Source organism: Neovison vison, chromosome 1, assembly GCF_020171115.1.
Source record: "Neovison vison isolate M4711 chromosome 1, ASM_NN_V1, whole genome shotgun sequence".
Lineage (NCBI taxonomy): Eukaryota > Metazoa > Chordata > Mammalia > Carnivora > Mustelidae > Neogale > Neogale vison.
This window is the reverse complement of record NC_058091.1, coordinates 93,450,217-93,594,395: the sequence shown is the minus strand read 5'-3', so window position 1 is coordinate 93,594,395 and position 144,179 is coordinate 93,450,217. Positions and strand designations below refer to the sequence as shown.

At 42.6% G+C, this 144,179-nt stretch overlaps 1 protein-coding gene across 1 annotated transcript; it reads left to right on the top strand.

The window, feature by feature from the left end:
• The first annotated feature begins 44,466 nt into the window (after positions 1-44,466).
• On the top strand, positions 44,467-109,072 carry TNFRSF21 (TNF receptor superfamily member 21). The gene is made up of 6 exons (XM_044252406.1): positions 44,467-44,958; positions 63,972-64,620; positions 66,118-66,612; positions 87,900-88,165; positions 106,092-106,320; positions 107,635-109,072. Exons 1-6 carry the CDS (start codon positions 44,872-44,874, stop codon positions 107,862-107,864), a joined length of 1,956 nt encoding a protein of 651 aa, XP_044108341.1. The 5' UTR covers positions 44,467-44,871; the 3' UTR covers positions 107,865-109,072.
• Positions 109,073-144,179: the final 35,107 nt, after the last annotated feature.

The following is a 144,179-nucleotide window of genomic DNA, read 5'->3' as shown; positions in this document are numbered from 1 at the left end:
ACGCTCAGTTTAGCCGTCTTTATAACAAAAACAGTAAGCATAGTAAAACAGTAAAAAAAAATTGCAACTAACCAAAGTGACCATCAATAAGGGAGTGGATAATAAATGGTGGTATGTTCATGTGTTGGAAGACTACAGAGCCATGAAAAGAAATGGCGTGGAACTGTTTAGGTCATCTTGGGTAAATCTCAAAAGCAGAGGGCTGAATGAAAATAGTAAGTGGCAGGACAGTACCTCCAGCTCATAGCGTCTGGTTCACAGATGCACCAGGGTAGGCAATGGAGAAGGAAGGACGCAAGCGAAGTCAGCCTGCTCCTCCTGCCGTGAGCTCAGAGCTGTTCCTGGCTGCACAGGGGGTTGTGGAAGTCCCGGACCTTCTGGATTGTAAAACAGTGGTTTCCAGACTGGGTCTCCAGCTTCTATCCAGTGTTTGTTTTCCACTGGGAAAGTCCCACTCCAGCTTCGGCTGCTCAGGATTTTGTCGGTGAACGACCTCACGGCTCCTGTGCTGGGCGACACGAAGCAGCTAAGCCACACCTTCAGATTTCCTGCAGTCATCCTACGTCTGGCCAAGGAGAGCTGCGGCTCTGCAAAGACTTTGGCGCGTTGCTCCTAGAATCACCCTCTTTTCAGCGCACCTTTCCTGGCTGCCTCCTGGTCTTGAGCCTACTCTCAGCTCTTGGGGGGGTTGGTGACAACTACCGATTTTTTTGTCCACCTCTCAGACTTTCTCATCTTCCTCCTCCAGGGTCTAGCTCTCGTCCTGTTTGGGGAATTGTTCCCTTTATTCCCTCTGTGATACCGGTGAGCCCCGCCCCCTCGGTCACGTGACCCAAACAGGCCCAATCAGGGCTTTATCTGAAATTCCTCGAAGTGATGTGGAAAAGAAGTGTGTGTGTGTGTGTGTGTGTGTGCGTGTGTGTGTGTGTGTGTGTGTGTGTGTACGTGTACACCTGAGGCCAGGCTCCCCAAAGCAGTCTTAGTCTACAGGGTAGAGCGAGCCTATGTGGAGAAACAGGCACGGTGCGTGATGGGTCATGAAGAAGAGAGAATGAGTCCGGGCGTTAGGGAGTCCCTCTCTCCTGGGGCTTGGTTTCTGCGGCTCGGCTCGCTCTTCAGGCATGTGAATTGCCCTCGTATCCTTCCTCAAGGAGTGAGCCGACAGCTCTCCTTTTTATTTCCCCCTTTAAACTAGTTTGAGTTGGATGCCTGTCTTTGTGACCTACAGAGCCCTGGCTAACAGAGTTATCCCTCCCTCAGCTGGCCCATCATTGCCTGTCCTTGGTGTGAAGAGTCCAGCTGGCACATAGTTCTTTCTTCCTCTCCTCCAGTCCTTCCTCAAAGGACACCGTCTCTCCTGGTGCCTTTTCTGCACTCTTCTCTTTCCAAAGGGGTAGCCAATATCACAATGATTCACAGCTTGGTCTTTTCCAGTAACATGCTTATACACATATACATACAATATTAAGAAGATACATATTATATAACATATATTTATTTAATATATTATATATTTATAATATATTATAAATTTAATATTATATATATTATATAATTTAATATATTATATATTATATATTTGTCATATATTTATATATATATTTTATTTATTTATTTGACAGAGATCACAAGTAGGCAGAAAGGCAGGTATGGGGGTGGGGGGGAAAGCAGGCTCCTCACTGAGCACAGAGCCCGATGCGGGGCTCGATCCCAGGACCCTGAGATCATGACCTGAGCAGAAGGCAGAGGCTTAACTGATAACCTTAGTTATTAAGTTAAATAACTTAACCCTATTATTATTATTTTTAACATAGAGTTGGGATCTACAGATGTTGTGGCAGAGCAGTGGAAGAAATGTTTTACACTCCCAAAGAGGACACACCCTACATTTGTGTAATCCAGTCTTACACAAAAGAGCCTGCTGGTTCTACTTCGCACAGAGAGATCCAGACCCTCCCATCATGGAATCTCTCTACTTTTTCAGTGAGTTGGAGGATCTTTATTTTTACAGTAGCTTTATAGTAGGTGGTGCAGGTTTCCTTATAGGGTGAGATCTGCCATTGTTGGGAAGATGCTCGATTAAAGCCACTCCCTACATGAAGATGAACCTCTAGAAGCTGAATAAAGCACTATTCTGCAGAAAACAGGAGGAAAGTGTACCTATCACTCCAGGGCTGAAGAGCTAGGGAGAATGGTGGGGAGGGTGTTCAAGAATGGTGTATGCCTTAAAAGAAGTCGGCCAGTTCATGATGAGGCATTGCCTATAGTTTCTGAAGTCACAAGATGCTTTGGTGTGAATGGAAAAAAAGTTTTGCCAGTTCATGATGAGGCATTGCCTATAGTTTCTGAAGTCACAAGGTGCTTTGGTGTGAATGGAAAAAAAGGGTTTTATTTTTGTTTGTTTGTTTAAAATAGGCTCTTTGGAGTCCAATGCGGGGCTTGAACTCAGACCCTGAGATCAAGACCTGAGCTGAGATCAAGAGTTAGACACTTAACAAAATGAGACGCCATGTAGAACTTCTAAAGAGCTAGACATTCTGTAACCTGACAGCACATTCAGGTGCATGGTGGTGGATTGAATTAATTCAGGAAATGGGTAGAAATATTAGGTGGTACTTGCCTAAGTATGTAGATTTAGAATTTAAAACAAATTAAGAAGATAACTGCTTGGCAGCAAAGTATGAGAAAACCCAGACATCTGTCAAAAAAAAAAAAAAGACTCTTTGTTAAACTTAAACAGTCTTGTAAAAGGCTGTGTTATGGTGTTTGCTTGATTTTGGTTCTAAGGACAAGTTGCCTCAAATAGTAACTGTATCTGTTAATATGTGAAAACAGGTGGCTAGGCCTAATCTTGTCCTCAGAGGGGAAAAAGCAGTATTTACATGACCAATAAACTCTTTTTTTAAAAAAAAGATTTTATTTATTCATTTGAGAGAGAGAGAGAGAGAGAGAGCCTGAACGGGAGGGGGGCGGCAGGAGAGGGACAAGCGGACTCCACACTGAGCATGGAGCCCAATGCAAGGCTCTTAATGGCATCTAAAAACCAAGACGAGAAGTCATTTGATCCTTTCCAAGGTGGCACACTGTCGGGAAATCCATGGAAAGGGAAGGTAACCTAATCTCTTCTGTGCCTGAGTGTCCCGTACTTCTGTGTACCATGTGCCTGTTAGCTTTTTAGCTTCTGTCATGAAAAGGAAAACTAAGAAATGTCTAAGAGAGAGTCACAGAGGAGAGGCAATGTCTATTTTATTTTATTTTTTTTAGTATTATTAACATATAATGTATTATTTGTTTCAGGGGACAGGTCTGTGATTCATCACTCTTGCACAATACACAGCCCTCCCCAAAACACATACCCTCCCCAATGTCCATCACCCAGCCACCCCGTCCTTCCTACGCCCTTCCACTCCAGCAATGAGAGGCAATATCTTTATCCCAGCGAATCTACTGCCAGGAAGGGAGGGAGAAACTGAAGTCTAGCCTCATTGCAAAGGCTCTGGAGAATCTGAGTCTTTAATCTCCAGAATTCCACAGAGTTGAGTAATGAACTGAGAAAAATTCTGAGAATCAAGTCAAATGAGGGAGAACAAAGGGTTAACTGTTTCTCTTTGGAATCTAAGAAGAAAAGTGGACCAAAGGAAAATGATTTAGGATCACCAGAATTTAGTAAGAATGCGTGAAGAAAAGACAAAATATTTGTTTCTATTCTTAATCCCTTGTTGACAGACTTAGTATAGTTTAGTAACACTTGATGGAGTTAGCTATTTTTATATGCAGTTCTGTTTTTATTTTATTTATGCCAAAATTTCCAACTCTAGCAAACCACTTCCATGGCAAAAAGATTCCTGTTTCTCCAGGAGCTTAACCAAACCTATGACTGTTTTCCTGGTGTCTAGAAACCTTCAGTAAGCAACATAGCTCAAGAGGAAATAACCTTTTTGGCATTAAGTTAACAACCTAAAAATATGGCATAATGGTATGCTGTACTCCCACTCTCAGACATCTTTGCTCTTCCTGTTATTCTAGCAACTTCTTTTTCTTAAATTCAGGTGGATAGCAGTGTGGGAGGCTGGAGTCTAGAATAACCATAGTGACTTTGATTTCTCACTATGAGGAAGAACATGCTCTTATGGCCATCCCTCCAGCATCTTGGTATCTACGGGGACAGGAAAAAACTACAGAGATCATGGAGGCAGGACATGGCAAACATCCAAGCTGACAGCTGGAAACTTTCTGCCAGTGCATTCTAGGGAGAGCTGGCCTCTGACATTCTCTGCGGTGGCCAACCGAAATGAATGGGGTCAATTCTGAAGAACAGTCACTTCTCAATTTGGAAGGGGGACAGGTTCACTGTTAAATGAATGTGGGCATTTTCAAGACTGAATTATCATAAATAAAGGCAGCAGAGTGGAGTAGAGAGGGCGTGAATGGGCTTTGGAATCCGACAGCCCTGAGTTTAAAGCTAGACTTCCCAATAACTAGCAGAATCACATATAATTTGTCACAAAATTACAAGACACAAATTTTGAGACACAAAATTTTCACTGAGTGAAATCCCTAAGAATTCACTCTTCTGTCAATTTCTAAAATGTCATAGCTCTTCCTGTGCCCACCAACCCATTGTTAATATTTTCAACCTTTAAATCATTTTTGTATTTAGCATCTACACAAACCATTTGACTCTTCATACAAATTAGTAAGGATTCTCTAGAGAGACAGAACCAGCCTAGATATATATAGGAAGAGAATTATTATAAGGTAATTGGCCAAGAAGTTCCACAATCTGTACTCTACAAACCAGAGGCCTAGGAAAGCCAGTGGTAAAATTCAGTTTCACCACCAAGGCCTGAAAACCAAGGGAACCAAGGACCAAAGAAGACTGATGTCGCTCAAGCAATCAGGCAGGAAAAACCAGATTCTTCCTTCCTCTGCCTTTTTGTTCTGTTCAGGTTCTCAATACATTGTGTGATGCCCACTTGCCCTGAGGAGGGGACCAGCTTATTGAGTCTGCTGATTCAGATACTGAATATATTGCTGATTCAGATATTGAAATAATTTGATCTGGAAATACCCTCACAGACATATCCAGAAATAATATGTAGCCAAATATCTGGCCTCCTTGTGATCCTGCCAAATTGACCATAAAATTAATCATCACATAATGTATATACTGTTGGTATACTTATCATATTTTCCTTTTTTTTTTTTAAAGATTTTTTTTATTTATTTGACAGACAGATCACGAGTAGGCAGAGAGACAGGCAGAGAGAGAGAGGAGGAGGAGGCAGGCTTCCTGCCGAGCAGAGAGCCCGATGTGGGACTCCATCCCAGGACCCTGAGATTATGACCCAAGCCGAAGGCAGAGGCTTTAACCACTGAGCCACCCAGGCGCCCCTCCTTCTTTCCATGATGAAAAAATGGGCCCCATAGGGGCTAATAGAAAAGACTATATCTTATAACTCTTTATGTCCAGTTCAGCAAAGAAGATTTGTCCACTGTTGGGACTGTTTTTATCATTCCTGGACATTTAGCATCCCTGAAACTCAACACTAAATACCAGTAGCATCTGTAAGTCATGGTGACGACAAAAATGCTCTTATAAATTTCCATGGCTCCTCATAAGGATGGTATAGCCTTTGACTGAAAATCAATACTGTGCCTAATACATTGTAAATGTATGTTCAGCATTATGATTGTTTCATTTGTTGTAGTAGGGAGATCTCATTCTAAAATCCATTACTTCTTAGCAAAAAAAGAACTTGAGAAATCAGTTCATTTGATATTCTTTCAATCCTGGCTCTACCCACTAATCTTTGTGTATCCTTTATGCCTGTGATGCAGTTGGTATTCTCTGAAGTTCAGATCTAAGATGCTGTACAGTTCTATGTGTGTGTGTTTCTTCCTTCTTCTTCTTCTTCCTTCCCTCCCCCTCCTCCTCCTCCTCCTCCTCCTTCTTTTTACTTAGGGAGTTCTTTGGGGATCAATAATTGTTGAGAGAAAGGAAGAAAGGAGGATTAAGCAGAGGGAGAATTTGGCAGAGTGTGATTCAGATTCAAGAAAGGCCAGAGCCAATTCCACAGGGCTCCAAATTCAGATGACCCTTCAGAGTTGTCGAAGATGGAGGAAGGGAGCCAGACCTTAAATCCTATGCCAATCTGCCCTTGGCTGTAGACTGTAGAAATGCTGTAAGCTGGGTTGAGGTAGGTCTTTTCAGCAGAGGGCTGGTATCAGAGACAGCTGAGGGCTGAGGGCTCTTGGTTTGTCTTCATGGTTCTAGAGACCAGAAGTCCAAAATTGATGTGTCAACAAGGCTATGTTTCCTCTAAAGGCTCTGAGGTTGAATCCTTCTTTACCCCTTCCAAGCTTCTGGTGGGTCTACATATTTCTTGGCTTAGGGAAGCATAACTCCAATCTCTGCCTGTTATTACATGGCCTTTTTCTTCTTAATTGTGTCTTCTCTTTTGTCTCTTGTAAGAACATTTGTCATTGGATGTGGGGTCCCACTTTTATGATCCAGGATGATCTTGGCTCAAATTCTTAAACTTAATTGGATTTTCCAAATAAGCTCACAACAATATCAGGAAAATGACCATTAAACAAATCAGAAGATAACAGAAACAAATAAACAAAAAAGAGAGAGAGAGAGAGGTGAAACCAGAAGTAGAACAGAACACAACCATACACTGGATCCTGGTGTGTTTTGGTCTGTTCATTCTACAAGAAACTAGATCTTAAAATAGGAAATAAAGAAAAACATGTATATACAAAAATAAGATTGAATACAATGAAAGGCTACCCAAAATGAAATATATATATATATATATATATATATATATACATACATACATATATGACATAAATGTAAAAATAAAAATTTAAAAAGAATTAAAATTAGAATTGATAAAATAAGAAAACAGCTTGCAAAAAGTGGCTGGTTTTCTATTTGTAGAACTGCAGCAGTTCTTTTCTCAAATCTCGGGTTAATTTTGCAGGTGTTCAGAATGATTTGCTAACTATCTAGCTGAATTCCAGGGACCAGAAGAAATTGGGGTCCCCTACTCCTCTGCCATCTTGAGTTCTTCCAAAAAAAGCTCACATTCACAGGTTCTAAAGGAAGGGAGTCAGACGTTTATTTTGGGGAGCAACAATTAACCCCTTACAAGGGGTTAAAGGTAAACGATCCAGCTTCCTTCCGTAGATCAAATATGCTAATTTTCAAAAGGAAAAAACTTCAATGTGAGATGCAATGTCACCTTGGGGGTCAGTTTTGAAAATTTGAGAGTGACCACAATTGGGACACTACAGGTATAATGGCAAGGGTTTGGCATGCTCATTGCCTTGCCACGTATGGGACACTTTGGCATAAAGTACTGACCCATGTTAAACCCAACTTTCGTAAGTCCCCTAGGTCATTGATGTAGGTGAAAAACCTATTACCGTCATCTGGGTCGAGCACATAACTCCATCTTACAAACAACAAGAAGGTTAAACCATCTGTGGATTTGACTTTAGGGTAGTGAAAGGGGCATTACAAAATATTTATTGTAAAAAGGAGTTGTTGGGTCTGATAGGCCTGAAAGTCACTTACAGGAAAAAAAAAAAAAAAATCTCCCTAAGGTGTTGTTCTCAAGTCTTTTAAGTGAATTTTCTAGTTGTGAGTATTTTATTAGCATTTCCTGAAGTAATTACAACTGGCAGCCTCTCCTTGACTGAGGCATACTTGGATCCAACCACAGTTCATGGCAGTGTCTTGGAAACCATCTAGAGCTCCTAGCATGGGAAGAAGAGTACTATGTAGCGAGACCTCTTCCCCAGTTCTGTTGGGTGACCCAGGAACATGGTGACCACCCTCTCTGACACTTAACTTTATTATCTTTCATACAGAAATATCATACATCCAGTGATCATTGTCTAAAGATAAATCTGATTAATCAAATTATCCCCAAATAAATTGTGAGGATTTGAATACTAATGAGATACTGAGAACTAGGAACATTTTGAATAGAAGGAAAGCTCATCAAGGCTTATATGTTTCTCTGTCCCATAGCCTACCAGTGCAGACATTTGGAGATAAGAAAGTGGGGGAGGATAATAGTCCATACTTCAAAACCAAACTCTCCAGTGGCGCCCCTATAATTAACTCCATTAATGGTAGACTATGACCTATGTTTTTAACATCTGTTCTCCTACTCTCACATTGAGTGTCAAAACAATATCTTTTGAAAGAATCAGAAAAGGAGGGCCAGGGAAACCAAGACCAGGGAACCCAAGATGCAGCTCCTCATGGATGGTGGCCTTCAAATGGACTCTCTACCATGGCCTAAAAGACTCTACCAGATTTGGCTTCCTGACATATCCTCCTCTGTCCTGCTTCTCTGTCTCCCTCAGTCCTCAGTGTCTTTGTCTTGCTTCTTGAAAGTCAACCATGGTTTATGGTCTGTGTCTCCCCTTGGAACTCTCTTCTCCCAGATATTTCCTCATGCCCCATATTTTATGTCATGTACCCTTGTTTTCTGATTTCTTTATATAAAATAGCCCTCCCAATCAATCAGATTCCTTTACCTTACTTTATTTTTCATCTTAACAGCTGACATCTCATTACACATTTATTCAATAATTGGTTTATTGCTCATCTCCTACTGGAATGGAAGACACACAAGGGCAGGGACATTGTTTACTTTACTGCTTTATCCTTCATGACCAGAACAGAATGGCATATAGTGAGCTCCAAGTAAATATTTGACCTTTCTTTCTTAATTTATGTTTTTTACCAGATCAATATTTAATTCCAGGTTGATACTTATTCAGAAGTCCCTTCTGCATGTTTTCTTTGTGATTTAAGTGATATTCTTTTCTAGGGGCAAGAGATGTGGTCTTCATTTTTGTTATTTATGGATTTCCTTTTGATAATTAATAAATAGCTTTGTCTGATCAGTTTTTATTTCCTTTCAACCAATTTGTTGTTTATGGTTTAAAGAACTAGTCAGAAATCTGGCTATAGAGGTAAGCTAGGTTTTGAAGGCCTCCAAACATGACTCAGCTAATTCATTATGTAGATTTTGCAACCAGCGACCATTGAACATGGGCAAGATTAATAGAATATTGTAAGGGGATTTACAGCAGATGATGGGAATGTGGACTGCCTGAACTGTTTATTATTTATGATGTACTGGGAAAAACAGTGGTTACTGGTTATCATAGTATAATTACTGGTTATTAGACTGCAGACTATAAGTCCATGAGGATAGAGATCTTGTCTCTCTTTGATCACCTCTGTGTATTCAGGACCTGGAACAGTGTCTAGTGTATGAGTTGGGTTTCAATAGATGTTTTGAATAAATCACGGAATGAAAGAAGGAATATGCCATTGGGAAGGGGGCAAGAAGATACTCTGGGAAGTAATGGCAGTAATATTTCTTCTCTTTTCTTTTTCTTTTCCTTTCTTTCTTTTCTTTTCATTTTTAAGTAGGCTTCGGCCAGCTTGGAGCCCAACACAGGGCTTGAACTTATGACCCTGAAATCAAGAACTGAGATGAGATCAAGAGTCAGACACTTAACCAACTGAGCCACCCACGTGCCCCAATACAGGTAACATTTCTTATGTATATGCCTTTCTTTCACACTTCTATTATCAGCAGAATAATTCAGAGCCTTACCATCACATTCTTAGATTCACTGATGTATTTTATCTTAGTTTTGGAAAAACTTAGCTAACAGTATCAATCATCTCAGAATAAGAAGGGTTGAACTCTTCGAGTGTTACTTTTGAAATTCTTTCTTCACAAGATTTTGTGCTAGAACAATAAAAGTATTCTTTACTACGTGATCAAGTTTTGTATCATGATCACTGTAATAGGTTGAATGGTGGACCCCAAGATATATTTCTCTGTCCTAATCCCTAGAACCTGTGATTATTATCTTTTATGGCAAAAGATGTGATTAAGTTAGTGCTTATCATGCATTATCCAAGTGAATTTTAAATACACTCCCATATACTCCTCGTAAGAGAGAAACACAGAGAAGGAGACACCTAGGAGAGGAGGGGACAGTGAGTGGCAGGACCACAAGTCATGAAATGCCAATAGTGACTCAAAACTAGAAGAGGCAAAGAATGAATTCTCTCCTGGAGCCCCTGCAGGGAGTGTGGCCTTGCTGACACCTTGATTTTGGATTTTTGCCTATAAAACTGTAGGAAAATACATCTCTGTAGTTTTAAGATACCTCACATGTGAAGATTGGTTACAACAGCCATAGGAAACAAATGCATTCACCAGAGGCTCTTTTTAAAAAACAACTGAGGGGAGCCTGGGAGGCTAGGTCGTTTAAACATCTGCCTTCGGCTCAGGTCATGATCTCAGGGTCCTGGGATCGAATCCTGCATCTGGCCTTCTTGCTCAGGTGGGGATCCTGCTTCTCTCTCCCCCTCTGCTGCTCCCCAACTTGTGCTCTTTCTCTGTCTCTCTCTCTCTGTCTCTCTCTCTGACAAATAAATAAATAAAATCTTAAAAAAACCTGAGTTGCCATCAATTTTCCTAAGAGTCTTTCCTAATCCTTTGGCATTCTGATCAATCTCTTTGGACAGGCTGATCCTGTCATCAGTGTTGATCTTTTTTTCTCCACTGTAAACCAGTAGCGCCCTGCCAGGGCCCGTTCACCAAGGGCTTTGGCTTGGGATGTGAGCAGTTTCCTATCAGTGATGTGGGGTGATCAGGTGAAGATTAATTTTATTTAACAATTTATGTTTATATAACGATCCACTCTTCAGTAAATACTGCCAAATTAGAACCTCTTTTGCTGCCCTGGCTCAACTCATAAGTGGAAACTCAGAATGAAGGAACCCGCCTGAACTCACTGTAAGGAAAGTTAATTCAGAGAGATCAGTGTGGCCTCCATAGAACCGTCGGAAAAGTCTATCAAGAAGTACTTGGCCTGTGTCCCAAATGATGGAGCAGGGGTTGGATTAAGGAGAGAAGGCATTGGAAAAGGGCATTCTAGGGCATTCTAGGCCTTAGATGGCTTGTGATCTGAGCTGCATCCCCTGCCAACTGTACTTGGTAGGTCGCCATTAAATGCCTTACTCAGTCAAGCTATGTCTGAGGTTAGGAGGCTCACTTGGGGCTTTGGTTATGCAGACAGAATCAAAAGCAGAAGAAGCAGGTCTGGGTGGAGTTTCCAGCCTACATTTTCACTCTGTTTACCCATCTCTTTCTGAGCACCTGGAGGGTGGCAGATGGGCGCCACTTAATTACCTTCCCAGAAAGGAAGTGAGAAGGACAAACCCAGTTTTGATCTGCAGTCAGGCTAAGTGGCATGTTCTGTTCCCTCCACCTACTGATCTCAGCTGTGCCCTGCTACCCTGAGCAGGCACTGGGATCCTGACCCAACATAACAAATTAATAGTGTAACCCTTTCATTTATTTTGTAGGTACATTCCTAGTACAGCCTGTCAATTAAGTTAACATAAATTGGACCTGATTTTCCCACATTTGGACACAGCATTGGATACAAAAGTCCAAAAATCTGGGTCAGGTCCTGGTCAATTCAATTTTCTAGACTTGTGACTCAGAACTTCCTTGAGTCTGTTTTTCGATCTCTAAAAGGATTACTCTCCCTCTCCCAATGAGATCAGGTGTCGCTATCTTTAGCAAACTTAGTATTCCCGGGGCTGCTTGAATAATATCTGGCCTCTCCCTTGAACCATAAGCTCCACAGGGGCAGACATTGTCTGCCTTGTTCTCTCTTGAATCCTCAGATTAATGGAGTGTGTTGCACACAGCAGAGACTCAACAAACACTTGTTTCAATGAATAAATGAAACAGGTATCACTTCATATTCCCAAGGAGGTTGAAGTCAAAATGGGTGAAAACATACATCTTTGGTCTCCTGGACACAGAAGTACAGGACTGCTCTTAACACAAAAGTCAGAGAACAGCTCATACTCTGATGTCATACCATTCTTTCCATCACAGGCTTTGTCACCACTACATCATGCAAACTGTTCTATGCATCCTTATGGGCCCCGGCATGTTTAGTGACTGTTATTCTTTTTCCCTGGGAAGGGTTTGTCCTCATCTGCCTTTATAAGTTTTCCAGTGCCACTGCTATCTTCAGGTTTCTTTGCAAAAAAGTGCATCTCTAAAGTCCCCTTCGTGCATAAATAAACCATTCTCTGCCATGAAAGGGAACACTGAATCATATCAGCAAGGTCTTGGATGGTCTGGGCAAAAACCATTCATCTAGCCGAGACAATTTGTCCCTCAGGAAAAGTTCTGAAATGTACCTCTAGATATCAAGCTTTAGAATAACGACATTATCTCAAAGGTAATCTATGTGAACAGGTACTCATGTAATGATGAGGCAATGGGAAAAAGTGGTAGGCTTTTCTCCACCTGTTTGTTTTGAGTGTGTCTGGTTCTTTCCTTAGTCCTCTGTTTGCCTGATCTATGAAATGGGTGTGTGAACACCACACCTTCCAGAAGGACTGTAGCTTTGACGTCAACAAGCTTCATTAGCGGCTGTTTGCCTAACCAAAGAGAACATAGGAGAGGTGGAAAGTGTTTTTTAATTATCTGTCTCCTCACATGCCAGATGCCATGCATCCAGGTTTCAGATGGAGATTGGCATCAAATAGACCAGCCAAGGAAAGAAACATGGAACAATAGAAACAAAAAGCAGAAAAAGGAGCCCCAGAGAGGCTGCTGAGTATCAGACCTTTGGTCTGGGTTCTGTGTCTCAGGAGAGTGTGATTGAGACATCATGTCTCTGGATCTGGATTAAGCAGGCTGAGCTTCAAATCCCAGAGGAGGGCCTTTCTGTAAGTTACTTAAAGGCCTGAACACTCTTTCCAAGACTAAAACGGGGATCGTCATCCAAAGGTTCTGGGGTTGTCATGAGAATCCAAGATGCGTATGTAAACCACACACTCCATTGTATCATTCATAATTACCAGCTGATACTGTTTCTGACACTCTGGGGAGAGAGAAGGTATGGTTTGATGACTCCCCTTGTACGTACAGCTCAGGTGGAAGAAAGTAGCCCATTGTGCTCTTACATGCTAGGAGAAACTATGATCTACTAGTTACCAGTAGCTAGATTTTGAAGATGAAATTTTGCTTCAAAATAGTCCGTTGCCTCCCTTACCCATCAGTTTTGTTTAGTTTTGGTTTTCTCTTGAACCATCTCTCTCATAAACTCACCCTCGATTGTGGCTAAAGTCACTGGGCAATGAACAATGAAATGTAAACTTGTCTCATCCTGATGAGTTTCTTCTCCCATTCCAAGTACCTTGGTGATGTTGTCTTCTTCTGCATGTCCCTGCTCACGCAGACACTAAATATGGACTCAAGTCTGCAGAAGGACCTTCTAGGGCCCGAGCGACCACACAGCTCTTTTATTTGCCTTGAGGGCTCCTCACCCCTAGTGTCTGCGAGCCTTCTGTTCTGTGGAAACGCTAACATGTTTTATAAGAACTCATGAAGTTTCCTGGGGCAAGAATTACAGCTGTCAGAATCTTTTGTGAGACAAACTACTCTTGGGCAGAGCCTTGAGGGAGCTAATGTAAAAATGAAGTCCAGGTAAAAATAAACTTTTACAAAGGTCAGGAATGGAGAACTCAAAGATGTAAAGGGCGAGTTGAAAAGTCAAGGGGGGGGGGCGGTTACCATTGGGTTGGCCCAGATATCACCCCCTATATTAACAAGTAACCTTGGGCACGTTACCTAACCTAAGTCTTATTTTCCACAGCTTTGAGATGGAGATAATGAATATCTGTCTTAAATGTTTATTACTGTGATTAAGTAAGATAATGTTAGTGAAGTGCCTTATAGATTACCCAACACTTAACAGGCATTAAAAAGTATCAACTGCCACATGCTTTCCACTGATCCTCTTTCTTGCATGGTGATGTGCGGCAGTTGGCTCACACTAGAGCTAGGGCCTGTTGCATGAATTTCTGCCCCACTTTCATTTCAGGGACATCATGTTTGTAGCTGGAAATTTGCTATGGTGGCATTAATTACACCATGGAAAGTGGCAAATGCCATCAGGGAGGGCTTTCTTATCTACTCCCCTCCCTAGAAAGCTTGTTGGTAGATATTTACCAGCCTACCCTTGGGTACTGACCAGGTAACAATATTTCTGAGTCTCAGTTCCTTCACCTTTAGGTGAAGGAGAATAAATGCATTCTACCCATCTCACAGGGATTTTGTGTCACATAACAATGAAAACCCAAAAATGACTGAGACTAGTAATGATTAATATTAATGTCAGCCAGAGAAGGTGGTAATGGCATTTCCTCCACAGAAGGGCTCTCAAGTCCCAGTTTTTCTGAGTACCCTGAGCAGGTAGAAGGACCACAGGATGAAATCTCAAGTAGAATAAGGTTGGCATACCTACCTTCTAACCAAATACGGTCAACAAACATGTAAACCCTATACCAAATACCAAAGATATAACAGCGGTGAAGATAGACTCTGCCTTCAGGGGTATTATGGACCAAGCCAAGCTAGGCTAGGAAAGCAGAATAACAATCCTGCGTGGATTGTAATGACACCCTTATGACAAGGATGAACACAGATGCCTCTCAAAATAACTGTGTGGGCTAATGCAGCATCCACTAGCCATATGTGGCTATCGAGTATTTGAGTTGTGGTTATCTCAGTTGAGATGTGCTGTAAATGTAACACACCAAAAAAAAAAAAAAAGTAAGCCAACTCATAAATAATTTTATTATATTACTGACATGTCAAAATATTAATATTTTGGACATATTGAGTTAAATGAAATACATTATTAAAATGAATCTCATTAGTTTCTTTCTATCTTTTTTAATGCCACTGCTAGAAAATTTAAAATAGCATCTGTGCTTGCATTATATTTTTATTGGCCATTCCTATATCTTTGGAGAAATGTTTATTCAAATTTTCTGTCTATGTTTAAATTGGGTTGCCTGTCTTTTTGTTGTTAAATTATAAGTGTTCTACTAGACTCTTATCACATAAATGACTTGAAAGTATTTTCTCTATGCCTTTGGCAGGCTCCCTGCCGAGCATGGAGCCCTACTCGGTCTCAATCTCATAACCCTGAGATCATGACCTGAGCTAAAATCAAGAGTCAGATGCTTAACCGACTAAGCCATTCAGGAACCCCAAGGCTCCTTTCAAGATTGTTTTGGCTCCTCTGGGTCCCTTGCATTTCTATGTGAATTTTAAGACCAGCTTGTCCATTTCTGCTAAAAAGGCAGTTGAAATTCTTACAGGGATCAACACTGAATCTGTAGATTAGAATATTGGACCATGCTGTTATCTTAACAATATTGTCTTCCAATCCACGAAGATTTATTTAGGTCTTCTTTGATTTCATTCTTGCAATGTTGTGTAGCTTTCAATGTACACAAAAACTTGATTGTATCTTTTCCTAAGAATTTTTGTTTATTTTATTGATACTATCGTTAATGGAATTGTCACACTGGGATGATAGTGATTTCATCAGGACTGGCTTAGACCCCTTCCTCTAATCTCCCCATTAAGCTCTCTGCCTCTGGGAGTTTCACATCCAGCTTCTGTGCTCCTCCAATTGCTGGCTGATTGCTCTATTGCTTAGACAATGTCCGGGTTGTATACTAGCTCTCCCTCTGATCTAGCTAAATTTGAGTCTTTTACAGAGGTGGCTTCTGAGGCAAGTCTTTGAGGTTTGTTTTGATCCCTGGAGGGCTCTCCTTAGTTGTGTGTTTTCCTGGTTTTTTTTGATAAACCAGCTGATCGATGGTTTAACTTGTTGCTCTAATGGAACTACCAGCCTCCTCTTCATTGCTACCCCCCAAATCTCCAACATTTTTAAGAGTGATCTTAGGCTTGAGATTCGCCATATTCTGTTTCAAAGAAAGTCAGTTCCTCTGGGAATAGCTTTGGAACTTTTTCTCCTTATGGATTGCCTCTCCTCCTGGGCAAAATCTCTGAGTAGAAACAGTGGCTCCCTTCTCCTATAGTGATACTGCTGCTTAACAAGCAGGGGGATGAAAAAACCAAACCAAACCAAACCAAAAATGAGCAGGGGACTGGATGAGGGTAAGAGTTTCTGGTCTTTTTAATTTGTCTCTCCCAGCAGGGAGTCTCCGCTCTGTGAGTGATGTGGGGCTCAAACCCAGGACCCTGGGATCACGACCTGAGCCGAAGGCAGAGGCTTTAACCGACTGAGCCACCCAGGTGCCCCTAAATATTGCATACTTTTAATGGAAAAACAGAATATATAGGCATTCCTGTAGATCTTCAAGGAAATGATGGGGAAACTAAAAATGGGCAATGGATGGGAATAACCGGCTCGCAGGAGGAGGAAACTCATAGAGCTAATAGGTTCATGAGGAGAGAAAGCCTCATTAGTAGTCATAAAAATGCAGTTAAAATAAGATTCCACTTTAATCCTAATGGGAAAATTAAGTTATTTGCTGTCAAATACTGATGAAGGGTGCCCTTCAGGGAGCCTCCTTCTCCCTCTTCCACCGCTGCCCCCCCGACTGTGCTCTCTTTCTCTCTCTCTCACTGTTAAATAAATTAATAAAATCTTTGAAACAAATGAACAAAAAATACTGATGAAAAATGGGGAACAAGAACCTCACATACTGTTGGTGAGATTGTAAGCTTTTGGAGAGCAATTGGGTGGCATTTAATATAACTGATTCTGCATTTAGCCTATGACCTAGGAAATTTCATGAAATGAAATTTCAAATTTCATTTGGTAAATTTCAAGTATTTACCAAAAGCATTTGGTAAACACTTTAGAAAATCTTCACAAAGAAACTGGGGGAAGGTGATTCATGGCAACATTGTTATTATTGTTCATCAGAACGAAGATCTGAAATCCACCTCAAAGTGCATCAACAGAGAATGGATGAACATGTGTGGTATAGGCATATTAACAAATACAGTGTATTAGTCAAAAATAATGAACTAGATATATCAATAAGGACAGTTCACAGATGCAACTATGAACCAGATATATATATATATATATACATATATATATATATACATAAGGACAGTTCACAGATGCAATATTGAGTTTAAAAAGTGAAAGCAAAGCAAAATGAAATGTCTAGCCTAATACAATTGATGTGGAACATAAAATAACACTTTACGTTGTTCATTGTTACACAGATTTGTGAATAAAGATAAGGATGGTGGAATGATATTCCTGATATACAGGAGCATGGGTACACATGGTGGGAGATCAGATGGTAAATGGCAGTGGGTAGGGGAGGTGAAGATGACAAAAAAATGAATTCATAAAAATTAAGTTAAAAATGGACCATACACGGGACTGGAAGAGATTATGCTGAGTGAAATAAGTCAAGCAGAGAGAGTCAATTATCATATGGTTTCACTTATTTGTGGAGCATAACAAATAGCATGGAGGACAAGGGGTGTTAGAGAGGAGTAGGGAATTTGGGTAAATTGGAAGGGGAGGTGAACCATGGGAGACTATGGACTCTGAAAAACAATCTGAGGGGTTTGAAGTGGCGGGGGGGGGGTGGGAGGTTGGGGTACCAGGTGGTGGGTATTATAGAGGGCATGGATTGCATGGAGCACTGGGTGTGGTGAAAAAATAATGAATAATGTTTTTCTGAAAATAAATAAATTGGAAAAAAAAATGGACCATACGAGGACACAGGAAAAAAAAAAAGCCTATGCATGTAGTGCTGTCAGTAATATGTCCCAAACTAAGAAGCATGATTGGTCCCATTAATGCAATTCTGTGTGCCCATGAGTCCAGTAGTGTTTTTTGATGATAATAAAATGAGATGATATATGTATAAGTGACTAGCTGTGCTACCTACCATCTTTGCTAGTTCTCCTTTCCTTTCTGAATACCTCACAAGTAGAGCAGCAGAATCAGGGAGATAAACACTCAAGATAGACTTTGCAGATTCCTGCAAAAATTATAGTTTGAATTACCTTAGTAAAAATTAGGCATGAATTACAGCTGTAAAAATGACTATTCATTCCTCTAAGCTGGCCAGTGGTTGAGTCAAGTAGAGACCAACTGAGAGGACAGAGTTTAAAAAGAAATAATTTCAACAAGGAAAGCGGTCAAGGCACATATGAATTAGACACAGAAAATGAAAACAAAAAATTCCTGGACAAAATCTGTAAACCTGGAAATATGGTCCAAATAGTGCCATCTGCTCATAAAATCATGGAGAGGCTTTGGAACTTTCCAGCACTGGGTTGGATGGTCTCCACAGAATTCTGTGGCACCAGATCTTCAGGTGCATTTCCAAGGGAAGATGGCCACTGGGATGCTTTCACTCTTTTTGTCTTGTTTCTGTACAGCAATTCAATTCTGAAAGTAAAGTGAGGGTTTTCCCTCATAAAACACCAGCCCAAACTAAACTTACTTTTACTGAACTAAATCCAGGAGTGTCCCTACTTGATTACCACCACCCATCCAAGTCATAATCACTCTTCAAATTTCATCTCAGGTCCAAGAGAGAGAGTGGAATAAGAAAGGGCATTGGATACAGACAAACTTGGGTTCAAATTTAGATCAACTTCTTATCGGCTGCATAAACTTGGAACATACGTTTATTTTATTTTTTGAGGTTTTTTGTTTTGTTTTGTTTTTTGAGTTTTTTTTTTTTTTAAGAGGGGCAGGGGGTTTGCAGAGGAAGAGGGAGAGAGAGAACCTCAAGCAGGCTTCACATCCAGCCTAGAGCCTGACACAGGGCTCAATCTCACAACCCTGAGATCATGACCTGAGCTGAATCAAGAGTCAGACGCTTAATAGACTGAGCCACCCATGTGCCCCACTTGGGCATAGTTTTAAATTTCACTGTGCTGTGATTTCCCTAGTAAAATGGCAGGGGTGTAGTGAATACCTAACTTTCAAGTTGTTGTAAGAATGAAAAAATCAGAGCAGATGCTTGAGCTAATATTTACACATTATTTCCTCTTCACCTGCCTTGATTACTCTTAATTTATTTACTTATTTTAAGCATAACAATATCATTATTTTTTCACCACACCCAGTGCTCCATGCAATCCGTGCCGTCTATAATACATACCACCTGGTACCCCAACCTTGTCCCTGTCCATGTTTCCCTTTTTGGAACTTCCCTAAAATATGCAGGTGCAACTCAATAACTTCCTATCTTTTTTTTTTTTTGAGGTTTTATTTATTTATTTGACAGAGAGAGTGAAAGAGCCCAAAGAGGAAGAGCAGCAGAGGGACAAAGAAAAGCAGACTCCTCATGGAGCAAGGAACCTGACATGGGGCTTGATCCCAGGACTCTGGAATATGACCTGAGTAGAAGGCAGATGCTTAACTCATTGAGCCACCCAGGCGCCCCTCAATAACTTCCTATCTTGACTGTAATCTCATTTCATGGTGTAAGTCTTATCTTACCAGGAAAATCTTGGCATGAATTTTCTTTCCCTTCTTTTCACCTTACCTGCTGCCTCCCTTTCCCCCTTCCTATGCTTCCATTTAGACATGATACTTATTAAAACCTTGTGGGCATCATGATAAGGATGCTCTCAGCCTTCCTAGAAGCCTCCAGGAAAACATCTCAGTCAGGTGCAAAATGTCTGGATGAATGTGGGGGAAAAGTTCATTATCAGAAAGTGAAGGAAAATGTCACTGTTGGACTGACAATCTCAATGCAGAGGTAGTACCAAGCGAGTGAACTTTGCCTTATAGTGCCAACCTCAGGCAACCAGAGAAACCAACTGGTTTCTATTCTCTCATCCCTTAAGACCCCAAGTTCTCCTTATCCTGCTGCCATAAAGGGAGGTGGACAATTTATTTCTTCTATGATAAATCTAAAGTAGATAATCCCTTTTTTCTCCAGATAATAAGGCAACACTTGTAGTCAAAAGGGTTCTCTTTTTCTAGTTCATTTATTTCTTTTATTTTTTTCCCATTTATTTACTTTTAAAGATTTATTTATTTATTTATTAGACAGAGTGCACGCGCGAGAGAGATAACAAGCAGGGGGAACAGCAGAGAGAGAAAGAGAAGCAAGCTCCCTGATGAGCAAAGACCCCAATGCGGGACTTGATCCCAGGACCCTGGGACCATGACCCAAGCCAAAGGCAGACGCTCAATCGACTGTGCACCCAAGTGTCACCCAAGTTCTAAATGAACTAGAGGGAATCTCAAGTCTGCTTGAGATTCTCCTTTTGCTTTTTTCTCTACTTGTTCACACAAATGCACCCTCTCTCTCTCAAATAAATACGTTTTATAACAAAATCTTTAAGCCATATGGATGATTTCATGACTTTCCATCTTCCCAGTGAAATTTTCCAGTGAATCCTTAAGATTCACTGGGAAAAGAGATGCTTCCTATTTTTCGGGTGCAGAAAGCCAGGTGCTCTCCTTCGTGGGAAGGCACATGGGATGCCCTTTCAGTTTCCTGCCTTCCCAGAGAGCCAGTGGTTCCCAGAGAGCCAGTCACTCAGCCAGCTCCACATGTCCTATTGCCAAGGATCTCCAGTCAAGGTCTTTACCCCTCTGCATATAATACAAATTTCTACGACAAGCTTATAACTCTCAAAGGAACTTAGAGTAATTATATTTAGGTTTTAATATAGATGCCATTTGTCCCACACATTGACATCAATCCAGTTATAGTTCAATTGGTATTTGTGGAGTAGATACTGTGAATAAAGCATTATATAAATGATTAGGAAAAGCAGTTCTCACTCATGGAAGGAATAGAAGAAGGTCTGGAAAGCTTTTCTTTTTCTTTTTTAAAACAGTTTTGTTGAGGTTTAATTTATATACTCATAAAATTTACCCATTTTAAGGGTATGATTCAATGACTTATAGGACGTTTGCAGATTTGTGTGAACATTATCACAATCCAATTTTGGAACATTCCCATCATGTCTGGAGTCTTAAAAAAATACGGATGCCCAGGACATCCAGCCTCATGTAGTCAGACTTTTAAAAAAATTTTTTTAAAGATTTTATTTATTTATTTGACACAAGAGATCACAAGTAGGCAGAGAGGCAGGCAGAGAGGGAGAGGAGGAAGCAGGCTCCCTGCAGAGCAGAGAGTCTGATGCAGGCCTCGATCCCAGGACCCTGGGATCATGACCTGAGCCAAAGGCAGAGGCTTTAACCCACTGAGCCACCCAGGTGCCCCTGTAGTCAGACTTTTTGAGGGTGATTTATGCAGCTTCCCAAGTAATTGTGGAATGCAGAATGTGGAGAAGGACTGCCGCAGAGGATACAAATACAGGTGTTTCCTAGTTCCCACTCTTATGGAACTTATAGTCTACAACTGTCCCAACCTAGGCACTAGTGCCATTTTGAGCTGGATAATTCTTTCTTGTGAAAGGGTTCTCCTGTGCACTGTATGGTATTTAGCAGCATCGTTGGTCTCTATGTACTAGTAACATTCTCTCTCCCTATTCCCAAATTGAAACCACCAAAAATATCTCCAGACATTGTCAAATGTCCCCAGGAGGAAATTGGCCCCAACTGAGAACCAATGGTTTACAAAGGCAACAAGACATAACTAGAAATACGCCAAAAGCTTGACAGAAACAGTAATACCATGAAAGATACAAAAGCAAAGCTATAGCAATTTAAAGAAGAAAAGATCTCCTGTGTGCCTCAGTGTGCTACAGTGTCAAGATGGTGGGCTTTCAAGCAACACATGTTTAGACTGATATCCCGGCTCTGCAAGTGACTGGCTTTATGATCTTGGATAAGGTAGCCAAATTTTACGAACCTATTTTCTCACAGTAACCATTCAGGATATATGTAGCTTGATATTATCTGCAAAATGAAGATAATGATACCTTGGCAGGAAGAGCAGAGGTAGTGCACCAAGAATTTGCACACAGTAGGCACTTGGTAGAGTCTTACATTAATTGGGCTTCTACCTGTCAGGCATTGTGGTAAATACATTACATAATATTACATTTCATCTTTACTACAATCTTATTAATTCTGCATAATGATCAGCCCTAGTTTACACATCTGGATACGTCTTTAAGCTGAAACTTAGAGTCGAAATTGATGAACTTATCGAGGTCTTGGTGTTTGGTAAAGAGGGAAGTTAAAGAAACAGATGGGTCTGAGTATTTGTGAGCTATGCTCTATGACAGTACTTCTGAAACCTGCTCATCAGAAGAGCCACCTGGTATGTCATTAAAAATGCACAGCTAGATTCAGAAGTTTTGTGACTCTGTAACCTCTACAAGTGCCACAAATGATTTCTATGAACATACAAGTTTGGGGGTGGTTGTTATGGTACTTCTCATAAATACTAAATAAGTGTTAAATAAGAAATAAGCGAGCTAAAAATTCTGGCTTGGAAAATAAAGAAAATGTGTAGGATTTCAATAGAAATAGTAAGGAGGGACTAGCATAAACGAAGGTAAGAGGCTTACATGTGGAGGCTGTGCCTGGGTATTATAGTAACAAGAACTAATGTTGATTTACGTTGACAGACACTGTCCTAAGCAAATTACATATATCATCTTATTTAATTTTTTAAAACCACCTTGTGAGGTAAGTACGATTATTTTCTCATTTATAGATGAAAAAAAAAACTGAAGTGCAAAGAGGTTGGGTAACTTGTATAAGATCCCGTGGCTGGCAAGTAGTCAAGTTGGGATTTGAAAACAGACTTGCGTCCCACCCTCTTACCAACCGAATCAAAGTATCTGAGGCTCCAAGATGTATGGAACTTGCCCAACATAGCTGCTCATTCTCAAAAATTAGATGGACACCTGAATTTGTCTATTCCCAATTCTTGATTCTTTCACTACACAATTGTTTCACTCTAAATTATAGGGAGCTTTGGATACTGAAGCTTCCAAATTACTTAAAAAATACTTATTTCATGCCTATCCTTGACTCAATGAATAGTCACAGGGTACATACAGTGGACCAGAGCCACAGAGCTGCACAGGGCTAAGGCATGGTTGTGTCCTGGGGGGAATCACAATCTTGTGTGGAAGCAGACGCAGAAGCAATTAGTTCTAACAGTAGGGAAGTATAAAAAGCACTCTGTCTAGTGAATAGGAAGGACTAAACCCTGCCCAAGGTAGTAGAGACTTAATGAACAAGCCCAGGAGACATGCCAAGAGCAGGGTCTAATCTTAATTCTTCAAATAATAGGGCACAAGTGAAAGCAGAATCAAGATGGCATTTTAAGATTCATTGATGGTAGGCTGGAAATCAGTTGTGAGGAGATAAATTGTTAGTCCAGTCGGGAAGTTATGATAGCATTCTGAGAATAAGACGGGAGACACTGGGGTCTCAAATTCGGACCATGAGTGTGGGAAAGAGAAGGTGGGGGGAGGAGAATACGTGCACTGTGAACACGCAGTTGGTTACTAAGTCCTCCTATGTGCTCTCTACTGGGCAGGAGGACTTACAGTGGGAAAGGGTGTGAATAATCATCCATCGGTCTATCTATCCATTTGTCCATCCAGCCATCCAGCCATTCAGCCATCCAGCACTGACTGAGAGCCAGCTATGTGCCAGACACTGGTCTAGCCATTGGGTATATAGTCACGAACAAGACAGCAAGGGCTGAGCCTGGTGGTGGGTATTATAGAGGGCACGTATTGCATGGAGCATTGGGTATGGTGCATAAACAATGAATCTTGGAACACTGAAAAAATAAAATTAAGTGGAAAAAAAAAAAAGACAGCAAGGGCTGTGCCCTACCAGGATTTATATTCTAGTGGGGAGATACGAATTTTGATTGATGTCTTGCTGGAAGGATAGGGGTTCACTGTGAGGTAAGGGAGTCAAGACTTTTCCAGTAGAGACAATAGGACATAAAAAGGCCCGAATGTAAGAAATAGCATAAAATATAATTAAAGCCCTAAGAAACTTAATATAGTTGGCTCATAGGATATGTGGTGGGATGGCAAAGGTGGAAGGAGATGAGGAAGGGCCAGTCAGGCACAGAGCTGGGAGCTTGGGTATTATCCTGTGGTAAGGGGAAGCTTTGATTAATTGTGCAATGTCTCTGCCTTCCTCTTCCCCCTGCTGCTGTGCCTTCTCCTCCTCTGTATTCCAGTCAGCATGCATGCTTGTCATTCCCGCCAAATGAGTCAGTGGAGATGGGAGCATTAATTTATTTGAGCAGACATGTGTCAACATCATTTGGAGAAAAGGCACCAGACCCATTACACACACTCAAATAACATGATTAGGACTACATTTGAAAGCAGCAAACCTCGGGCCTCTCTAATTCAGTCCTGATTGGTTCAGCCCACTCTGCTGCTCAGTCTGTCTCTTTACCGAATTTCTACTATCCTGTCTTCCCACCCCTCATCCCCTTTTCCCCTACATGACTGCGTGCACACAAACACACACACACACACTTTGCCCAACTCTGTCTCTCTCGTGTTATCTTAATTCTTGTTAGGGCAAATCGTAATACTCACTGGATTGCCATAGCAAGGCAGGGGTAAATTCTTAGGACCTATCTCCCTTAATGTAGGGGAAGGTACTAAAGTAAAAAACATAGTCTGATCCTAATCTCCTTACATTTTTATTAGATTCATGAAATTGTAAAGGCAAGATCTGGACGGGATCTTAGAGACGGTCTAGTGAAATCTATCTCTTTCGTTTTAGGGAAAAAAAAAAAAAAGGTCCCAGGAATTTATCCAAAGTTAAGAAAGCTCTGGAGTTGAAAGCAACACAAGCTCTTTCTAATTTCTTAATTAATGGGGGATACGTGTGAGCATCTATGAGCGAGTGTGTGTTTGTGTGTGTGTGTGCGTGTGTTGAAGAGGAGTGTGTGGTAGAAAGCCTTGGGGCTTTGTGGGAAAGTGGAAAAGGTAAGACACAATCTCAACAGCCACACAGCTAGGCTTTATAGATGCTGGAACATTCTTTAAGTTCTGCAGGAGTCGAATGAGCACGAAATCTAGGCCATCTGGCCATGCCCTCAGCATCAGAAACTCTTAATTCCTCCTTAAGGGTTACACCTTGTGATATCCCCATTCTTCTAGATCTCTGTTTCTACTGTTCCAGCTGCTTCTTCTATCTCAGGATAATGACTTGAGAAAAACCTTATTTTTATCTTTATGGCTTATGCTGACTCTTGGCCTCTCCTGATTGTGGTTTCTGTGTGTTGGTTCTCGCTGTGGATAATTCAGTTGGAGCCCATTGCTAACTCTCTCTCCTTTGGTCTAGCCTTCAAACTCCCTAGGAGAGAGGAACTGATTGGATCAGTTAGTCTCATAGTTATTCTTTGTAGACAAAATTCTTGTGCCAGCCCTTCTTGGAGAGAGCCGCCTGGCCTATGGATCCACTGTCCTTGGCCCTTCACCTGTGACCAGGGAGGCAGGAATCTGCTTTTGTAAGATGGGACGGCACAGGTGGCAGTGTTGAAACTCCTCTCCAAGTAGACTCTCCATAACATTTAGTGACTAAGGTAGGGCTTGAGTCCAGGTTCAGACTCCTACTTTAGTGCCCTTTCCATTATGCCAAACTGGCCTGGGTTCTCAATGGTTCTGTGTATTTCTTCCTCACCACCTGCCTGTCCCTTAGCTTCTCAAGCTGTGCATAGCACTCCATTGCATTCACTCTCCCACAGAACAAGGTCCACGCTTAGATCCCAGAATGACTGAAAAGGATCCGATAGAGTAATTATAACTAAGAATGACTCGGTCTCCTTCCTTGGGTATTTACATTTTAATAATGTCTTAAGCTGAGCAAATTACCCTTTAATGTGGCATTTCAGACTGCTCAAGTAGGAAAGAAGAATTTGGGAAGGAGCAAATTTTCCAGGGCTGCTCCAATTACCATATAAACAGCAACCTACTCTGTGTGCCAATAAACAGACCTTTCAGCCTTTCTGCATACATCATCTCCTCTGTCACCACCACCTTTATTTCCCTGATGAAGATTAAGAAGTTAATAAATTTTCTGGGCACAACCCAGATGAAGGATGTTGAGACTGGCACAGATAACCACTTTTTATGCTCCAAAAGAAGCTTATGCAACACAAGGTGAAGGATGAAAAGTTCCAGGATAAGGGAAAAATTTTTCTAATTTAAAGAATTCTTAAACTTTCTATTATTCATTGTGCTCTACTGCAAGGCAACGGTACAGTCATTCACAGACCTGGAATTAGTTGTCTTGTGTTTCAGGATAGAGTTATTAATCAACAACATTATCCTCATTCTTTCTATGGACTGGGTAAGATTTAAGAAGAACCCATTAGCACCCAGTATAGAGTGAGTAGCCCCCATGGAGAATCCACTGTAAATATATTTTTAAAAAGATTTTGTTTATTTATTTGAAAGAGAGAGAATGAGAGAGAGAGAGCACACGGGAAGGGGGAGGGTCAGAGGGAGAAGCAGAGTCCCTGCTGAGCAGGGAGCCTGACGCGGGACTCCGTGCTGGGACTCTAGGGTCATGACCTGACCTGAAGGCAGTTGACAACCAGGTGACCTCCACCGTAAATATTTTTATTTTTACATTTACTTTATACATGTTTCAAATAAAATTGAGAATAGATATGTGTATATATATGCATATGTGTGTATTGATATTCTATTTATCTAATTTCATGTTATATTACAGGAATTTTTATGTAACTGAACATGCGAAAGATGTTATTTTCAAAATATGTTATCCTAAAAAACTACATAATATTTCACCATTTTGATATACTGTATAAGTTAAATATTTCCCTTTTGGTGGATATTTAGGTCATTTTCAAATTTTCACTATTACAATGATGCTGTAAAGCATCCTGATTTGCATTAATTATTACTCCTTACGATAGATTCTCAGATCTAGAAATAGTGAGCTGAAAAGCATGAAGATCTTTTAAGCAAAAAAAAAAATTGTCTTTGGGACGCCTGGGTCACTTAATCAGTTAAGCAACTGCTTTAGCTTGGGTCATGATCCCAAGGTCCTAGGACTGAATCCCACGTCGGGCTCCTTGTTCAGCTCAGCCTTCTTATCCCGCTGCTCTCCTTGCTTGCACTCCCTCTCTCTGACAAACAAAGTCTTTTTTTAAGAAAGTTATCTTAGAGGCTGAGTTGTAAAGAAGATGCAGGGGCTGATCTAGGAACAATGCCCGGACCCTCATCTCAAGTACAGAGAACACTTTACGAGCCAATACTCTGTTTCCTCGATCATGGGAAGGGAGCCCACTTGGGGGGTGATTTCCATTTTGTCTACCCTTTTTTTGGAGAAATATGTGACCAGAGTTTGGAAAATAAGTCAGTCCTCTAACATCATTGGTCCCCTCCCATGGTCGGCTTAAACCATACTCTCCCTTCAATAGCCTTCTGACTGCTCTTAGAATACCATCCAGGGCCCACAAGATCCATCCCACCTGCCTTCTGACTGCCTTTACCACCACCTTGTGACACTTTTCCCTTCCTTAGCTTCCTTCAGTGGCACGAACATGCCAAGCACTCTTACAAAACCTTCGTTCAGCTTTTCCTCTCTGTCTGGAAGATTTTCCCCCACACTGTTTATATGACTGAGATCTCTCCTTTTCTTTAGGAGTCAGTTGACGCATTCCCTCTCAGAGGTTTCTGACTTGACCATGGCACTCAGTCTTCGTCTACTTTTCAGAACTTATGAAAATGTGCAATTATTTTACTTATTTCTCTGTTACTGTTCCCCCCCCCCCAGCTGCTTCCTATGCATGATGGGAGAGCAGGTTCTGAGCATACCATGTAAAATCTGGAAAAAACCTGGAGCTTAGCAGAGTGACTGGCATGTAGTTGGCATTGCTGGACTATTTATTGTGGAATTTCTGATGCATTTGTCCAGTTGTAGCAGTGAGATAAATAGAAGCTATAAGTGAGCAGATATAAGAAAGAAATATGCTAAGGAGCAAAATCCATCTCCCCATCCCTCCCCAACTATTCCCAACCTCAAACCCTGTGTAGCCCGATTTGGCAAACCAGGAAATAGGAAACGTGTATTTCTCTATCTGGCAGAAAGCCCATGAAACTTCCGTGCAGAAAGTTAACTCTCAATTTTATTTTCTTCATTTTTTATTTATTTAATTTTTTTAAAAAAAGATTTATTTTATTTATTTGAGAGAGAGGGAAAGAGAGCATGAGAGGAGCGAGGTCATAGGGAGAAGCACACTCCCCGCCCAGCAGGGAGCTCGATGTGGGACTCATCCCCGGACTTGAGGATCATGACCTGAGCTGAAGGCAGATGCTTAACCAACTGAGGTACCCAGGTGCCCCATTTTATTCATTTTATTTTATTAAGGCTTTTATTTATTTTTAATTTTTAAAATTTTCTTCACTAAAAATAATTTTTAAATTTTTAAAATTTTATTTATTTATTTATTTGACAGAGAAAACACAGCGAGAGTGGGAATATAAGCAGCGGGAGTGGGAGAAGGAGAAGCAGAGAGCCAAGATGAGAGCTGGATGCGGGGCTCAATCCCAGAACCCTGGGATCATGACCTGAGCCGAAGGCAGATGCTTAATGACTCAGCCACTACACGCCCCTTCATTTTTTTATAAAAAGGCTTATTTATTTATTTGAGAGAGAAAAAGGGAGTGAAAGAGAGTGGAGAGGAGGGGCAGAAGAAGGGAGAACCTCAAGCAGACTCTGCACTGAGTGGGGAACCCGATGTGGAGCTCCATCTCATAACCCTGAGATTATGAGCTGAGCTGAAGTCAAGAGTCAGACTCTTAACTGACTGAGCCACCCAGGTGCCCCTCATTTTCTTCATCTTTAAGAGAAGCATTATTACAGTACCTGCCATAGAAGGTTATTCTAAATATGAAAGTAGATAACACATGTCAAATACTTATCAAGGAACCTGGTGTAAGGTAAGTGCTTGGTAAACCTAAGCACTGCGGACATGTGGTGTTGCGCTGGTGAGCCTGAAGGTGCTAATGATGAGGATGGTGATGATGAAGATGATGATGATGCAAGAAGACTAGCTTCCTGGTTGAACTCAGGGAACACCCTTGGAGTTAACAGTTCTCATACAGCCTTAAGGGAGAATTCTTTATTTTTTTGGTGGGGGTGAGATTCAAGCAACACAAATTTTTTCTCTTACAATTCTGGTGTCAGAAATCAGTCTCATTGAGCTAAAAGTCAAGGTGTCAGCAGGACTGGTTCCTCTTGAAGCTTCTAATGGGGTACTCTGTTCCTTGGCTTCTTCAGCTTCTAGAAGCAATCTTCATTTCTGGGCTCATGGCATTGTTCCATTTTCAAAGTGCATCACTCCAGTCTCTGCTTCTTTCATCACATTGCCTTCTTGTTCCTTTGCCCTCTTGCTTCCCTCTTATAAGAATGCTGGTGGTTACATTTATGACCTATTGGATAAGCTGGGATAATATCCCCAACTCAAGAACCTTATGTCTGCAGAGTCTCTTTTACAATCTAAGGGAACATTCACGGGTTCTGGGAGTTAGGATGTGGATATTTTTTGAGGGGGGATTATTCAGCCTACCACAATTGCCCATCATATCCTCATTTCCCACTTCCCCAATGTAGATTTAGGATGATCTGTGAGGCCTCCATTGCATACAAGTTCAACACCCTTGTTCTCACTTTTGTTGTGAGCCTCATCCCTGGGTAACCGAGCCCTCCACTGACTATGTACCTGCATCCAAGCAGCTCAATGAGTCTGGAGAAACATGCAGTTGAGCCGGCAGATCCCACCTTAGTTTCTTTTTCTTTCTCTCCCTCCCTCCCTCCCTGCCTCTCTCTCTTTTTTTTTCTTTTCTTTTCTTTTCTCTTCTTTTTTTCTTTCCCACTTTCTTTCCCTTTCCTCCTTCCTTCCTCCCTCCCTCCCTTCCTTCCTGCCTTGTTCTTCCTTCCTCTTTCTTTCCCTCAGATCTGAAGCGGGCCCTCGCATTATGGGCAGAGCTCTTGACATAGACCAGGGCATAGGCAGACAAGGGAGAGAATCATTCACTTTGAGAAAATTGGTAAAATAGAAGGGGAAAAAAAGGTAGACCAGTTTAAATGGGGGATAAGATGATCTACATGGATTAAAAATCAATTGTGAGGAATATTTGTCCTGACTGTGAGGAGGATAAAAAATAATGCCAGTTGGAGAAAAATGCTGATAAAAACAAAACAGAGAGGAAGATGGGCCATAGCAGGAATTGCTATTTTATTTTAATTTTTTTAAAGATTTTAATTTTTTATGAGAGAGAGAGAGAGGAGAGAGAGAGAGGGAGATCATGAGCAGGGGGAAGGGAGAAACAGACTCCCCACCGAGCAGAAACCTCAATGCAGGGTTCGACCCCACGACTCTGGGACATGACCTGAGCCAAAGGCAGATGCTTAACCGACTGATGCACCCAGGTGCCCCGAGGGATTGCTACTTTAGAAAGAGGAGTTAGAGAGGACTTCTCTGAGGAGGTAGCATGTGAGGCCAGAATGCAGTGAGGGAGTTCACAGAGAGATTGGTAGGCAAGGAGAACAGCAAGTGTAAAGCCCCTGAGGCAAGATTTGCTTGGTGAGGTTGAGGAATAGCATGGAAGTGAGTGTGCCATGGGAGGGAGTGGTGCCTGGAGTTGGAAGGGTCTCCAAGGAAGGTCTTCTTGGAGGACTTGATGTCTTTTCCCTGCTGCTCCTCTGGTCAGGGAGAAAGATGCCCATCTCCTCCTCTCAACTAGAGAGCCGTGCTGCCTTCAACCATGCCTAGTTTTGTGTCCTGCCTGCTGGGAAGCTGCCTTGGATGCCCTGGAAACATAACTAATCACAGCCTCCTGCCTTGTCCCTTGGCTCTGGAGTACCTCCCTATGGGCAAGTCATTGCTTCTCAAGATCTCAGCATCTGCACTGGACCAGCTCTACCTTTCTGAGAGAGTCAAAATGACACACATCTCTTCCCAAGTACCAACATATGAGTCAGCATCACATGTCAGATTTTTTAGAGGATTTACTTCTTTCTATTATATTTGAAAAGAAATTCTGCTGTCTCCTCCATTGTCTAGTTTTGTTTACTTCTCATATTTTTTCCTTTGCAATATGATTTGCGTTCTTTACCTATAGGTTGAAGACAGACTCAAAAGTGTAGCAGGTACCAGGGAGAGGTGAGAGAAGAGGTTGGAACTTAGAAGGACAAGTGAGATCATATGACTAAAGCAAGGGTAAAGAAACAAAATAGAGCAAAGGAGGAGTCTGATCACCCCTGAGAAATCAGCTTCCACACCATTGCTGCTAATGCCTTCTTCCTGATCCAGGGAATAGAGCAGATGTCCTTGACTGTCTCCACTAGGGGTGGCTTGGCATGGCCTGCCTCCTGCTGCTGAAACGTCAGAGGGCTGCAGAGCTTATCTTCAAGGATGTGGGTGAGAAATGGACCTTATGGTTTTGCTTTTTGCTTGTTTGCTTGAGAATCTTCAAGGTTTTATTAATTTTATGTTATTCCTATGTTCTTGTGTTTCATAGGAGCTAGGACCATAGCTCTATAAAGAAAGACATTCTGGGGGCTCCTGGGTAGCTCGGTTGGTTGAGTGTCTGACTATTGATTTGGCTCAGGTCATGATCTTGGGGTCGTGGGATTGAACCTCATGTTGGGCTCTGAGGTGAATGGAGAACTGCCAAAGGAATATTTTAAACTCCTGATAATTTCAAATCTCTTCCAATATTAAAATAATCCACAAATGATGAGGGGGCAACAAGTGTTTGACACCATGACCTTGTCCCTTATGTTTTCTTGACAATTTTGGAGCCTTGTGACATAGGTCTGTTTTTAATTCTTTGAGGAACCTCCATACTGGCTTTCTGTAGTGGCTGTACCAATTTACATTGTCACCAAGAGTGCACAAGGCTTCCCCTTGTCTCCACATCCTCGCCAGCACATGTTTCTTGTGTTGTTGATTTTAGCCATTCTGACAGGTGTGAAGTAGTATCTCATTATGGTTTTGATTTGCATTTCCCTGATGGTGAGTGATGCTGAGCACTTTTTCATGTGCCTGTAGGCCATTTGTCTATCTTCTTTGGAAAAATATCTATTTGAATCCTCTGCCCATTTCTTTTTATTGGATTGTTTTTATTTTTGTTTTTACTATTGAGTTGCATAGTTCTCTATACATTTTGGATATTAACCCTTTATCAGATATATCATTTGCAAATATTGTCCCCCATTTGGTAGGCTGCATTTTCATTTTGTTGATGATTTTCTTTCCTGTGGAGAAGATTTTCAGTTTGATGTAGTTCCACTTGCTTATTTTTGCTTTTGTTGCCTTTGTTGACATTAACTAAGGGGATCTATCTAGCAAATACAAAAAATCCTCACCAAAACTAATGTCAAGGAGCTTCTTACCTTTTTTGTTCCAGATGTTTTATGTTTTCATGACTTACATTCAAGTGTTTAATCCATTTTGAGTTCATTTTTGTGTATGTGTAAGATAGTGGTCCAGTTTCATTCTTTTGGATGTGGGTATCCAATTTTCCCAACACTATTTACTAAAAAGACTGTCCTTTCCCCATTGTCAATTCTTGGCTTTTTTATTGTCAATTAATTGACTATATATGTATGGGTTTATTTCTGGACTCTGTTCTGTTCATCAATGTATCTGTTTTAATGCCAACACTCTACTGTTTTCCTTTTTATTATTATAGCTTTGTAATATAGTTTGGAATCAGGAACTGTAATGCTCCCAGCTTTATTCTCTCTCAACATTGCTTTGGTTATTCAGGTTCTTTTGTGGTTCCATAGAGAAGTTTTAGGGTTGTTTATTCTATTTTTATGAAAGTATCATTGTAATTTTGATAGGAATTTCATTGAATCTGTAGATTGCTTTGGGTAGTATAGACATTTTAGTAATAATAATTCTTCCAATCCATGAGCATGAATATCTTTCTATTTATTTGTGTCTTCAATTTCTTTCATCAATGTCTCATAGTTTCCAGTGTACAGGTCTTTCACCTCCTTGGTTGGATTTATTCCTAGATATTTTGTTATTTTTGATATAATTATAAATGGAATTTTTTTTCCTTAACTTCCCCTTGATAGTTTGTTACAGAACTGCAACAGATATTTGTATATTTGTGCCTTCGGTTTTAAATTTGGCCATCAAGCTGGTCAAAATTGAGGACTTAAAGATAAAACTCAGTAGTAACAATAACATTTGTAATGAAAACAAAATGTAATTTTTGTTTGTTTATTTTTGACAGATCTCATCACCTAAAAAGAGTGCAAAGAGTAGTCCTGCTGGGTGGGCCTGAGTTCGAGTTCTAATTCTGGTACTTAAAAAATGTATAACTTTAGGTATATGGTTATAGTTCTTCATGTCAGAGTTTTTCTTGTGTGTAAATATGGATAGAATACCTGGCTTATAGATGTATGGATTAACTAAGGGGATCTATCTAGCAAGTTTCCTAACCTGTAGGGAAGGCTCACTCTCCCTTCTTCTTAACTTTCCTTCCTCCTCTCCTCTCTCCCCTTCTTCCTTCTGATTGTTTAAAGAGCTGTATGGCATTCCAAAGAAACTTACAAAGTACAAATGTACAAAAATAATTTTAATAAAAATGTGGATATTTTTCTTAGGAAACATGTCAGTGTTTATTACAGGTGTCATATAAAACTCATAGCCGTAAGATGAGGGAGAAGAAAAGGAAGGAAAACCTACATAATCTCCTCTCTCTCTTCCCCACCCCTGCCCCCTGCTCTCCCTCTGTCTCTTTCTCTCAGAATATACATTCCTGGAGGGAAAGTTTTCCAAACATATTTTTATAACAACACAAGTAATGTATTCCAAAAAAAAATTAGATTTACTGTTAATCTTGAATTAGTTAAGTAAGCAAAAGTTTTTCAAGCCTCTGTATGGACAGCATTGTTCCAGGTGCTGTGAGGTGATACAAACATGAATAAGAACGTTCTCTCCTTTCAAGGGGCTAGTACTCTAGCTATAGTCGCATACAATCTTACGGAAGTACGGTAACTATAACGCCATGCATAAAAAGAGCATGTGTTAGAACCGAATAACCTAATTGTCCTTTCTACAGGTGTTTGAGGTATTTCTATCTACAGAGGGTATGAGGGCATGGGGCAAAGTTGGCGCTCTTGACACCAGTCCTGGTCCAATCCACCAGTCTCTCTAGTCTGGGTTATTTCAGTAACCTCTTAACTGGCATGCCAACTCCTCCACAGTCTATCCTCAACACAACAGCCAGACTGATCCAGAAAAACACACTTCAGATCATGAAACTCTGCCCGATGTCTTCCTGATTCACTGCAAAAAAGCCAACATTTTATCCATGGTCCACAAAGCCCTGTGGGATCCTGTTCCCGTTGTCATTCTGTCCTCTCTCCTACCACTTTTAGCACTTGGCTTCCTTCCTTCCCTCCTTCACGCTTCCTCCCTCCCTCCCCCCCTTCCCCCCTCCCCCCCTCCCTTCCTTTCGTCCTCCCTAAAGATTTTATTTACTTATGTATTTGAGAGAGAGAGTGAAAGCGTGGAACAGGGGAGATGGTCAGAGGGAGAAGCAGACTCCTGGCTGAGCAGGAAGTCCAACGCAGAGCTCAGTCCTGGGTTTCCAGGATCATGACCCAAGCCGAAAGCAAACGCTCAACAGACTGAGCCACCCAGGCACCCCAGCACTTGGCTTTCTTAGGGTACCTCCGGAATAATGGGAACACTCCTGCCAAGGCTTTGGCAAGTGTTGTTTCTCCCAGACACCTGCTTGGCTCTCTCCCTCTCCTTTCATAGCTCTTTATGCAAATATGGTCTTCCTTGATGATCTTATTCAGAAACTGCAATCTTTCTCTCTCTCTGTTTTGTCTTGTCACCATCATCCTGTCGAGCTCTATCAGTTTGCTGGAGTGGCCATAACAAAGTACCACACACAAGGGGACTTAACAACAGAAGTTTATTTTTTCACAGTCCTAGGGCCCAAAGAAAGAGAGCAAGGTGTCTGCAGGAATGGCTGTTGTCTCCCTGTGTCCTTACTTGGTCTTCTCTCTGTACATGTCTGTGTTGTCATCTCTTCTTATGGAGAAGGGCTCACCCCAATGCCCTCATTTTACCTTAAATATCTCTTTTAAGACCCCATATCCAAATACAGTCACATTCTGAGGTACTGGGGGACCAGACTTTAACATATAAGTTTCATTGGGGTTCAGTCATAAAAATAACTTAAGTATTTGTTTTCATCTGTTTCTTAGTAAGTTCTAAGATGGCAAGGGTTATCATGAGTTTTGTTGTTGCCATGTACCCAGAACTCGGAAAAATGGCTGGCGCATCAGGGATAATGAACCAACATTTGAAATGAATAGGTAGTAAAGGAAAAGACAAGAAAGCAAAAATAATCTTTCAATAGTTTGGCTATGGAATGGCTGGGGGCAATGCCATTTAGAGAGCTGTCTTCAGTGAGGGTCAACTGGTGAGGGGGAGACAGATCTCAGCTTCTTCTCTGATCTTAGCTGATTCTTGGCTGGATAGCACTGCATTTCCAAAAATGTGTCATTTGTTCCTGCCACCCACAGGTGTCCTCCCCAAGGGGCTGGGAAAGAGTTCGGCTTTATCCCTTGGCCCCATGAACTTGGACTAGTTGCTTGCTTCTCTGAAAATCTGTTTCTTCATCTGCAAAATATGGTTTAGGATTCTTGATTCACAGGATTAATAGAAGATATCTGTGAAAATGTCTGGCATGTAGTATTCACTCAAGCTAAAGTTTCTGACCCATGAAATTTCAAGTTATACCCTTCTCAGAGCTGTACAGAGATAACACTCCACCCCTTAACCCTGCCTTCCCCATCCTTAAGTCTTGTTCTCTGCCTTCCAGATCCTTCTAACTCAGCCCACTGACAGAAGAATTTGAAAAAGAAGCAATAGAAATGAGGGTGTGGTTTTTTTCATGGCTTGTAAATAGATAAATTACTGTATTAGGGAAATGGTAATTTAATGCCGTAAGGTGAAACTCATTTTACAGTTACTTTGAAGAGAAAATTTGCATAAAATACCAATTAACCACCAATAAAATCATGTACAACCTTAGCATTTTAAAATAGTAAGCAGCTCTATATTAAGGACAGAGTTGAACAGATTTGTGGAGTAGGCATGTAAGTAGGATAGGTTTTCAAACAACACTGTTCATAAGTCATTTCTAGAAATGACTGCTTTAAGATAAAATGTCTACAGTGTTAATCATTATGAATTCTTTATGTAGCATTAGTTTTAGTGCTGTGAAGAGGGAGGGCTGAAACAACATTTTTGTTTAAACTAAGCTTTTTAAATATTTTATTCTAGTTTTTATTATTTTTAAAGATTTTATTTGACAGAGAGACAGGGAGAGCACAAGCTGGAAGACAGAGAGAGAGAGAGGGTGGGGGAGAAGCAGGTTCCCAAGTGGGGCTCCATCCCAGAATCCCAGGATTATGACCGGAGCCCAACGCAGCCACTTAACTGACTGAGCCACTCAGGCGCCCCAGCCTTTTAAATATTTTAAATATTTCAATAAAATGATTCTTTCCCAAGCCAGCTGTGGTTGTCCATGTTGCTTGAGAACTGACTTTAGATTCAAACAAATTACTTCAACCGAACCTAAGGCTTGATACAGGCAGGATGTCCTAAAATCTTAACACAGTTTTAAGCTTTAATTACTGGAAAAGTGTGTATGCTACAAACAACAATAACAAATCATTCGAAAATGTTATTTCAACTTCTTTTGCCTTTATGAAGTTTGAATAATCAATGTTTTATTTTAACTTTCTTTTTTGTTTTGGTCAATGTTCACCATCTTCAGTTAGAGGGACAAAAATTATAATTAAATGTGTATTATCCCCCCCAAAAAATATTGTGACTATACAAAAAAGTTTAAAAATTAAAATTTCAAGTGTTTCTTGGTAAGTTTGTAACATGTATACTTCTGCAAGTACTGACGTTTGAAACCGTGTTAAGACCTTTGGGGTACCCCTTGGAAAAGGGTTTCTGTATAGTAAGTGCTGTGAAGTATAAAAGTGGAAGATTTAATCAAAAGGCGAAATTTCCTCTCAAGAAAAAAAAAATCCCCTTTTCTTCAGATCAGTTGCTGCAGGCAGGGTACCAAAGACCAGTCATCTAGAAAACCACAAAGGCCTTTGAAGGGGTGAGGCAGGGTGTGTGTGGGGAGGGGAATTGGGATATGGGATCATATTACTGACATTTCTATCGCTTAAATGACCCTGGATCCAGCTTTCTCTGGATGAAGTTAATGCTGCCCTTATCAGTTATAGAAGCTGAAAGAACAGCCCAAGAGATGTGCTACAGTGTCTGTTTATCCAAGCGATTTTCTACAATGAACAACCCATTCTAGTGAGGTAATCTATGTATTGGCTAAGCGGGTGAGCTATGAAGCGATAAGACTTGGGTTCAAATCCTGTGTGCACCAATGTCTGAGTATGTGACCACACAATTACAGAAGCTCTATAAGACTCAATTTGCCAATTGGTACAGGTGGATGATGAGGAGCTCCTGGGTGGCTCAGGTGGCTAAGCATCTGCCTTTAGCTCAGGTCATGATCCCCGGGTCCTGGAATAGAGCCTTGAGGGTCAGGCTCCCTCCTCAGCGTAGAGTCTGTTTCTCCCTCTGCCCCTTCCTATTGCTTGGACTGCCTCTCTTTCTCACTTTGCTCTCTTCAAATAGATAAATAAAATCTTAAAACAACAACAACAACAACAAGGGGATAATGATATCAGTAATACATACCCCAGAAGTCTGCTGTATGGATCAAAGGAAATAATGCATGGGAAGGGCTTCTGTGGCGTCTGGTATATGCGAAGTGTTCAATACACGTTGCTGACTGTTAGTGTCACTCTGATTACAGTGCCCAAACCCTGTTTCTGGTCCCATCATAAATGGGATCATGTTTCTCCATTTGAAGTTGGCAAAAGGAGGAAACTGCTCCTTCGTTTTGCAAAATGCCCGAATGAAAGGCAGGGTTCTCGGTGTCAAAGCAAAGGAAACTAAAGGGCTGTACATAGGGGCGCCTGGGTGGCTCAGTGGTTTAAGCCTCTGCCTTCAGCTCGGGTCATGATCTCGGGATCCTGGGATTGGGCCCTACATCGGGCTCTCTGCTCAGAGGGGAGCCTGCTTCCTTCTCTCTCTCTCTGCCTACTTGTGATCTCTCTCTCTGTCAAATAAATACATTAAAAAAAAAAAAAAGGGCTGTACATAAATAGTGAAAGATTTCTTCCTTAGGTTGTATAGATTTTTCCATGCAAAATAATTTGGGGTTCTCTTAAGATAGAACTTAGGTTTAGGGAAGTGCAGGGAGGCTAGGAAGAGGAAAGATGCTTTAAAGGCCTCTGTAGAGAGGGCTGGTCCAAGAAGCAAGGTGGGAATCTTCAGGGGAGAGAAGGCTGCTTTGCTCAGGCTCCCTTTAACAGGCAAATGGACCTCAGGACAAAAGCACGTAATCTAACTTTGTGTTGGATGGTAACCACTACATTGCAGGGTGTCCCTCTGACGGAAATCTTACTCTTTCTTTAGGCTTTCCCAGATGGACTCCCACTTGAAATGAAACTTTCTTATACTTTACTGTCACTCTACATTTGCATCTAATATAATAATTATTTAGGCATTCAGCAAACATCCATTGCATAATCTGTGTGCCCGGCTCTGGCTAGGTATTTAAGGCAGAGTGTCAAAATCTGAATGTATTTATATACTTCCAGGAACACGTCTTTCAATAATAGTGTCACCCCTTGAAGGCAGATATCACTTTTATTGTATGACTTACTTTGTCATGCATTGTATGACTTACTTTGCCTAGCATAATGCATTGAACTTAGTCCTCAATAGATGTTTGCTGAATTGGATGGAATTAAATAACAGAGGTGAAACATTAAGATGAGTCTTGATTGATGATATCAAATGGTAGAGATTCCAGGCAGAGAAAATGTACTCCACCAAATTACTTAGGAAAATGCGTGGTGTGTGCTAGGAACAGGAGACGTTCTTATTCTCCATAACTAAGGGAGTGCTGGAGGCAGAAAAGGGAGGTTGAGGCCACACTGTAGAGAGCTTAAAGCCTAAACAAAAAAAATTTTTTTTTTAAACATTTTATTTATTTGACAGAGAGAGATCACAGGTAGGCAGAGAGGCAAGCAGAGAGAGAGAAAGAGAGAGAGAGGAGGAAGCAGGCTCCCTGCTGAGCAGAGAGCCCGATGTGGGACTCGATCCCAGGACCCTGAGATCATGACCTGAGCTGAAGGCAGAGGCTTAACCCCCCTGAGCCACCCAGGTGCCCCTAAACAAAAATTTTATACTTAATTTTTCAATCAATGGGGAGCCATCGATTGTTCTTCAGCAGATATGAGAAGTAACAAAACTCATGATTTAAGAAGCAGACTTTGGCCATGGTGTGTAAGAGTGTTGGGCAGATGAGCTAAAGAGAAGTAGGCCAGTAATCAAACTAATTAGTTCATCTAAGCCAAGATGTTAAAAACTTCGATTAGATTGTTTGTAGAGAGAAAAAGAAATGGTTGCAAAGACGAAAGAGACTTTGCTAAAGTACAGGTCTTAGCAGCAAAGCAGATGGGAAGGTTGGGAGGTGGGAGAGAGAAGGCAAAGAGGAGGAGGAGTCATGGACAGTTTGGGAATCCAGGCCTGTGGATGAGAAAAATGTGGTTCCAGTAACAAAAACAGGGATTGCACAAAGAGGCATTGGTTTATTTAGGAAAGAAATGCAGAAATGAAAGAGTTTCTTTATTTGTTTATACATTTACTTTATTTATGTACTTAAGGATGAATGTCCTTGGCTATTATGGGGTGGGGAAAACCAGAAAAGAGATATTTTTGAGAAGCAGGGGGAGAAAGAGTGATGATTTAAGAGGCCAAAGAGAGGAACTCAAGACCATGAGCGGGGGCATCAGTCTTGGCAAGGACAGGTGCTTCAAGTGGTGAAAAGGAGGGAAGGAAAGAAAAAGAGGTGAAGTCAGAGAACAATTCAGGCTCGTGGAGAAGGGAGCAGAGAAAGCTCACATGGCAGAACCATCATCAGCAAGACGGTCAGGTGAGGGTGAAGGGGCGGAGGTAGAGGGAGAGGATTGGAGGGAAAGCGAAGAAAAGAAAGAAGCCTGATCGCCACCACAGAGCCTGCTCACCATAATGACTTGGTCACCGAGTGGGTGAAAGATCAGGCAGAGAGCGAGCAAGTGAGGAAAGGCAAGAAGGCGGTGACTTGATAAATCCCAAAATGGACGAGCAACTCCTGAGCAGAAGCGAATTGTGCTCCAACGTGATCCTCCCACACCTCCCCACATCGGATCGGACGTCCTCCTCCTCAAATACTTTCTTCTTCAATCTTCCATGTCTTCAGACTTTAAACAACTAGAACCCCTCTGGGCCAGGAGAAAATATGTTCTTGGAGCCAATTAGAATCGCAGGACTTTGGGGTGCCTGGGTGGCTCAGTGGGTTAAAGCCTTTGCCTTCTGCTCAGGTCATGATCTCAGCATCCTGGGATCGAGTCCCGCATCAGGATCTCTGCTCAGCAGGGAGCCTACTTCCTTCTCTCTCTCTGCCTGCCTCTCTATCTGCTTCTCTGCCTACTTGTGATCTCCCTCTGTCAAATAAATAATAAAATCTTAAATAAAATAAATAAAAATCTTAAAAAAGAATCCTAGGACTTGGGTAGTGGAGAGAACCACAAATGATCACTTAGTCCATCTTTATCATTTTGCACATCAGGAAGCTTAAACAAACCCAACCAGACACAGAACAGTGCAGTGCCTTGTCCAAATTTGCACAGCTGGCTAATGCCAGAACCAAGCCCAGGAGTCAGATGGCCTGTTGTTCCTTTCTTGACACTACATTGCATTATATCAGAATAAGCAATTTTTAAAAGATCTGTTCTAACCCCAAATTCTAGTGTGTCTATGAAGAAATATTACACTTCCCACCTTTCTGTAATTAGAATAGTTTGTGAAAGATTATCCTCTTAAAAGGGGACTGGAGAAGGGGAGTTGATTTATTGAGTACATACTAAAGGAAAAGCACAGTGCTAGGAGTTTTACATATTTTATTCCATTTATTCCTTATATCATCACTGTGGGATAGTTTTTATATCTTATTACTGGAAAAGCTAAAAAAGATTGAAGTACTTTCTCATACCCACCCAATTAGTAAGTGGTATAACAGATTTGAGCCTATATCTGGTGACTCCTCAAACACATTGTCTTTTTTTTTCTAAAGATTTTATTTATTTATTTGACAGAGAGAGATTACAAGTAGGCAGAGAGGCAGGCAGAGAGAAAGAAAGGAGGAAGCAGGCTCCCTGCCAAGCAGAGTCCGATGCGGGACTTGATCCCAGGACCCTGAGATTATGACCTGAGCTGAAGGCAGAGGCTTAACCCACTGAGTCACCCAGGTGCCCCAAACCTATTGTCTTTTGATTAAACTAATAAATTTTAAATATAAAAATATAAATATATTTAACAAATACATATAATATATATCTAAAATCATATAATATTATAAATATAAAATACAAAAATTAGATATAAAACTATTAAACTTTATTAGCAACTTTTACATGAACTGAAAAAAAATTTTTTTAAAAAAGCTTACGGCAAAATGAAGATATTATAGGCATGGACTCCAAAGGTGCATGGAAAATGGGCAATTCAAGGTGAGTCTCATTTTTCCCAGTGCCGACGTTCTCTCCTTTAGGGACATGAACTAACTTAATCACTTCACTGTTCTTGGAAGTAAGACTAAGTTGTCATACCTTCAAAGGATTGTCTATTTTATTTTTCAAATCATCCCTCTCTTATCATCCAAGAGAGAAGGAAGCTTCTGGAACAGTGTCTACTTTGCAAGTCTATTCCCATTTGATCTTATCCAAGAGTGCCTTCTTTGTAGAATGTCACCATGGAGACCTGATCAAACTCCTGCTCATGCACTTAATCTTCTAATCTGTTGCTGAATGGCTGAAATGCCTTCTTAGGCCAAAGAATGAACGGCAAGCTCGTAAATGAATTTTTGAAGGAAACAGAGCTGTGGACAAAATATTTAACCCAACTATGGGACATGGTATTTTGGTAATATACGAGATTATACCGATTGTTGCATCAAACAACTCAGGATGTTTAAATTAAGGCTTGGAGAAGGAAAATGTACAATCAGTTGTGTTAACTATTCTGCTGCTTGTCAACTTTTCCAAGTTTGTTTCACTGAACCAATATTTACTGAGTTAGGTAAATATCTTGAATCTTGACTATGGCTATGGAGATTTGAAGATGATTAAGATAAAGACTTTGGCCACAAAGAACTCAAGATTTGGGTAGGGACATGGAGAGGTAAGAGAACTATAGTATAATGTCATACATGCTGTAACAGAGCCATCTGGGAAAAAAACGAGAGGTACAAACAACTAAGTCTTTCCAAGTGAGGGTAGAGAAGATGAAAAGAGGGCATCACGGAAGCTCCTAGATGAAGTAACGCTTGAGCTTGGTGGTAAAGGGTGGATTCATTGGAATTCCATAGCAGAGGAGGGGAAATGAAAACAACACCTAACAAAGGTCTGGAAGAATCACAGGGACCACATAGTCAAGAAATACAGTGATCTAAGGGGATTGCTATGCCGACCTTGGGGTCTGAAAGGCTTGGCAGCAATGGGGATAGAAAACTGAGCTGAATATAGGAAGTAAAGGCTCTGTGTGTCATATTTGTGATGTTTACTCAACCTTGTAGCAGCGGCGAGGGTTGAGTCATAACCAGAGCTCAGAATATGAATAGTTTTATTAGGACTTTGAACTTCAAATTGGGTATAATGAGGGTTCTTTGTTGGGCTTTCGGCAAGGGAATGACATGATCAGACGGGTTGTAAAAAGCTCATTTTCCTTAGGGTGTGAAGAAGAGATTTACTGCAGAACTGAGAGGTCCAGGCAAAACCAGAGGCAGGGATACCAATCATGAGGCTTGTGTATAGGTAAGATGCAGAAGGGATATAGAAGAGGAGCAACGAGGAGAATTTTTGATATATTATAGCCATCGCCCACTTCCAATATTTATGGATAATCGTTTTGTTTACTAATAGATGTTTGAAACAAAAGACTGGAATAAATTTTCATATTTTTATTATCTTCAAAGCATGCACAGAACAAGACCAAAGCAAATATATTCATCAGAAAATGAATAGTTCACACTTGTATTTAATAGAAGGTTATCTTCAGGAGTACTGGATAGTGAGTCTTGAAACAGGTAACTGAGAAAGTGTGTTATCTTGAAATAGGGTCGAGAAAGCTGGAATAAGCCCCGCACCACCAAGGCTGACGAAGGACTGGGGAACCGACATGGTGAAACTGGTAATTTCAATATAGCATACTCTGAATAGTCAGAAGCTAGATGATAGACACCACTGTCCCAGACATGGTAGTCACGGTGAGGGGACTGACTCCCTGCAGGTGAAACAAAGAAAAGGATGTCAGGTTCTAGCTCAGAAAATGTAGGAGATGTCAACCAGCCAGGATAATGTTCTGGTTGTTCTTACTTCCGAAGCAGTGTGCTAACGTACTTTCCACCCGCCCACAACCCACAAAGGCATTTGAAACTCAACTCAAAAATTTTTAACACTGTTTGGGGAGAAGAATTTTTTTTTAAATCTCTGTGATAATCAGATTCAAAACACTGGATCCTTAATTAGAAAGGTGCACCTGCCCATACATTTCAAGGATTTCCAAGGCCTCTTGAAGACCACCCACGGACCCAATTCCAGGGCCTCTGAGTTTGGAACTCTCAGTCTGGGTTTCCTTAACTGCATTTATTAGCCTAGAAGTTTTCAAACTTCGCTCTATATTAAAAATCACCCCGAGAACCTTTAAAAATCCCGATGCTCAGACCACACCCCATTTTCGATTAAATCAGAATCTCTGGGGTGGGTCTATTCATACATACATATGCTTTCAACCCTCTAGGTTATTCAAAAGGGCAGCCAGGGACGCCTGGGTGGCTCAGTTGGTTGGACGACTGCCTCCGGCTCAGGGCGTGATCCTGGAGTCCCGGGATCGAGTCCCACATCAGGCTCCCAGCTCCATGGGGAGTCTGCTTCGCTCTCTGACCTTCTCCTCGCTCATTCTGTCTCTCACTGTCGCTCTCTCTCAAATAAATAAAATCTAAAAAAAACTCTTATCTTTAAAAAAAAAAAAAAAGGGCAGCCAGGTTTGAGAACTAAGTCACTGGTATAATTTCGGCACGCCTCTGATCTAGGTGTTCCATGGTCGTTGGCTATTTTTAATCACTGTCGTCAAAAACAGCAGAACGGTGCCTGTCGCAGAAATAATTTACTAAGAATCATGTTAGAAAAAATAAGTAAATTTGGGTCAGGGGAGTGCATTCCTCCGCAGCAGCTTGCCTGGGTCAAAAAGGAGCTGCAATTTCTTCAGTGAACGCCAAGGGGCACCCTCTCCCTCCTCGCTCTACCTGGAACGCCTTCCCAGTTCGATCGCACAAAGAGCCCGGCCTCCTCCCGGGTGACATCACAAAGGGCCGATCCCCCGCCCCTTCGGCGCCACCACGTGTGTCCCCGCGCCCGGCGGCCACCCGACTCAGTCCCTCGCCGGCCGGTCTGGGCAGCGGTGGAGGGTGGTTGGCAGTGGCTGGAGGCTTCGCTATGGGAAGTTGTTCCTTTGCTCTCCCGCGCCCAGCCCTCCTCCCTGGTTCTCCGCAGCCGCTGTCGGAGGAGAGCACGGGGAGGCGCGGGCTGCAGCGGCCGCTGCCTCTCCCCGCCCGGGCGGCCGCACCGCTGGGCAGGTGCTGAGCGCCCCCGGAGCCTCCCTCGCCGCCTCCCTCCTGTGCCCGGCCGCCCGGCTGCCGCAGTGCACATGGGGTGTTGGAGATAGATGGGCTCCCGGCCCGGGAGGCGGCGGTGGATGCGGCGCTGGGCAGAAGCAGCCGCCGACTCCAGCTGCCGGGGGGCCACGCGCCCCGGGCGCCCCTGCGAGCCCCGGGCTCAGCCATGGGGACCTCCGCGAGCAGCAGCACCGCCCTAGCCTCCTGCAGCCGCGTCGCGGGAGCAACGATGATCGCGGGCTCGCTTTTCCTGGTGAGCGCGCAGGGGGACCGGGGACGGCCGCGCCGGAGCCGAAGGCGCAGCTCTCTGGGAGCGGGGCGGGTCCCCGGGCCCGGGCTGCGGGAGGCGCGGGGTCCACCCGGCTGGGGTGGGGGGTGGGTGGGCTTGCCACCCGGGAAGGTATCCGGGTAGTTCGGGGAGCCACCGGACTCAGCCGGGACTCTGGAACGCAGGCGAACTGTTTTCCTTGCAGTCTGGCTGCGCTGGAGGAGGCGCTAGAGGTGGCCAGCCGGTTTCCTGCGCATTTCAGAGCTTTCCCCCCTACTCGGACCTCTGGTACCCCCACCCCCCTCCGTACAACCCCACAACCACCGGCCGCTGCCCACTCCGCGTGGTGCGGGGCCGGAGCTGCGGTGCGGGGCTGCGAGGTCTGGCGGCGGCCGCCGCTTTGTTGCAGCTGCAGTGTCATGTCGGGATGCTACCGCAGTGGGAGAGTGGTACCGGTGCGCGCCGGCTGCCGGGGACCCGGGAGCGCCCGCGCGGTGCATTCCCGAGCAAGGCGCACAGCCCCTCCCCCACCTCGCCTCCTTGGCTCGGGTGGGTCCCAGTTTCTGCACGCCAAGAAAAGAACCCTTAGACCCACTCTCAGGCGCCTCCAAAGCGCCGGCTGCTAGCCAGCCAGCACGCGGGCCCTTGAGTGGGGGGAGGGGGAGAGGGCTCTACATAAAGGAAGATGAATTTCTCCAGTCTGTCCTATCCCTTCTTTACCTGTGGCCAGGCAGGTGACCCTGCAAAGTGGAGCAGGTTCCTTCTTAAGCACCCAAGGTGCATTTAGTTACAAGGCGTGTTCTCTGGCTCGTTCTCCCTCACTTACCTACCTGGTCAAAGCCTGAAACCACCCTTGACCCAGAACTTATCCCCAACTTCCCCCAGATCCTTTCCCCTTTCTAAAAGTTAGAGGGGGAGGGTCCGGGTTAAGTGGAAGAAAATTTATATGAGATCAAACCTTTAAGCCACCATAAGCTTCCCATGCCTATCTTTTTCTCTCTGCAGGGAGAACAGAGATTCTTAGCTGAAACTCACACAAAAACAAAAGACAAGAGCCTATTTTCACGGCAGGGCTGTGTAAGGGAAAGGCAGGCTTGCTGTCTCCTTCCCAAAAAGGGCTTAATGCCTGGTCAGCCAAGATCTCTTAGATCCCAGGGCACTGCAGTTGCTATGGCCTGGGAATTCATCCTACAGACGCTCTGGTTCCCTGTGTGAGTGTGGGTTTTAAGGGGGAAAGAGAGACTAAAGAAAAGTTTGGTGCTGTTAGCATTTATAATGAGGCAAGTCCCAGTCGCCTTTCAGAGACTTTCCTGCCCGTTTATAGTATTGGCAAAGTCAAGATCTGTATCCTTGAAACAAGTGTGGGGGACTGCTGAACAGTAAGTGGGGAGCCTCTTCCAGTAATGCATCTGGATTGACAATGTTGGTGTGTAGAGGAACCCATTTCAGTCCATGACCCTAAAATCAGTGGAGTTAAATCAATCCTTGAGTTTCCCCCTTCCATCTACTACTCTACCTGCACCCCGCCGTCCCACCCATGCCTGTCCAGGTTCTCTAAATATCTGATCATTACATGCCCTATCGAGTGTACTCCTAGATTAAATCCTAAATCAGTGTGATATTTCATTCATTTTACAATTGAGCATGAGATAAATAGATGTTCCAAAGTCAAGTCTCCATGTAAGAAAGTGTAGGTTGCTTTAACCAACTGAGAAAGAGCTCAGTTCCTTTTCTTAAATCATTAAACACAGTTTATTTAAAAATTGTGCACTGGATCTGCTAAACTAAAGACCTGAGAATTTAAGTTTGGCTGTCTTTCTTTAACCCACTGAGCCACCCAGGCGCCCCTGGCTGTCTTTCTTAAAAAATGAAATTTGTAATGGAGCTTAGAGGCAATCTCATGTTGTTAACTAATATAAGAGTCCTCCTTCTCCTGCTAACTAATAGAAAGGCTCTACTTCAGTCCATGGAATGGTTTGGGGTTGACCCTGTTGTCCTGAAGGGTGATGGAGAGGATGTACCAGGGATCACCAGGGATTTTGCTGTAACCTTGATGTAACCAGGATGGGGAGGCAATGTCTTTTCTTTTTTCCATCCCAGTCTACAAGCTCCAGTCCTCAGGATAGACATTGTTCATGTATAAAAGGATGCTGTCATGATATTGGTATAAGGATTATTTATCCCACTGGGATTCTTAGCCATGTGAAAATGACAGACACCAGGCACTGGAGCCCAGCTAAATATGGCAAGTACTCAGAACACCACGGGATAGCAGGGAAGTTAGTGCCCTACCCATCTATTGCAGTTAGATTTAAAAAAAAAAAAAAACACCTCAATAAAATGTCCAGTTTATTATGGCTTCCAGTTACCATCGTTTTTCAAGTATTTCCTTCTTTGTGACAATATTTGTTATTGTCATCATTTTTGACACTTTTTTCTCGTGACAACCAGCTAACTGTATGGAAGAGAGCTTTCATATGGCTTTAATTAGCTTTAAAAAAACACATGCTACCTAACATATAATGCCATACACACACACACACACACATATTACTATGTGTCAGTGTATAACTATGCTTTATATACAGTATCTCATTTACTTCCAACATCTCTGTGAAGCAGGAGAGTGTTATCTCCATTTCACAGATAAGAAGATGTAGGCTGGGCAAACTTCATTGGTTTGTTCCTGGCCACACAGCTCGCCAGTGATGATGCTCAGGCCAGGAGCCGAGAGCACCTGACTCTTCAGCTCATGCTCTCGCTCCCTCCTGTGCCACACTGCCTATTTCACAACTCCAAATTGCTAGACGATGAAATGTAGGGGCAGAGTAGGCTCACTGGAGCAAAGTTGAGACTGGTGGTTTGGTTTGTTGCAGAATATTAATGAGAATTACATGAGTGCTTTTGGAAGAAAGTGTTCTTGCTCCTCGTACTTCTGTTTCCGATGAGTTGGGGTGTCTGCATGATACTGGGAAGTAAACCACAAATGGAAAGATAAAAACTTATGTGTTCCAGGCCAAAAGTCTGGAGGGGAGATAAGGGAAGCCTCTAAGTTTGTGTTCGTGCTCAGAAATGCCCTAGAAAGGCTGTCCAGAATGACAGGACACTCTCAGATGCCTCTTGCCCTTAGGGGGCTTGCTTTGCCTGGACCCACAGAGTGTTGGCAGTGAGGCAGTCCGAAGAGAAGGGAACCATATGGATAAAGTCCCATGTTCGCAAACCTACACTGAGCAAGCACCCACTCCGACAGAGGCACTGTACTAGGCAGTGGGAAACCAGGGATGAATTAGAATTTGCTCTTGCCCCACAGGCACAGTTTTTATGGTATGTAAAACGTACCTGGCTATCAAGGGGATCAGTTGGGTTTCATGAGCTGATATGGAATCAGTGGATGAATGTATTCAAAGTAAAATACAATATGTGGTTGATGTTAAAATCTTTAAACTACTTACAGGAGCTCTGGGCTAGTTTAGTTAATTTGAAAGCTGGCAGAAGAAAAATTTTCCCGAATCTCAGAATAACATGCATTAGAATTAGTAGGAAAAGCCACTTATACTCAGAATAGGGAGGGCTGACATGTACTGGAATGCAGGGTTTCTAATGTATGCCATGAAGCCGCCATCCCTGTTGCCAAAATGTGGAGGATCAAGCTTTCAAATGAACTAAACTAGCCTAGAGCTAGCCCCAAACCCACAGGGCTCCAGTATAAGTCAAATACACAATCAAACCAAATCAGCATGAAAAAAAAAAATTCCTTGTGATGGAATGTATATTATACTACTTTACATTGAAGAAGAAACCCTAGACTGAATAGATGTAGATCCACCAATCAGCTAAAGGATATATTTTAGTGTGACCACAGTTGCACAAAGGCAAGCAAGCTTGATGTGGTCCAAAGGGTTAATGCCCTGTTTTCAGGACTGGGCGCAGAAGGCGCCTCCAGGTGTGCCCGATTGGATAGAGGCAAGGAGGCATGGCCCAAGTAACGGGTGGTCTGTGTACTTAGTGCATCGTAGATCAGAATATGGAGACATCACACTTGAGCTGTACCTTTGACTCCCATCTGTGAAGATGAAGGTAAAGCTTCTTTGGTGACTCCATAGACAAGCTGCAAATTGGTTTTGTAGTCTGCTGGCCCTTTATAAAGCATAATTGACTTAAGGAAACTTGACTGATTGACTGATTGATGCTGGGAAATGGTCAGAAGCTTCGCCAGGCTATTCAGGAGCCCACATGAATTGAGTGACTTTTTACTGCATAAGTGGCGGTGTCTGTTTTCCAGTAAGCCCTCAACGCTGTTGGCCTTCTTCCCCCAAACAGGCCTGGCAAATTCTGTGGAGGCCGGGTCACCGGCAACTTCCTGGAAAACTCAGATGCTTGCTCTTCTGTGACAGAAGGAGCCCTGAGTATGTCATCGCCTTTGGGCATGTGCCCGATGACCATTTGAAGCTGATTCAGTCTGGACCATCAGGCGCAGATTCGTGTGTTTGATGGAATGAAACCTGAAGCCTTAATAGGAGTCAACTTATCCCCCAAAATTTGAATCCCCGTTTGGCGTGAGGACACTGGGTTTTGGTGCTGCTGGGATAGTGGCTATTGAGCTTTGATTTTTTTTTTTTTGTTACGAATGGGGGTGCAAATCATGAATAAATACGGGCCTTACCCCAGTGTTTGTATTTGTCAAATACCAAAAAATAAACAAAGAATCCTAAATTGGCTTGTATGCTGCCATCTGGCTTTCCCACCAGCTCCCATTTCCAGGCCGAGTTCAGGGGCGAGGAGCCGGGCAGAGGTTAGAAGCAGGGAGGCACCTGGCAGATGTCAGGGAGCGTGTGCTCACCTTGGCACTGCAGGGGGGTGGAGCGCACTCATATTCAGGCTGTTGATTCAATGCTGTGGTTTCAGTGATATGAGGCTGTTGACCTCATTCTTCAGAGGGGGAAAGGCCGCCAGGAATGGTCCAATCTTCCTGGATTCTGGCTATCCAGATTCCTCCCCCTCCCCAACAGATGACAGCACATGGAAGGTAGAGACTGACCCTTACAGTGGTGGGAAGGTTTGCTCAGAGGGACCTCAGGCAGGGGCAGGCTGGGCCTGGCGGAGGGGAGGAGTCAGGCCACGGAGCTAAATGGAGCCCCATCTCCTCTTTAGAAGATTTGAAATTTGGTCGAAGGCTTTGTTCTAAACTAAAGAACAAAACCAAACCCACAGAAAAGGAGCGGGGGCTTGGTAAGTGAAGTCCTAGCAAGGCTCATTCTCTGATCTTTACAGAATTTTCCCGTTGCTCTTCTGCCAACAGAAGGGCTTGGCGGATCCACGGCTTGGAGCTGTATGCAGATCCGTTTTGGGAGAAGAAACACGAATTTAATGGCTTTAAGGAGGAAGGGGAGGAGTGAGTCTATGAGTCCTGGATCACAGGAGAGCCACTGTGGATTCAAGAGGGCTTTGGAACAGAAGCCCAGAAGGGAGGAATATTAATGGCTGTTAATATTAATCATTTATATTGAATTACTGAGCTCGTATTTATTGAGTCCTTACCACTGACATTGTGTTGAATACCTTCTACAAAGGATCTCCGTAAATCTTTCAAGTCCATGATGTAATGGTATTCGCCCCATTTGGTAGATGAGGGTTTGAGGTATAAGAGGAGTCAGTTAAGCAATCTGCAGCTTCCAGAGAGAGGATTCTCATCTCGGTCCCAGGGGCTTGATACACATTCCTTTTTTTCTGCCAAGTTGTGGGAGGAGACAAATAACCTTAATTTACTGGAATTTTTTTTCCTTTTCCTTTTTCTTTTTCTTTTTCTTTCTTTTTTTTTTTTTTAGATTTTATTTGTTTGAGAGAGAGAGCGAGTGCGGGAGCCAGAGAGAGTGCAAGTGGGGGGAGGGGCAGAAGGAGCGAGAGAAACAGACTCCCTGCTGAGCAGGGAGCCCAATGCAGGGCTCCAACCCTGGACCCCAGGATCATGACCTGAGCTGAAGGCAGATCCTTAACCGACTGCGCTACTCACATGCCCCTGGAATTTTGTTTCTTGTTAAGTGGCTGATTTTACCCGAGAGCTGAACATTCCCTTTCTCGCTGGGAAGCAGTTCGCCTCCATGATGGCGCCTGGAAGTTTAGCCAGAGGAGCCGATTCCATAAGGGAGAGCAACCTGCGGGTGTGGATTGAAAGGGGAGGGTGTGGAGCCACTGGCAAGCGTTTTCCTATGGTGTGACTCTGACAGGCAGTGGTGCCATGGTGAAGATGGAAAGATACTCTCGCCAATTGAAAGGTTAAAAATAGGGAATGGATGCTTTGCTTGCCTGCTAGTTGGGTCATTTTGAAAAATATTTGCTTAGTGAGTAACAGTGTGACAGGGGTTCTGCTTAGCAAGGAGTTTTCCCTCACTTCTCCTGAGAATTTGAGGACCAGGGTAGGGCTTTCTTTGCTGCCAGCCTGATTATTTGTATGGGATTAGAGCATACGTTTGTCTCATCTGTTACTAGTATTTGTTAATTTTTTGGGTCTCATAGAAACTGGTCTGACGTCCCCATGTGCGTGGTCCTAGAAGTCATGCTTTTGTGTATGGTTTATCCCACGCACTTTTTAGCGTTCTTGTCAGCAGGCTTTTAAACTTGTCTCTTCCTAGATTGCAGATGCTGAGCAGACTAAAGAAAGGCAAAGAGTGAGAAGAAACTTAATCATTGGTTCTGGGAAAGAGGATGGAATTCTGCTTTCCCAAGGAACACATGAGACCAGACTATTTTTTGACTTCATCCTAGGTAGGGCCAGGTCAGCGTAACCAGGATTAAGAGAAATGGAGGGCAGGAGGTGGAGACGATTCAAAGGCACATGGTGATAGGTTTCCAGAATAATTTAACTAGTTATTATACACTCCTGGCTCTTCCTTTACTTCTGGAAGTCCATGGCTCCTCTCTCCTTTTTGGTTTGAATCTTGTGTATCTGGTCTAGGAGAAAAATACCAAATTGGACAAGGTTTGGATGTGCTTCATTCCTCATTTGGAGTGCTCAAGGCCAATATCGCTATCCCCATTTCAGCTTCTTAAAGACAACATACAATGTGCTATTCATCTTCGTATTTTGGCTTGATGCCCTGACACACACTAGTTAAGCAATAAGTGATTGTTGAATGAATTCCAGAAGGATCTTGCTCTAAACTGACTTTCATTCATTCTAGACAGGTTAAAGGTAGTTGGATCTTGAGCTACATCTCAATACTTGGAGCTACAGCTGAAGGATATTTGAGTTCTTAACACAGAACATTTTAAACTCAAGCAAATTGGCAACTAGAAGAACTTAGTGGATACGAATTTCTCTTCCCAATTCATTTTTATTCTTTGACACGACACAAATATTTGTGTAGGGTAAAAACTAATGTCTACATGCTTGCTTGTAGCATGTAGCTTATAGCAAGAAAAGCATGATGCTTTTCTTTATGTAGCTATTTTATCTTACAGAGATATATTTATATTTTTCACTCAGTTTAATAAATATCTCTGGTGCATTGCTAAATTACTTCGCAAAATGTCAGGCATTGCTAGACTTTGGGTATATGATAGTAAAAGACCACTCGTGGTCCTTCCCTTTGGAGTTAATAGTTTATCGGGGATGAGAGAAAGGGTGATGTTGTAGAAGAGCAGAAGGAAGAGTACGCCAGTGAGAAGGAACAGCATGTACAGTGGGCCAGAGGTGGGAAAGAACCTACGTGCTCAAAGAGCAGAAAGAAGGCCACCGCGGTTGGAGCTCAGCAAATGGGGGCAAAAGGACTGTGTATTGAAGTTGCGCAGCAGGCAGGGGACAGATAGGACAAGCCTTTTAGAGGTCTGAACATGTCAGGATGTTGTTGGGTGTACAATTATAGGCAAGGTTATAATATTTTATTTTTATTTTTATTTTATTTTTTTCAAGGGTTTTTTTTGTTTTTTGGTTTTTTTTTTTTTTTTTTTTTTGAGATTTTATTTACTTATTTGGCAGGGAGAGAGAGATCACAGAGCAGAGAGCCCAATGCAGGACTCTATCCCAGGACCCTGGGATCATAACCTGAGCCGAAGGCAGATGCTTCACCGACTGAGCCACCCAGGCGCCCATATAATGTGGTTTTAATGAGTTGTTGTTTGTCTCTTTGTTTTTTTTAAAGATGACTCTGGCAGTTCTGTGGAGAATGGATTTGAAAGGGGAAGTGGAGATACAGAAGGCCAATTGGATTCTTGTGCAGTTAGCTCAGAGTGTGGGGGGGGGTGATGGTTCTGTTGGGGGAGTGGCAGGTGAAGTGAAGGTAGGGATTACTAGATAGATTTTAAAGGTTTTGAACAAGGTCTACTGCTGGTGAGACGTGAGAGGGCAGGAGTCGAGGGAGAGCATGACCACTTTCACTTGGTAGTCAAGGCTGACTCCCTGGTTCCTGAGCTGGTGGTCTGATTACTATGAAGGGCAAAGCTGGGGAAAGGGTGGGTGGGCTTGGGGACCCCAGAGTTTGCGTGCGTATTAGTAATTTGCGGTGCCTATGATTTCTGCAGTTCAAGCTTCAATCCCCGGGTTGGCGGTGTGTGGAGCCGTCCTGCTCTTGTCGGACCCTTGGGCTCTTGTCATTGTTCTGCATGCTGGCAGCACGGATAAAGGTGTCTCTGTACAGATCACTCGCTCTTTTGCCTTTTGGGTTGTTCCCAGAAGTGAGGTATTTTGGGCTATATTGCCCAAAATGGATGCTGGGTCACAGGAAATGAATGAATGGTTTTATGGCTCTAGCAGCACATTGCCAGCTTGTTTTTAGAAAGACTGAATTAATTTAGACTGCCACCAGGAACCATAAATGTGCCTTCTAACCCACAAGGCTGCCAGCATTGGAGTTTATCATTTTCATTTATTTAGGCTGCTTTAATATAGATAGGTTAAGGGTCCTTGGTTGTGCCCATGTACATTTCAGAAGTTGCTAGGGATGTCCTAAGTTTATCCATGTGACAATTACCTTTGTGGTTATTCATGTCGCCCTCTGTCTCAACTATTGAGTGGAATTTATGTTAACCTCCTGAACATTTTTGTAATAAGCTTTTAGTAGCTGTGTAGGATATACATTTTTTTAAAGTAGGTCCTGATCTTTTTAATGTTGGGTTCGTTGACTTTTCTGGCTGTCCCTATTGTGTTGGTGGTGGAAACTGGGTCCGCGTGTTCTGCAGGATGTTCATACATCTTGCACGAGTAGAGGATCGCATGGGCAGATACGCTGGGGAGATGCCGGAATCAACCAAGTCACTGTTTTCTGCAGCTCCCCTGCTGGGCCTCCTGGAGCTATCAGCCCCTTAATAGCTAATGTTAATTGTGCCTCTCTGAGGGCTGCCGACAGAAGCCTTTCCTCAGCTTGTAGGTCAGGGCTTGGTAGAATTTATCTGTAAAGAGTTAGGTAGTATTTTTGACTCTGCGGGCCATGTGACCTCTATGGAAGCTGCTCACCTCCACCTTTGTACTTTGAATGCAGAGTTGGGCAGTACCTAAAAGAAAGGCCGTGGCTGTGTTCCAGTAAAACTTTATTTGTGGAGCCCGGAATCTGAATTGCAGATTGCCACGTGTCCCCAAATTTTATTCTTCGTTTGATTCCCACCCCCTGCTGCAACTGTTTAAAATGTAAAAGTCATTCTTCACTTGCGGGCTATAAAAACGCAGGCACGTGGGGGGAGGGTGTTCGCCAGTGTTTGTACCTGGGGGTCCTCAGCATTTTGTGGGACTCGGTCAGGAAAACTCACTCCAGAAAGTGGTTGCTGAGATTCTGCTCCATTTGTCTCAAGTGTACTTTGTCAGTGAAATCCTTTCTTCTCTCTTGTTCTTTCTCATTTGCTACATGTTGTTTATATGTTAAGCCTTTTTTGAAGGTTTTACTTATTTATTTTTTTGAGAGAAAGTGAGAGATCCAGAGAGCGGAACAAAGGGAGAAAGACAAGCACACACCATGCTGAGCGCAGAGCCCGGTGCCAGGCTTGATCCCATGACCCTGAGATCCTGACCTGACCGAAATCCAGAGTCAGTCGCTTGGCTGCTCCACCCTTGTTAAGCCTTTTTTTGAAGTGTTGGTTGGCCCTTGTTTGTCTTTAAACTCATCACCATGCAGTCTGTATTTTGTTTTTGTTTTTGTTGTTGTTGTTGTTTTGTTTTGTAAAATGCTCCAAGTCTAGTACGGGATGTTTTAGGGCAACAGCTTTATAAATTTGGAGTCTCTGATACACTTCTCGGGAATTGGACATTTGCATTTTAATTGGGGTGTCTTAAAAGATAGCCCAATTCCCGGGCACCTGCGTAGCTCAGTCAGTGAAGGGTGTGCTTTGGGCTCAGGTCATGACCCCAGGGTCCTGGCATCAAGACAAAGTTCGGGGTCCCTGTTCAGTAGGGAGTCTGCATCTCCCTCTCTCTCACTCTCAAACAAAAACACTAATCTAAAAAAAAAAAAAAAAAAAAAAGGTTGCCTAATCCCAAGGGAATGAGGCTACACCATAGTAATATGCTAAGTAAGGAGGAGTGATCACTGAAATAATAAACTATATGGGGGACTTGTGTCACACATGTCCCATGTGCTTCACCTATCTTAATAATTCTGAAAACAGTCTTAGGAGGGTGAGTATTACCATTATGTATCCTCTACTGCTGAGGAAACGGAGACACGGGTTGGGTCACTCCCCGACATCGTCCAGCTAGGACCTGGTAGGCAGAGCCTGCCAAGCACACGCCAGGCTAAAATAGGTTTTGTTGATGCTTTCTTGGCGGAACTGCTGCGCTGGCTGGTGGTGGTAGTTTTGCCTTGGTTTATAGAAAGATTCTATAAATTCTTAGTGAGCACAGAAGAGTATTTCCCCCAAACCTTTTATCACTGTCTTGTTTATAACGTGGTTTCCCTATGTAAGTGGGGGGGTCTTAGCTTACAGAAGTAGCCGTGGGCATGGACAGAAGGACGAAGTCTGTGGTCCCAGGACTCCGTGCCGGGTGCACATGCTCCTCTGCATTGCAGGTTCCCGGGAAGACCGCATCTGGGTTAAGTTGTGCCTGTTTTTTTCCTTTTCCCAGTGTGCCCTGAGCTTGCCTCCTTCCAGTCCTGGAGTCAGCACATTCTAGCCTTGGCGTTCTTTATATTCTCTGGCATTAAAAGCAGTCCTTGCTTTTGCCTGAGCAACAGAAGACTTTTTTTTTTAAGTCAGGGAAGATAATAGGATATGCAAGATCTGACCAGATTTATATAACATACCTAGGAACAGTGTGGTCTGTGTTTTGGGGAAGCTTTTACCCTTGGAGTTTTCCTTTTTGTACCATTCTCTTTTCCCTTCGAATCTGGAGAACTCCTAGCAGTCGGGGTCTTGTTATTGTAAATTTAATGTGATTCTCATAATAAAATGGCCAGATATTCTGGGGGTGCCTCGCTCTGCCTGGCTTTTGCCTTTGATCATCAGTGGGCATATTTTATGGTCACGTCTCAGGAATAATTTGCTTGCCTTATCTTTGTTATAATATCACAGTAACTGAGATCCCTCTTAAAATATTAGTTTTATGCACCATTAAACATTTTCTGTAGCAAACTCACAGTCTGTCTTCCTGCCTTTATAGCTGGTCATTCTAGAGCTACCTCTTCTTTCTTTTGAAATTGCTTTGTCCTGGTGTTTACCTTTTGGTTGCTGAACAAGTTTTTATAGCCCTCCTATATCCTGTACAGTTTGGGATGGCACACTGATATTTAGTGGTTTATCCATTGCTGTCCATGAAATCAGTTGTCCTGGATAACTGAAATTTTCCAAATAACTGAAGTTTAAACCAGATGGAACATAAATGACTTCTGAAGAATAATCTCATTATATTTCTCACAATTACAAGTAACAAGTTAGTGTCATTTCTTACAGGATGAGGGGGGATGTTTTAAATTCTTCATTACATGTGCCTGTCATCGAAAGCACCCTGCTGAGTGTAATTCTTGTATACCAGTTATGGTTCTATTAAAACAGTGATGTGGCCTTAGGGTGTTTGAAGGTGAAACACACTGTTTGGCCTTCTACTGAAGGGTGCCAGGCAGCTTTCCCCCTTGAACTATTACGGTTACACTGTGGAGGCATTTTGGTTTTCTCACACTTGCTCTTATATCTGTGCTCCAGCAACCTCCTCTGCCATTACCCTTTAATTTGTTGCTTCTGATTATTTATGGTCTGAAAATTCATTCATTCAGTCAAGAAAGACTTGTCAGGTAGATCACGAGTTGGGTACTGGCTGTGGGGGCTTGGATAGCATCAGTACGTAAAATAGACTCCTTGCCCTCACAGAGTTTGCAGTCCAGATGGGAATACACAGCACACCGATAATGTACAACTACAAAATGATGGTAGATGTAGGGGAAGAAAAGGGAGGGGAGAATGGGAAAGTTAGGAAGAGGAGGGCAGGGAGAATCTTTCCCTGGAAGAGTTTGCATTTCATCTTAAGTCCTATGCGAAGCCAGTGAGTTTTAAGCAGGGGAGAAAAGGATCAGATTTGGTGTGTGAGTTGGAATGCCAATAAAGGAAACCAAGAACTCAATACTCATTGCTAGGCTCTAGAGGAGGGCTGAGGGTTCCTGTGAATGAATGGGCTTCTGGTCCTGGTACTTTTTGACATTTCTTTGGACTGCTCAGAGCAGGTATTGGCTGGCTTTTTTTTTTTTTTTTTTTTTTTCCCCTCTGTAAAGGGCCAGATAATAAATATTTTAGATCTGTGGGCCATATGGTCTCTTTTGCAAGTAGTCAGCTCTGCCATTGTAGTGTGAAAGCGGCTATAGGTGATACTTAAATGAATGGCTGCATTCCAATAAAACGTATTTACAAGAATAAGGGCACATGGGATTTCGTTTGGTGACCCCAGGCTGCTTTGTTTATGATTTCCATGGTCTTCATTATTGGGGTGGTTGGGCAAGGAAGGAAATGCAATCTACCTGGTTGTCCCTGGCCTTGAGCTGCTTATAATCATTATGGGAAGATAAATATATGCACCTGTGAGGCCATCAACAAACATTACCAGCAAGATGTAATTAGGCACCAAAATGAAGAATAGAAACAGGAAACGTGAGAAAGAGTTTACTCATCTGCTTGGAATCTGGGTGTCTAGGATGAATGGTAAAGCCTTTGTGGAGAAGGTGGAACCGTACCAATAGCCAGGTTCGAGTTCAGTATGACCTAGTCCAACATACTAATTTTACACGCAAGTAAGACGAGGTCCAACTGATCTTAAGGCAGAGCCTGGACAAAAACACGTCTTCTGTTTTCTAAATCTTTGCCCAAGTATTCTTTCTTATTCAGGTCTGGTCCTCCCAGAGGCTGTGAACACTAATATAGTAGACTCGGCTTAGTAGGGAGGAGGGGTGTGAGTGAGAGCTTCCAAGGTATGGATTATATGGAGGTTTCTTTTGTCCTTGAAGGAAGTGAGTCTTGAAAGACTGAGAGCAGCTTGGCGGTATCTGTTACTTGGGATGGGAAAGAGAAGGGAAATAGGGTTGTGGAGTGGGAAGGCAAAGAGAGGAATATGGAATGCAGAAGAATGCATGGATACCCTGACGTATGGATTAGGAGGCTAGTCACATGTTCTCAGTCGGAAAAAAATCTCTACATTAAGGTGCAGCCATCCTGTTGAAGAGAACTTGGTCCATTATAAGGAATAAAATAGACTTTGTGTTCTGATCGGGAAAGAGTCCAGTGATGAACAATAGCAAATCACAGAACAGTTTGTATGGCCTATTCCTTTTAGGTATGTGAGACAAAGCAAACCCAAAAGTAATGGAAACAGCCAACTTGAAGTTCAGGGGTATGTATTATGTGTGAAAGCTCAGATAAAGGTCTGGGAAGATACGCACTAAAATTACCTGTGAGTTTCTCTGAGGAGGAGTGGGGTTTAGGTAGAGACTTAAGCATTTTACTCAATTTTATAATTGTTGGAATCATTCCAAGAAGGTTGATTTTTGTTGTTAAAACAGTAAAAAGTATAGCAGGTTGGGTAGGAGGCAAAGAAAAAGACTCTGACATTGGAACTGGGAGTTCTCCAGAGGAGTTCTCAGAATCAGGGAAGATTAGAGCCAGAGGGGTCCTGCCTTAGTTCATGGAGCCCAAAACTTGGCCAGGGCATCCGAATCACTTAGAAAGCTTAGAAACAAAATACATTCCCAGCTCTATTGCAGACCCACAGTAGTCTCAGATGGTGGGACTGGGGATACGGATTTTTTTTAAAAAAAGCTTCCCAGGTAACTGCTTTGATACTGTGTTTGAAGCCTGAGGCTTTGGGGTGAATCTCTGATTTAGTTTGTCTGCCTATGTACAAATGAGAGAATTAAAGATCTTCATCCGGTGGAACCAGCCTCAAGTGCTCTGTTTCCCTCTCTTGAAGTTTTCAATGACCGTGTCTCCTGATTCAGGAGTCTTCCTAACATTCTCTTTTAGGTATCATCTAAACTTGTTTTTACATTTTGTAGGGAGCATTTTTTTTTTTAAGATTTTATTTGTTTATTATACAGAGAGAGAGAGATCCCAAGCAAGCGGAGAGGCAGGCAGAGAGAGAGAGAGAGGAAGAAACAGGCTCCCCACTGAGCAGAAAGCCTGATGCGGGGCTCGATCCCAGGACCCTGGGATCATGACCCGAGCCGAAGGCAGAGGCTTCAACCCACTGAGCTGCCCAGGGGCCTCTGTAGGGAATATTTTTTTTAAAAAGATTTTTATTTATTTGAGAGAGAGAGAGATAGAGAGAGTGAGAGCTGGGCGAGGAGCAGATGGAGAGGGACAAGCAGATTCCATGCTGAGTGCAGAGCCCAGTGTGGGGCTCAATCTCAGAACTCTGAGATCATGACCTGAGCCGAAATCAAGAGTTGGACACTTAACCAACTGAGCCACTCAGGCACCTGGAAACATTTTTAAATATTGGTGTTTTTTTTTTTTAAACTTGATTTACCCCCTCTCCACTGCCCATTGCTTCAGCCCCAGAACTGTCTTTGGGGATGATGTTTACATCATTTTTACAAAGTTGGAGGACCTGCTAGTGGGAAAAGTTCTAGTTGTAGACTAGCCTTCAGGCAACTAAAAGGCTTTAGGGCAGTAACTTCTCAGGGGCCACCCGTATCTCTCTTAAGAGAAAGGGATGTTGCCACCTCTTCCCTACAGGAGGGTTTCGGTGATCATGAAGACCCCAAGGAGCAGGTCCTCCAGCTTTGTAGCTCAGATGGGTTTTGGAACTTTGGAATTGGAGGAGATTTTAGAGGCCCCTCAAGCGCCGTGATTTTCAAACTTCTTTAAGGAGTCATCCTTCCTTCAAATGAGTTCTTACTTGCCTGCCTCACCCCTCTTCAGCAAATTGGTGAATTGGAGCTCTTGTGTTTGAAGCAGAAATGGGGAGTTCAGAGCCCTACCTTTGGACACTGCCATGGGCCACAGGTACACCCTCCTGGCTCAAGAATGGTGTTCCATCCTGGGGTCTCCTGAGTCCAATTTGAAGATTATTGATTTTTTCCTCTTTTTCCTTCCATAGGTAATCATTCACCAAATCTCAATGCCCTGACCTCTCAAATCTGTTGCGGTCTTCTCTTTCCATGGACCCCCTTAACCCAGGCCACCCCTGAATTTCACCTTCTGAATGGGGTTTTTCCATGCACTCTTACCCCAACCATTTCTACCTTCTGCTCTCCTGCCAGTTAGCTTTTTTATTCACAAATATGTTTATATGTCTCTTCCCCTCCACTCCCCAATATAAATGAAGAGTGACTTCTCATTGCATTTTGGATTAGGATCAACGTGGAGCCTCTCCAGGTTTGACTATGGCTGCTGTGTTTCATTTGAGGGAAAGCTTCATTCTGCTTCAGATTTTTGTTGTGAGGCTCCCTCTGCCTAATCTGCCATCCCTTCTCCCTGCCCAGAATTACATTCTGCTTCTCTGTCCTTCAGAATGAGTCTACACACTTCTGCAGCAGCATCCCTCAGCTGGGAAATACCTGCTCACCTGCCCCTCACAGGACTCTTGTGTTTCTCCTCAGCAGTAATCTCAGTTCTAATTAAGTAATTCCTGATGTAATTAGGTGTTTCCGTCTGTCCTGCTTTAGAAGATGTACTCCGTGGGGCTGGAATAGGGTTTGCAAGGTTCTGTTGTCAGCCTGTGGCATAGTGCCTTGTACACACGTAGTAGGTCTTCAACAAATACCTGACCAGTGCGTTCCTCATGCCTAGTGTTTGCCCAGATCTCATTTCTAGTGTTCAGTCCCGGTGAGATCCTGAGGCATCATTGTTAACTCTGTGTGTAGGAGCTGGAATCGCCGCCTGTAAGCTGGGGTAATGAAAGGTCCTTTTACAGAGCCACCTTGTCTAAAGTGGGTTACTTCACATGATGCCATTAAAGAGCCCCGGGCTTTGCTTTAGTTGGAAACTTGATTGATTATTTTTAAATGAAGCAGGAACTGAAAAATCTTGCTTAATGAGTGGGGAAGAGTGTGGGTGCTGTGGGATTTGGAGGTGGGTTTTGTGTGCTGCTGGGGGGGCCTCTGGTAATTTGGTAGTCGGGGGGGGTTGATGGATCCCCAACAAGTGTGTGCCCTGGGGAAAGAAGGGAAGCTGTAGGAAGACAAGCCCCAACCTTATGCCTGGGCATGTGCATGTGCACACAAGCGCACACACACACACACACACACACACACACACACGTGCACACACTGGTGCTGTTCACCACCACCATGCTCGGGATATGTACCTGGCTGACTGCCCAGCCTCCAGCACAGGTAGGGGACCAGACTCAGAGCCCACAGCACAGCAGGGTGATGTTTGTCCCCAACCTCTGACCTCCGCCCTCTGACTAGATCTGCCCTCTGACCAGGTCTCCCGTTGCCTTCTCTGCTTTTAACTCGCTTGCTCAAGTGTAATAACCTGCCATTTAGGTTATTTATACATCTTTCACATGCTAGAACCCTGTGGCCATCTAAAAGTGTTTTTGCGCTAAGAAACTAGATGGGAAGGAATTCGGAGAAATACAGAACAGGGGCCCTTTTGCGACCTCCTGGGGGGTCCTTAGCATCAAGGAGACAGGGAGGAGATTTTCCTTAGGTGCTTGCTAAATGGAACCCGGGCTCCACATGACGGCGGAGGTGGCTTCGTGCCCTCCATCCCGTACTCCTGCCAGATGCAGAAGAGGGGGGCTGGGCGCATTTTGCAAATGGAGGGACCAAGAACAGGAAAGAAAGCCAGAAAGCAGAAAGGGGAGATAGTACAAAATTTACCATTATCAAACAAGAGACTTTTTTTTCCCTTCAGTCCCAAATGCCATTAAGTTTCTCACTGAGAAAAATCAACCACTAGCCCTTTTTTGTGTGTCCCACATTAAGGAAAGGATGAATAGATTCTCACAAGCCAGAAATTTATTTTCGGTATTGTTGTTTAACTGGAGGCAGGTATGGGACAGGATAAGGGACTTCAAGGGAGATACATTTGACTCAAATTGTTAAATTTTGAGGTGGAGGGGAACTGAATCTTGGGTTATCTTTCAAGGTGCTAACAAGATGGGAGCTCTGATCAATTTTGGAAGAGATTCTTGTTTTATTCTGTTAGTTCCTGGTACTAATTTGGAAGAAGCTTGCCCTAACGGACATCTGATCGTACGGGGTGGCCACTATTTTCTTTTTTTTAAAGATTTTATTTATTTATTTGACAGACAGAGATCACAAGTAGGCAGAGCGGGGGTGGGGAAGCAGGCTCCCTGCTGAGCAGAGAGCCCAATGTGGGGCTCCATCCCAGGATCCTGGGATCATGGCCTGGGCCGAAGGCAGAGGCTTTAACCCACTGAGCCACCCAGGCACCCCATGGCCACTATTTTCTTGACACAGAACCATTCTCCATTTTGTAGAAGACTATGGAAACTTCCCCGTTGGAACCTCTCAATCTTCATTCGTGTAGAAAAACTCTCTTTCAATATTCATTCTTAAACATTTTTCCCCCACTCTCAGAGGGACCTCAGGATTTACTACCACAAATATAATTTCCTATCTTCCAACTTTTCAGTTGGGAATGTACTATAAAATCCCATCTAGCTTGGAGAAGTTTCTGTCCTATGAATTAAATTTACTTGGGTGGAGTCCCTGCTGGGCCCAGCTTTGTGCCTGGACCTCCTAGGTGTCTGCAGGTCCATGCTCCAGTGTGACCATGGCCTCTAGGGGCCGAGCGAACAGGATATACCTCTAAAAGCAACAACACTGTTGTTTAAAGAAAATTAAGAATGCCAAGGGCCTGCCTCTGTTTTGCAAGTAAAACAAAACCAAAACTGAAAGATGTTTGGCTTTGCATAGACAAAACCTTTGAAAAACTCCGACATTATCACCGAAGTCCATGTGCGTAATCTGGTGCTCCAGCAGAAGCAGCCTGACCATATTCCATCCCACTTCTCCATTACTTCATCCTGGTACTAAGAAATGACAGCATTTGCGCCATGGGAAGGAAGACAGCTACTCAGCAAGTTACTTCTTGCATTAGGATTTTTCTCTTCTATGCAGCAATTAAAAAAAAAAATTTAACTTTGGAAAAAAAAGATTTTTTTTTAAGTAAGCTCTATGTCCCCAACATGGGGCTTGAACTCATGACCCTGAGATCAGGGGTTGCGTGCTGTACCAACTGATCCAGCCAGGACTCTCTGTATAGCATTTTGAAAATAAAGAAAAGTGCTTACATGTTCATATTCTCAATTGAATTTTATAATCGATTTGAGCAGTATTATCAGCTCCATTGAACAGACAGAAAAGAAGGAAGTTGAGGCAAAGGTCATGGAACAAAACCAAAGCTTCATAGCTAGTAGGTCAGGCCCCAGGATGGAATTGGAGTATTTCTCTCTTTCTACTTTGTCGCTCTAGTAGTGTTAGGAGGCTGCAGGACTGGTTAGATCTTTAATGGAAATGATGGTGGTGGTGTTGGGATTGTTCCATCCTTTCTTCTCCTCTGTTCTTATGTAACCCCTTCTCGGTTTTTGTTCCTTTTCCCTCCCCTTTTCTTTCTTTCAGCTCGGATTCCTTAGCACCACCACCGCTCAACCAGACCCGAAGGCCCCAAATCTTGTTGGCAAATATCGCCATGTCGACCATGCCACTGGCCAGGTGCTAACCTGTGACAAGTGTCCGGCAGGAACCTATGTGTCTGAGCACTGTACCAACACGAGCCTGCGTGTCTGTAGCAGTTGCCCTGTGGGGACCTTTACCAGGCATGAGAATGGCATAGAGAAATGCCATGACTGTAGTCAGCCATGCCCACGGCCAATGGTTGAGAAATTACCCTGTGCTGCCTTGACTGACCGAGAATGTGCTTGCCCACCTGGCATGTTCCAGTTTAATGGTACCTGCGCCCCCCACACGGTGTGTCCTGTGGGTTGGGGTGTGCGGAAGAAAGGGACGGAGACCGAGGATGTGCGGTGTAAGCAATGTGCTCGGGGTACCTTCTCTGATGTGCCTTCTAGTGTGATGAAATGCAAAGTATACACAGACTGTCTGAGTCAGAACATGGTGGTGATCAAGCCGGGGACCAAGGAAGCAGACAATGTCTGTGGCCCACTTCTGTCCTCCAGCACGACCTCACCTGCCCCTGGCACAGCCATCTTTTCACACCCGGAGCACATGGAATCCCATGAAGTCCCTTCCTCCACTTATGTTCCCAAAGGTAACTTAACCTCATGTGTTCATTATTTGAAAAAGTCTTTGAGCCCAATGGGACTACCCAACATGGGCTTGTATCAAGGATGTTTTCTCCATTTTGTATGTCCCAAAGTCACCCCTTGTAGAAGGGGCCACCATTTTGTGGCTAATTTAATCTGTCTTCTTTGGATGTATTAGAAACATTTAGACTCAGGTTTTCTTTTCGGGGGGATCAGATATCTAAAAACTAGGTCACATCAAGCTTAAAAAAAATAAATAACTGAGAGAAATAAGGACAGTGCATGACCTTATGTAAGTCTTCTTCAGGCCTTGGTTTCAGACTTGTCAAATACATGGATGATTTAGATGCTCAAGTTTCCTTTCAGATTCAAAGCTTTCCAACATGTAATCAATCCTGGATAGGCATAGCCAGAAGGAAAGAAGGAAGAGGAGGAGAAAATACCATGATGCCTGGAAGGGAGGGATAAATATGGGAACCAAGGTGGGACAAAAAAGGGGAACGAAAGTTAGAAGCTTTGGGAAACAACCACGTTTGTAGCCTGCTGAAGATAAATAACATTCACATCTGGAAAATAAGTTTTTTTTTTTTGAACGATTTTAATTTTATACCCTTCATCGAGTATCCTAGCTGCCTTCAGGATTTGGGGTCCCAGGCAGAATAAAAAAATTTATTCTTTTTTTTCCAAATCCTTTTTGGTTAATTTTCTTGAGGTGATTGCCAACTTGAGTTGTGCTTTCTAGCATACTCTTCATGTGTGATTACATTGGACCTTCATGATAATTCTGTAAGGAGGGCCTTATGACCACCATTTTGAAATGAAGAAACAAGTTCAGAGAGCTGGAATGACCTGTGCAGGTTTTCTCACAGAATGACGCAATCCAGGTCCTGTCTCTTGGGACTTGAAATACCTGGCTGTCACACTCCTTAGTGAAGACTACTGTGGAAGCTTCTCTGAAGGAACTCCTTCCTTCAGAGCTGTCAGCCCAAAACTTATCTCTTAATAATAAATCCTAAGAAAGCCTTGTTTTATTCACTGATTGGTCTCACCAGAGCTTTCACTGGTCAGATTTGGATTTAAGTTTGAGCTCTTTTCCCTAGCTTAGTCATATTGTCAGTTTTACCATTGTCTCTTGAAATGGCCAAAAAGCGGGAAAGGAAGAATAAAGGGATTCAGTTGGAACTAATTTTGTGAATAATTGATCCAATGTGAAGAGCTGACTAGAGCCCTGAGCATACATGAGTCTGCTCTGTGTGTGAAGCACAGGGGAAGCTTCTGTGAAGTTCAGATGGTGGGTCCCTGAGATGATCTTGACTTGGCCATGAGGAAGCAAGTTTAGCTGTGAAGTTTAGTTCTTACGCAAATGTGCAATATAATTTATTCTTAAGCGCCAAAGTTCATCTTTTCTTTCATTATCTGGCCTGGCTTGGCGATGAGCAGGAAGAGGAGGCATATACAGATCCCCAGATATAGAAAAGCTCTCCCCCCTCCTTTTTTTCTAGGCATGAACTCAACAGAATCCAACTCTTCTGCCTCTGTTAGACCAAAGGTACCGAGTGGCATCCAGGAAGGGACAGTCCCCGACAACACAAGCTCAGCGAGGGGTGAGGAAGGCGTGAACAAGACCCTCCCAAACCTCCAGGTAGTCAGCCACCAGCAAGGCCCCCACCATAGACACATCCTGAAGCTGCTGCCATCCATGGAGGCCACTGGGGGTGAGAAGTCCAGCACGCCCATCAAAGGTCTCAAGAGGGGTCACCCCAGACAGAACTTACATAAGCATTTTGACATCAATGAACACTTGCCCTGGATGATTGTGCTTTTCCTGCTGCTGGTGCTTGTGGTGATAGTGGTATGCAGTATCCGGAAAAGCTCAAGGACTCTGAAGAAGGGGCCCCGGCAGGATCCCAGCGCCATTGTGGAAAAGGCAGGGCTGAAGAAATCCACGACCCCAACCCAGAACCGGGAGAAGTGGATCTACTACTGCAATGGCCACGGTGAGCCCTCTTTCCTCCTTGCTCACACATCCCCCTGCCTTTCCTTTCTCAGTCCTTGCTGCCGGAAAGAGGGGGAAATGCTAAGCTTCCAGGTGTTCCTGGAATCCACAAGGGCCATTTGATCTAGTTGTGTTATGAAAAGTGACATGGTCAGCATTGGCTATAATATGTTCAGAGAGAATAATCACTCTGCCCTTTTCTCCCCTTGGCACATTTAGAGGAGACTGTTGACACACCAGAGACCTAGGGACTTTGTTCAACCGTGTCATTTAATAAGCGAGGAGGTAGTGTTCCTGGAGGTTTGGCAGTGTCCTTGACCCAGGCTGGTGGTTTGTTCAGGACGGACGGGCCTGACTCCACGTGTCCTCTTACTGTTGGGTGGCTTGCTTCTACAATACCAGACTACTGAAAAGTTAGAGGGCAGAAAATCCAGCTTGTTTTAATTAAGTCTGCCTTTTTGAATTGGAACCTTGCTTAGAGATTCCTATCACTTTCTCACATGTGCTTTTCCCCTCCTTGAATTTTTAGGATACCATTTCTATCAAGAGGATAGATCTTTTAGATTGTAGAGACCCTAAGCTTAATATACTGGTTATCATCTGAGGCCGGACCCTACATCTTCTGCCTAGCAGCCAGCCTTGACACAGGCCAGGACATTTCAGTTTTTCCTTTTCTGAAGACAAGCAACAGCTTACAGAACTCATCACGCAGCGAAATTTGGTCTGAAGACTGCAGGTTTGAGCTTGATGCAGTAACTTCCCTTTCTTTCAATCCTCCCTGAGCTGTCAGCCCCAAGTTTGGATAATCCCCTTCGGGTGTCTCCTTTTTCCTTAAAGACAAAGGCATAGGCCACATTTAAAAAAAAAAAAAGTCGTTTGACCTTTTTTTGCATTTAATCTTAACAATGTTTATGCCCTTTGCCCCAATAACTTAATTTTTGTGACTCTGTCATAAAAGTATAAACCAGAAATAGTAAAAAAAAAGATTTAAGCACAAAGGTCTTACGCATTTAAGTCAGCATTATGTGTAATAAGTAAAAACTGAAAATAATCCATTGCCCAGTTTTAGGGAAGTGAATAAGTAAATTATAGCATATCCATATAGTGGAAAACATGTTGCCATTGAAGATTGAATCAATTTTTTTTTTCCTTTTTTACCCATGACATAGGAAAATGTTAATACTAGGTTAAAGGAAAACAATAAAACCAAAACAGGCTACACATTTCATACAATATAATCCCAATTCTGAAAACTTTGGGAAAAAGACTGAAGAGAAATACACCAAAATAAAAATAATGTTTCTTCCATTTTGGTGGGGTATGGTGGAATTTATGCATGTTTCATTTTTTTTATTAGTTTTCTGTTCTTTTCCGCAAATTTTCTATAATAAGCACATGGAATTTTTATAATCAGATATTTAGAGAAAGTTAAAAAAAAAAAAACAACCTTCATTTTACTTCCTTTTGCTAGTCTGTGTGAATGATCAAACCGAGTGAAAATCAGACTGAGGCCAACATCCTCCCTGGGATAGAACTTTCATAGACTTGAATAAGACATCTCTTTGCTGGCAACCCAGCTGGGGAAGAAAGGCTTTAATTCTCCCCTCCTTTTTAATAAAGTATATTTTTGATTGGATATAATTTCAGACTTCAGAAAAATTTGCAATAGTGCAAAGAATACCAGTATATCTTTGCCCAGATTGAACTATTGTTAAATTCTGCCCTATTGCTTTATTTTTTGCACTTTTTACATAAAAATACATACAGACTTTATATTATGACATATACATAATATAGACTAATATGTTACATATAATGTTAGTTACACATAATGTTATATAGTATGTATAATATAATTTTTTAAAAGATTTTCTTTGAGAGAGAGCATGAGTGAAGGAAAAGGCAGAGGAAGAGGGAGAGGCAGCCTTCCTACTCAGTGTGGAGCCCACTGTGGGGCTGGATCCCAGGACCCTGGAATCATGACCTGAGCTGAAGGCAAACACTTAACAGACTGAGCCACCCAGGCGCACCTGATGTTTTATAACACATGATAAACAATATATATATATATGTAGACTGTCCCCGACTTAATGATGGTTCAGTTTAAGATTTGTTAGTATTAAGATGATGCCAAAATGATATGCCTTCAGTAGAAATCAATTGTACTTCAGATTATGAATTTTGATCTTTTCCTGGGCTAGTGATACACAGTATGATCCTCTTTCATGATGCTGGACAATAGTAGCTCCCAGTCAGCCATCAGATCCCACGGGTGAACAACCAGTACACTTATAACCATTATGGCCCCAAATAACTGTTCTGTTTTTCACTTTCAGTAGAGCATTCAGTAAATTACCTAAGATAGTCAACGCTTTATTTCAAAATAGGCTTTGTGTTTGATGATTTTGCCCGGTGTAGGCTGATAAGAGTGTTTGGAGCATGGTTAGGGTAGGCTAGGCTAAGCTGTGATGTTTGGTAGATGAGGTGTATTTTTTTTTTAATTGAGCATAATGGGTTAGATGTATTAAATGCACTCATGACTTACTCTATTAAATGATGTTTTCAGCCTGTGCTGCGTTTATCAGGATGCTGCCCCATCATAAGTCATTATTGTACATATGTACAGTAATTTTTCTAAATCATTGCATGGCACTTTATGCCTAGATACTTTGGTATGTATTTCCTGACAATAAGGACAGTCTCTTTAAAAAAAAAAAGTGGTCATTTTCAACTCAATCAATTTAATATGGATATGATATTTTAATTCACTGTCCATAGTCCAGTGTTGCTGATTGACCCAAAAAGCCCTTGACTGATAGCATCTCTTCTTCCTCTGGTCTAGGATCCGTCCAGGATCGGGTATTTCATTGAATTGCCCTTTAAGTGACCAGTTGTAACACTCATTCTGATCTATCTCATTAAGAGAAAATTAGCCTAGAACATCCTGCTGGATTTGTAAATGTCTGGAACTCTCCTCCCACTTTATTAAAGAAGTGACTTTGTTGCTCTAGTAGTTGCACTTACGGATTAGATCTCGATCAGCTGTATTTCTAAATGCCCTTTTGCAGCCTCGTTGTCAGAATTCTTGAGAACACTGGGAATCGTAGAAATAAAACTGGGTCCAGCAGCAGAAAGCAGCCTAATGCAGGAACTTAGACGTTCCTATGACCACTGTCACCTTGTAAACTTCCGTGCCTGTGTCCTTGAAACAATATCCTGTTTCGTAAAAAGAATACCAGTGCCAAATCAAACAAAGCCGGACCATGCCTCCTAGGATAGCAGGACCTGGGCAAGATGCTTTTCCAGCTAAATAACAATAGTCTCATTCAGGGGCAACCCCCTCTTCCCATAGATTAACCTTTCCCCCAGGTTTTTGCATCGAGATGTTTATATTTAAGGTGTTTTTTTGGTTGGTTTGGTTTTGTTTTTTTCCTGAGGAAGGTCTCCTCTTTCCAAATTGCTATTCTCAAAGGTACAACCAGGTAAAATCCCATTACAAAGAGAGGTTCTGTTTCATAAAAACCATTCAGGGACTCAGAGAGGCCTCTAGAAACTCTGCCTGTTTGATCTGATCACTGTGAGTTCCGGGCAGCCGATGATCCTGTATAATAAGGTCTTAATGTGGTCCTCATCCTTTCCCACTGAATTGTTCATGAGGATGAGAGTGGGGATACAATCACCTAGCTCTGGGGCGTGCCCTATAAAAGGGTGTGCAGGACCTCCCTTACCCCCGCCTGCCTTCAGCAGACGTGCCCAAGATCCTGAGTGCCTTATAGACCATCTGCACTCTGAAACTGGGGTCTTGGTTCCCAACTTTGTCACCAATGACAGCCTCTTCTCTGTTAGGCCCCACTCACCCCTCTCTACCTACTGTGGACTTCGGGTTTTTTAAAGTTGAACTCTAGAAAACTGCAATCCCACTTTCACGGAATGCTAGTATTGGAAACAGTGGGTGAGACACTGTGTAGCCAGGAGGATCGAGGAGTGAATGTGCTGTGGTACCTTGTGTGCCTCCTTCCTTTCTGAAGTCATCGCAGTGTTGCGTCTGGTAGGTTGGGACTGTACTGTGGTTCCCTGTAATAGGTCTCCAGCAGCAACAGAATTAGAAGTCCCTTCAGAATTTTTAGACACCAGAGCCTGTGTGAGAGTTCATTACCGGGTCCGAGTGTCATCAAGATGTACGTCTATTGTTAACGCTCCATTGCCATGTTTCTGTCACTTTTAAAAAACTTTAGTTCTTTCTGTAGTAAAGCCCAACACAATGAGGCAAGTGGTGCATCCAAAATAGTCCATCTGAAGTTAAGAACGAGTGTGGGTTCACGTTAATTGGGAGGTTACATGGGAAACAGTAGTTTTTGGTTTGTTTGTTTTGTCACAAAAGGCACAAAAGTGAAGATAGTGAAATTTGGTCTGTACTTAACCGGCCATACGTTGCGATGCAAGAAGCTCAAATGATCTCGAAATAGTCATGCCATTCTCTTCCTGGTAAGCACAGAAGATAGAGAACTGTGGTCCAGGCCCCCTTGAGAATGGGGATGCTGAGGATGGCCATCAACTGCTGCTCTGTCTTCACTGTTCCTTTATGGGCCATTTCTATTTACCTTTCCTTCCCTTTTCCCTCTTCTTTCTCCCTTTCTTATCTGTCTCTCTTCTTCTTTCCATTATTCCCTGTTCTCTTTGACTATTTGCAGAAGGTTGAAGTTGGCTTCCCGGCCAACCGGTTGGTCTAGGGCTTCGGAGGGCAAGTTTGAAAAACAGGTTGAGGAGTAGAAATCCGCCTGAAAATGCTCGTGCCGTTGAGAGGAACATCCAGTGAGGAGGGCCCTGCAAAGTGACAAAAGGAGCAAGAGATGGACAGTATTTCTCCCTGATCATTTTTTCTTTTTCTCTCATACTTAAGGCTATGAAGAGAAAATAAAATGAGAGAAACAGGAATTGGATTTATCTCCTTTGCCCCGAGCTTAGCTCCTGATTAGCGCATTCTTCCTCCCATGTCTTGGGGAGATAGTAAGCATTTGGCAGGGGCAGTGACTCTTCGGGTGTAGCTACTTTAAGTACAGGACATATAAGGACCGCAAAAGCCATAGTACAAGGAGCTGACAACATTCTTTCTGTAGCTGACTGTTTTGTAAACCCAGTAACCAAAGGGTAAAGGGCTCTTTCTGTAGAACTAGATTCTAAGATGCTGTTTTGTAATTCCCGTAGCTCTTACTGTCACTGCTGACCTGTGTGTGCATATGTGGTTTGTCTCCCCACATTGCTTTGAAGTCCTTAGAGAGTAGACAACTGGGTTTTACTGTGTGACCCCATGCCTGGTTAGTAGCACAGGGTCCTGGGAAGGGTGGTCTGGAGCCCAGCTGGCCCATATGGGAGCCACCTGCCCTGTGTAATTTAAAGGTGAAATGAATGAAAATTAAAAAATTCAATACCTCAGTTGTACCCGCTCCAGTTCAAAGGCTCGATGGCTGCATGTGGCTAGTAATGACCGTATTGGACAGGACAGGTAGAAAACATTTCCATCATAGAAAGTTCTGCCCATGAGCTAATTAATCCACTTAATCCTTTTCAAGGTTGGTTGGTTTTCAACCCATTGAACTATTGGATTTTTTCCTTTTGAGTTGTGATAATATTTGGTGTTAGGGATTTAACATAAAGATCTGAAGGTGGGTTCTTGATACAAGATTGCCACAGATACCAAGAATTAGTATTCAGAGCTAAAGGAGGCTTCCATGATAGCTGTGCTTTAAAATATGCAAAAAACATCTACAAAAACTGCTGGTATTCCTCCATCTGATTCGCTTCTTCAAAGTGGAAAACTTTGACCCGTGGACACTGGGGAGCTGGGAGATGAGAAGAGGGAGAAAACTGCTAATTTGCGAATGCTTCCGTGCTTGTGTATAAGTAGAATGGAGAGGACTTGGTCTGGTGGGGAGACCTTGAGCAGGGACTTAAGTATGGGAGTCCTGTGGTTGGGTCGGAGGTGAGAGATAAGGGGGCCTGGGAGGGAAAGCAGTCTCACGAACTAGAAACGACAGCAGTAAAGCTGTCTGGGTTCTCAAATTCTGGATTTTCCATTCCCTGTTCCTTTCAGTGAAGACCTTACACTTCTCTGGGCCTCTGTTTAGAAGGTTGGGAAAAAAAGGTGTTACCATAAGCGCTGAAGAGCAAAGACTCTGGAATCTGGTTCCACTTACTAGCTACGTGATCCAGGTCCCGTTAGTTAACCCCCTGTGCCTCATTTTCCTTATGGGTAAGATGGGAGTCGTAATAGTGCATGGTTTGTTGTGAGAGTGAACTGAGTGGGTGCCCAGCGCGCAGTGCGTTGCCGGCAGTGGGGCCAATTGTCTGCAAGCAGTAGTTGTGACGAGGGCGGTTGGTGATGGTAGAGACGACTCACGAGCCCCACTGTCCCCTCTGGTCATCTCTCCGTTGGTTTCCCGATTCACCCCCAGAAAGGATGACCGTGAGAAAGGCTGGAGTATTTGCCTTTATCATGCGCGCAGCTGTACTTAAGGAAGCAGTCTAGTTCTTCCTGGAGAGCTTCTTGAGTTCTAGCCATGTGTTCCTTTGTATATTTATATTAATTAATGTTAGTTAATTAATTAACATGATTATTTATTTATTTAATATATTTCTATTAGACTGTTACCCAGTCTGCAGACCGCTGAAGGGATGAGTTACAAAACAGGACCATGAGACACATGTGGGAGTGAGGAAAACACGGCAGTTATCCTGTATTTTGCTTACAAATAGCTCCATTTCTCCTTCGTGCCCTTCTGAAAAAAGACTAGTTTTTACCAGGACATCTTGGTCTTACCTCACGGGTCTGCCACCCACAGAGGTACTGTGCACTTGCTACAACATGTCTCTCAGGCACACCAGAGCCGTGGAGAGAGAGAGAGTCGTTTGGGGAGTGGTCTGCCCCCCCCCTTCATCTGCTTGCTCAGGGAACCGATAGACTTTGAGTGGAGAGAATGGAGAGAGGGACAGGAGACAGATGCAACCCGCTGTAGACTCCAGCGCACCCCTGTTGTCCTCTAAGAGAAACCAAGAGAGTGAATGGCTGTGAATATCCTGGTTTAGGGACTGACTAGTGCTGTGGAGGAGAGTTGGAAGGGAGGCATGCCGATTGCCACATAGGGTCAAGACATCCCAGATGCCATCCATTTTTTTAAAAAACTTTTTAATATAAACATATAATGTATTATTGGCCCCAGGGGTACAGGTCTGTGAATCGCCAGGTTTACACACTTCACAGCACTCACCATAGCACATACCCTCCCCAATGTCCATAACCCCACCCCCCTTCTCCCCACCCCCCTCCCCCCAGCAACCCTCAGTTTGTTTTGTGACATTAAGAGTCTCTTATGGTTTGTCTCCCTCCCGATCCCATCTTGTTTCATTTATTCTTTTCCTACCCCCCCAAAATCCCCATGTTGCATCACCACTTCCTCATATCAGGGAGATCATATGAAATTGTCTTTCTCTGATTGACTTATTTCGCTAAGCATAATACCCGTTCCATCTATGTCGTCGCAAATGGCAAGATTTCATTTCTATTGATGGCTGCATAGTATTCCATTGTATATATATCTATATAGCACATCTTCTTTATCCATTCACCAGATGCCATCCTTTTAACAAGGATGAGCTGGCTGAGTGAAGCCATGGGCTAGTTCTTCCGAGTTTGGGCTGCAGCCCACAGGAGGAGCCATGGCAGCAGAAATGACATTGGCCTGTGAGACCTGAAGTCCAGATCTGGTTCTTCTCAAATGCTGCATGATCCCTGGCAGAAGACTAGCTCTGTTTGAGTCTCAAATTGGTTTGTAAAATAAAGGAACTTGAACCCTTCACCACAGGGTCGCCTGATTTTGATCTATGTGGCCATTTTGCTGTGACCGAGTGCACTGCCATCCCATCAAAGTCTGTCCAGGGAAACACTGCCCTGACTGATCCTGCGGATGCCAGGGAGTAGAGTGCAGGGGCTGCAGGGCAGAGATAAGAGGCCAGGCTTAGCCCTATACCAACACCCGATGCCGAAGAAGGCCTGTGTGCTCACTGCCGCACTGGAGAGCTTGCCCTCCTGCTTGCACGAGAGTAAGGTCGGGGCAGTGAAGATTTCCACTTAAGCCAGGACGCACAATTGGGGAGGCCCAAGAGAATGTGCAGTAACAGTGCGAGCTTTCAGGGAGAGTGTGAGACATTTTGTAGCATGGTAGAGACTAAGCAGCGGTTAGAAAACTACTTCTGGGTCTTTCAGTTTCTTCAAGTGTGTCCCCTCAATTGCAGTGCAGAAGCTGTGTCCAGGGATCTCGTGCATTTCTGAATTTTTATGCAGAGGGAGACCTTGGTGGTCTCCTCTGGGCCAGTAAACCCCAGCCACAGCAGAGTTCCTGAGAATAGCTTTGCAGTGGTCACAAGGAGGGTATACTTGTACCTGAATCTCAGGGAAGAACAGTGCCTTGCCCAGGGTCATGTGGCCATAACTTAACTCCTGGGACGGTGATTTTTATATTTTCCATGTTGCCTCTCTGCTCAGAGGACTATAGGGTTCTGCCCAGTACAAAGGCTGTTGCGGTTTGAAAGCATTTTCTCCAGTTTCTTGAATGACAAAATGGAGAGGCTGTTTGCTTGTGAGGCTACTGAAGGCTGTGGCTGTGGGACCTAAGAACTTAGTTAGCCGTTTGGCCTCAGGGACTCAGGAGTGAATGAGGGAGAGAAAGATGAAGGCATGTTTCAGAGGGGGACAGGGGGACATCTTCGGCTGGTTTCTCCCTGGATTGCCCTCATGGGAATGCTGATGGCCCCTAGCTGGTCATTCAGTGGGGGCTGGAGGTGGTGGTGATGTTTCGCTTAATTAATCATCTTAATTGGGTAATTTCAGAGTTGGAGAAGTGAAGAAGCTGATGACTGGAGATGAATTAGATCTGGGCTACAGGTGAAAGTAAAGAAATACTTAAAGCTCTTAAAGTCTAGGTGGAACATTCCCACCTTGACCTTGAAGAGACAGAATCATCCCCCCCTTCATTTATCCTTTCTTTACACCCTCTTAGCCTGTCTTTCAGGCATTTGAGCACCTTCCTGGTTGCTCTTGACATTCTCTGACTTGAACTCAAGTTTTACTTGTCCAGAATTGTTCTCTAAGGAAATTGCTCCAAGGGAATCTGTGTAAAGCCTTATTATTGACACACTGTTTTGCGGGAAGAGGGAGAAATAATACTTCATGGTTATTGAATGCTTAGTGTGTGCCAGGCACTATTCTGTGGTTATAGGTACTTTCTTATTTAATTCCTAGAACAACCTTCTAATGTCAGGATCATGCCCATTTTACATATTAAGAATGTAGAAGGCACAGAAGGGTTGCATGACCTGACAAAGATCATACCTCAAGTCCATCGTGAGCCAGGACTGGCACTCAGGCAGTTGGCCTTGAATTCTGAGCTGGTAACGAGTGTGCAACACCGCTGCTCACTTGTGTCCCTCCAGTGTTTGGAGGAGGAGGGGTGTGGTGTGGGCAGACAGTCGAAGCCTAGACTATTGCAAATATATTGTTGTAACTCATTTGTCCATTATTTCCATTTTCTCCTTTTCTATGATGCCATGAAGAGAAGTAGGAGTTGGCGGAAGACATATTCAAAAGATGTATGTTCAAAGAAGCAACCAAAACTCAGGAAAGACGGGGTTGGTAACGTGGTGCTTCACCCGGGGAGGTAGCATGGTGCTGTGAAGGATGAGGGCTGATGGGCTGGACTCTCAGCCCTCACTAGGCAACTATGCCAAGCTACTGATCCTCTCCTCAGTTTTTCTATCTGGAATGTGGACAGAACTCCTGTCTCATGGGGTTGTTTCTAACGATCAAATGAGATCATCTGTAATATTGATCAAGCTGCCAGCTCGGCTTTTTTTTTCTTTCTCTCTTTCCTCAGAGGATAGTCAGGAAGTTGAGCTGTACTAAGCATTTATGCAGAGCTGATGTCAGGGTAAGAGACAGTTGTATCTGATGTTCAACACAAGTAGAACTCCATTAAGTGTGAGACTTAGTGAGTCACAGGGGCCAGGAAAAATGGCTGTGGAGAAAACATCTGTACTAAGAACGTTGGCCATAATACGCCTCAAGGCCTGACTGAGCAGCACAAGAAGAGCTTGAAGGGAACTGACCGTGTGGCACGTGGCATCTGGTTCTCAGCATTCTTGAGGGTGAGACAAAGGGCTTTTGCTCACCCAGCCTGCCCTCATGGTGTGAGGGGCACGGCTGAGGGGATAGTGTGGCCTGGGGCCATTGGGGGTGGCAAGCACCCCATGCCCCAGGGGACAGGTGCAGTGGGCCACCGTTGATGGAGAGGGAAGCTGTGGAAAGGGATGGAGCTTGTGGGGCCTGGTGGTGCTCACTGGAGTGACGAAGGACTTGGATTCATTTATCTCTAACATCTTCTGTTCTGAAGTCCTATCCTTCAGTGTTGCAAAAACTGAACGGTGAAGTTAAACACAGTCCACAGCCAAACTGCTTCCGCATCTCAGGCTTGAAACCCCAAGATGAAGTTCAAGTGTGGACTAGCTGGCTTGGGGGTTAAACCTCGTATTTGCATAACTCGGTTGCATAACTTTATTTGTATAAGATGTGTATCCCAATCTAGTTGTAAAGACTGTACTTTGGGGGAAACAGTGCTGCTTCAGAACCGGGAATAATTTGCTTGTGTAAAGTTCAGGACATAGTCCTCGACCCATGCTACCTTTTAGATCCGGAGAATTTCTGGTAATATATCTTTTGTTTCTTCCATCTTTTCCTCTATCCACAAGCCACTGCTCAAGCAGAGCTATATGTGACATCGTCCCACATTACCTAGCCAACAAGCAAAACCTATCCCTTCTCATCTGCATTGTCTTTAGGTTTTACTCAAGAACAGCATTCTTGGTTCTGGTCCTTAGGAATTCCAATGATAGGTTTAGGAAATGTGTTTCCTTCCTTCCCAGCCTGTGGTTTCTCCTTTAGGATGGGTCAGGTGCAGGAGAATTGGTTTTTATGGGGGTTGTGAAGGAAACCCTTTTCTTGGATTCCCAGCTCTGCAGCCTTCCTCCTCTTTCCAAGGAGGCAGTCTAATAGGGATGGCGTTTCTGGCACGAGTCTTTCCCCAAAGTTTCAGTGACTGGTTAGGGGACAGATGTCTAGTAACCAGAAGCTGTGCCTCATATGCCCCATTTGAACAGTATCAATATTCTCTTCCATCAGGTTTCAGGAATGGCTTAAAACATTTCAACTGAATTATGAAAACTTCTCTATGCAGCATTCAGAGAAGAACAAATGAAGTGTGTTAGGAATTGGATAATAAGTACTTCTCCACTCCTTTTTTTTCCCCCTAAAGTGACACTGTGGGGTGTCTCTTTGTATTGACATAGGCCAGATCATGAAGTGATTCTGGGATGCAAAGATGACCTCTTACACTGTGATTATGAAATCTGTTTTTCTAATCTTATAAGAAAGGTCTCTCTCTTGCTGCCATTAAATCTACTTTTCTTCAACAAAGACTTATCTCATGCCGACTGAGCGCCATATCCTGCTCCAGGTATTTTCTGAGTATTAACCTAATTTCCATAACTCTGGGAGGTAGGCCACTATCATTACCATTTTACAGATGGGGAAACTGAGGTGGAGGTAGTAACTTGCTCCAGGTCACGCAGCTAGGAAGTGGCAAAGCCAGGTTTTAAACTTGGACGCCAGTCTGACTCTAGATACTGCCCCGTGATTCTTACAGTCTGGATTTCCCATGAATCACCTGAGGCTGGAAATGGCTAGGTTTCTTTGGCTGATTTTTTTTTTTTTTTAATCATGTGGCATTAAGAAAACGTTATTGCCCTTAGCAAAGCCCAGCTTGTTCTGAAGGAAACCAACTACAAAACTGTCATCAGTAAAGAGTTGTCCTTTGTAGAAGTCACACTGATTACCTGCTTTTCGATTTTTTTCTTCGATTGCTTGAAAGGAGAAAATTTGAAAGCCAGATATCCAGTGGGCTTATGGCTCCAAGGGTTCTTGTAATAAATAAAGGCTGTGACCAGTAAGTCAGAGGTGCTTTGCTAATCAGAAGTCACATCTGTTGAACTTGGGTTTTCCCAGCCTCAGATAGCAGCCAGTTGCGAGCAGAGAAACCTTCCTTTTTTGCCTGAAGCCACCTTGTCAAAAATTCCAGACGGTCACCTTACTGTCAGCCCACATTTCCTATGAGAACTTGAAGTGGAAACACCAGGAAGCCGGGCTGAAGAGAGTACAATGTCTCACTGAAGAGGCCACCAGGTCCTTTGCCCCCTCCCCGGGGGCTACCCTACCACAGTGATTTTCCAGCAGCTGGAAGCGGCTTTTTTCCCCATGAACCCCTCACCCCACTGCCTTTTCCACCTTTGTGTCCAGAGATGCCACTTCCGGCAGACAGCACCTTTCTGTTTAACCTCTGAGGATGTCTGTCAATTATACAGTGGACAGAACTGTTGCAGGGGAAAAGCTCCTCTTATCACTGTAGCCTAAAAAGCATCATCTCATGCACAAAGTGGCCAGAGAGGGGCATTTGCCCTATGGTGTCACAGGCTGCTGTCCATCCCAACCCCCCCAGGCTGGCCCACTGATCACGTCTTCCTCTAGGCTTTATGGAGAAGGTATTTAAATTTTAAATGCGTATTTTATTTTGTAATTTACCTAACTAGCAGCTTTTAAATTTAAGCTCTTTGGGGTATTGAAAGACATATTAGCATTTTCCCCACAGAGGACTAAAATACAAATAGAAACAAAAAAAATTCTTAAAAATGAGTGCCCTTGAATCAGCCTGGTCAGGTGTTACATAAGCAGATTTTGCCGAGGAGGAGGAATTTCTAGATTTCTGTTGTTCGTTCTTCACAAATAACTGGTTGTTAACATCAAAGGCTGTGCACAGAATTTGACACATTAAGTGTGTTTGTTATGTCAACTTTTAAAACGTAGTTGGGTTCAAGTTTATATGTTAAAAAAATAATGACTCTTACTATGTTTTATCAGATCTAAGACACCACTGATGGTGACATACCATTTTTTTTATATTCCACTAAGGAAGAAAACCCACTGTGACCAAGCTATGAAAAGGCATTGATTCAAATACACATTCAGATGTCTTAGAATCCGTGAAATATGGCGGGATCTTAGCCACGATCTTGCATCTTTTCTATAGAGTCTGACAACATGATTGTAACTGAACTGTTAGTTTAGTTTCCTGTGCTTGGCCTGTCGCCAGCATTTAACACACTTGATTCCCTTCTGCCCAGAACACTTCCTTCCCCTGGCCTCCAGGACACTGTTCTCTGGGGTCCTCCTCCCACCTCTCTGGCTACTCCTTCTCCATCTCCTTGGCTGCCTCCTCCTCTTTCACTTGACCTGTGAACAGTAGATGGCCCCAGGGCTGAGGACTTGCACCTCTTTTCTGCCTGCACATTCTCCTTCCTGTGGTGACCCAGACCTTTAAAGACCGTCCATCTGCTCCTTATTCCCAAGTGCATAGATCCAACCAGGTTCTCGTATCTGGATGCAACATGCAAATATCCTCTCACTTGTGTGACCAACCCGGATGTCTAGATACTTGACAGCTAAGATGTCTAAACCAAATTCCAAACAACACCCCCACGTCAGTCACCTGTTGCAGAAAGAGGCCCCTCCAGCCTTCCAGTTCCTCAGGCCAGAACGTTAGAGAGAGCCTCCTTTCCTTTCTTTCACACCCCATAGTTAGCAAACCCCGTAGCAAATCCCATCAGCTCTTCCTTCAAAATATATACAGAAGTTGACCATTTCCTATCATTTCCACTGTGGCCCCTCTGCCCCAAATGAAGTCAGTCCCCTCCCTTGGAGGATGTCTGTGGGCTCCTCCTCTGCCCAGGCACTTTCCATGTCTTCCTGACACAGCATCCAGAATGATCCTGTCCACATGGAAGTCCAATGATGTCCTTCAAAACTGAGACATTGAGACTTTGTTTAAAAGTCTCCAGTGACTTTTTGTTGCACCCGGAGTAGCAGCCTGAAGACCCAGAACAATCCATACTCCCATTTGTCTCTCAGCCTGTGACCCCGTCACCCTCCCCCTTGCCCACTGGCTTCCGCCACACCAGCCTCCCTACTCCTCCTTGTGTATGCCAACGCCCTTCCTTCCCCAGACCCGCTGTTCCCTCTGCCTAGGAGTCCATTGTCTCACATTCCTGCGTGACATGCTGTCTTACTTCAGCATGATTTAAATGTTTTTGAATTTAAATGTTACTTCAGCGAGGCCTTCTTTTAGCTCTGAGGGAGGAGGCCCCAATTCTGAAATGTCAGTCCTGACCTCCCATCCCTGGTCTCTGATCTGTTTTTCCCTTTAGCATGCCTCACTATCTATCACTGAGTATTTTATTACTTCCCGTGTCCCCCAGGACAAGGAAAGGCTTTGGTTTTGTTGTATGTCCCGCCATGCCCCCAGAGCCTAGAATAGTGTCGGTGTGGTCACTGCTCTGTACATTTTTGTTAGATAAATAAATGAACAGCTTCAGACATAGGCTAAGACCAGGAGATAGGAGCCATTTTTGACCTTGTTCTTTTTGTTTTCTTCCATGGGATGAAATAAAAGGTTATTGGTTTTCCTCACGGCCTCAGTGATATCTGTTTTTTCCATCTGGAAAATTGTACATTGTTTTGATAGAACTTGTCATCGGTAAACAGTCCATCATTAGCTTTATGAGACCTTTGCACTGTGGTTTTAGTAGCTGCTGGGCTTCATCTGAGCTTATGATGATTGCCCATTGAATCTTCAATAAGATAGTGATTAATTCAGCTTCAGAAGTCACCTTTTGGGTTAAAATGAAGTCTAAGCAGTTCCTCTAACATTTGTACTTCAACGAGGCAAAGACTATTTTTAACTTGGGGCATTCTGAGCTCCCAAGCACTGATAAAGCAGTTTCCTGTGTGATGCATTGGGAGTGATCCCTGTTGATAGCCCATTTTTAAATCATCTTATGATATACTAGTTATTACAAAATACATGCGCATGTTTCGGGTTTGTTGCTCTTAGAAGCACTTATTGTGTAATATGGCCAGACAGATCTTGGTCTAGACAGCTCCTCTCTGCAGGGGCAGAATCTGGGAGACTTTTCCTCTGGCGCCTGACATGGATGTGGTGGGCCACCCTGATGGGGGAGAGGGCACCGCCAGAGGGAGAGACTCTTGCATAAGAACTGGTTCCTGTGCCAGGAAGCCCAGCTTCCACCCATCAGGGACCACATGAGATCTGGCATGGCTTCACGACAAGGGAGTATTAGCCTGTGGCACCCCCAGCTTCTCAATGGCTGCAGTTATAGAGATTAATGAGATGATAAAAGGTGGTGTAGGGGATCAGGAAAGAGGGGAAGCTAACAAAAAAGGGATTCATCCATCCATCCATCCATCCATCCATCCGTCCATCCTATTCCTAGTATGTGCTAGGTGCTGGAGATAATGGTAGTCAAAGTCAACATGGGGATTGGGCAGAGGGTGGTCAAAAAGTCGTCAATGAGGACATTGCCATTGTATTGGGAAGAATATCAATTCTAGGAAGAATATCAATTGTATTCAGATTTCAAACCTGACATTTGTTGCTGTGTATGTACTTTTAATGCGCTGCCCTGTACCTGCAGCTTATAAGCCTGAGGCCCCAGCGTGTACTGATTAACAGCAATGTCTGAGGGGCAGGAATTAGGGAGATGATAGAGGGGTGAGAATCTTGAGATCATTGTCTCCTGTTGTTTGTCGACCTCACAGGAGACTGCTGTGTGTACAGAAACCAGCATGGGGGTAACTGTGGAGTCATCTGTCCTGGGAGGAGGTTGTGTATTAATTGCCTCAATGGGAATTTTCTCATTATTTGCCCCTCTCTCTTTCTAGAAGAATAATGAGAACCAATGTTACATTTCAAGTATAGGAGATGCCATGGGAATGTTCGAGTCTTTTAAATAACGAGAATTTGGGACCATCACAGAGTTTATAAACCTCCTCACTCTCCCATGCACTCGTTCTGTGTGAAGCTGGGTGTGGAGTGTGGACTGGGTGCTGTGCTGTGTGTTACAGACGGCCTTTGTTTCCTCTGGCTCCGTCATCCCTGGCCTTCGTCCCTCATCCAGTGAGGCTTTAATGTGGATTCTTAAGGAAGGCACTCATTTTGGATATTTATCTCTAAAAGGAAAGAGCTTTAATACCCTCTCTGCTGATAAAGGTCAATTCAGGTTTTTATGAAAAGATATGGAACTCTTTTTTTTTTTTTTTTTTTTTCATACTGGAGCTTAAAAAAAAGAGACTCAAGTTAATGTTGTTACCCACATGCTATCTAATTCAGGATTTTAGAATGCACAAGAAAAATGCCGTTTCATCCACAATAGCCTGGTCGATGACTTCATGCCTCTGTTCTTATGTTCCCTGATAGGGGTCTGGGCAGTGTCAGCAGCGAGTACTGATGGGACACCCTGCATGTCTTTTTCTTGGACTTTTGCCTTTCTCTGAATGGAGCCCTTCTGTGTGGTGGTACTTTTGACATGTACTGGTGAGGTTCCAGAAAGCACAGGAAGCCAGGATTGTGGCTTTTGCCTTCATCATTCCATACGTACAGTCCTGGAGCTAAAACCCAAGTCTCTGCAAAACTCCCGCCACCTTTTAGGTCCATCGCCCCGACGACTTGTCTGTGCAGAGATGGAGGGGATGGAGGAAGTGAAAGCGGTGTGTACTCAGGCTCTTGGCTTACCGGTTTTACTAAGTGATCCCATAAATCACCTTTCCTACCCTATGCGATGGCAGGTGGTGGTGTTCTTTTATCGATGTGGATGCCGAAACTTTAGAGATCATGACTAACAGGTCATGGTATTTGAAACCGTATTTGTGATGGCCAAGTTCATGATCTTTCCACGACCAGCACCTTACAATTCGAAAGCTCAATCCTGGGGCCAGGGCCACCTTCTTGCATGCAGCTCCTGGTGAGAATAGCGTCTCGTGAACGAGGGCTTGCTTGACTCCTTCTCGGAGCTCTAGGACCTGACATCACAGGAAAAGCAAAGTTAAGCTACACACCCCTGTCTGCATTTCGGTGGGGTGAGGGATGTGTTTTTTTAACCGAAGAAAAAAGATATTTGGCTTCATTTTCAGCTAAAGGAGTCAGATGGATTCAACACATCTGTCTATAGTCTGGATGAAAACTTGGAACTCTGCTGGGGCAGGTGATGGGGACACTCTGGCAGTCAGAGAGTTGGTCTCCATTTCCCTCACCCCCATGTCACAGTCATAATTGGGGCGAGAGCTTGCATTATCGTGTGTGTGTGTGTAAGGGTTTTGTTTTGTTTTGTTTTGTTTTTAACACAATGCTTTTTTAAATCTTTATGCCATTTGATAATTTAGCGATGGTCCCTTCGAGTTGCAAGTTTCAGGGGTTGGTGAACTATCATCTTGGTGAACCATCTCATATTGCAGGAGGAATTGCAAGAGACCTCCCTGTACTCAAAACCTAATACGTTTACTGTTGCCCTTTACAGAAAAAGTTTGACCTGTCTCTCTTTTTCCCCCCTAAGGGTACCATGCTGTAATTTTAAATAAAATAAATAAACTCTTTAGCCCCAGAGAAAACTTTCCCAACATCTGCTTGGTCAGTAATAACAGGCCAGGAGGAAGCATACACACCATATCCAACCCCAAGTGCGTTTATAATTCCAGCGTAATAAAGCTCCTCACTACACTACATGTACTGCCAACAGAGGTACCATTAACTAGCTAGCTGACCTTGAACCAATCACAAAGTAATAAGATATAAGGAAGACCCATTTCCCCAGCATCCAGTTTAGCAAATAGAACCTTGTGACCCCCTTTGAAGTCCCTTCTTTTTCTTTACCCAGTAACCTCCGCCTCCCACCCCCAGCCCCCAGGTTACTATCTTAATTTGGTTTAATTGTCTTCCTGCTTTTCTCTGTAGTTGTATTCTTTAGTTTTGCCTAAAACTTTTTTTCTGAACAAAGAACACTTTCAGAGCCCAACAAATTTTGTTTCATTGGCATTACTTGATTTTCTTGGGGATAAATTATTTCTGTATTAGAATTTTGTAAAGGTTATCAGTCCAGCAAACCCAGTAACCTGCAGTGACTGCTCAGCAAATATTCTTGAAATACCTTGGGGGCGCCTGGGTGGCTCAGTGGGTTAAGCCGCTGCCTTCGGCTCAGGTCATGATCTCAGGATCCTGGGATCGAGCCCCGCAACGGGCTCTCTGCTCAGCCTGGAGCCTGCTTCCCTTCCTCTCTCTCTGCCTGCCTCTCTGCTTACTTGTGATCTCTCTCTGTCAAATGAATAAATAAAATCTTTTTAAAAAAAAATACCTTGCAAGCTTTTCATTCCCCTTTGATGGGTGGGGACAAGGAATTGCACACTCAGGGGCGCCTCCCCTGCTGCGTTGTTGGAACCCTGAGCCACGCCGGAAGGCTGATGTCTCTAGCCGTTCTCTCTGCCATCTTTGTATTTATCAATTGTGCCATGAGAGGGGGTGTGGAGAACAACACTGCCAGCCCCGGGGGCAGTTTCTGCACATTGACTCCGTGTTTTCATAGTAAAAAAATAAGATGAGACCTGATTTGTGGGCCTTAAATTTAGCTTCCAGTCAGTGTTGGTTGATGGAAGATCTCATTGTATCCATTCTTCGTGTTTTTCTTTTTTCCTCTTTTTTCTTTATTTTGTGGCTGAAAAGAAAGTATAAATACTGGGTTTTGGAAGAGGGAACTGTTGTTATGTTTGAGCCTTTTAAACTCTGTAATTACTCTATAAAGGCTGGGTATTTGCCTCAGAAATGCATTTAGTCTTAAGTTTTAGTGTTCAGTATATGGAACATTTATAATGATGGGGTACTTCTAAAAATAAATCAAGTCTATAGAAAATGTTAATCAGCTCATCCCCAGGGACTGTACTGAGTATGTCCATTGCACAAATGAGGAAATGGACATGACAGTTAGTGGTCTGCCCAAAGCCACACTGTCACTGGCATTATGAAGATTTAAGCAAAGGTCCCATGTACAAGAAAATGCAGTCATGTTTTCATGTAAGGCACTGTGGGCCTTCGCCAAGTTAACCCAAATTAAGATTCAGGGACTAACATGCCTTTTGGTATTTGGAAGAACCTACCACATCAGTCACAAATTGCTAGTTTGCTCCTTAACATTACCTGCAGGGTTTCAAGTAGGACATGGCATATTTATTTATTTATTTATTTATTTTTAAGAGGAGCCTGTTACTTGAAATCAAAAGCTCTGTATCTGGCCAAACATTGCCCTGAAAATTGAAAAGCAGCTAGTTCAAGTGTATTTAACACTGCCAGAGAAAATCATGTGAAAAGTGTACCAGTGCTTCCCTCTACTCTTAGAGCATTCTACTCTTAGAGTTGACAAGGAGGCAGCCTTCTCCTAGGAACTTAGTTTTCGAAAGACATTTGTGGGTGGTTGATTTAGGATGTATATACACTCTTGGAGGTCATCCACCTTTACAGGTTGGCATCGCAGAGTGAGGATTTTTTTTTTTTTTAAAGATTTTATTTATTTATTTGACAGAGAGAGATCACAAGCAGGCAGAGAGGCAGGCAGAGAGAGAGGAGGAAGCAGGCTCCCCGCTGAGCAGAGAGCCCGATGCGGGGCTCGATCCCAGGACCCTGAGATCATGACCTGAGCCGAAGGCAGCGGCTCAACCACTGAGCCACCCAGGCGCCCCCAGAGTGAGGATTTATGTTGAGGAAACACCAGGTCCTCCATTTCCAAAGAAACTTCTGAAATTAGCATTGCTCTTTTCTTAGGCAAAAATCGAGAGCTGATTTTCTAGATATTTTCACCAACTGATGGGAGCAAAAAATAAGATTGTTCTCCCCTGGTTTTCCTCTAGTTAATTGAAAAATTTAGTTCTCTATAATAGGAAGCTTTTCTTTATTCTCTTTTCTACCCGCCCCCCCACTTCACTTGGAAACTTGACTCTTTTTTTTTTTTTTAAATTGTTAGTGTTTTAAAGACATTGTTAACTATCATAACTGTGGTATCTGGGCATGTGGGTATGGCTTCATTCAAAGACGTGGTATTGGCTGAGAGGACTCACCATGCCCCCCACCCCGTCATGTGGTAAACTGCCAGATCCCATGCCGTGAGGTTCTCTATGACCGCATGTATCAGTTTGGGCAAAGCCAGTGTCCAATGCCCAGAGAAGGTGCTGTGAAGAGGAGGACACCACAGCGTGCCGCTCAGGGAAAGCTGTACCTCACAGAGGGTCGGTGCCAAGGGTTCCTCTTGAGCTTGCAGCTTCGGGATTGGATTTGACATTGCACACTGCACTCCTCAGATCTGAGTTTTGCAGACCCACACTGACCTAGTTTACAAGTGACAGTTACAAGTGCTCCCATCAGTTGTTGTGAAAATATCTAGAAAATCAGCTCTCGATGGCAGAATGACAGTACACTGCCCAGTGGGTTGGGTTGCATTCCCACCCAGCTCCCTTTGTGATATTGGGCAAATCACTAGTTTTCTAAGTGTTGTGTCTTATCTGTGCACTTGGAACTTTAATGCTTTATAAAGATGTTCCAAGAGCCAGTGCCTTAACATAAAACCCAGGAGACTCTCATGATTGTTACTGTACTGTCATTTGGGTTATTGTCTCCATTATAACTGTACAGGTCCGCTTACGAGACTGAATAATAGATCAGAAAGTTGCTTGTTGAGCATAGGATTGGAGCACCAGGAGCCAGAAGTCCTGCAGGAGTGCCTCCCTGGGGCTGGAATGGCTGGTTACTGTCGGTTGACATAAAGGACATTATTGCTAGAATCTGAAGACCCTTTACGTAACTAGACAATGTTGGATCAACTCCATGTCAGTTTTAATTTGTGGTTTCCTTTTTCCTTAATTTCATGAAGTCACCACTTTTTTGGTCTGGGGGCCTCTATTGAGTTACTCTTGTTTTTAGCAGTGACAAAGGAATCACTGATGATTTTGTTTGGGTTTGGCTTTCCAAACAGCTTTTTCGGGGGCTGTATATTGTCTTTCCAGGATTGGTCCTTCTTCTCACTCTGCATTCAGGAAGTGAACTTTGCAGGAGGGAACCCAGTTAGTCCCCAGGAGGGGCTTCGGATGCTGAGTGCTCAGAGAAGATAGTCCGTTCCTTTGACCAATAACAATGGGAGAACGTGCTTCCTTTTTGAGTCTATTAGAACAGAATAGCTATATATATAAAGACCTTCCCTCCTGTGCCTGGATTTGTCTTGAATTTTATTTTCTTTCTGGTTTAGGGATTGACATCCTGAAACTCGTCGCAGCCCAGGTCGGAAGCCAGTGGAAGGACATCTACCAGTTTCTGTGCAATGCCAGTGAGAGAGAAGTGGCTGCTTTCTCCAACGGGTACACAGCTGACCATGAGCGGGCCTATGCCGCCCTGCAGCACTGGACCATCCGGGGGCCTGAGGCCAGCCTTGCCCAGCTCATCAGCGCCCTACGCCAGCACCGGCGTAACGACGTGGTGGAGAAGATTCGGGGACTGATGGAAGATACGGCCCAGGTATTGTACCTGGGTTGTTGGTCTTTCCAACTAACCTTTCACTCCTTGATACATAATAAGGAAAAATACAGGTATCAGGTCTTTTGGTTCACACACATTTCTCTTCGAGGGCTGTGGTTCTCAGTGGTTGTCCATTACAATCATCTAGGAACTTTATGAGTTCCTAGAAAGGCCATCCATTTAAGTACAAGTTTGCGTATGGACTTCTAGGTCTCACAAACTTCAATTAAAGTTTCCAAATAAATTCCCAAAGTAAAGGAAATGTTGCCACCGAGACCTGATAAAACCCCACTTAAAATTTAAAAGGCCATTCTGTCGCTGTTATTTTTCAGGGGTCTAAATTCATTACCTCAAGAGCTGGAGAGAGATGTTCCCCCATCAACTCTACTTCACCACCATTATGTACCAAATTTTGTATATCAAGGGACTCAATTTTATATACTTGAGATGTCCAAGTGCTTCTATTTTTTTATACCAACATTGTAGTCTTTCTTCATTATGGGAGTAAACATTCATCAGGAGGATCTTTAATTTAAGTGACTGGATAAAATTTATAGGGGCTAATTGACGCCGAAAGTAGTCTTTGAACTCCTGGCCTATTTTTAACTTCTTTGAGATATGAAATTTCAGAAAAAAAATATTTATGAATAGATGGGTGGTAAACATGCAAAGGCGCACACCGGTGTTTTGTGACTTCCTGAGGACGGTATCAGAATATGGCTCAAACGTGAACGGGCTTCCTTGGAATGCTGACTTTTAAGGAAGGAGCTGGTAGGATGAGCAGCAGACCTGAAGAAGGATGGAGATGATGGAGATCCTGGAGAATAAGTCATACCGTCTTTTCGACAATACTTACAAGAAAGGGAGAATGTGGTTGATGCCGTGTTAGGATTTCGTTAACATGGAATACTTGATAAAGTGGAAAGATGAGGGGCGCCTGGGTGGGTGGCTCAGTGGGTTAAAGCCTCTGCCTTTGGCTCAGGTCATGATCCCAGGGTCCTGGGATCGAGCCCCGCATCGGGCTCTCTGCTCAGTGGGGAGCCTGCTTCCTCCTCTCTCTCTGCCTGCCTCTCCGCCTACTTGAGATCTCTGTCAAATAAATAAATAAAATCTTTAAAAAAAAGATTAAAAAAATAAAGTGGGAAGATGATCATAATTAATTTTTAAGGGAAAAGGCGGTTTCTCAGTATAAATCTAACCATGGGAAAACAAAAGCATGGGGAAAGGAAAAAGCATAAATGTTCATGTTCTAGTACTAAATCCAGGTGGTACGATTAGAAGGGATTTTTCTTTTTTATTATTTTCTGCGATGAAAACACATTACTTTTGTGATTTAAAGTATTTCTTCAGATGACTGAGCTGAAGGGGCACCCGAGAAAGGATAGGTAGGGCTTTGTTTGTGCTAAATTGAGAGAGCGAGGCCCTCGTCATTGCGGTTTCGGGAGAGCAGACAGCGGTTTGTGTGCCAATCCATTCTTCCTTGTTAGGATTAACTGAGGTTTGTGATGTTGGGTCAGATTTTGTCCCCCACTCCCCAAAATTGCTAAGATTTACTTCTTTTTTACTTTTTTACTTTTTTACTTTTTTACTTCTTTACTTCTGCAAGTCTGTCTCATTTTTCGGTTGTACACTCAGTATTTAGAGTCTGGTTCTCGTCTTCGGGGCTACTTCTTGTTTGGAGGGGATGGTGATGATGGCAGAGTATTGACTGTAGCACATGACTGGACTGATGATTCTGTTGTGGTCCGTGAATGTCTACTGAGCACCTGCTTTATTCCAGGCAGTGTTATAGGTGCTGGGAAAGGTGGGCCCAAAGTCTCTGCAGAGGAGACTGATCAAGAGACTGATTCAGGGGCGCCTGGGTGGCTCAGTGGGTTAAGCCTCTGCCTTCAGCTCAGGTCATGATCTCAGGGTCCTGGGATCGAGCCCTGCATCAGGCTCTCTGCTCAGTGGGGTGCCTGTTTTCCCCTCTCTCTCTGCCTGCCTCTCTGCCTACTTATGATCTCTCTCAGTCAGATAAAAAAAATCTTAAAAAAAAAAAAGAGAGAGAGACTGATTCATAACAAAAATCATGGAGTCGGTGAAGGAGAAGCAAAACAAAATACATAGTCCCCAAGGGCCAAACTCTTGCACCCTTCAGTTCTTTCCTCTTATCTCATCTATATCCAACAAGATTCTAATATCTATTTTGTTATTTATTTTTCAAGGGAGAGTGGCATCAATGCATCCTACAGCTTTCTCTGTGGTCCTAGTGTAGCCTGTGTGTGATGATGAAGGCTAAGAAGCCAATATGAAGTTTCTCAGTCCGTGTTTTAATAATGCCCATCCTTGTCTAGCAACACTGTGGATCCAGCTCTTGACTCTAACTGGAATAGCCAATGAGCATGGATTTCTGGTTTCCAGCTCTTATTAGTTGCACAGTATGTAATTGTCTGCAGGTTATCTCTGAGATTAGTTCAGTCAAACAAGACACAGAATGCGGGGGACATAATCAAGACTTATTCTTCCCACTTTACGATGGATTTGTATTCTTTGTGTATTGTGGTACTGCTGGGGACTTGAGACTTGGCCCTAGGAGTTAATGGAAACTTAATGTGTAAAAATGACTGTGTGTGTATGTTTGAAAATGGTTAATATTGTTTTCTATTCATGAACTAGAGAGCACCCATGTTCTGTTCCACTCAAAGGATTAGCCTGGTGGTACCTTTGAGCTACCTCTGTCAGGAACAGCTGGTCCATCATTAACCATGGTGGCCTATTAGCCATTTTTTAATTGAACACATCCAGAGTCTGACTTTTTCTTTTTTTAAAAAAATTTCTTTATGTACTAAAAATATTATATAGGAATACTCACTTTTGGGTGTTCTATTGAGTCCTTTTTTTAAAAAATGAAGTTTCAAGAACAGTTTTAGGTTTAAAACAAAATTGAGAGGGATGTATAGAGATTTCCCATATACCTTCTTCTCCAACATATGCATAGCCTCTCCCACTGTCAATATTACTTACCAGAATGGTGCTTTTTTTTTTTTTTTAAACCGAGGATTAACCTACATTGACATATAATAATCACCCCAAGTCCATACCATAGAGCTCAGTAAGCTGTGTATTCTATAGGTTTGGACAAATGTATAATGACATATATCTATCATTAAACTGTCATACAGAATATTGAGACTGCCCTAAAAATCCTCTGTGCTCTGCCTATTTATCTCTCCCTCCTACCCCACCCCTGACAACCACTAATCTTTTTACTGTCTCCATGGTTTTGCCTTTTCCAGAATGTCATATGGTGGGAATACGCAGCCTGTAGCCTTTTCAGATTGGCTTCTTGCACTTACTTACTTATCCATTCACCTGCCTGACTCTTTCTTTATCAGAGGTATGAGTTGTATTTTTCGAGGTCTGCCTCTGAAGCCTTCCAAAATCTTACACGTTCTTCCCATCCAGGGCATCAGCATTTGGTAGAAGCCGCAAAGCTGGGGGCAATAGTTGGAAGTTACTGGGACTTTGCCAAAGCTATTTTAAAACCCTAATACAGCTTTCCAAATTGTATGCTCTCTCTTTATTTCCATCCTTTTACTTTGATTTTTTTTTTCCCCTGAGGCTTTATTTAAAGAAAGACTTGTAAGTAGCATATATTTAAGGTTTCAAAAAAATCTAGTCTGACAGTGTTTGTCATTTAATTAGAAAATTTGAGTGTGGTTACATTTCTTATGCAATTCCTCATATATTTGGGTTTAGATCTACTGGCTGATTTTTTTCTTTTTTTTTTTTAAATTTGTCCTGTCCCTCTTTTTTTTCCCCCTCTTCTTTCTTGATTAATCCATCTTTTGGATTAATCAAGTATTTTTTTATTATTCAACTTTTCCTCCTCTTTCAGCTTGTTAGTTATAAATGTTTTACTTTACTTTTAATGGTTCCCACAGAGATGACAACTTGCACACTTAACCAACTGAGCCACCCAGGCGTCCCCAACTTGCACACTTCAATGATGGGAGACATTTCCTCAGGGTGTACTTCTTACTATATCCAAACAGCACAACGGCCTTAGGAGACTTTAATTCTATTTATCCTTCTCTTGCATTACATTTTTTATTGTCATGAATTTTAACATCACGCATTTCTTAGTTCCCAAAAGGCATAATTATTATGATTGTACACAGTTGGGATTCATGTGCATTTACCTGTGTATTGATCTTTTCTGTCATTCTTCATTCCTTTCTACAGCTTCAAATTCTACGTGAGGTCATTTTTCTTTGGCCTCAAGAATGTTTAGTGCAGGTTTCCAGCAATAAATTCTGTTTTTCTATGTCTGGAAAATGCCAACTAAATAAATAAATTGTGTTATCCACCCCCCCCTTTTTAAAGATTTTATTTACTTATTTGACAGAAAGAGAGTTCTGAGAGAGAGCATGAGTAGGGGGAGGGGCAGAGGGAGAAGGGGAGGGAGAAGCAGGCTCCCTGCTGAGCAGGGAGCCCGATGCAGGACTCCATCCAAGGACCCCAGAGATCATGACCTGATCTGAAGGCAGACACTCAATGACTAATAGACCCAGGTGCCCCTCCCCTTTGTTTTTGAAGGATAGCTGGAGAAGAGAATTGAGTTGAGTTTGACCTATTTCCTTTCGTTGCTTTCATATCTGGATTTAAGCTTCCCCTGCTACACAAAGAGGATGGCGTGACTTTCTGCTCATATCCATATTACATAACAAATTAGGTGTATAGTATTATACCAGACACTTTGGGCAACTCAAAGATGAGTATAAGACAGGGTCACTGCTGTCAAGGAAGCTGGTTGAATGGAAGAAACATATCTACTTGCATAGTTTAAGGGAATAAATCCACAAGGGTGGGATGAGAGAAAGTGCTGGATGTAGAGCGAATCGGCCATTATGACTCCACGTGGGAACATGAGTGTGGAGTTGTGTGCCAGGTTAAATTCCTGCCCTGGCAACGTATCACTTGGGAAACATTCTGGTAAGTTACCTGGCCTCTCTGCCTCAGTTTGCTCCTGAGGAATTGCCAACACGATGAGTGCCTGTCCTATGAGCTGTTGTGCGAATTAGTTGAGTGTGCCCCGCAGTAAGTACCTGGTGAATGTTTATTCATAGTTGGAATTATTTCCTAACTCTAGAGGCAAGAGAGGTGGACGAATGCTTCTGAGTAGCCCCAAAACATACGCATAATGGGCTCTTTAAATCCTGAACACCGAGGGCTTCCTTACTGACTGGTGGGGAGGTACCTCCATGCAACACTGCTTACAGGGCACGGCGGGACATTGGGGCTGCCATCTGGGTCCAGTGCCCAAGAACTGGAAATTCCAGCTAATGGCAAATATTTATTTCTTATTGCCTGAGCAAATGTTCCTGGGCTGGGAATGTTTTCATTGGGAAGAAACAAAGGTGATGGTATGTGTGAAGATAATGGTCTGCTTTCTCACTGGCTGTCAGAAAAAGGGCAACAAAATTGAGAAACTTAATTTCTAGGTTTACTCTTGCCTCACCTCTCATCCCCTCCTCCCTCCCTACCTCCCCCCTTCCCTTTCCCTCTACTTTCTTTTCTTTTTTGGACTGGATATATTCAAATGAGCTTAACCAGTGCAACCTTTTTCTTTTCTTTTTTTCGGGTGCTTTGAGGGGGTGGGCTTGTTTTTGTGTTTTTTTTTTTTCTCTATAGGAAACCTTGGGTAAATGATTTCTTGGATTCAGATATTTCCATTTAACATGGGAAATCAAGTGGTTATCTGAATTAAATGAGATACTGTTTTGTTTAACTGTGGGATATAAGAAAGCGAGGTAGTAAAGCGATGTTTATGGCTAGCTCCAGCAGTAACTTTGATCTGAATTTCAGTATTCCTCCATTGTCTCATTTTGATAAGGGATGGAAAAAGGAATTTTATCTACATTAAAAAATGATAATCTTAAAAACAAACACAGTGATTTAAAATAACATAAAGTGTTACTCCAGCTGTCTGCTCTGACCATAGATTCACAAATGTAAAGAATTGGTGCTGGTTGGGGGTGCCTGGGTGGCTCAGTTGGTTAAGCGTCTGGACTCTTGATTTCAGCTCAGGTCCAGGTCTCAGGGTCGTGAGACTGAGCCACACATGTGCTTGAAATTCTCTCTACCTCTGCCCCTCCCCACCCCCATAAATAAATAAACAAACTAATTAACTCTAAAAAAGAATTGGGGCTCATCAGGCAGGGGAGTTGGGCATCTTTTCCCTTCTTCCCTCCTTTCATAAGATTAGATAGAGTAAAACTCCACCATAATTTAACTAGTGGGCCTGGAGCCAAGGTGGTTGTTGTGGGCTGTTCTGTAGTGGAATGATCCTTTGTTAGAGATTCTTGAACCCTCCCAGAAACCACGCAGGAGACCTATGTTCCAGAGACTGAGTCTTCCCCCTGCCCCCCGAGTAGAGTAGCCGGTGTTTGGAGACTGGATGGCTTTTGCTCTGTAAAATCAACTGGGGGAATCTTGACAGCGCCCAGAGCACCGGGCATTCTGTTTTGGCAAGGACAGCACCGCTGCTTCTAGAAGCACAGAGGGAACTACGGCTGCTGATTTTTCTGTTGTTTACCAGCTGCAGGATGCAGCTGTCCTTATCTACGGTCTGACTGAGACCAGCTATTTTCAGAAATTTAATACAGTGAGGACGAGTTGAGGCAAATAGCAGCTGTACGTTTAACTGCTGACTTTTTGGCTATTCAAATTTGTCTTTGTCTTTAATTTGCCAGTTGGTCATCTCTGAGGAAATGGGGATTATTATCCCCAGGCCCTAAGTTGTGAGCTGAACTCGCCTGGATCTTGTGCTGTGCCCACAGCGCTGAGGGTCATTTGAGGTCAAATTACTTCCTTTGCAGGGCCTGACTGTGGGCTCTGCGGAACCCCTGGTGTGGTGAGAAGGGGACTGTATAAAGGGATTGCTGCCCCAGGGCAGGCCCAGGTCCATTCAGCGGTGCTTGTGTGGAGGGTGGTCATCAGTACAAAGAAGTGAGATCTGTGACTAAGCCTTTAGGTGTTTGATGTCATTTCAGGCCATTCTCCTTATTACCGTATTCCAAGGTTTCGTTCAGTTCGTCAACAATCTCTACAGTCTTTGGTGAGCACCACCTGTGTGTCTGGTACTATGTAAAGAAGGAAGGTGATCTCTGGGGCTTTCAGTAGCTCAGTCCCCGAGATGAGGACTCTTAGGCAAATAATGACAATTCAGTGTGATCAGCAGGTGTTAGAACAGAAGGGTACACAGGAAATTATCAGGTTGTAGTGGGAGGCAGGGGGACTGACCCACCAGAAAACACAGAGGAAACAAGAGCAGACATGTGTTTGTCCAAGTGAAAGTCATTTTTTAAAGAAAAAAACCTGACTGTAGATTCTTTCGAGACCAGGTTTTGGTCCTCCTCCCTGAGATTTTCCCATCTCAGGGAAAGGAGGTTCTGCCCCCAGAGGAAGCCTTGGACTCTGCAAAGAACTCTTGTTTTACTGAGAACTTTGTTGTGTTTTGCTCACTTGCAAGCTTTTCAGAAAGCTTCCACTGTTGTGCAATATGGAAAGTACAGGAATAAAGGTGCAGTGTCTCACTCGAAAGGCTGGAGTTTGCACTTTGAATCTCTAAGAACTAATAGAAGAGGCCGGTGGATCCAACAATTTGACTTTCGACTTCTTAAATTCACAGCTGGCCTGTAGGCATCTGGGAAGGATTAGAGACAGAGCGTAGATCCTGGAGATCATGAGGATAAATTCCTCCTCCTGCACTTGACATTGAGCAGGGGCTCAGTACATGTTTGCTGCTGTCTTCTGTATTGAAATTTGAATTCTGCGTTCTCCTTTTTTGACTCAAGAGCAAATGGTACCCCTCTGCACATTAAGAAGAAAGGGAACCAACATTTGCTGAGTACGGGCTGTGTCCTAAACACCGTCCGGGTGCTTGACACCTGTGATTACCTAGCAAGCTTTCACGGTCCTGAGAGGTTTTGGTCAGCATTGGAATTCAGACATATTTCTGTATTCTGTTGAAGGCCATGTTCAGTGTTTGAGGCACCACTCTACATAACACTAAGGAAGCTAGTAAAACATTACCATTTATAGTTGTAAGATAGATCCCTATTTGAGAGGTGTTAAAATGTGAAAAAATTTACATCATAGAATTGATCAAATATGATGTAGTTGAGGTTGAGTGTATAGTTTCTAAGAAGTCTGTCTAGAAGCAGATTCTTGGGGTCTTGAGAGCGATACACTCTATTTCCTAACATGTATTCACACAAGCTTTTTTTTTCCTTTTTAAAATTGTCTTTAAGGATAAGATGGGATTAACATAAGCAACGCATTTAGTAAACACTGATGGAACACCCAATATGTTTCGAGCCCTGTACCAGACACTGGAGAGATACTAGATGAAAACACATCCATACCAAACATACACAAAACAAAACACAAAACAGGGAATCCTCCCTGAAGATGCTGAGAGTTTTATAGGAGGGATGGGTGTGTGAGCCACAATGTAGAGGACATTCTGTGAACTTGAAGTGGGCTTTTTTTTTTTTCCTGAAACACAGTGTCTCCATGTTCAGAAAAGGCCAAATTTATTAGTCGATGATACCTTCATCCCCTTAATCCACACCCTTGCTGGCTTTCTCAAAGAATCCATTGAGAGGAAATCAGAATCAATATTTGTGAAAATAAGCTTATTTTCTCCATTGACTACCAGTACTGGATATCATATTTTTATTTATTTTTGAGGCCAAAACTCGTATCTGGATAAAGCTTCATAGCTTCCAGTTTGGGCCTAGCTTCTCCATCCTTTGTTTATGAGATTGTCTCTTGATCTGTCATAACTCATGTGCCTGTAACATACAATTGATAATGAGAAATCACATCATGGTCAACAGCAGGTTTTATGATACATCAGTTGATTTCAACATTTTAAGTCCATATTCCTCATATTCTTTGGGAGCGTCCTCTGTGACTCCTGATTTTCCCATAACATTTTTTTTTTCCACAGAGAAACTTTGATTTATTCATAATTGGGTTTTGTCGGGGGACAGTTGGAATGACCAACCATTGAAATGACTTGTCACCAAAAAAAGAACTAGAAAAAAACATGGGGAAATTCTTCTTTGTTTTTATTCTCAGAACAGGAGGTAAGTCTCTTTTGACAATGATAGAAAACACTAAAGTCATATAAGAAAGAATCAACTTCTTAACAATACATGTACTAGCCAGAAACCATCATAGGCAAAATCAAAAGACAGAATAATGACTGGAAGAAGTCTTTTGCAAGATAGGGTTAATAGGCTTTTAAAAAAATGAAGAGCTTTTACAAATGAATTAAGAGACTGATGGCCCAAAAGAAAAATGGGCAGTCTGTGAACAAGAGAGTTCACAGAAAAGGAAATACTGAAGATTCTTCAAGGTGGGTCTTTTAGCCTTGTTCAGAATAGGGAAGAATTAAAACGGGAACCTATACTGAGATACGGTTTTAAGCTCTGAGGTGGTAAGGAGGGAAAGGTATGACACCATTTTTGTGTTGTGAGGGTATAGAAAAAGAAGCCCAGTGTTTGTCCTGATGTGTGTACACTTCAGCCCAGCCTTTCTGGAGAGCCAATTGGTATTTTCTCCCAAAGTATATGGCAGCTGAATACTAACCTTGCACTCCCAGGAATCTGTCCTACCTATCGTCCCGCCTACCTCTGCCATGTGTGTAGAAGATTGCAAGCCCCAGTATTCCTCGTAGAATCCTTTGTAATAAAAGAGTAGAAACAGCATAAATGCCCTTCAACAGAGAACAGATCATGTAAGTTGTGGAACATCCACACAGTGGAACAGTCTGCACTTGTCGAAAGGAGTCAGTCAGCCATTTATGTGCTAACCTCGAGAACTGTTTTTAAATGATAAAAAGGCAGAGTGCACAACATTGGGTGTGCTCAGCTGCCATATCGTGTTAAAATAAAAAGTGAAAGTAAACAAAATGTGATAAGTGCAGAAGAGCTGGGATTGGGTGGAAAATACATATTACCTATTTATTGGTGTATCGACTGTGGAGGAAAATGCGAGGAATTGTAAGAGTCACCACTGGCAGGGGAACTGAGTAGCTGAGGGAGAAGTATTTTTCACGGTAGCCCTTTCGTACTGGTGGAATTATATACCAGGTATATTCTGATTCTAATGGCATGCATCCAACTAATGATCTTATTAAATAATACTAATTTAATCAAATTGAGCAAGTTCAGAAACACTTTGAGTCACTGAGATAAGCATGAGCCTTCTTACCTTAAGGTCATAGGTTTCCTATTATGAAGTTACTTTCTATCTTCCACAGCGCCTTAAGGCAGGCTTGTAAGATTCATGCAACTTCTTTTCATGGTTAGAATTGTTCAAAGTCTGTTTTGTGGGAAAGGCTTCCTAATGGGTTCTCAGCGAGTGAAATTTAGGGAAGCCCACGTCATTTCCAGCAGCATGATCTCCTCATGTGTCCACGGGACTGAGCACTTGTAAGGCTCAGCAGTATGTTTGAATGCGAGTGAGCTCCAGCTCTGAACCAAGAGAACCCACTTACTCTATCATCACATCCTTTTTCAAGAAAGCTAGTCAGTGAGTCAGCTCAGGGCTGCAAGATTACTGTTGATGTCAGCAGCCTGGACAGCTTGCAGACACATGTGCCAGCAGCTGGGCGGGGCTCACCCTCCCTTCCTTCTCCCTCCGGAGCCAGCTGGTTCTTACCAGCTCTGGCAGCTTCAGACAGCACTACTTGTGGCTTCCTGTGGCTTTTCCCCCTCTGCATCCAGGAGAGGAACAGATCCCTTGTTTAGGGCAACGATTAGCCACTCCACTTAAATATGGGTGGATGTAAGTTTTGAAGTTAACTCTTAGGAATGAACAGAATGGATGGATGACATATACACTTAAGACTAGCAACTACCTTGTCTTGGGCTTGGGGTAGTTAAGGGAGAAACACACTCTGGCCAGCTAACCTGAGATAAAATTTAAAAATAGCCTTAAGTGAGGTGGCAACTGATACAAAATACTTTCATTATGCTATGCTTGGATAGATCTAGGGGGTGTGTGTGAGGTGTCTTTTAAAATAATTTCCTAGTGGCTTTGCCATTTTTTGGCCAATTTAATCCTCTGAGCCTCCCAAGGGTGAGTTCCTTCTTTCTGCAGGCTCCGCTGGGGCTTCCAGCTCTCAGAGACTCAGTGTCCATTCAGCTCCACTATGGCCATGGTCTGACACAGGGCTTCCCAGGGAAGCTGAGCAGGGCTTCTTGGCACTGCACTCCTCTTCTTGCTTGCATCCCATGACCTCCAGGGGTCCTGGGGGGAGCTAGAGCACATAAGGCCAGTAATGGCCACTTGGCAACTGACGATTTTGTTTTAAATGTTAGCCCATTCCCTGCTTATGCCATGGAAGCACCTCCTTGTCTCCCTTTCCTGTAGCAGGGGCTGGGCAAGAGAAGAAAGATGGAAAGACAACAGACTAAAGAATCAGAAGCCTAGGAATTTGGGGGAATTTTTATCTTATAGTTATTTGGCTCTTAACCCAAATAAAATTTGGGTTTTGTAAAATTTATTTTTTTTTGTAAAATAAATTACAAAATTTATTTTGTAAAATAAATTTTGTAAAATTTATTTTTTAAAATTATTTTCCTTTTGTAAAATTATTTTCCAAACTAAAAAATAAGGCTTATGAAACAAAGAAAAGTTGAAAACATAGTAAACACTCCTAAACTTAACACCATCGAGATTTAACAGTTAATTCACATTTAACATCTTTGCTTTATCTATATACATGCATGTGTATTTCTAGCTCATATTTCCATTTCTAAGACTTCCCTCCCAATGTCTTCAAACTGCTATCACTTCTTCTAAGGGCTAAGGAATCAGCATCTTTCCATGTCCTTCTTTTTTCACTTTTTGTTTGCAAAAAAATTTTTTTTACTCTGAAAATTTGGCTTATTCTTGCCAAGACCTCTTACCCTGAGTTGGATTTAATAAGAATTCACACTGGAAGAGTAAAGTCATTGTCTCCTACCCATTTTTCCTTTTTATTCCTTTTTTTTTTTTTTTTTTTTTAAGGGAGAAATCATTGTATATCTCAGGTATTATTCACTATCTGAACTTAGGAACTGAATAGATTCAGGTAATTTTTTGAGAGACAGTTGGTAACTGTCATCATCTGAACCCTCATTTATGTCTGAAATCCTGAAATTACACAGATTGTGATAACAAAGCTCTCCTTGTTATCTACATTCCTGTTTTCTAAATGTGGGAACTACATAGATTGAGATAGCTAGGACCCATGGCAAGGGAGATAGCCCTTGCTTTTATCAGAGCTGTTCTTATATACCTACTAGACCTATAGGAGGTCATGAAATCTAATTTGATTTCCATTACATGACCATATGGGAGAACAGGGGAAACAAGCTTGAGATGCTATCATCATCCTTAAATAATTTTAGTTATGTATTTATTTGTGACTATAATTCCTTTGAGATGAAACTGCAGTGGCAATTGAATGTCTTCTTTTTTTTTTTTAAACAGTTGCTGGTCTGTTGGGATCTGGAATATTTTCAAATATAAAACCAAGTTACTGGGCCACAGTTGAGGTGTCTGATATTTGCAGAATCTCTCATCTTTATCTCAGGGCCAGAGTGGAGGCCCTGCCTTTTGCCCCTTCCCTCAGAAGCCAGAGCAGCTCCTTGTGGTCATGTGGTTGCTTGTGTTGGGCTTACGGGGGTTTGACATTTCCTGTAAATGTCCAGTGGGTCCAGACAGAGAAGTGATAAAAGCTCAGCAAAGAAGATTGCTTGGAAACTAGACAGGCCTAATCTTGAATCCTCACTTTGTGACCTTGGACAGGTTATGCAAACCTCTTAGAGGCTCAGTTTTCTCATCTGTCAGATGAAGCTCAGAAGAGATACCTTCACAGCAAATGGATTACTTATATTTCATGACAAATCATTTTGCACAGTACTGGTAATGGTTTATTTCTTAAAGTCTCCGTTGTCTACTGGATCTGAGCAACAAGAGGGTCAGCTCAGATGGAATAGCAATTAGTTTTCATTGCATTTAGCACATGGGCTTTTAAAAACCATTATTAAAGTGATGGAAAATTTCACAAGCATGGCATAGGATTTTCCCTTCTTTTTACATGTTGGGTGAGATCTGGAGGGAAAGTTCAGTGGAAAGGGTAAGCTTTGGCTTGTAAGGAAGCTTCTTCTTGAGTCAATCAGGTATATCTGGCTATAGAGTGGGGAGAGGGGGCCTTGTGGAATCCAACTGGGTAGTGCCAGGAGCCAAGGGGTTAAGTTGAACCACTTTAGCAGATTGGCAAGGAGCATCTAGGCTGGGTAATTAATGCTTCATTTCAGGGGGTCATTGATGCATCAAAGTTGTTAATTAGTTTTATGAAAACAGATTGTGCAACCACAGGGAGATTGTAATTGGGTAGTAATTGAAAATAACTCAGTGGTAAACCTTAGTTGAGTGAACCAGTTGGGGGTAAGTTGGAAGGAGAGAGAGAGTTGGGGTGGGTGGGTTGGGCGCGGGGAAAATGACATAGCAGGGCTGACCATAAATGAAACATAAGTTGAACAGAGAAGACCTGGTCTAATCTTTTTTGTTCAGAAATGAGGAAACCGGTCTAAGGAGGGAAGGGTTTTTCTAAAACCACACAGCTAGTTAGAAGTCTTTTTCCTTTCTTCCCTTGCAGTGAAATCCCAGGATATTAATGACTTTGATGTTTAGGAGTTGGCTATGCAGAACATCCAATGCATGCTGGAAAAGATTTCCCTAAGTGTATACTTAGGAAAGCTGCTAGATCACAGGAGGGAGGAAAGGTAGTCTTAGAACCTCGTTTAATTTGTAAATCACTTTTGCCATGACCAAGGTTTACAAGGATGTTCCTTTACCACCCATTATGGGACCATCCCCCAGGACTAGAAAACTCTTCAGCCTTCCACAGTGTATGGGCCAGTCAACGGGGAAGTGCTTTTTGGTTTGATATTAAAAGAGAAGACTTATTTTTGAGCTTCAGTTTCAGGCTGTAATTTAGCCAAGCACCAGAGTGGGCACTTGGCTTTGGAACCTGTAGGAACACAGGGTTGCAGGAACACAGCTGGAAATGGCTCATTCCAGTGTAGCCCAAATACAAGTTCAGTCACCTTTCTCACAAACAATGCTACAAACCTCCGTAGCCCAGGAGTGTTCAAGCCCCCAAATTTCAATCAGTACCTTGTTGACCTCATCCATTTGGCTGGTTCCATGTGCTCAGTGGTTCTGGAAATCAGAAAGGAAAACAGGTCAACAGAGGAACTTAAGGTGGAGTTGAAGTGAACCGTTTATCTCTCTTCCCCTATTACCTGGTTCTAGTATCTGGAAGGACTAAGTGGACTTGCATGGAGAGTACTCAGGAGGGCATTTGGGGGCTCGTTGGGCCAAAAGAAATCACGTGCTCTTTAAGGTCACACAACAGAACCACCCGTCTGGCTCCCTGGGGAGCTCTCCCCTCATTATCCCTGCCTCCTCCCCTTTCTTTGTGTCTCTACCTCATTTCCCCAGTGAGGCTTCCAAGTGAGCATGATGAGCTCATGGCTGGAAGGCAAAAAGAATTGGCTTTTTTAAGTTCTTGCAAAGGGACTTTGATTATCTGGTGGATAGATGGCCCCCACTGGTCAAGTTTCCTGAGAGGCCTTTCTCTTAAGGCTTAATATCTACCTCACTTCAATAAGTTGGGGGGCAGTGTTGCCCCTTTGGGCCTGTGAACTCTTCAGAAAAGTCTAGAGAGGCACTCAGCCAAGTAGGTGATCTTCAGACTCTCTCTCCTGTTCCTTGGCTACCAGTGTAAATAGGAGCCACGGCAGCCATAACATTTTCAAGTTACCAAAGGGAAAACATACTTATCAGTGGTAACTGCTTTTAAAAATAACATGTATTGTTTTTATAATCATGAAAGTTAATATTTCCCTGTAGAGAACTTGGAAGGCCCAAAGATGCATAAGGAATAAATTAAGTCACTTGTAATCTATTTTGTGAATGTTTGGATAAGTTCATGCTTATAGCTTTTGCAAGAGGATGAGACCCTTTCCTGGCTTTCTTGTTTAGAATATTTGTCTTTCAGTATCTAAATCTTATTAGAGGTATTCTTTATTTGCTGTGAACTCAACAGTGAACTTTCTGAATCAATAAAGAATTAATTCATTCCACATGTCCTGATGACTTCACTTCCGATTAGAGCTATCAGAGGTCGTACAATGCTTGAGTTGCTGTGCTGCAATGCAATTTTGATGGACATTATAAATAGTAAGGTCAAGGGAGGAAAGAATTTAAGTATCTGTGAGCCAGGTTTTCTTTTCCTATAAGAAAAAACTGCAGATAACTCGAGAAATCTGGAATGCAGCTGGCTGCTGTGTATCCTGGGTAAAGCAGAGGATGCCTATACTTAGTAGCTGAATAGATTTTCTAGAAAGATGATTGTCACATGATCTTGGGCTTTGGTTATGGTTGTTAACCCCACTGTGGTGACACTAAAACCATTCTTAGGGGAAGTTTCATATTCACTCGACTCATTGTTAATTACAAGAGAGCATTCTGCAACAGTCTGTCTTTCTGAATGACGTTGCGAATCATGTACTTAATTTCCACGGATAGGGTCCTTTGGCAAAAGTGGGGGAAAAATTAAATATTTAAAGTTTTGAACTAAGTTCAGGAAATGGGTGGGTGGACTCCTTAGTCTGTTGGCATGTGATTTGTGGGCAGGAATTTCTCTCTTTAAGCAAGAACAGTGCACTATATTGACGGACCATGTTGTCCAATGTAATGTTGTTCCTGAGAACCAAAGTGTAGACAAGTGCTCTTTGTCTAATTGAGTGAATAAAAAATGTGTATTGGCATGAATGGCCATGTGCGTTTCAGGGAGGAGGGGCACATGCCAGGGCCCTATTGAATTAAAAAATTTTAAAAGCACATACATAAAACTTTGTGGATTGGAAGGGGCAGCTGGGAACGCATTACCCAAGTCTTAAACTTTCACGGGAGGCAGAAGCAAGGTATGGATGGTTGTATAGAGGACAGATGCTGTTGGAATGGTAGACACGTGCATCAACCGGTGGTCTTTGGAATCTGCAGTCAGTTGTAAGAATTTCTCAAGCCTTACAGGTTGTAAAAGAGACGGTTGTGTTGGCTTTGTGTTTTTTACAACCCTTCAACCTAATACTTTGAAATGAGGGTCAGTGTCTTCCTGATTGAGGAACTCGAAAATGTTTTGCTTGTCACGTGTGAGTGAAGTCATGAGGGTTCTAATGAGTGGTGATCAACACTCCCTAAACCCTGCCCCGTGGGATCTGGCCACCTGGCTCCCGGATTTGCATCCCTGCCAGAAGAGCCAATAAACAGATTAAGGTCAATGGACTTGGTCCATTAAGGTCAATGCCACAAGTGCCTGCCAGAGTTTGAAAGCCCAGCGGCAAATGACAAGCGTAGTGGAGGTATCAAGCCGACTTGAGTTGCGCACTAGCCTTCTTCCCATGGCTATATGCCCTCTCTGGGCCTTAGTGGTTTCACCTGTAAAATGGGGGGCTATGACCTATTATTTCCCCATTCTACACCTGGGTGCAAGCTGTGGTTTTTACCTCCCCCCCAGTCACTGTAGCAGATCCTAATCTCTATTTTGTTTCTTGCCCCCCTAAAATCTACTTTCCACATACCAGCCGATGCTCATGAAGCTTACCATTTCCATCTGAAACCTTCTTGTTTGTTTGCTTACTTGTTATTGTCTTTCTGACGCTCCCCTCCAGAATGTGAGCTTCATGAAGGCCTCCATTAAATCCCTTGGAGCTGTACCCTGGCTCCCTGGGGGCGGTCCTTACGTGCTCCATCCAGATGCTTTTGCCTCTGGTGTTCTCGAGAGCTGCTCTGAAGTGGGAGTCAGGAAGCCTAGGGTCTAGCCTTAGTTCTGCCCGTTACTGGGCAGGAGCCCGTCGTTAAGAAAGTCACATCATTTCTCTAGACCTCAGTTTCCTTAGTTGTAAAGAGAGGGTATATTAGTTTGCTTGGGCTACCATGATGAAGTACCACAGACTGGGTTTGTCACAATTCTGGAGGCTAGCAGTTTGAAGTAAAGGTGTCCTCAGGCTTCTCTGCTTGGCTTGTAGAAGATGGTAGCCTTCATCCTCTGTCTTCACATGCTCATCCCACTGTGTGTTTCTGTGTCCTAATGGCTTCTCATAAAGACACCAGTCATCTTGGTATAGGACCCAAATATCCCCCAATCCCATCTTTTTAAAGTTCCTTAGTTGGCCCTGTCTCTCTGTACAGTCACATTTTGAGGCTCAGGAATTTTGACCTTCAACATATGAATTTTGATGGATATAATTCAATCCATACAGAGGAGAATGTGCTAGGTATTATCTAAGACCATTTCCAAATCTATCAAATTATATTTTAAGTTGGAGATCTTCTTCTTTACTCCCTTGTCCAGTTCCACTCCTGCGAGGTAACAGCTTGGTGCATATACTTCCTTTTTTTGGTAAGATTTTATTTGAGAGAGAGAGAGAAAGCAAGCAGGAGAGGAGAGAAGCAGAGGGGGAAGAAGACTCCCTGCTGAGCAGGGAGCCTGATGCAGGGCTCGATCCCAGGGCCCCAGGATCATGACCTGAGCAGAAGGCAGAACCTTAAGCGACTGAGCCACCCAGGTGCCCCTGCTTCCTAATTTTTAATGCTTACACATAGCTCCACGTATATTTTTGAAGGGTTTCAAAGTCTCTGTGTGTGTGTATTTAGCAATAATGTAAGTTATGGACTGTCAAAACAGCAGAATTTATATATAAAACAAATGTAACAAAAAGAACACCTGGGGTTTCAGTTTCATTTTTTTTCTCTTTAATTTTTGAAGTATGTAATAAAAAACACTTTTGTTTGTTTCCTCCCCCAGCTGGAAACTGACAAGCTGGCTCTCCCGATGAGTCCCAGCCCCCTTAGCCCGAGCCCCATCCCCAGCCCCAACACGAAACTGGAGAATTCCACTCTGCTGACAGTGGAGCCTTCCCCGCTGGATAAGAACAAGGGCTTCTTCGTGGATGAGTCGGAGCCCCTTCTTCGCTGTGACTCCACATCCAGCGGCTCCTCAGCGCTGAGCAGGACGGGCTCCTTTATTACCAAAGGTACGGACTGGGCAGGATGGTTACAAGGCGTATTCTGTAAGCCTCCCCCAGAGGAGACCCTGGGGTTTCTCCCCCAACAGTTGCACAGTCCAGGGGTAGCTGAGTCATTTGGGTGACCTGCCCAGGAAGATGTATCATAGACCCCAGGATGATGGGTCTGCTGGGCCTGAGAGTAACCACGTCACTCGCCAGCCACCACCCACCCCGAAGGTCTTTACAGCTGTGATTATCTGGCAGACAGTCTGCATTGGTCGCCCTTTATCGTCATGACGCTATCGAAGGTGTTTCAGGAAGGTCTGATAAAATGCAGTCTGGCAAGTTTTGTTGAAAATTATTTACCAGGTTTGAAGAATCCAAGGATTTAAAGTATAACCTGTCTTGAGAGTCAGAAGTGTAGGTTTCAGTAACTCAAATTAAAATTAATCCTCTTAAGAATCGTTGCAAATAGCAATGTTTTAAGCATTGTGGGTTAGTATTTTGGTGAATAATTTGCTACTTGCGGTTTTTAATGGCACGATAGGGATTGGCACACACGCTGTATTGATGACAAATTTTTGTTCAGAATTTCCCGGTTTGGGGAATTCCAATTACACTTTTGTGAAAGGGTTATATTTTATGTTTATAAAATATGTTCTATTTTCTATACCGTACCTATTTATATTTATATGAAAGATTTGTATTTTAGTTTGTATTTTATGTTCCATGTTATATTTTGGAGAAAACTTTTTTATAATAGTAATAAAAGTCACAGTCCTTCACCATATTGAGTGAGCTCTGGCCCAAGAAGCAGTATTTTCTTATTTATGTGCTTTTGCTCTTAGCAGTTTAGTTTTAAAATTTGGCAGTGTCATTAGTAGTCAGATGAGCAGACTACATTGATCTGGAATTTTTGAGAGCCAGGGTGGAGTGATGTCTTTGTTTAGTAAACACATTACAGATGGGAGAGGGTTGTTTCGTTGTGTTTTCATTTTATTTAAGTTTCTGTAAGTATTCCAGCATCCTCCTGAGTTTTGGAAGAATCTAGATGTCTTCTAAGTTGAGGCAAAGTCATGCTAATGACAATCAACAACCCAGTCAAGTGGTTCCCTGTCTGATCTCCAGGACTCAAATCTTGTTTGTTATCTTTAGTGCAAGGCACATAAAAACTACTGGGCTGTTTAAAATGTGCCAGAGGTTCCCTTACTCACCTTGAGGGTAGGGGGTGGGGACAACCTTCTAGGTGGGGAGCTGTCCCTCCTAGCTCTCCTCCTCTCCTTGGTTTCCCCAGTACCATCCCTTACCTCTGTCCCCTTCCCTCCCTTCTCCTCCCCGCAGAAAAGAAGGACACAGTGTTGCGGCAGGTACGCCTGGACCCCTGTGACTTGCAGCCTATTTTTGACGACATGCTCCACATTCTGAATCCTGAGGAGCTGCGGGTGATCGAAGAGATTCCTCAGGCTGAGGACAAGCTGGACCGGCTGTTTGAAATTATCGGAGTCAAGAGCCAGGAAGCCAGTCAGACCCTCTTGGACTCTGTGTATAGCCATCTTCCTGACCTGTTGTAGAACCTGAGGTCTGCTACACTTTGGAAGTGACTCGGTTTAGTGGCAGGGTGGTTTTTTGTTGGTTTTGTTTTCGTTTTTCTAGATTCTTGGGTGTGTGTGAGTGTGTGTGTGTGTGTGTGTGTGTTTAACAGAGTACCTGGCCAATATTTTGAGTTCTTTCCTTTTTTAACCCTTCTAGAACATTAGTCTATAAGCCTTCTCAAGGTGTAACTGTTGAAAAATACCCACCACTAAAGTTTTTTGGGTTCCATATTTTCTTTGTTTCAATTTCGTATGTATTTTCTGAATTGTTCTGTGCACTTTAAATTCACTTAATGGACCCCAAATGCAGTGTGACTTTCCTTGCACACTGGATTGTGAGGCTCTTAACCTCTTAAAAGTATAATGGCATCTTGTGAATTCTCTAAGCAGTCTTCATGTCTCAACATCCACGTCTGCTTTTTTTTTTTTAATTAATGATTACTGTTTTTATTATTCATTGTAATTTACAAATTTTGTTAAGGGTTGAAAAAATGTAATATCCCGTTGAGTTACTGTAATACAATTAGACTTTGAGTTCTCTTTTTAATATGCCTTGGTGTACAGTTCATATTCATGGCTGAAACTTGACCACACTGTTGCTGATCGTATGGTTTTCACTTGAGCACCGTGTAGAATGCTTGATTACTTGTGCTCCTCTTATGCTAATATGCTCTGGGCTGAAGACATGAAATCCTCAAGCCATCAGAACTTGCTATTTAAGTGGCTTGACAACTGGGCCACCAAAGAACTTGAACTTCATCTTTTTAGGATTTGAGCTGTTCTGGAACATACTGCTGCACTTTGGAAAGTCACAACTGAGAGCCAGTGGCACCTTTTTTCTGTAGGGAATTTGCTCAGCTTTGCTTTAAAAGATGTCTTGTTTTTTATACACACATAGCCGGTAGGTCCAGTCCGCCTCAAGGCCTTGGTCTTGGTGGGTCTCCTTCGTCCTTCAATCACTTTAATTAAAAACGGCTGCAGCTGTAAGAACTCTTGTCCAATGTATTTGCAACTCTGCTCCCATTTATAAACCTGCGCGCTCTCTAATGTTCAGTTGGCAGACTCGCATGCAAAGGTGGTGTGGACTCCCTTTGTGTGGGCGGGGGTTGTGGGTCGTGGTAAGGGACGGATATCAGAAAAATGCCTTCAAGTGTACTAATTTATTAATAAATATTAGGTGTTTGTTACTTGAGTAGTTTGAGTGTGTTTACTACTTGTCTTCTACATGTACTCAAGTTGTAACCCTTTGATGAGTCTCTTGGAAAAGAATGTGTGTATTCCAGAAATCTCAGCATTTCTGATCTGTAAATCATGAAGGTTAACAAAGCTTTGTGTCTGGAAGAGTATCTGGAGGTACGTAGAGAAGGATGACCAAGCGTTAAAGGGGACTAAACATTCCTGGGACTTTTGATGGTAAATCAAAGGCTCCTAGGTTTGGAGTTCATCCCTATTTTAAGAAATGAGGATTTGGAGGTGGAGAGGTAGAAATGAGGACCAGGTGCAGGAGTATATCCTTACTTGTGTTCATCTAGGAAGTTTACAAGTCATGGGGGGTCTAGACCAGTTCACAGGCTTTTGTGTGAACCTTCTTTCTCCCTGAGTAGCTTCGGGGGGCTTTCTTGGACATTGGGCAAGGTAAAGTCTTATGTTGATGGAATATATTACATCACCTTATATGTATTGTTTTATATTACATTGTATCTTATATTTGATCACATAACTGCCTTAGCCTGAGAAACCCCAGCTCTATAGAATTCCAATGGCCAGGCCATCAGCAATTTTGAGTTCCTCTTTCAGTGGGAAAGTAGAAGTAGATGGCCTGTCTGAACACTTTGGCTCCCTTGTCAGTGACATTAAAGGGCTTTTCTGCTTTCAACCACTTCCACGTGGCTGGTTTCTAGAGAACACTTCTGGCATTTGGTTTTATGGTTCTCAGGTCAGGTTTCCCTTCCTCTTTTGTCAACAGAAGGCAGAAACCCTTTACAAACAGAAAAGCAAACTAGAATGGGTTAGAGATAGTGGGGGAGGAGACCAAGTGTGTTTTTCATATGGTTTCAAGACTGCCACTTCTTTTTGTGGGGGTTGAAAACATAAATCAGTGTTGTGGTTATTAAGTTTGTAAGTTATTCATAGCTTGGAGATTATTTCTTAACCATTTATGCAGCTTTATACTTTACAAAGTGTTGTTTACATTGTCTCGTTGAAACCTTATAACTATCTTACAGATACCATTGTTGTACCCATTCTGTAGATAAAAAATAGGCTTGTAAAGGCTAAGGAGCTTACTTAAGGCTCTACAGCACAGTTGCACAGATCAGACTTGAATCTGAATCCCAGGCTGTGTACTCAGGACTGATAACCAGAACTACTTTGTCAGGCTCAGCCAGTGAGCAGAGATCACAGTGATGAAATTTATTTGGCTTATAAGGAAAACCTGATACTTAAAATTCAGTAAATAATTGCAAAAGTATAGAAGTGGAGCAGTATCTCTTGATGATCCAAGGGAAAGGGACATAGAGTTGTGGTTAAACAGAAGCTTAATATTGAATTAACATAATATAAGCAACCCCAAGCTGCATTATTCTCTCTCTCTCCATATATATATATATATATATATATATATATATATATATATATAAAATAATGCAAATAAAATGTTTGAGTCAGAGTTTACGACAGTCTGATTTATATATTTTTGTGGCTCACTTCGGGGTTTTTTTCTGCCCGACTTTGAGGGCTATGTTGAACTACGAGGTTTCCAATGTGGGGGTTGGAGGGATCACCAGAAGAGTAAGAAACAGAATCAGGAGCAATTGTTAAGAAATATAAACCTCACGGCAAAGATCATTTGGGCGGGAGAAAGACTATCTTGAGTTATTTGCAGGGCTAAGGAAGAGACTAGTTCTTTTTCTTTAGAGAGTAATACTGTTTCCTCTAGGCCAATTTAGGTTAAATGCAGAGAAGCTTTTAAACAATTAGATCAGGCTGCTTTTCAAAGGAGAAAATGACTCCTACTCTGGGGAGAAGTTGGACGTGCTTCAGTGATTCTCAACCTTGCATGGAAAAAATCACCTGGGAATGAGCAATCTTGTAAAGGCCGGGTCCCAGAGAGTTCAGTTCAGGTTTGTAGTGAAGGAGAGAACTGGCATCTCACACCTTTTTTTCTACAAACTTATGGTGGGATAAGGGCTTGGGATCCTTGCCACTGTGGACCGCCATAGCACCTGGGAGCTTGTTAAAATGCATACATTATATTATGCTCCTTAAATTTTAATAAGCAAATGAAACACTCGGGGATCTTGTTAAAATGCAGATTGTTTCAGTTGTTGAGAGGGGTGTTGACCTAGGTGATGTGGATGCTACTCTTCATTAGATCACACCGAGGAGCCCGAGTCTGTGCCTCAGTTTCATGCAGAGTAGTGTCCATATAGGAGAAGATGACACCAATTCCAAAGGAGAGAAGTCAACAATTTCTGACGATCCGAAGAGATTTCAGAATCAAGCGGTCCTGGTCAAGATCTACAGCAGTGGTTCTTGATCCTGGTTGCGCGTCAAAATCAGTAGAGGGAGCTTCGGGAAATCCAGTGCCCTGGGCTAAACTCCAAACCAGTTATGCCGGAGTCTAAGGGCCTGGGACCCAGGCATGAGCATTTTTTTAAAGCTCCCCAGGAGATGCCAATGTGTAGTCAACTTGGATGACCACTGATTTCAGAGTCTGTGAGGAGAATACTTATCAATCCTCACCCCAGATCTGATGGATAAATCTTAACAGGGAGTTAACCTGGAAATCCTCAATAGTGATTTTGCTACATATAGTCCCATTTACTTTTGGACCTGAACCCCTACTATAAAATTCAATGTAACTGTTAAGAATTGCTACACTACCAAGCATGGATGGGGCAACATCTTAAAGTTTCATTGCACTAATGAATAACTAATTGATGCAATTGATCAATTCTTCATGGCTTTGAGCATTATGTATAAGGTGTGATTAACCAAGAATATTTGGGATGTGACGTTACTCTGATTTGTGTTTCTATATATATTGGATTGAAGATTTGCCAATTTAAAAAAAATAAAGTAAGATCTGATGAGTCATAAACCACTGACTGTATCATAAAATCTCAGATTGTTGTAGCCTCTGGGCTCTGGGAGCATCGGTCTTACTGTATGGTCCTTTAGGTGCAGCAGGCGCCTTTCTTAAACTTGGATTTGAGCAAAGGAGACGTGATCCATCTCTCGGTTAAAAAAATTTATAGCCCTTACCTTCGTAAGGGAACTTGGACATTCGGGAGAAATCATGTGATTTTCAGGTGGGAAGTGAGGCTCATTTCTGCTACATAATGACCTTAGTCCTTGCCAGCACACTTTCACTATTTCAAGATCCTTATTTTACCTCTTCTTTTGAAAGGAGATAGAAAATGAAGGTAACGATTTGAACAAGAATTATTTGAATTAGAAATCCAAAACAATTTTTACCATAGTTGACTTAAAGTAGCTGACTATGCGAAGCATGTTGGATGCCAGCATCTTTATTATTTCCAAAATACAGATATTCATAAAATACCTTACAAGGGCATATCAAAAACATGGCAGCGGATACCTCCAGGGAGCGGAACAGGTTGTCCAGGAGACAGGAAGAGGAAAGGAAGGACATGCTCTTTTCATGATTTGTTCTTTGCAGCCTCTTGAGATTTACACCATGTGCATATGTTGTAGAATTTTAAAAACTGTAAATAAAAACTATTTTTAGAATATTTCTGAAGCATCCAGGGAATGTACACTCGCGAAGACCAAGGTAAGAGTCATGTGAACCAGACTTAAAATGCTAGTAATAGCTTTGTTAGGGGTACTTTTGCAAAATCTGCAAAGGGAGATGGCATCCGGCTCTGCCCACCACCAACCCCAACCTCTTGTGATTTTAGATTCTTTTCCTGGACTTGGCTCCCAAACAGACATAATTAATGCAAAATTGAAATGGAGAGACTTCAAACTTAGAAATTTAGAGACATGGAACATTGCAGGGATTTTCTGGCCCATGTTTTTATATTTCCCAATATAGGAATCACTTGCAGTTAATAGCTTCAGGAGGAAAAAGGTCAGAGATTTCTTAAAGAGTCTTTGGGTGGTTCTTGATCCCTACAGAGGAGATACTCCAGTTCTTCGCTGGCTTTGTCTGGTTTTCACTCCTCTCTTGCTGTATTCATAGCCGGAAGCCAAACTGGAGATCTGGAAGGAGGTGGAAGAGGCAAAAAGATAGCTCATTTCTAATAGTCCTATGACGATTGTTTCTCATTCTCTTTAGAAATTAGAAGAGCTGGAGCACCTGGATGGCTCAGATGCTTAAGCGTCTTTGGCTCAGGTCATGATCTCAGGGTCCTGGGACTGAGCCCCATATCAACTCTCAGCTCCGGCAGGGAATGTGTTTTCTCCCTGTTCCGCTGCCTCTCCCTCTGCTTGTTCTGTCTCTCTCTCTCTCTCAAATGAATAAATAAAATCTTTAAAAAAGAAAGAAAGAAATTAGAAGAGTTGATTTCACACTAGGGTTTGGCTCATTTTGTTCAAACACAGAAGCGTTCATTTTACCACTCCACTCATCCATCCATGAGACATTTGAGCACCCACCGTAAGTCAGGCACTGTGTCCGAAGATAAGAATGCAAAGAAGAATTCCATACAGGACAGAAGCTACCATCCACAACAGGGTATTTGTTTATTGCTGACCCTCGGCATCTAGAAGAGTGCCTGGAACGCGGTAGGTGCTCTGTTACCATATGGTGAATAAATGAAAGCATGCAGGCCCAGAGCTCAAGTTCACATGTCAGAAAGGAAACAGACCTATGGACATTATAATCCAATGTATCTAAGTGAAATGATAGAAATACAAAGGGGTATTAGGAGAGTTAGAAACTGAATACGAATTAAGGAAAAAGATCACAAAGCTTTTTTGGTGAAAGTCTCTTTTTTTAAGATATTATTTGACAGAGAGAAAGACAGCGAGAGAGGGGGAACACAAGCCAGGGAAGTGGGAGAGGGAGAAGCAAGCTTTCCAGTGAGCAGGGACCCCGATGTGGGTCTCGATCCCAGGACCCTGGGATCAAGACCTGAGCCGAAGGCAAGATGCTTGACGGAGTGAGCCACCCAGGCATCCTGGAGATCTTCAAAGAAAACTGTGTCAAAGACAAAGGGCTGACAATTGCAGTCTCATATATTTCAAAGCTCTGGGGAGTGACATAGCTTGAAAAGAGGAAGCAATTTGAGAAATAAAAGGAATGTTACTTTCTCTTTTCATTTTTCTTAATGTGATCTCTAAAAAATACATTCCTATTATTTGGTTTGTTGAAGTGCAATTACTTATGTGACTATGTCTGGCAGAAGCAAAGGGCAAAACTCATTTTTCCCCCACATGGACACAAATGCTCCCTACATGACGAGTTGCTGTGGGAGGTGTTTATTTTGCAATTAAATAAAAGTAAGGAGAATCTTCCGAAGTTATTGCTTAGTGTTCCTCCCTCACTCTTCCCCCAATAACTTTTCTATTATTAAAACCAAGGTTGAAAGTGGCTTTGGTAAGGTAGAATTCTAATCTTAAATAAATTAGTGAACACTTAGCAGAGATACGTGTAATCATCTGCATTCCACTTTTCCTACCACACCTAGGTGTTGCAGACATTATTTTACAAGCAAGGAGTTCATATTGTTTCTACCCTGGCTGACGATCATGATGAGACATGAGGCCAGTCTTGTGACTGCTTTGCACATATCACCTCTTCAGAGGACAGAACATATGTGCCCCTTCACGGAACTCCTCCTCCTCCAATAAAGTACCCAAAGCACTTAGTGTAATTCACTTTTATCTTCACCTGGATCTCATGATGCAGGAACTGTGAGAACTTCCCCTCTGCTGATGGGCAGTCCAATGAACAGATAGATTGTGACTTCCCCCACAGCACACAGCCAGTTAAGTGGCAGAGCCAGGACAGCTGTCCTAGAGCTGTGTGAGCCAGGCATGGTCCTAAATGACAAAGAAAGTGGACTGGATGTCTGCCCTTCTAGAGCCTCTCATGTGGATTCAACCAAAATCAAATTGCTTTCTTTTTCGGCTTTCTCCCTGTTCTTTCTTTCTTTTTTTTTTTTCTTTTTCTTTTTTTCCCACTTTGGAATAATTTAAGAAACACAAGAATTTCCAAAGTGATATAGGGAGCTCCTACCCACCCTTTGCCTAGCTTCCCCAGGATAACATCTTTAATAGCCATAGTATTACCCAAGCCAGTAAAACATTCACACAATTTTATTAATCAAGCTACAGACCTTACTCAGTTCATACCAGTGTTACACGTGCTTTGGTTGTGCGTTTGTTTGTTTATTTGGTGTGTGTGTGGTACTATGCAATTATTACATATGTGGATTCATGAAACCACAACCATACTCAGAATACAAAACTGCTTTTTTTTTTCAAGATTTTATTTTATTTCATTATTTGAGAGAGAGAGTGTGTGTGTGAGCAGGGTGATGGAAGAATGGGAGAAGGAGAGGGAGAGAGAGATTCTAAAGCAGACGCCACACTTAGAACAGAGCCTGTCAGGGGGCTGGATCTCACAACACTGAGATCATGACCTGAGCCAAAACCAAGAGCCAGACGCTCAACTGACTGAGCCCCAGGCACCTCAGGAACTGCTTTTTAAAAATTATTATTATTAAAGATTTTATTTATTTGACAGAGAGAGATCACAAGTAGGCACAGAGAGAGAGAGAGAGGAGGAAGCATGCTCCCTGCTGAGCAGAGAGCCTGATGCTGGACTTGATCCCAGAACTCTGAGATCATGAACTGAGCCGAAGGCAGAGGCTCAACCCACTGAGCCACCCAGGTGCCCCAGGAACTGCTTTATTACCACAAAGAAGCTCCCTCCTGCTGCCTCTTTATAATGACACCTTCCCCTCCACCCTAAACCCTGACCACTGTTTTCTTTTTTTTTTTTTTAATATTCCATTCATTTATTTGACAGACAGAGACCACAAGTAGGCAGAGAGGCAGGCAGAGAGAGAGAGGGGAGGAAGCAGGCTCCCCGCCGAACAGAGAGCCCGATGTGGGGCTCGATCCCAGAACCCCGGGACCATGACCCGAGCCGAAGGCAGAGGCTTTAACCCACTGAGCCACCCAGGTGCCCCTGACCACTGTTTTCTATCACCAGTTGGTCATTTAGAAGGTGTTATATAAATGGAACCATGCAGAACCATTCATCAACCTAGATGAAATGGATGCATTCCTGGAAAACTATAAACTCCCAAAATTGAACCAGGAAGAAACTGACAACCTGAATAGACCGATATCTAGTAACGAGATTGAAGCAGTGATCAAAAACCTCCCAAAACACAAGAGCCCGGGACCTGACGGAGTCCCTGGGGAATTCTACCAAACTTTCAAAGAAGAAATAACACCTATTCTCCTGAAGCTGTTTCAAAAAATTGAAACAGAAGGAAAATTTCCAGACTCTCTTTATGAAGCCAGCATTACACTGATCTCAAACCACACAAAGACCTCACCAAAAAGGAGAATTTCAGACCAATATCACTGATGAATATGGATGCTAAGATCATCAACAAGATCCTAGCAAATAGGATCCAACAGTACATTAAAAAGATTATCCACCATGACCAGGTGGGATTCATCCCTGGGTTACAAGGATGGTTCAACATTTGCAAATCAATCAATGTGATAGAACAAATCAATAAAAGAAGAGAGAAGAACCACATGGTCCTCTCAATTGATGCAGAAAAAGCATTTGACAAAATCCAGCATCAGTTCCTGATTAAAATGCTTCAAAGTATAGAGATAGAGGGAACATTCCTGAACTTCATAAAATCTATCTATGAAAAACCCATAGCAAATATCATCCTCAATGGGAAAAAGCTCACAGCCTTCCCATTGAGATCAGGAACACGACAAGAAGGCCCACTCTCACCACTCCTGTTTAACATTGTATTAGAGGAGAAATAAAAGGTATCCAAATTGGCAACGAAGAAGTAAAACTCTTTCTCTTCGCAGATGACATGATACTTTATATGGAAAACTCTTTTCTGGTTCCATATAAATTTTAAGATTATTTGTTCCATTTCTTTTTTTCTTTGAAAAAAATGGATGGGATTTTGATAGGGATTGCATTAAATGTGTAGATTGCTTTAGATAGCATAGACATTTTCACAATATGTGTTCTTCCAATCCATGAGCATGGAACATTTTTCCATTTCTTTGTGTCTTCCTCAATTTCTTTCATGAGTACTTTATAGGTTTCTGAGTATAGATTCTTTGCCTCTTTGGTTAGGTTTATTCCTAGGTATCTTATGGTTTCGGGTGCAGTTGTTATATGGGATTGACTCCTTAATTTCTCTTTTTTCTGTCTTGTTGTTGGTGTAAAGAAATGCAATTGATTTCTGTGCATTGATTTTATATCCTGACACTTTACTGAATTCCTGTACAAGTTTTAGCAGTTTTGGAGTGGAGTCTTTTGGGTTTTCCACGTAACGTATCTTATCATTTGCAAAGAGGGAGAGTTTGACTACTTCTTTGCCGATTCAGATGCCTTTAATTTCTTTTTTTTGTCTAATTGCTGAGTCTAGGACTTCTAGTATTATGTTGAATAGCAGTGGTGATAATGGACATCCCTGCCGTGTTCCTGACCTTAGCGGAAAAACTCTCAGTTTTTGCTTAATTAAAGTTTATACCTCTTGATTAGTAATTCCCACTATCCTCCTTACTTCCAGCCCCTGGCAACCTCTATTCCACTCTTTGATTTTATGAATCTGAGTAATTTAGTTGCTTCACATAAATGAAATCATACAGTGTCTTTTTGTGACCAGCTTATTTCCCTTGGGCATAAACTCAAGTTTCATCCATGTTGTTACTCATAGCAGAATTTCCCTCTTTTTAAAAATCTAAGTAATATTCCATTGTATGTATATACCAAATTTTCCTGATCCTTCATCTCTCAATGGACATTTATTTCCATATCTTGGCTATTGTGAATAGGGCTCAATGAGCATGAAGGTGCTAGTCTCTTTGAAATCCTGATTTCAATTATTTTGGATAAATTCCCAGAGATGGGATTACTGGATCCTATAGTCATTCTATTTTTTATTTTTTTGAGGAATATCCATACTGTTTTCCCTAATGGCTAAGACCAATTTATTGACCAATTATTCTTACTAATACTGTACAAAAATTCCCTTTTCTCCACATCCTCACCAAGATATTATCTTTTGCCTTTTTTAAAAATTGAGATATAATTGACATACAGTGTTATGTTAGTGCAGGTGTACAGCACAGTGATTTAATATTTGTATATATTACAAACTGATCACCACAATAAGTCTAGTTAACATTTACCTCTCTTGACTTTTTGATAATAACCTCCTAACAGGTTTGAGGTGACATCTCACTCTGGTTTTAATTTGCATTTCTCTGATGACTGGGGACACTGAGCATCTTTTTATATACCTCTTGGCCATTTGTATGCTTCTTTGGAGAAATGTCTATTTGTGTCTTTAGTCCGTTTTAGGGTTATTTTTTCTACCAAGTTGTATGAGTTCTTTATATATTTTGGAAATCAACTCCTTATTGATAAATGGTTTGTAAATATCTTTTCCCATCCCATTTGTTGCCTTTTCACTGTTAACTGTTTCCTTTTGTGTGCAGAAGCTGTCTAGTTTGATGCAGTTCCATTTGCTTGTTTATTTTCTTGTTTGTTTTTTAAGAGAGAGAGCAAGCAGGCTCCACTCCCAGTGCAAAGCCCTAAACAGGGCTTGATTTCAGGACCCTGAGATCATGACTTGAACCCAAATTAACAGTCATTTAACCAGCTGGGCCACTTGGGTGCCCCCACTTGTCTATTTTTGCTTTGGTTATCTGTGCTTTCGGTGTGCTACCATGAAATCATTGCCAAGACCAACGTCAAGTTTTCCCCTGTGTTTTCTTCTAGGAGTTGTATAGTCATATATTAAGGTCTTACTCCATTTTGAATTGGCTTTCGTGAATGGTGTAAGGTAAGGGTCCAGTTTTATTCTAATTTTGGAGGAAGTCTTGACTCCCCTGCTCTAGTTATGTTAAGTCTGAAAGAGATTTGTTCAAGTGATTCCAGGTCAGTGTCAAAGAAAGAAGCTTAAGTCTGGTGACATATTTAGAGTGATCCACAGGAAAAAAACCTCGATAGGCCAATAAATTTGAAAAAAGCCACATACTCTGCTGCTCTCCTCCCATACTTTGAATATTACAATCTCCATTAGTAGCATATTAGGAGGCCTAAAAGTCTTGTAATGAAGTTACCCATTTAATATTTTTTAACACAGAATTTTCCAAAGTCACATGACCACAAAAACACAAACGTATAAATGCTTTTTAGTGAATTCATTTGCTTGTTCTACAAATGCCTATTGTCTCCTGGAATAGTAATTTTTACAGAGCAGAGTGTAGGAGATGCTGTGATAGCTCATAGCATTGTGGCATATGGAAAGAGCACTGATTTGGGATCAAAAGATCTGCGCCCGTTGCAGCAGTTGGTTAAGGCTGGGACAGTCTGAGCACATGTGAGCCAGCTGTGGGAATAAGGCAATAACCTGCTGGTTGAAGAGGCCCCGAGAGTTCCATGGAAGCAAGAGGCAGAAAATGGCTAGGTCAAGCTCTGGTCAAAGAACAGCAAAAAAACTGATAGCCGGCAAAGCCAATTAGAAAGTGATAAAAAATAATGTGGCGCTGATAACCGAGGCAAGGCTCTGACAGAGCCCGAGATCTTACCTTCACTTCTGGCAGAAGCCAAGGCTAGGATCCTAAGTGGGGCCCCTGGCTTGGCAGGGGCTGGGACAGACTGGGAATCTGTGCGGTTCTGAGCATAAGCTGAGGTGTCAAGTCAGGCTGAAGGTCCACGTGGGAGCCTAGCCAGGAGATAAATGGAGGCATGGTTCTAGATAGGATGTGTCTCAGGGATCTAGAATTTAGAGGTCACAAGGACAATTTATATGGCCTCACAGTTTAAAACGCAGTGGTGGCTTTGAGCAGGAGTAGGGTGGGTGATCAGCCACGGTCCAGAGAGCAGGGTGTTAGTATCCAGAAGGCTAGCAGCATGTGACAGGTCAGCAGCCCTGCAAAGATGGAAAATGGGGGCAAAATCTGCCGTAGTGGTAGTCTGAGAGAGGGGGCATTAAAGAAGATTTTAGGCTTCAAGTACCCCCAAAGAGCCCTTCTTCTCTAAGACTAGATCTATCCCTGGGGGACACAATTGAGCTTAAAGATGATGGTGAAGGATGGGTGAACAGAAGCCCAGCAAGGCAACACAGCGCACTGAAAAACCACAGGCCACAATTGAGGAAACGAGGCGAGTGAGCCCCTGACTCAAATGGGGGCCAAATGAGTGGAAGTGAAGTCATGTCTGGATGCAGGGGACCTGGCATTGCCCTGAAACATGGTTCTAAATCTCAGAAAGTATGAAAGCAGATCTCAGCGTGGTCCAACTCTCCCCTCCACCGTTCCAACTGGTCAGTGACTCCCCTGCCTGAAGTTTGGTTAACTTTATTTTAGAAGAAAATGATTATACTTGTAGTAACCTCAGGTATCTGCGGCCCAAGGACAGGGGGTTATGTAAATGAAGGAACATTAGAGGTCACTTAATCACAGTTCTCACTCCAGAACTCCCTACCGCATACTTCACTGCCATTCAAATTCATGACCTCGGAAACTAACAAACATCCCTCCAGCCCCTTGCGCTCTGAAACCACTCAAGGGCAGCCACTCAAGTACAAAGTACCAAGCAAATTGGGGCAGTGACGATAGCCGGAATAGGTAATTTCATGGCAATGATTATCCACGCGCCACAATTCAGCTGCCAAATGGCAATTCTAGCTTTCATTCTAGCCCTACGACTCTTGCTTAAAGTCTCAGTTCTGTGAGTAAATAGCTCTTGCGCTATGAGGCGAGTATTTCCAAATATACTTCCACAGGTGCAACTGCCAATACAGTGAACCTAATGATAAGCGCAGTAAAAACAATTGGTCTGCATTACCACCCTTTCATATTAATTAGCGGTTGTTTTGTTGCACAAGTGAAACAAATATATGAAAATAATAAGGTCTGGTCTGTTTTCTGTTTGAAAACATTTTTAGAGAAAAACAAGTGTTTGCAAACTAAATAAATGTGCCTGCTTAAATACTATGCCTAGTTGGGCACCTGGGTTCTATATCAAGGAAGCATTTTTGGGAGACACATCAGTCTTTAGCAAATTGTCCAAGAGATATGCTAGTCCCAGGAGGCCATGTTCTCACAGGAGATGTTGCAGAAGGTGAAAAGTGCCATGGTGAATCCGGAGCTTTGGGAGGGCATTATGGCTGTGTCTCCATCCTACCAGGACTCCTCTCTCTCTCCAGCCCAACTCCAACCAGCTCCCATCCGGATCCAGTCAATACTGTCCTCCACGGACCGGACAGTGCATAATTCTACATGTTCAACACTCATTCTTCTCCCCTCTTTGTCTACCCCAATTTATTCTTCCAGCCCAATGATAGATTTTGCAGTCCCCTATATAGCCCCCAAATTTCCTTCATTGACCCTTGTCAGGGCTGCTCCTTCTGCCTCAAATGCCCTACCTGCACCTTCAACTGCCTCTAACCTCCTCCTTTGTGGGCAAATTCATCCTTCCCCAGCAATACTCAGCTGCATTCCCAGCTTCCTGCTACCTCTCAGACTCCAGTGGTCTGCCAACTGTTCCCATCTTATTTTTGTCGGTTGCATGGCAGGAGCGATGCCCAGTAAATTCCATTTGATAGAATTAATAAGAGGAAGCTTAGGAGTCATTACAAGGTTAGGAGGAAGACCGAACATTAAGAAGGAATAGAGATAGGTAGACCAGATGTCATATGGAACACCAGCACATACAATGTTAAATTCAGTGAGAAGAAAATGTGGCTTTTGCTAGCAGGTGTTTCTAATTCAATTGCAGTTGGTGAGGCAAAGCCAAGTGAGACTATTAAAGCTACAAATTACAGAGCAGCCTATATAATAATGATAGAATAAATGCATGGCAGAGAAACCATTAAAATTGTGTAGAATTAGTCACTTTCTATCCATCCTGGCAACTGGGTGTCTTGCTTTCCTTTTTTGCCATCCCCCTCCATTGTTTTAGGAAAAGTAAACTTTATGTAAAAAGAATATGTCCCAGGTGCCTGGGTGGCTCAGTAGGTTAAGCCTCTGCCTTTGGCTTAGATCATGATGCTGGGGTCCTGGGATTGAGTCTCTCTGCTCAGTGGGGAGTCTGCTTCTGCCTCCTGTTCCACCAGCTTGTGCTCTCTCCCTCTCTCTGGCAAATAAGTAAAATCTTAAAAAGTATGTGTCCCTTCTCCCTTCCCTTTCTCTCAAAAATATTCTCATCATGAAATGACATGGTGTTTGGGATTTCTTTCAAAATAATTTGGGTTTGGGCAGGGAGAGAGTGAGACATACATGAAACATGCCTGGCCAAGAGCTGATTATTCTCGAAGCCAGGTGACAGGTACACTGGGGCTTATTAAACTTTTCTAGTTCTGTATAAATTATTCATAACAAAAAATACAAAATAAATTCTCATCAGGAACCATGGATTCTGCTCCAGTTCAATAATTCAGCAGGTTACATTAAACACTAATTGGATGTTTATACCAAATTTCATGTACCTGTGAAATGTGTCAGATATGTGATGAGGTATAAGATACTTACCACGATGAATGCAAATGTCCCTATGTTTCTTGCTTCCTCCTCAACCTGAATCCTGTTTTTTCCAGACCCTCGGTTCAGGCATGGAACCCCCCAACCCCCGGCATATACCTGATGCCTAGATTGCCTTAGACTAAATATGACTACTCTAGACTTCAGATACAATTTTTCCCCACAGCTAAATCATTTTTGGTTCTGGGGCCTTTGAAATTCCGGTTACAAGATGTGGTGCTGGGATGGCAAAGGACGAAGAGAAGGAAGGAGACATAGCTGCTATCTTACCAATGCCCCTTCTTCTTTCAAAAGACTGTTCGTTGAAGAGGTAGAGGAGGCTAATGACAGTAACAGCCAAGGATTTAGTGACCGCTCATTGGATTCTAATGTCCAGCCCTTTATAGCATTTATATTTAGCTCTTAGAACAATCCAGTGGGGTAGACACAATGCTCCCCATTTTACAAGTGAGGGGCTGAGACTGGTAGAAGGTAAGGACTTGCCTCAGGTCACACAGCTAGTGGGCAGCAGAAGAGGGATCTGCACCGGGGCTGCTGGGTACCTTTGTGCAGGTCTTGCTGATGGGTACACAGGTGCAGTGCAGCTTAGCAGCTTAGTTTAGAAGCTTAGCTTAGACGCCCTTGTGAACCCAGGTACAGTTGACTTGGCATTCGGAGTTTCGAGTCTTGATTCTCCCCAGGAGTTAGCGTGAACTTTCTACAGAGCTTTGACGTTGCCTGGAGTACACTGGATTTTGCAAGGATTTTTTGAGAAGGGAGAGGTCAATGTGGACTGATAGAGAAATATTCCTAGAGGAAGGACGTCTAAGCCACACATGCATGGACACACAGATCGTTTCTAGACAGGGGGAGAAGACAGGATTTCCCCAGGTAAGAGAAGAGGGAATGAGGCAAGAGAGAAATGCACACAGAAAGCATGAGGAGGAGTAAAGGGCGGTTCTGACCAAAGTGGGCATGCAAGAGAGGGGGTGCCAAGGGTGGGGAAGAAGAGCTGGACTGGGGGCAGAGCAGTTTGGACTTGAAGCAGGAGACAGGAGCCAAGGGAGTGCTCTGATCCGGGGAGGGGTGAGATGAAAGCATTTTCAGGAGGATTAAGCTGGCTGAGGCACAAGATGACTTGGTCTTGGGCAGGTTCAGACCAAGGGTTGACAAGAAGTCCTGAAGGAACTACCTTATTCTGAGGTTTAGCCCAGCTTTGGTCTCGCAGCTGTGGTGATGGCAGTCTTCATAAGGAGGCTGGAATGACCAGGGGAACCTTCCTGTGTGTCTCTGGGTCTCGTCCTTCTACCACCTAGCCTCTCACCTGACATTTCTAGGTGAAGCAGACCAGAGGACTCAGGAGGCTGGGGTTTTCAGAGGCAACTCCCTGAATTTGCCTTCTCTGACTTTTCTCCCTTGCAGAGAGGAGAAAACACATTGCTCAACTGGACCAGGGCTCTTTGCAGCCATGTGGCCACAGCTGACCTGGCCTTGTCTTTGGCTCAGCTAATATCCCGGTCTCCTCTTGTGTGGCCCTTTCTCCCACCTGTTCATTCGCTGTACTTATTTCAGCCTTCTCTAACCCTCGAGGGGCTCTGAGGAGAAATCGTGCTGCCAGCTCCAGCAGCAAGGTTTAGAAAGACACTGTGTCCTGCCAAGCCTAGGATGGGGACTTAATGAGAGGTGAGTCTCATTATACCCACTCTCCTTCACTGGCAGTGGTTTATGGGTGACAGAGAAGGCTCCCGGCAGGCATTTGTGCCCCACCCCAAGGCAGGTCGGGAGTGGGTCTGAGTTATAGCTCTTGCTCAGCCCTAGCCTGATCCAAGCTCCCTACCATCTCCAGGTCCCACTTCCCCATTGGTGCTATGGGGGGTTGGGGGTCGGGGTGGGGGGGCTTCAGGATCCCCAGCCTTCAGGATTCCCTGAGCACCTTCCCATTATCAGCGTGTTAGCTGGGTAGAATCCTGGCTCCATCCGGGGCTGTGGCTGCCCAGTGTGGGTACATGAAAGTGACCACCATGTAGAAACCCCTCCTACAAGCAACAGTCACATATGTGCTCACACTGGCTGACACACACACATGTTTTGCTTCCTGTGAACTCTGACTTCTCTCTCTCCAGGAAGGATGAATGAGAATAACATTTTCCCCAAGAAGCTTCAGTGAACAAATTACCTGGCCCTTGTCATGAATTCTTCTGCCTGTGTTAAACCCCTTGGCTGAGACAAAGCTAAGGGAAATTCTATGTTGAATTTGCCTGTGTGATCCCTAAGTCACACCACTGCCAGGTCTCTCTGCTCCGTTCCCTTGAATTTCCAGACCCTTCTCTGATATTCTTAGCCCACAGCCCCAACAATCAACAAGAGATGCACATCCAGAGTGCTGTCTTAGAGGTACACAAGCCAGGATTTTGGGTGGAAGGAAGATTTCAGTCTGGTTAAGGAGATGGGTACCAAACGTCACCCCTACATAGTGGTTTCTGTGGTAAATTCCCAGGAAGAAGAGAGGCCACAAGAGTCCCCCTTCTAGATGAGGAGCAGACAGGTCCAGGGAAATTTTCCAGAGAACGTGCCTGGAGATGTGAAGGATTGGGAGGACTTGGTAAGTGGAGTAGTCACAGGGAGATTTCCCAGAAGAAGAGGAGGCAGGGCACATGTCAGAAAGAGGAGGTCTGTGACAAGGCTGACGTGTTGGTTTGAGGCAATTTCATGGGTAGAGGGAGATGACGTTGGAGAGATGTTGGAGAGAGAGGAAGCATCTGTCAAGGACACGGGGCATGAGCCCACTGAATAGCCGACCTCTGGAAAGGTGTGTGTGTGTTTTTACTAAGGTTCTCATGGGACAGTTGATTGCAGTGACTTGATTATCAGCACTGCTAAGGAATCCTAAGACAGCTTTGAGGCAATGAGCATTGACAACAGGTCAGTTTGGTTTTTTCAACCAATGTCTTGCCTCGGAGTACGGTTGACCTTTCTTCGTCCGTTCCAGTCATTACAATTGTTTAAAGTGATGCCTCACAGATTTTGAACATGGGTTTCCTGTGGGCAGGACAAGTTGCTAGCAATATTAGGGGTGTGTGTGTGTGTGTGTGTGTGTGAGAGAGAGAGACAGAGAGACAGAGAGAGAGAGAGAGATGACAGAGAGAGACAGAGAGAGACAGAGACAGAGACTGATAGATAACACATTGAGGTAGAGAAGGGAAGAAAGAAAAGAAAAAATTGTAGTGTCTTACTGCTGATGATCTGTAGATTTCAGTGCTTAATAAATGCTGCTGTGTTGAAGTAAAAAACACAGCAGAATTAAAGAGCTGTGCTAGGACCACCATATTCCTTTCCTTATTTGGTGGACTCTTCACCAACCAAGTCAGCACCATGCAATCATGCCCATCGCCACAGAAACGCTGGCAATAGGAGGGAGCATCTTGGAAGCTGATGTCTATGGAGATAATTTTGCTCTTTCTTGTCCTTAGGTTCTGTAGTTCTTTCTAGCCCTGGATTTATTAACTTTGCTTCACACCAAGGTTATCAGCAGTACTCATAACCCTGGGCCAGGCGCTTTCTAAATGGAGGGACCCCTGAGAGTATGCTTGGCTCCACATTAAACTGTCACCACTATTGAAGTCACATAAGGGTCTCCTGAGTTCCGCCCAACACAGCCATGGTCAGTAATGAATGGAAGGTGACATATGCCATCTTTCCCTAAAGGCTGGACTCTTATTCCTTTTAAACAAGCAACAAATTAATCAAATAAATACTAATTGAATGTCTATTGTGCCACTCAGTATTTGGAGGCAGCCTATCATCCTTTGATACAGCAGGACTTTTAATTCTGACTTGAGCTTGTACCTGCTCTTGCTCCAGAATCACTTGATTTCTCTTAACTAAATTTGTTTCTTCCTCTAGAAATTGAAGGCTGTAACTCTGACCTTAGTATTCATGGAACAGTAGAGAAATGGGATAGTTATGAATCAGTGTAAGAAATTCTTTCAGTCACTGAGTTCTCAAGTTTTTTGGACTGCATGGATATTTTTCTCTCATTCTAAAGGTATGAAACATTTCACACCAAGAGAAAAGAATAGAGAGTAACATTGCAGTAACTTGGATATCCACTATCCAGTTTTGCTATATATTAATGTTTTTCTGTAGTTGCTTCAGCACTTTGTTTTTCAAAGAAATTGAGCTTTGTACTTAATCCCAATTCTACGATGTGACTTAGGAATGAGTTGGTTATCTCGTGATACTAAATGCAATAAAAGGTTGGGCTTTGAGAGGGAGGGAGGTGACTACAAGTTCCATATTCTGTTGCAGAAGAATTATAAAATATGGTTAATAGAAATTATAAAATATTTTTAACAGAGTCTATCAATTGTATTCATCAAACAGAGTGAATCTTAATTTCCCTAACCACTAAAATTTTTAGAAGATTTTGCAAGTATTTCCATCTACAAGATAACAAATTCATCTATCATTCTAACTGTTGTCCTTGCCTTCCACAAATTAGCATATCCAAATGATCATCAGGCACTTAGAATTTAATAATATGACTTGTTCTTTTGGTATCAGTCCTTAGAAAGGCAAAAGGTCAATGTCGCTTTTCTATTTTGGCTTGGTTTAACAATTTCCTAGGTTGTTATTTGAAAAGAGAGATATGTGTGAATATTAACTCAACCTCATTAATGAATGGCTACTGAGCTAAAAAGGTGAGTGGGCTGTTTCACTTGAATCAGAAAGTTGTTTTGTAGCATATTCATTCATACAGCAAACCAAGCTGGTAATGATTTATAACATTTGGAACATGCAAAACGTGAATAATAGTGGACATATTTTGAAAGATTAAAGATAACTCTAGCAAATACTAAGATTTTCCATTCTCATTATAGATACTATTAGAAATCATTGTGTCCAAGGACAAAAATCATGTCATACGTAGCATGTGCTTACATCAATGCAAGAGAGAGAACAGTCAATTGAGTTCAATTTAGATGACAACAGTGCCCAATGCACTCAGTTGGAAACCATGAGAAGTTCAAAGATGACTAACATACAGCTATCTCGCCATCAGGTGATGTAGTCAGGGAAACAGGTGTGTGCAACTCAACTGACCACAAGTGCTATAACAGATGTACAAGGTAAATTCCATGTAATCAGTGAACACACTTTGCTAATGCAGCAACAATTTATGTGGCAAGTATCAAGTAATCCATTTGAAATGCCAGGAGTGCAGGGAAGCTCAAGATGTGATAGTCTTTGGTTTGGTCTTGAAATAGCCAGCCTTTCAGTGGGAAGAGAATTGGGAATAACAGTATAGGCAAAATAGGGAAAGAGGCTGGACAAAGGAAACTGGTACAGAATGAACAAATGGCATAAAGATGGAGTGAGTTTTGAATTTCCATAAAGATTTGTCTAGAAGTCTAGAGCGCCTTAACTTCCATATATTTCTCTCTCCGCTGTGATCTAGCCTTCCTATATCACTTGTTCAAATGGCTCCTGGACAGGCTATTAATGATTTTTCCACTCTAAAACTAATGAGCACTCTAGTCCTCATCTTATTTGACTTTTGGGCAACACTGTCATCCACTTTCCTTCTCACTCATCCCTTGGCTTCTGCAACACCTTGTTTTTCCTCATTTTACTCTGATCTCTATTCTCATGTCCCTTTTCTCTGGCCATCCTTTCTTGCCCCAAGTCTTTTTTGCATACTTTTTCTCCTGTATTAATAACAACTTACCATATCTGAATAATTCTTATTTGGCTTCAGATCTCTGCTCAGTTATTACTTCCCTTAGGAAACCTTCCCTACCTCCCTATTCCCCAAATCTTGCCCCTGTGCAGTTAGGAACCTCCAGGTGATTGCTCATGGTACATAGTTGTCCTAGCTTAGTACTTACCAGGCCTTGTTTCACTGATTGTATCATCTAAATGTAAACACAGAAGTCATGTCCTCCATTATATTTCTAACACTTGGGACAGTGTTGGACTGCTACCAAGTGTTTAATAAATATTTCTTGAATGAATAAATGGTTTATTCAGGGGCCATCCAGAAACTTGGGCTGGTTAAAAGAAGGTGTATGTAAGAATAGGTGAAGGGGAAAATAGGTCAGGAGAGAATCTTGGACTTAACTAAAATGTTTTAACTCCATTTTATAGGCAAAATACTTGGAGGAGCCCTCAGCCTGAAAATGACATGGTCTAGCATTAACCTAGTAGTCTGTTTTGTTGGCTGGTGTAGCCCATGAGGTGAAGCATATGGGACAGTCTCTTTGGACAACTGTAAAAACAGAATAGTGATTTATTGAAAGGGCATGGTGACCAAATGTATATTGGGACAATGAAAGAGAGAAGGGCATTGGAAGTAACTCTGATCATTCTCATCTACCTTTCACTGAGAGAAGGCGTGCAGAGGGAGAGCCAGAAGAAGGATGAATGAGCTCATTTTTGAGATAATTTGCTGGACCTGGTAGGATACTATGGGGATAGCGTAGAGACGTTTGGAAATTCCAGCCTGTAGTTCTGAGAAGTTTTGGGCAAGAGATGTGGATTAGAGAGACATTTGAAAAGAGGTAATAGTTGAAGTTGTGAAGTTCACCAGAGAGAGAAGACAAAAGGAAAAGAGTAAAGGGCTGCACATGGGACCTTGAAGAAATCCTACCTTTTTGCTAAAGGGACACAAAATAGCAGAGGATGAAGGAAGAGTTTTTCAAAACGGAGAAGGTAGTCACATTCAGATATTGTTGAGATCAGAATCTTCAGAAGGTGGAAAAATAATTTGAAAGTTGGTAGATAGCAGAGCAATGATGGAGAGAAGGTGATAATCTGATATGGGTTTCAAGAGAGGAGAGACAGTTAAGTTTAGAAAGTGAAAAGCAATGCAAAGACGATCTGGAGGCAACAGGGGAGTACAAGGCTATGAGAACGTGGCCCCTTCATGACTTTGAGGTAAAGGAGAAATGGAAGAAGAAAGTAAACTCTATTCAAGAGGGTGAAAAGCGAGGCTAAAGAGAGAGTTAGGTTTTCAGGAGTGGAATTAAGTGGAAGAAGGAGGAAAAGATGAAAGTGTTCAGGGCAAAGGTCCACAAAGTGTAAAGGAGTTTATTGACAATGGAATGAGAGTTCCTAAGGTTAGAGTAGCAAGGTTTAACCAGTCAATAAATTTCCACTGGGTCAAGTCAACCTGACATCATATGCATCTCATCAGCTATTTGCCCAGGTATGTAAATAATGGGTCTGTCAACTTTTATCATAGTTAATTACATGCTTCATCAAGATAATATTCAGTCATCAACATTCCACCTTCCTGATTCTAGTTTTTCTGGAGAACCATCCTCCTATTACTTTCTTTAAATGGACTTATTGTTTTCTTATCCTTATTCTAAACAGTAATATCCCTGAAATTACTGGTTCATACTTACATTTTTATACACTACAAATGAAGTACATAACTTAAAATACGAACTGTTTATAGAGGTTGAGCATGGGAACTGGCACCCAACAACTTGCGGCAAATCTTATCTCCATCATTTACTAGCTGAGTGACCTTGGGTACCTCATTTAACCTTTCTGTGCCTCAGTTTTCTCTTACACAAGGTGAGAATGCTGGGTGCTCCAGCCCACTATGATCTTCTCTCAAACTTTTTAGTAGCTCTTTCTATATTGTTCTCTGTACAACTTATTTGTCCCTTGTTAAAGAACAAAAATTCAATAGAGTAAACTTTAAGATCTAATTGGCTTTATTAAGTGATTCGTGAATCAGGCAGCAAGAAGAGGAAGCTCCTAGGAGTTGTACAGAATGGAAGGGTTTTATAGGTAGGAGTGTAGGGCAAAGAAGCTATTAGCAAAATAAATAATAAAATAAAATAAAATAAAATGATGTTCTACGCAAAGTCACCTTGGAAAGGCAGGGGGTCTTATTAGGTAGATTACCTCATCTTTCTTTCTTTGGGAGGGCTTCTTTCTTTGGGAGAGACATATGACTAATGGAGCTGATCAGAAAATTCCTGACTGACCCCTTAAGATTACGTTCCTCTGGGAGGCTGAAACTGACATCAGGTTAGATATCAAGCCCCGGCCTGGTTACTTGGCCTAAGTGAAGCCATTTGGGGCCCGCAGCTTTCTTTCTTTCTTTTTTTCTTTCTTTTTTTTTTTTTTTTAAAGATTATATTTATTTATTTGACAGAGAAGTACTCAGAGAGGGAGAGAGGAGGAAACAGGCTCCCCGCTGAGCAGAGATCCCGATGTGGGGCTCAATCCCAGGACCCCGAGATCATGACCTGAGCCGAAGGCAGAGGCTTTAACCCACTGAGCCACCCAGGTGTCCCTGGTGGCTTTCTTTTAAACACCGCTGTCATATACTACCGTCACTCTTTTTCCCCCCCGAGAAAATTGCTGAGTGCTTATGACGTGTGTCACTGGGGGGTACCTTTTCCGCATGCGCAGAAAGTTTTTGTGCCCTGAGCAAGCCTTCTTGCTTGAAGAAGCCGCAGACTTCAAAAGCAGTGCCTTGTGGTCTTTCAGCTCTTCAATCTTTGTTGAATTAAATTTGGGAAACCAAAAAGAGCCCCATTTCCAGTTCAAGCTCAAGGCATATATACTGGCTTTTACACAAAGAGGGCTGAAACTCTTCTGGAATCTGTGGACTGCCTGGTTAGATAAAATCTTCTGAGATAGAATTAAAAGGGAAGTTTCCAAGGGGATTTCAAAGTTTTTACTATAAGCAGCTGAGGAGCCTGTAACTGAGTCTGAACTTTGCTTTGACTCCTGGCCTTCAGGGCTGCCTTTGAATAAACACCAGCCACTTCTCTGACTTATCTCTGAAATACAAAGAACCTGTTTGTACTTCAGGGTCCTCACTGCCTGAATTCTAGAAAGGAGAAAGTGAAAGAGATGAATATGTCTTACAGCACTCAGGACCTGGATTTCAACATATAATGGATTTATTTATTTATTTTAAAATTCTGTGTATCAGTACTGTTCACCGTAAATCCAAATCAATACTAATCAACAATACTTAATTATGAACTGGATTTAAACTAAGTTCTAACTAAGCATTACTCGACATCGATAACAAACTGTCATTTCATACATGTCATCACATTTAATGATATTAATCTTCACAACAAACTAGTGAGATAGGTATTATTAATCCTGTTCTAGAAATAAAGAAACCAAGACTCAAGGTCATTTAGCTAGTATCTTGTTTTGCTTGTAACCTGAAGAAAATACTTTAAAAAAAATACCATTTTCCGGGTGCCTGGGTGGCTCAGTGGGTTAAAGCCTCTGCCTTCAGCTCACAACATGATCCCAGGGTCCTGGGATTGAGCCCCACATCAGGCTCTCTGCTCAGCGGGGAGCCTGCTTCCCTCCCTCTCTCTCTGCCTGCCTCTCTGCCTACTTGTGATCTCTGTCTGTCAAATAAATAGTTAAAAATCTCTTTTAAAAAACCATTTTCATACAGTGAAACTCAGGTATCGTGAACAACTGCAGAAACATGTACCAAGTCATATTTTTATAGCTGTAAATTAAGGGTAGTGAGATGAACTGTCACCTTCTTGAGCCCACAGGCTATTTCTTGCTTTGCTTTTTATCCTTAGATTCCAGTGTGAAGAGAAGTTTTAATAAATGCCTGTGGAATGATGTGGGTAAATACTAATGATTTCCTTGGGCCTTGGGTAAATGTATACATTTGCAGGAAAAAATAGAATTCCAGAATTGAAAGGGATCTTAGAGCCATCTGCACCAGTGATTCTCAAGCTTTAACATGTAGCTTTAGAATCCTCTGGAGAGTTTGTTAAAACACAGTTTGTCGTGCCCCAGCCCCCCAAAGTTTCTGGTTCACTAGGTTTGGGATAGGACTGAAAATGTGTATTTCTAACAAGTTCCCAGATGAGGCTGATGCTGCTGGTTCAGGGACCACACTCTGAGAATCACTCAATCTGCTACAACAGTAACATTCATCAACAGTAACATTCATCTAAGTGCATTAATTACATTGTGTCGTTTAATCCTTACACTAAATCTAAGAGTGGTGATGTTACTAGGATCTCCATTTTATTTATAAGAAAAACGAGACAGAGAGGTTGTCTTTTGTCCAACTTCACTCTTCCACCCAGTGGTGGAAACAGGGTTCGGAACTCAGGGGGTCTGATGCTAGGTCTGGCACCATCAATCACGTGATGGCATAGGACCTCCCAGGGTGAACTTCTCCTTGCATCCAGGTGCTTAGCTCAGAGCCATGCAATGAATTGAAAGGCAAACGTGAAGGAGGACACAGGCTTTCTAAACCAGGATCTTGTAGGCTACCTTCTATGTCTGACACAGAGCACGAGGAGGAAGCAAAGACTCTACTCCCTCTTCCAATTTGGATTCCCAAGGTGGTCACCTTTAATCCATGTGAGTGACACAGATGCCTTTACGGTGTTCTGATATTCTAAAGGTTCCCCCCACTTACCCACTATTTCATCTGACTGAAGGAGGTGATGGTTGCTGTGTAGGAGAGAGTAGGGGGCAATGGAAGCATCTTGAGGATGGAGGCAACCCTTTTCCTCCAGAAAGGAAAGGGGTTAATCAAATTGGAGAAAGGCTAGAGTGGGTGGAAGGAAATGTCTTCATGTGTCTTGGCAAGTCCTTAGTTGTATCTCAACCAACACTTAGAAAATTCAGCTCTTAGGGATTTCAGGTCACTGTACTTTGACCTCCAAGTCTCCCTGGGATGCTGGGAAGGAAAATTAAGAATGTTTGGTTAGTGGAAGATTGGGCCCGGGAGGGCTCATAAATCTTAAAATCAGTCCCCCAGAGGCTCTATCTATCCTTAGCTCTATCTATCCATTGCCCCAAAGTGTGCCCTCTTCTGGGGCAGCTGTTGGACAAATATTTACAAAGAGAAGGAGCACACTTCACTGGACAGAGTGCTGGCCTTGGCCAAATGCCTCCTTGCCACTGACACCTTCATGAATCTGAGGAGGAGAGTTTTCTTTCAGAGCTAGCTTCCTGGGTAATAAAAGGGTGTGTCATAAATAGAGTGATGACCTCCCCCAAATGTCCATATCATAATCCCTCGAAGCGGTGAATATGCTACACTAAATGGTAAGAGGTGATTTTCAGGTGTGATTAAGGGTCTTGAGATGGGTAGATTATCCCATGTTAACTAGGTGAACCCACTGTGATTACAAGGGTCTTTATAGGTGAAAGAGGGACAGAGGAGCTTGCATTAGAAGAGATGAGATCACAGTCGCTGAGGCTGGAGTGATAGGGTTGCTGGCTTTGAAGCTGGAGGGGACCACTAGCCTGGAAACCCAGGTAGCCAAGGGATGCAAACTGGAAAAGTCAAGGAACTGATTCCCCTGAGTCTCCAGAAGATGCACAGCCCTGCTGACGCCTTTATTTAGTCCCTTGGGAGCCATTTAAGAATTCTGATGTACAGATACTGGAAGATTATATGTATTCGTGTTTTAACCTGCTAAGTCTGTGATAGTAGCAGTGAAACTAATGTAGGAGGTGAACGATGCTTTCCTTGTCTGCCTCTTAGGTTTGCTGTGAGAGTCAAATGGAATCATTTATGTGATATCACTTTATTAAATATGGTAACCCACCATCCAAATACAGGTTTCCCTGCTACCCAATAACTGGAATGTTCCTATGAAATCTTTCCTAATATGAATGGCATAAAGGGAGGAAACAGTCACCATTAATTTATATGCAAAATTTTTTGAGGGTTCCCAGATGCCCCGGATAATCTCTCTTAGACCTTTCTGATACTTCAGGACACATCTTGCTAATGCATGGAAAGGGTAAATGGAAATAAAGCACAGATGCTCCCAGACACAGTTCAAAGTTCTGTCAGCTTGGTGCTGGGATGTTGAGTGTAGTTCCTGGGGAAGGAGCTTGGCGGGACCACTCTTCCTGCCCGGGGTTCGCTGTCTTCATAACAGCATGTTGGAAAAAAAACAAACGCTGAATGCTATTTTTGCACTTCTCCTTTTTTAGTAAATACAAAAATTCTCTTTGGATTTCTTTCAGGTAACAAAAACAAGGACTAATATAGGTCTTGTGTAAAAGCCAAGTGGCCTAATGCAAACTTTTGCAAACTGGGGGATACCTATAGAAGGCCCTGTTATTCTCAGCATTAGAGTGATTAATTGAGACAGGAACCATGGATGGATAAGCAGAGTGGTGTGTTGGTAAAAATTTAATAACCAGCTCTTGGAACAAAGATTAGGTACTGATTTGTAGCATTTACCTATTACCTCAGTATAAATATTCCCATGATGGCTGAGTTCAATCTACAACATGATGTCATGGAGCCAAGAGTTGGGGGAAGATGGACAGATCAGCTCTTACACGACTATAGAAGCTCAGATTCTGTCCCCACCACAAAAAAGAATGCATGGAAAATGCTCATTTCTGGGGCAGGGGTTGGTCTCAAGGTAATTCTCACCTTGGAAGGCCAGAACATTACAGGGAGCTAGTGGTACCTCAGGGAAATAACCTGCTTCCAGAATCTGCACTGGGTTAAAGTTTGTAATTTTCTGCATGGGAGGATCTCTGCCTTGAATAAGGGAAGATCAAGAGGGAATGTGGTCAAATTTCTAATTATAAGATAAATAAATCCTGGGATGCAATGTACAACATTGTGACTGTAGTTAACAATACTGTATTGTATGTTGAAACTTGCTAACAGAGTAGATCTTAAGGGTTCTCATCATAAGAAAAAAAATTTTAACTATGTGAGGTGTGGGAAGTTAACTAAACTGGAGGTGATCATTTTGCATTATATAGATTTATTAATAATTTATCAAATCATTATATTGTATGCCTTGGACCAATATTAATACAATATTATAGGTCAATTACATCTCAGTAAATTAGAGGAAAAGAGTCAATAGAATCCTTACATAGCCTCAGGAAGAATTCACGTTTGGTTGAAGGAAGTTCTTAAATACAAGATCTGTCTCTATTAGGTCAGATTCCCACAGAGAAAACAAATTTGGGGATCTGCGAGATAGGTCCTCTTGAATTGTGGCTCCTTGTTTGGGGTTTTAGGGAGATTCCATCCAGCAAATATAAATTGGACATACACTGTGTTCCTGTACTGTGCTCATGAAAAGGTGTAACAATAATTAGACATGGTCCCTGTCTTCAAGGAGCTCACAGTCTATAGTAAAGTCATCATTCAGGTCTCATACTTATGTCATCATCAAACATAGATGTCATCACTTGGGTCTCATATTTATGACATCATCATACTTAGATGTCATCACTGGAGTCTCATACTTAAATTTTTTGCATAATCATGGGTTACTGAAACTTAAATTTTCTAGTTGAAAAATTTAAATATTAAGTACAGAACTGGAATTTGGCTGGATATAAAAGTAACCCAACTTTAGTGGCTTAACCCAACAGGAGATAGTTTTACCTGTAATAAAGAGATGACAATCAGAAGTTCAAGACAAGGACAGCTGCTCAATGAAACAGCCGTTTTCTCCTTCCTTCCTCTCCCATGCATAGTAGCTTTATGTTCCAAGGTATCTATACCTCCTCTAGCCATTTCACTGGGCTTCCAGAGATGGGGTGATCCAAGAGAAGTGAACAGAAAAGACATCTGCCAACCATCTGACCCTTTTTATCAGGAAGACAATAGTTTCTCTTAAATTCTTATTCAGTAGACTTTTGTTTACATCCTATTGGCCCAAACTGGGTCATATACCATCTATAGCTGCGAGGGATCTGGGAGATGAATATTTTTTAACTACAAATATTGCTACCTGAACCAAAACTTGGGTTCTGTGAATAAAGGAAAAGGATGAGATAGTCGAAGCAAGTGGAAAAATCCATCACCTGGATCAGTCTCATTTAAGAAACATCTGTATAATCACGTATTTCTGGGCCAGTTTGGCTAGCATGTGTTAAAATACAAATATTGAGATTAAAATACAAAAATTTGTTAAAATACAAAATATTGAGATTAAAACCTGAAATGAATAGCTAGTAAGAATTTAAATAGCAAACGTAGGAAACTGGACTGCAACTACCAGGGGCTTTTTGGATTGCTTTGCAGGGATTGTAGAATTTGCTGAGTTCTTTCCCGGGCCACAGGGTTAGCCCAGGCTTCAGATGAGAGATGATTTGCAAGGGCATGTGGCAGGAGCTGGCTCTGAGATGTAGGATCAGAAAGCAGGAATTAAAAAGAAGTTTTGTTTTAAAGTGAGGTATAATTATATACACTAAATTGCATAGATCTTAAATGTACTATTTGATGAGTTTTAACAAATGTATGCCCTCTGAAACCAATACCTCAAATGAGACCTGACTATTTTCACCGCCCCAGAAAATTACCTCATGCAATTTCTAGTCAACCTTTTCTCCACCCAGGTATAATAATATTCTGATTTGTGTCCCCATAAATTAGTTTTGCTAAACATGGGTCTTTGAGCCACATTCAGGGTGGTCAGGGTAAAAGCAATTATTTTTTTTAGAGAGAGAGAGCAGGGGGAAGGGCAGAGGGAGAAAGAGGATCTTTAAGCAGACCGGGTGCTGTGGGTGGAGCCCTATGGAGGCCTCCATCTCACCACAGTCATGACCTGAGCCAAAACCGAGAGTGGGATGCTTAACTGACGGAGCCATCCAGGCATCCCCAGGGTAAAAATATTTTAAGAGAGTTTAACATCAGAATTAAAGAAGAAACTTGCCCCCTTTTCGAAGATACACAGTACATGACACCTTGCAGATTCGGGCAAATGGCAGTTTCTTTGGTTAGGTTGCTAACCGGGACCGTCCTTCCTCTGACCAGGAAAGGTTTCATTCAATACCCAGCCTACAAGGAGCCAATTTCCTAAAGGGGTGTCCTTCCCCCAGGGAACACCATGCATGAAGCTCTTTAATACTGAGATTACCAGCATGGTTTTTAATGGGACAATTTCCTAACTCCTTCCATGGCTTCACAGGGATGAGTAAGCAGGCTGATGCCTACATGGTGGGCAGGTTTGCTCTTCGGGATGAGAAACTCTGTGAATGTGATGACATATTGGTAATCATGGTTTGTCCACTTTCCCTGCCCTGGGCCCTCCCTCCGCCAACTCTCCCAACTCCACCCTCCATAGGTGGAGCAACTGGGTGGAAAGATATTTTTGCAACCAAGATAAGGTTAGAATGACGGTTGCTATGACCCAGGCTTCAACAGGAAAGCTTTTTCCTAGTCAGCACAATCATGGATGAGCTTGTTAAACTGCTTTCCTCTTTTTCTCTGACTTTACAGTGGAGAGGTACACTTTTACAGCTTTTTTGGTAAAAACCAGCACCAAGCAGATGCAGTGCCTGGAACACTGATGTCTCATTGAAGTCAAATGCATCTTCAGCCAATAAAATGCGACCAATCCCTTTGGTTCCCAGCCACACTAAGTTACACGTACTGCGAGTTTCCACCCAGGGTATGGGTGTGGAAGTGGTGGAGTCAGCATTTGGCCAATTGACCAGCTTTGTGACCCCTGCGGTGGTCTTCACTCACAGCCCCCAGAGTTTCTGGAATCCCTCTATTAGTTGTGGTTTGGGCATGCAGTGTCCTTGGAAGGTTGTATCTTATCTTCCAAGCTCCTTCACTGGGTCTTAATTAAGCCCACAGGGCCCAGCCTGGTATTCTGGTCCCTGGACGGTCTGTTCCCAACCAACCGTTGTCACTGGCTTCTACCCTGAGCAGACCTCATCCTTCTCTAACTAGTAGAATGTGAGGCATAGACTCAGGAGACAGAAAAACCTGGGTTCTAATCCAGCTCTAATCATTATTCCTAGCTGTATTGAGCTACAACTATTTTTCCCCACCCCCATGCCCTTGCTTACATCATTACCTTGACCTGAGAAGCAATCTCTCTCTACTCCTCATATAGGCAAATCCTATTCACCTTCTAAGGTCAAACACAAATACCACCTTTAGCCCTTCCTAACAACTAGGTGAGATCTCTCCTCCTGAATTACCTGGACCCAATCTGTTTGTCATTTTCCATATCTTGTTTTTAATTGTTCCTAGAGCTTTCTCTCTTCCATGTTTCTACCTTGATTCTCTGTCATAGAACCTATCACAAAATAGGGTTGCCAGATAAAATACAGGACACCCAGTGAAGTTTAAATTTCCAATCAGCAATAAGTAAATTGGTTTAGTATAAGTATGGCCTATATTGCATGGTAAATATTTATATTAAAAATTCCCATAATTTATCCAAAATCAAAATGTAGCTGAACACCCTGTATGGCACACACACTAAATCTGGCAGCCCTTCATACCTGACTTTTTTAAATTAATAGCTGGGCTCTTGCTTTTCTGGCTCCTCCACTGGGTCACACATTACGTGACAGTAGTGATATTTTCTCATTTATCTTTGCATCCCCCAATTTGTTTTCCTTCAAGCAGTTGCTTGGGAAATCTTCATTGACCAGTGTAGGGACCGTCACACTTGCAGGTCTGAGCATAGAGCTCAGTTTCTAAGAGCCTCAGCTTTGGAATCAGATGGACCAGAATGTGTCGTGTTCCCATCCCTGGACTAACTATGTGTGCCTTAACAAGTTACCCTGTTCTCATATATGCTGATCTGTAACACGGGAAGAAGAATTTACCTATTCCGAAGGCATTACCTACCTTCCTTCTCAATATGCATATAGAGGACTTAGCACAGTGTCTGGTCCATAGGAAAGACTCACTCATTGGTAGCTCTTCCTATTGGAAATGATGAAACACATTCAGACCAGCTAGCTTGGCTTTAGCAGCAACTGCTTTACTACAAACAGTCAAGGCTATATAAAGGAATTAACTGTATGGAGTTTGGAAACAAAATGCAGGACAGATCCTAGTCTTCCTCTGGAGAGAGTTCTTCACTCCTTTGGTTTCCCTTTTCAGTTTCCTAGGTCAAGGACATGTTCTGTTCTTAGGCTGAGGTCCTTGTCCGCCCTGCTAAGATGTGAGTTCATCTCTTGCGTTAAGCCTGCCTTCCCCGTCATGCTGGGATGTCATAGCTCCTCACCCAGCCTTTCGTGACTATGTTTTACGTTCCTGTTCTCATTTTCTCCTGGTCCTGGGACCTAGTTCCCCAACCAGAAATTATTTGCAGCTTCCTTTGGATAGCACGGTTGTGTGTGTCTGTGCGTGTTTGCATAGATAACGTGTGTAACAGAAGAAAAGGGTTGTTGTAGTGTCTCCTAATTCCCCAGGCACAGTTGTGTGGGTGGCCATTAGCAAAATCACTTAAATTGGAGAGGTATTTATTACTACTGGACTATGTGAACAGAACACCCTCAGTGACTTTAATGAGGCCTCTATGCTCCAGTAGGCATTAAGACAGATACTTTGCTTACATTGTCCCACCAAATAATCACAACAGCTCTATGCAGTAGATGTTCTCATCTCAATTTTGTGAATAAGGAAACAGAATGAGAAAGATTAGTAACTTCCGTTAAGGTCACAAAGCAGGTAACTTCTAGTTGCAGTTCAAACCCAGTGCCCTGACTCCAATCCTCAGGGTCTTCCTCCAGTGCCAATAGTTATTTATCCTAGTTGCTCATTAGAATTAACCCAGGACCCAGAGAACTTTTCCAATGTACTGATGTCTAGACCCCCACCCCAGAAATTCTTATTTAATTATTTTGAGAATCATTGCAATCATGAGAATCATTGATCTTCCATCAACCCATATGCTGGGACATGAATTAAATTGGGTCCTAAGATTTCCCTATGATTTTTTTTTAAAGATTTTATTTATTTATTTGACAGGCAGAGATCACAAGTAGGCAGAGAGGCAGGCAGAGAGAGAGAGGAGGAAGCAGGCTCCCTGCTGAGCAGAGAGCCCAATGTGGGGCTGGATCCCAGGACCCCGGGATCATGACCTAAGCCGAAGGCAGAGGCTTTAACCCACTGAGCCACCCAGGTGCCCCTTCCCTATGATTTTTTTTTTTTTATTGTTCTGCCTTTATTTTATTTTTTTTTCCCAATTTATTTATTTTCAGAAAAACAGTATTCATTATTTTTTCACCACACCCAGTGCTCCATGCAAGCTGTGCCCTCTATAATACCCACCACCTGGTACCCCAACCTCCCACCCCCCCGCCACTTCAAACCCCTCAGACTGTTTTTTATTGAAAATTTTTTTGTCTCAATTGTAGATCGATCCCAAGTATATACATGGTCCATATAACTATAGCAATGTGGGTATAATAGAAGTGCCAAAGTAGAAACAATAATCCATGTTGCTTTAAAGAGTCTTTAAAAAAGTATTTTGATAATCCCTCCCAAGTTTATTTCACACTGCCTTTTTTTTTTTTTTTTGAGGAAACTTTGCTGCGATTTATCCAGTTTCCAGAGATTTGTTTCTTTTTGGTCAAACTTTACTCCATGAGCTACCTCATCTTTCTTTAGGCCAGGGTGGAGCAGGCCACAGCTAGATGGTTTGTTTTCTGTGCTCAGTTGAATTTGTTTTCTCTTATGTTTTTGTTTTAGTCTAAGGGTTTTTTTTTTTTTTTCTTTCAATGTGCCCTAGAAAGTCTTCTCCATCAAAACACTGTCATGGGGGGGGGGTTGCCTGGTTGTCTCAGATGTTTAAGCCTCTGCCTTCAGCTCAGGTCATGATCCCAGGGTCCTGGAATACAGTCCCACATTGGGCTCTTTGCTCAGTGGGGAATCTGCTTCCCCCTCTGCCCTTCACCCTGTTCATGCTCCACTCTTTGTACTCTTTTTCACTCTCTCTCTCAAATAAATAAGTAATATCTTTTAAAAAAATATGTCATGTGCTATTTTCTCCCTCTGCTCCTCACTCTGCTCATGATTGTTTTCTCTCTCTAATAAATAAACAAAATCTTAAAAAAAAAAGGAAAGCTGTGATGTGCTATTAATGATCTATATTTGAAGTAGCTCTTTGTTTTAATACCATCGGCCTACTAATTAGGACTATAATCTGGGGCCAGTTTCGTTTTTCATAATCTCAGTTTTGTTCATTGCTGAATTGGGGTTAACAAAAATCTATCACCCATAATTTCCATGAAAATTTATTGAGCAAACAGAATTGGTGTGTTTACTTGTTTAATGTATCTCCACTACTGTATGCTCTTCTAGGCACCAACTCTGTTTTGATTTCCATTGTGTGTCTTGAGTGACAAGACAAGAATTGTGGTGGGGTTTAGGAGATGCTCAGTAAATATTGGTGGAATATTGATTGTTGAGTGGACTTGGGAGTCAGACATGCTGAGTTCTGAGCTTCTGCGGCATCACTTAATGGCTGTGTGAACTTGAACACTGTATCTTCATTTCTACATTTGTAAAACAATAATGGTGGTAATAATACATTTAATATGGTTGTAGCAAAGATTGAATGATATCTGCCCATAAAGAAATCAGTTCAGTGGATGGTTAATGATGTGCTAGTGAAGATGACCATGTTACCTAGAAACACTGATGTCCATGATATTATTGTTGGAAACCAGAAATATATTCCAAAATTAAGAACTACTTACTTAAAAAAATAGCTATGAAGCTCCAATGAGGGAAGTTAATGAAGTAGAATCTGCACACTTGCTTTTTGCTATATATTTATATCCTGTGGTGTGTTACTCCTTTTGGCGAGGAGAACAAAGAAGTTAATTCAATTTATGCTTAGATATGAATGACTTCAGGAGTTATTGTGTGTGTATGTAAATGTATTTTTTTTTAAGATTTTATTTCCTTTTCTGACACACAGAGAGAGAAATCACAAGTAGGCAGGGAGACAGACAGAGGTGGGTGGTGGGTGGGAAACAGACTCCCTGTTGAGCAGAGAGCCCGATGCGGGACTCAATCCCAGGACCCTGGGATCATGACCTGAGCTGAAGGCAGAGGCTTAACCCACTGAACCACCCAGGTGTCCCTGTATGTAATTATATTTTAAAAGAAGACTCAAAGTAAGATCTGTGCATTTCATTGCATGTAAATAATACTTTAAAAAACTGTATACAAATATGGAACTACAATTAATGACACACATGCTGCAGGATTTGGGGGTAAACTGTCCTGATGTCTGCAACTTACTCTGAAATGCACTTAAATATATGATGCATTGATGAGCAGAGAGATGCCTAGATATGTGATAAAGAAAATACAGTTGAGCCTGGAACAACACAGGAGTTAAGGGTTGTCCAGCCCCATGTGGTAAAAGATCCATGCATGACTTAGGACTTCTCCCACAACTTAACTACTGGTAGCCTACTTTTAATTAGAAACCTTACTGATAACATAAACAGTTGACTAACACATATTTTATATATTACATGTATTATGTACTGTATTCTTACAATAAAGTAAGCTGGAGGAAAGAAAATGTTACTTAGAAACTCACAAGAAAGGCAAAATACATTTACAGTGCTCTACCATAAAAATTCCCACATATGAGTGGACCCACACAGTTCAAATCTGTGTTGTTCAAGTGTTAATTGGACAGCAAAATGCTCATTATAGAATCTAAGGGTTAGTAGTGTTCACTGTACCCTTTTATCAATACTTCCATATATTAGACATTTTTCATAATAAAATGTTGGGAGGAGGGGTACCTGGGTGGCTCAGTCAGTTAAGCATCTGCCTTTGGCTCAGGTCATGATCCCAGGGTCCTGGGATTGAGACCTGCAGGGGATCAGTGCTTGGCAGAGAGCCTGTTTCTCTCTCTCCCTCTTTGCTCCCCCTGCTTGTGTTCCCTCTCTCACTATCTCTCTCTGTCAAATAAATAAATAAAATATTTATTAAAAAAAATGTTGGGAGGAAAAAGAAAGTTGGGGGGCCCTAGAGAAAGGCAAGACCTAAGCCCAAAGAAGCCTCATTTGTGCTGGATTTCAGGCAAGTGATATTTGTATCTATTTTAGGAAGACTTCCGTGATGCTCTCTTAATCACAGCTCCTAGAAAACCTCCAACACTACTATCCCTTCATAATGCTGACCCACATGAAGGAAAGCAAGGTCTGAGTTGAAAAAATAGCAATAAAAAGAACATATGAAGAATGGGAGAGAGAAGCAGGCTAGCCTTTGGCACTTTGGGGGAACAACAAAAGTATTAGAATCTCAGGCATCCAGGATGGCTGAGAGAATTAAAAGACACTGATCTCTGGCTTTTAGGCCTTCTATCAGACATATTTTCTACCATGTAGGTGAAAAATGCTAGAAATAATTAACCATTTCATAAAAGTACAAAGGTACATGTAGGCCAATTTTTTTGAAAGGTATCTATGATCTTTTTTTTTTTTAAGATTTTATTTATTTATTTGACAGAGAGAGATCACAAGTAGGCAGAGAGGCAGGAGAGACAGAAGGAGAAGCAGGCTCCCCATGGAGCAGAGAGCCCGATGTGGGACTTGATCCCAGGACCCTGGGATCATGACCCGAGCCAAAGGCAGAGCCTTTAACCCATTGAGCCACCCAGGTGCCTGAAAGGTATCTATGATCTTAACTTGGGTTTTAGAATGGCAGTTTGTGGAAAGACATAATAAGAAAGGATTTGATAAATTTAAGATTTTGTGTCAACTTCCTGTAAATTAGAATGTTTTGGAAATTTGGTGGTGATAAGTTTCAGGTTTATACACACATAA

What these genes read in the sequence shown, in the direction of transcription:
- TNFRSF21 (XM_044252406.1), top strand. Translation starts at nt 44,872, where the DNA reads ATGGGGACCTCCGCGAGCAGCAGCACCGCCCTAGCCTCCTGCAGCCGC. An exon ending in CTCCACTTATGTTCCCAAAG is followed by an intron (nt 64,621 to 66,117) that starts GTAACTTAACCT and finishes CTTTTTTTCTAG; the next exon opens with GCATGAACTCAACAGAATCC. An exon ending in CTACTACTGCAATGGCCACG is followed by an intron (nt 66,613 to 87,899) that starts GTGAGCCCTCTT and finishes TTTCTGGTTTAG; the next exon opens with GGATTGACATCCTGAAACTC.